Raw genomic sequence first — 144,179 nt, forward strand, 5'->3', positions numbered from 1 at the left:
ATATACAAGGTGGTTCAAAAGTCGCTTTCCCCAATATTCGTTCTTAGGTTTCATACTTGTACACACATACAGATGTTATAACTTGAACAAACGAATAGCTGGTGTAATAAGTTCATGTGTCAACTGTTTTTCCGATGTCATGTCTTCAAAACAGCCCTCGTTTTGCTGATAAGCAGTTGATATAACTTCAAAACAGCCCTCGTTTTGCTGATAAGCAGTTGATATGACAACAGGATGGAGCACCACCTCATTCTTGTGTAGGAATGAGGGACTTCTTGAACCAGCAATTCCATGAACGGATTGGGTGTCGTGGCACAACAGAATGGCCATCCAGATCATGCGACCTGACGTCATGTGATTTTTTTCTGTGGGATATCCTGAAAAATGATGTTTTTGCTCAGAAACCGCAGGATCTGTACGGATGCGACAGATGATCGAACAGTCATTCATGAAAATCAATCGTGAGTTATGTTCTGCCACCTGTAAATCAGTGTCTAAATGTTGTGAATTGTGTATCGAGAAATAGAGCCTCCATTTTGAGCAAAATCTGTAAAGGAATGTGTAGTCAAATGTAAATTGAATGTAATTAAATGTAAGGAAGTGTTTGGGGAAAGCGAATTTTGACCCACTCTCTATAATACCTTCCAGTGCTACATTTGGATATTAAAACTGTTTTGAACAATGCTCTGACCAGTATATTTTTTATGAAATAATGCTGTAAAACTTAACGAACTATTAAAGTAACATGTTCAGATGTTTAATACAGTATTACATATAAATAAAACTTGTATGAATTATTACTAAGAGTCCAAAAGTAATTTTTACGAACACCTGTTATAGTGTACTTTTTTGTTATGTTATGGGATAACTTTTGTGGTTTTCAATGAAAGTCTATTGTATAATGTCATGGATACCCAACTAAGGTTACATATCACTGGTATTTTATTTGTGAGTGAGCATCAGAGGTTAAGTTTTGATGGATGAAGCAATATTTCAATTTCCAGTCAATATATTAGAATATAAATCCTGGTAAACGTAGTTAAATGTGCGTAATAAAGTAATGATTAGGTCTTGTCTTAATTGAAATTTAATTTGAAATGAAGTGTACTGTATGAACATTTTAAATAAAAATATGTTAATTCTATAAGTGTGCATGATTGCACATCCTCATTGAAAAATATATTAAACTATCCAGTATTCAGTTCAGGTCTGAGTAAATGGATAATGTGTGTACGTATATTCAGTATATACCATCACTTCAAGTCTAAATAAAATACGACATCCATTTTTCTAATTTTTAAATTATCATCATCCAGTAGTCAAGTCTATGAAATTCCAATATTTCTTTTAGATGTTTAGATATAATAATTAGTTGTTCCTGGAGCTTTACAAGTATTGACATGATCTGTATTACTCTAAGTAATCACATTGCACACAGTTTGAAGACACTTAAAATCCCAAACCTATAATGTTTTGCAAGGCAATGATTTTCAATGATAATTTTAAATTTTGCAATTGTTGATCTCCAGAAATGATCAAGAATTAAATTTAAATCGTATAGAAATCTATTCCATTTTGAATTCTTGCATTTTCTGCAATTCTACACTTATCAGTATCAGATGCATAAGGTTGTTCTTTTATTTAGCCCTTTACCAATGTAAATATAACCTCATTTCCATACACTCTATAATGTGCTGGTATATTGTTTTGCACTGAATATCAGTTAATTTTAGTTATGTGGATTTATAAACCAGGTTATCAGTTGCGTTTTACTATCATTACTCTTGTGCACCTGAGATAAAAAATAAACATCGATGAATTATGCCTGGCTAGTTACATTCTACAAAAGAATCAAGACATGGCTTGTTTGCTTTGGCTATAATTTAAGTATTTCGTACACTGTCTTTCTGACGTGTTGCTGAATTTCATAATAAGAATCAATGAGACAAAATAATCATTTACTGAGATACCAACAAAGTGAAATAAAGCAAGAATATTTGTAATTTTTCACTGCTCATCTTTTTTTGGGATAGTCAATAAATTTACAGAAATTATTTTCTCACTTCTTTTTAACTTAAGAAGAAAGCAGTGCCTCTTCATTAAACCGAGTAAATTAGATTATAAAATGAATAAATCTGTCTGTAATACAAATTTAAACGTATTACTAACCTAAACCAAGAAAATGTTTTGTAAGGTTACTCTTTCACATATGACAGAATGACGATGATAATAATAATATATTTGGTCATTTGAGTCATTATCATGTTAAAAAGTAGTTCATGCTTATATCCACTGACTTCATACTGTGTATATATTTCCATCTTAAAGAGAACCATTTTTATTGAAGAAGTTCAAATTTTATGAATGGTACCATTCTTGATTTATTTACAATTCTGCAGTAGGTATGTAAGAAATAACAGCCAATGGCGCATTTTGAGATATTACTTTACCATTGCACTGTGAACACTGAAGAAACCCACTCAAATCACAGCTTGAGTATATAATGCGAAGCCAAGATTGATGTTACACTGCATGGCAGATTCATGATTAGGTGTAGAAACAAGGTATTACTTTTCAACGACGTTTTATTGTGAGAAAAAAATAATTCGCAAATGCTATTTAGTAATGATACAATTTTACGTTACAATATATCATGGGTATGTAGGAAAATTCACAAAGTTGAATTTTGCCCTAAAATTATACATTAATATTCTTAATATCATTGCAGTACTGGTTTCTTCACTTAGGACGCTATTTACATTCATTTAGACCATTGATTCTTAATCAGGAGTGCAAAGTGTTGTTTTAAATACCATTCATTACAAACAGAAAAATAAGGCATATAGCAAACATTATTTTAAAACTTTTATGTATCTCATTACATTCTTAAAATATATTATTAGTTTAATTACTATTTAGATCCCATACCAGAACAGCTTTGGAGAAATTTTTTTTTATCAAAATGAGATATGTCATAGACTTACATATAACTGCAAAAAAAATTAATAAAACACGAAAAGATATCATTACAAGCAGCTGTTCTGTGTTATGAGTTTGTGATCATAACACTACATTGATGTATGGACACAAATTAATTTTCTCTCTTAAGTATACATCCATTTCTATTTCACCTTTAAAACTCAAACTGAAATAAAAATATAATTTTCTTTACCAAGAGGTGCGAGAGTAGAATTTGAAAATTCGTACCTGCAGTCTCTGAAAAAGGTTAGAAATACTGATTTAAACATTTATCGTCATAAGTATTCTGTATTCAAAATTAAACACAGGAACCAAAGTGTACCTAGTTAGTACAGAAACTGGCTATAGATTAGTTCGTGGCTTTGATCCAATGCATGAGTAATGACATTTTTTTTCCTTTTTGCTGTAACTCCTAGAATGAATTTTTGGTCCCCTTAGCCTCCTATGAAATAATAATTACAAACAATCTTTTCGCTAGGTCTAAAGATTGCCAGAACATGGTGCTAAATTAACTTCCAAATTAGATTTTACGATTTTGAGTCATTAAATGTCTTTTTACCATTCCTTCAGGTCTTATTGTCAATAAGATAACCACTTCCTTTTTGTAACCTCCTTGTGTGTTACACCATGATTATATATGAATATTTTTCTTATATAATCTGTTATCAATTATTATCTTGGATTTGTTTGAACATGTATAAGTTCTGTGTATTAATAAATCCATTATTTTTCTTGAACTGACTTATTATAATTTAACTTGGTGGCAGTTGGTCAGTGATATAGTAGGTACAGTAAATTTTCACTTTCAATTTTGAAGAGTCTCTTCAGAAATGGACCCATCACCTATTCTACCAGTGCTTTCAAGAGAAGCCGTGTGGCCACAAACTAGCGATAGTTTAAGCATCAATTCCAGAGTTTTGTTACAGCACTTCATGAAAACAAAAGGGGTCAACTAAAGTAGCAATGCTCCTCTATTCTGGGAGTGAGTTAATTCATGACATCTTTGTTTCTTTCAATCTGATAAGAAGAAAGATCAGAATTATTTGTAGTGCTAAATACCGACAGAAAATTGTTGTTGGAGATAAAAAGAAAATATAAAGAATGGTATGATAAAATGGCTTAGATGAGACAATCTTCTGAATTTCAACAAGCAATAGAATTATAATTAATTAATTAACTAGTGGACTTATTATATTCCGTGGCGCTACAGCCCGTGAAGGGCCTAGACCGACCAGCCGGCTGCTGGCCTCATGCCCACATGCCGAAGCAGAGGTGGACGATCATCCAACTAGAATGGAGGTATCGTGTGGTTAGCACGATGATCCCCCAGCCATTATAGCTGGTATTCACAACCGGATTTTGCTACCTATCGTAGCTCCCCAAGTGCATCACAATGCTGGGTGGGCACCGGTCCCATACACTGGCCGAAATTTCATGAGAAAATTTCTTCCCCCATGATGACTCGAACCAGCGCGCATTCCGTAATGCAGTCCTAGGCGGGATGCCTTAGACCACGACGCCACGGCACGGGACTACTAGTGGACTTACTCGTGCTAATTATGTAAGTTTGTGCGGCTTCCAGCTGTTTCAGTGCTTCACACACCATCGTCAGAGCCTACTAGATCTCGGCGTCATCTCGAACTTCTCTGCCTGTTATGTGGGTGAGTTTGATTGTTGAAAGGTGTTGAAAAGTTCTCAACACACAGATCAATTTCAGTACACACATACTATTTGACTCCATTTTCAACACCTTTCAACAATCAAACGCACCCACATAACAGGCAGAGAAGTTCGAGATGACGCCGTGATCTAGTAGGCTCTGAGGATGGTGTGATGAAGCACCGAAACAGCTGTAAGTCGCACAAACTTACATAATTAACACGAGTAAGTCCACTAGTTAATTAATTAATTATATTCAAGTGTTAAAAGTAGTGTACACAAGATTCAAAATTAATAAAATTATATTTAAGAAAGATCCTAAATCACATTGGGTCCTATGTTGTTGCTGGTGATGACAAGGCCTGTGACAACAGGAATGAGATTCATATTTTTCCAAGGGAGAAAAGGATAAGTCTAGTATAGTCTCAGTCCTTGTACAGCTAACCATGAACTGGCAGAAAATCAGTTGATTTTTCATTCTCAGAAACATTCGGAAGTAATTCAAGACAAAGGCTTCATTTGTAAGCAATAACCACTGGATAGCTTTCGACAAGGGGAGAAGCAGTTGAACGTTTCTGTGCAAGTTTTGTAAGGAGTCCTCAGAAATCCACCTATCAGGCAGGCTCAGAACTACAGTAGCTACCCTGCAGAAAACTGTATGATGGGTTCTACAGAAACATTTGCAAAAGAGACCCTATTGTTTGCAGTTGCTTCAAGCTCTGAGGAACAATGACTTAGGCCTGTGAGTGTCTGCACTGATCTTCTTGGGCTAATGGAAAGAATGGTTTCTCTGAAAAGGTGATTTTCAGTGATGAAACAACATTCTACTGTACATTTCAGAGAAAGTAAACAGACATAACGTAAAAATCTGGGGTACTTATAATCCCCATGCATTCTTGACACACGAAAGTGATTCCCTCAAACTCAATGTCTTCTCTGCCATTTGCCATAAACAGTCTTTCTGTCCTTCTTCTTCAATGAAACCACTGTGACAGGAGTTTGATATGCTGCAACAATGACACCCCTCTCAGCTGGAAAAATACAGTGCTGATTTCATCTTTCAACAAGATGATGTTCCCTCTTATTATCATAACACTTGGGATCACTTCAATGATTGAATGTCACAATGATGGAGCAGCCTTGCAGTTGCAGAGGATCAAGAACTGATGTGTCAGTCACCCAAATCTCACCCTGTGTGATTTCTTCTTGTGGGGTTTCGTCAAATGTTGAGTTTTTGTACCACCACTTGCAACGACGCTGGTTGACCTAAGTATGCACATCTGAGCAGTCATCATGGAGACCGACTTCAATATAGTACAAAGAGTTTGGCAGTAACTCGATTACAGGCTTGATGTGTTCTGTAATGTGTCTGAAAAAACTTGGTGGGTTTTCTTTTCCATAAATACTAATTGTGTTTGCCTGCTTCATATTAAACTTGAGTAAAAAATGATTCAAATAGGGAACATGATCTGTAGTAAGATATTGCATTCATAATATAAAAACGTTGGGCAGAAAAATAATTTTTTTTTTTCACTCTGTCTATATAAGGCTAGGATATCACTAATTTTGCAAAGTAATTCATACAGATACTTTGAAGGGGAGAGGATGGTAATTTTTGGTGAAAAATGAGTAAATTAAAAGAAAAAAATTTTAAATACTCTGTGATATGTGTGGAATGCATAGCATAACATTTTGTGGGTATTTGTGCCCTTATCGGATGTTGAGTCGCCATTTTTAAACTTCCTGCGTTATGGATTTTTAAATCACTCTCCCACTTTTATTGTTGTTTCCGGTAAATTAAATAAAAAAAAAAAATTTCTTTAAAATATCGTTTGATATGTGTGGAATGCATTGCATAACATTTTGTGGGTATTTGTGCTCTTATCGGATGTTGAGACGTCATTTTTAAACTTCCTGCGCTATGAATTTTTAAATCACACACCCGCTTTTATCGGTTTCCAGTAACTTCATTTTTTTTGCTACATTGCCAGACAAAAATGGATATAATTTCTGAACTATTAAAGATATATGCATGAAATTTAGAACACACATTCGTTAGACTATTAGGAAACTTTTCTCTGTAACAGAATTTTGTTAATTGATTTCATTTTTAAAAATGCGTCCTTTTGTTTGCAAGAAAGGATATCAGAAAATTTTTATTGAATTTTAATTGTTTATTTTACAAACGTAGGGACTAATATAAAAATTCTGTTACAGACAGTTTGTAGAACATGCTTTTGCAAATACATTGCAAAAAACTGTTTGAATCTATCTTTAAAAACGGTTTAGATATATCGGTTTTAGTACAATCCTGCACTGGGTATATTTTTTTTCAAATTTGGGCCCCCAAAAAATTTTTTTTGAAAATATTTTTATTTGGTTGAGTAGCAACAGCTATGAGCTCTCTATATACAAAAAATTAATATTTTACACCAAATAGGAAAAAAGTTTTAAAAAATACCATCCTCTCCCCTTAAGTTCTAAATTGTTTGTCTTTAAAGTTTTTAGATTGAAGGTACAAGGTATGATGAAAAAGTATCTGATTTTATTTTATTACCCTCAACATATTTGCAATACGAAAGGAGCCTTGGTGGCATATCTAAGACTTGGACCTTCCTATGCATGAGAGAATCTATGTTTGTCATGTTCTCGTTTTGTGTCACCATGACAGCACATTATCAGATAATCTGCATCAAATTTTGCCATAACTCTGCAAAACGCAAGCAAAGACCATTGAGAATGTTAAGACTTTTTATGATGCTGCTATGGGGGAAAACAAAATTAAGTAGTGATACCATTGCTTCAAAGATGGCCAAATGCCAGTCAAGAATAATGACCATTCTGGCATTCTTTCTTGATCATAGCAATTTGGTTCAGGGAGCCCCATCAGCTAAACATTGGCTTTTCACGATCGTAACCCAGGTTCGATTCCTGATGGGTCCAAATGAAATTTGTAGTGGTATGTTTTCGTGGGGTACTCCCAATTCTCCTATCGACATTCCATCACTGCTCCATTGATCATCATGTGGTGACATGTAGATCACCTCCGTGTACAAGGGCAACACCTGTGGCGAATAAAAAACTACAGGTTTGGTACGTTGCCCATAGATAGGAACACTTGAGTAAATGACGGAAGTCAATACCCGCATAAAAAAGCTCATTATGAGTATGGCCACACCAACAACAAAGAGTACTATTTAGAAGTCTTTCGTGATCTACAAGATGCTGTTTCATCACAAGAGGCTGGAACTGTGGTTGAATGGTGACTGGAAGCTCCATCATGATAATGCTCCAACATTAAAATCAAATGTTTAGCCAAACACCAAATCCTGCAGGTCCAACAGGCCTTCTGCAATCCAGAGGCTTCTGTCTGTTTCCCACACTAAATACATCACTAAAAGATTTAAGATTTTTAAGGCATTGAGGTAATCAACATCAGTGTCTTGGTAGCAATTTCGAAAAATGACTTTGAAAAGAGCTTTGGGCATTGGAAGGACCGTAGGAATTAGTGTGTAAAATCAGAAGAGATCTTTGTGTAATTTTCTCAAATACCCAATTTTTTTTAGTGAAATTATTATATTTCATGTGCATCACTCCCAGTTGGACTTACTCGTAGAGATGTACTTAATACCGTAAACTGGGGCTACTTTGAACACAGAGGAAACTTTGACTATTTTTTCAAAAAATCATATTTAGGTTTCTACATGCTGCATTTGTTAGATGGAGGTAAATTTGATATGAGAATGATTTTATGATAATTTACCTCCATCTATAACAAATGCAGCATGTAGAAACCTAAATATGATTTTCTGAAAAAATGGTCAAAGTTTCCTCTGTGTTCAAAGTAACCCCAGTTTACGGTATGGAAGCAAAAAAACAATTTTATAGTTTAAGAGAAATTACTGTAAATAAACAGCATACTAAAAACCACTTTTTTCTCGTTATCAGAGGTACTTAAAACGTCTATATTTGTTATTACCTTGAAAATGTCGAAATCGATTTTTGCAGCATCACAAAACATTCTTCTTTATACTTGGTACATGACAAAGTAAAGAAAGCCACACGATTCTTCATCACTGGTTTCGAAATAACCTTTGCCCATAAATATTACAACGTGGTAACATTGTTTACTTGTTCATAAGTGGATCCTTCATAGTATTCCATAGATCATTATTAATAAAATAAATGTCCACAGAAAGTTTTACATCATTCTGGTATAAAAATAGTAGTTCACAACATTTCAAAGATATATATGTTCTTTTTTAAACGGAAACAAGTAAGAAAAAAACTCCAAATTAAAAATCTTTTCAGTTCCTTTGCTTTTACAATTATTTGGTACTGAAAAGGAATTCTAAAGAGTATACATTAAATTTATGTATAAGATACTGGCAGCATTCCTGCAAACATAAAAACATTGTTATTTAAAGACAGCTGATACAATTTCAAAATTGTTTTACATGATACAATACTCTATGAAGTTACAAGCGAAGATTCATAGTTTGAAAATTTGTGACAGAGAAAGAAATGCAGTGTTCAGGACTTCCATATAGCTTGCTATTAAAATGACTGAATAGGAACAAGCTGCCAAGATGGTAGAGTCAATCCTCAAAAAACATTTTCCTTGATCAATGTACTGGACAGAATATATTTTATGACATTTTTACATTTGTAATATTCACATCATTTTGGCAGGTACAAATTTCTTAACATTACTAATATTTATACAAATATTATATACTTTTCTTATATGTACAATATATCATATTAATTTTATTACAAAAATTAACCCTGAAAGAGTAAGGTGGGGACATACAGGTCCCTGAGATTTCATTACTATTATTATTATTACTGTTATTTGCCATGTTTCTATGCATGTTTTATGGGAACATGTGATAATTTTCACTGCAGTCAAAGCAACCCATAAAATAAAAACAAGCATTGTAACCAGCAAGATGGGAATGGAAGCTGTTTCGTCTAACAGCAGCTGTATGCCCAGTTATTGTAAGAGGAGGTAGCAAAGTGAGTGCTGTTGCAGTACTACTCGGTTTGTTATGCAGTTAGTGATTAATTTTTTCAACCCTTTAGATATAAAACATTTTCATATTAATTACTGGCATGAAAAAGAAAATGTAAGAAAGAGAAATTTTAAGTTACAATGTTCATATATGAAACAGATATTTTCTTACGCGCAACAATCCATAGTCTCTCCTTATATGCAGTACTTTATCCTGTGTTATGAATACTGTTTCAGGAATGACACGCAAATAAGATATCGGTAATTGCAATGTCGATATGAAATATAATATGTTAGGTACAATAAATAATTAATATTTGGATACAACTGAATGCAAACATTTTGATTATGATTGTTTATATTTACATTATAGCCTACACGGTTTTTATTATATAAATCAGTCTCTACAGAATCAGTAAAAGCGTGCAAAAATCAAATAGGAAATACAGAACATTTTCAGATATGGAACTTGGGGACTGTGAAATCATATTAAGGATATATGCGCTTAAACATGTCTGTTGCTATCACTTCTACTTACGAAAATGGATTGTAATTTACTGGCAGACTCTTATCACTGCTGTGTGGTACAGTGGAGAGAGGTGTTTGTAAAGAATTTCCCTATCTTATGGACTTCTCTTTAACTCTCACTTTTTAGTATCTATCCTAAAAAGAGGAAAAAGAGGGTCTCTTAGTCACTGACGTTATTTATGTCTTTATCACTAAATTTTGAAGTCATTTAATATAATAATTACCAAAAGTTGCAATGAAGCAACAATCCCGTTCTATAAAGATAAATATAGCCTGTCCCACATTGATGTAATAGGTCTGATGGTGGGAGCACGAGGTACAATACCCTCCTTCTTTGCCAACAAATGTAAAGACCTGGGCCTAACACACAGCACTGTGAAAGAAATAGCCATTAGTGCCTTCAAAGGATCGGTTCAGATATTGAGAAATCATTTGTATGGGAGTGATAATGGAAATTTCAAGTTATCTTAAACGATGGCTGTTGATTGGTTTAGATATCAATGCCAGTAAATCTGTACTATTATTTTTCTCGCGGTATATGGCATTCATTTCATTCTAACCTATCTGATGATATTTTTTTTCCCCCTTTCTTAACTGTAAATGAGTACAAATGCTACTTAGATGTACATTTTTCTGACATTCGATTCCCTAACCGTTTCAAATGTATATCATTTTACCTTTTAGGTGTGTTTCCAAATTATATGTAATACGCTTTGTCAAGTCTGGCAACCTTTTCATAAGGGAAGCTAAATTTATTCATATAATAATAAAGAACTGTACAACATAAAAATGTCCCATAACAGACTATCAGTTATGCACAGGATTGCTATGTAACATAAAGAACAAAGAATGACGGAATCAGATATGGATATGAAAATCAATAATAACCTCAACTGGTTAACTGTCAATCTGTGAAACATCAACGTATATGAATAAATGCACACATACAAACACTTTATCAGGAATATTTTCACATCAGTAAGGGTTGCTAATGATGGTAACTTCAGTTTACTTTCAAAACTTCCTAAATTTAGAAAATATGCCTATGTGGAAAAGTAAGCAACAAAGATAATACTACTTATGATTGGAAATGAAGCTTTATGTTAGACCAAACTCCTCTTCCTTTGTTCATAAACAGGCAAATTATATTATCTAGACAAAAATACAACAACGACGTACATTCACTTTACATTTACTTTAATTTAGATTAACAATAAACATGAAACAATAACCTGTTCATAAAAATTAGGACAAAAGTCACATTCTTTAATAGAACTTGAATTTGAATTACTCAATGTAGTCATTAGAGGACCTGTACCGCACGCAAAAGTATATACATAATTCGTGAATAATTAATTCAATTCCTACCCCACCTTATTTACAAGGGTTAATCTCTTGTGTGCCATTTTATAGATCTTCCCACAGTGAATCTTTAAATCGTTTTTTCTTTGTCTAGTTTTCTTCTGTGAGATCCATATATCTCTCTATGATAACACCAACACTAATACTGATGAAAATTAATAATGTAGGGAAGAAAATGACCTTATCAATAACTGGAAAAGATAATTACATATGTCAACATTTCATAAAGTAAACACTTTACTTGTGAGTATTCCAAGAAAAAGGATGAAGTAAGATCATGGTGAAGACAAAAAAATCGTCTGAAGAAGGAGGAATGGTATTCAATATAAGGTTTGTTCCAGCACGATTCAGAATCAATTCTGAACTACCTGCTCATGTGCCGTATCTCAATGTGTGTTTCAACAAGACTTGAACTGATTCAGTATAGATCGTTCGGAACGAGTGAAATTGGTTCTTGATTAAGAGCAGGAACTGGGAATTCTGAACTGCTGACGTATGTGCAGATGACTTAACCCAGATAAGACTGACGTCCTATATATAGGACGGAACGTTTTATTTTTTTAACATTGCTGTGTAAGATTTTCATAGTCGGCAATCATGATATCATAGTCCTTATGTGTTATAAATTGCCTCCAATTTTTTTTTCTTATATTTAGTCTGCCATAGTCATTGTTATTAACATATTTGTGTGAAACATCCGGTGTCCTATATATAGGACGTCAGTCTTATCTGGGTTAATCTGAGGTTGAGGTTAAAATGCTTCGAGACTGGGAAGGTTAAAATAAAAATATTGTTGATCATGAGTGATTTGGAAGGTGATAGTGATATATTTTATGACGGATTAAGTTCGGAAGATGAATAAAATTGTAATATGTGATGACAGAATTGAAGAAAGGCAGAAGGGGAGAGAGAGAGGAATGCTGTACCGACGAAAGAAGAGACTGATGAACGAAGAAGCGAAATAAGTGCGGGGAATAGAAGGGGAAGTAGTGAGTGTGTAAAGCATGCCAGGAGTGCGAAAAGAGGGGGCAATAGTGGAGAAAAACCTGTCTATAATCTGAGGAAATGATGCATCAGTGGGTTGAAAAAATAGTAGGTTCAGCTAGGTAATGGATAAATGGAAGTGAACTGTTGTACTTTTTTTTTTCAGTGTTAAATAGTGTTATAAATAAAATGAAAGCAATGTTGCTAGGATACGAGCGCTAATGTGTTGTGTGAGAAGAGTTTAGACAGTGAATATAATAATAGTTCAAGTTTTTAGTGAAATAGTCAACAAGGGTTAGGTCTTATATATTAATAAGTTATATTATGTATTGTTATTTAAAGTATTAAATTAGTTATGAAGGTAGGAATGATTTTTAAGGGAACTGAGAATAAGAGAAGGGAAGTAGAATAGTAGTGGATAAAGTAAAAGGATGGTCAAGTGAAAGTGAAGGGACATGAAAGACATAGCAAGAACAGGCTTCAAGTGTCAAAATACGTCTTGTTTAAAGTTGTAAATAGTGCAAGTAAGGGAATGCTGGCCCGAATACAGAAATGTGAAGGGCCAGCAGGACCGAAGATTTTGAGAAATATATATATTATCATATCATATGAGATGAAACTCTGAAGGCCATGAAAGAAGAGTTCAAGAAACGTTCCAACAACGTAAAATCCCGAACTAGTTCTGAGAACATACTCGACTAACGCATGCGTCGAAAGATGTTCAGTATTAGTCCATAACGCATTCTGAATTGTTTGCTGGAACAAACCCATAATAACTTAAAATTTCAATTTACCTGTGTAGTGTAGTAAGCGAAATGCTGAATAATATCATCTTCCACTTACTGCAACTTAAGGTTACAGTTACTGGTACGAATGTTTAGGGACTATAAGAAATTAACTGAAGTAATAAGTAATATTCTGAAGCAAGTAAGAAAAATATTTGTGAGATTTAGTATTTTACAAACAGTTTTCATGGAGCGATTTAATGTTTGCCCACTTTATTTTTGATGAGAAAATGACTCGCATTTGATACAGAAATATGCAGAAAGTATAAAACTAGGACTCTGGTGTAACAGTAATTACTATACTAAAAATATGCACAGTTTCCATGATCAGATGTTTAGTAGCAGTTTTATATATGGGGCAGATTTAAGAAACACCATTAATTTCTTACTGCAATATACATAATTCTCTAATTAATAAAGTCAAAGTTTTGTTATACACAATGCTGACTTCATTTAATTTCGTTTATCTTACATTAAATTGTTTTCTTTTTACTTAAAACACACATACACACCTGTGTGCATGCGTATATGTAATACATGGATGCATATAAAGGAGTAATGGTCCATGCTTCTGGTATTAGTCAGTGCATTACAACTACACTCTATTCACTTTGCTGCCAATGAAAGAAATCCTGATGACAGTTTTATGAGAGGTCCAGAATCACTGTGAAAATTGTGAAAATAAAAATTTCTTCATTCTACCTTTCACAGAATATGATATTTTCCAATAGCCAGATATGCACGCGCATTTCTCTCAAATTTACCTAATTTAAAACATACTAAAGTGTATATAGAAATGTACTTGCTTATCGAGATGACAGAAAACTTGAAATTAAACATTTTGGTTTCTTAAATAAATCCGATGAACTAGTTATTGGTAATATTACTGCTGAATGTAATATGATAATTTGATTTTTACTGACCACCAATCTTAATAAAAATTGTATTACATTTTTCTCACAAAATAAACATTCTATAGTCTTTGTAAAGTGAGTTAAAGTTAACATTAATATATTGTTCATATTCTTATCCTGGTAATTACTGCCTTGACTGGGAACTTTATGAACAACTCATGAATATCCAATTTGTTCTACCTTACAACTTCATGACATCCTTACACAAAGTTGTCATACGTACCTAGCGTAAATTCTCATAATCCTGCCTCATTATAGTATAGTTCATAATTCCGTTTGCTTTAATTTCAGCATTTACAACATAAGTTCCGTATGGATTTTCGATTTTCATACAACTTACAAATGGCTTTTAGAGAACCCAGAGGTTCATTGCCGTCCTCAAATAAGCCCACCATAGGTTCCTATCCTGAGCAAGATTGATCCAGTCTCTACCACAGTCTAGTATATACAGTCACGAAGTTTAATACTTACTAAATATGCAAACATAGACAGTTGAAATATGCATCCATAGATAGTTGCTCACTACCAGGATCGCTACTATCGCCTCATCACAGACTCTTTCCCTAGCAGACCATAAAATGTATTGTACTTTCGACATTGTGTTCTTTTGAAAAAATTAACACCTTCCTTCCACTGTTGAAATATGAAATACATAAGGTTTATATATTATTTTCATAAAATATATATTATATTCTATAAACTCACCTTCCTGGATCTTTCGGAAGAAGGATAACTCTAACCTATTTTTCTTACAATTTATAGTACTACAAACGTCTCCTTGTCCCATATTATTATTCAAATTATTGTATTTTAGCCATTTACATTTATTACAACCGATAACGAACATTTTACAGTTTACATAGCTTTTCACAAAAATGCGAAATACAGCACAGTCAATGCTTTTTCGATCTAGACCAGGCCGTAATGTTTGTTCGTATTTTCTATTTCAGTGTATGGAGCTCAGTGAAATATTATATTATAATTTTATTGCTTATCATTGCTAAGCTTTGTTTAGTGTAATGTGTCCATAAGTTCCATTTACTTCTTGTTTCATAATATGTTGCAGAAATAATTACAAAACTGTGTTATTTTAATGCAAAGACAATTTTACATGTTAACATAATCTGTTTGCATCAACATTTCAAGTTTAGAATGGAAGCTAGTTTGAGGTTTAATAAAAAAGAATTTATATTGTGATTTCAATTTAGCACATCTACCTTCCTTAATTTTAGACAAAACATTTACCATACCACTCCTATGAAATTAGTGTACGTACGATTGTGTTACTTCGTCTCTTAAGTAGTAGATAAATACAGTAATTCAGTACTCAATTGTAGTATTAAAATACAGACAAATTGAATGTCCGGGGTATCATACATGACATTATGCTTAATTATAATGTATGATTGCGAATTTAGGAAAATAAGTTAAATATACTAAACATAACCTATAATTTTCATATGAATGGCAAGGCATTGGAGATCACTAAATTTAGACAGAAAGGGGCAACTGGTATAGTAAACATAACCTATAATTTCAACATATCTAAATATCCATACAGTGCAATTGAAAATTATTGAATCGTGCATAAATGAATGTACAAGAATTTCGCAATATTTAATCGAAATAAAGGCAGGTATTACACATACGAACAACGTAATTTTCACAGCAAAAATAATATTACTCGCAAGTGAATTATGTCTGAAGTGTCTCATAATCACTGTTTTAAATTTTATTAATGGAATTACATTACATTTTAGAGAAACACATGTTACTGTTTATGCATTCCAACTAATTTATATGGTTGAAACGCCGCTCTTCGTGATTGGGTTAAGCGAGTTACATGGTCTGCCTTACGGCCTGTATTAGATCACGATGACTGTGGCACAGTCTATTGTTCCTAGTGCTCACAGCGCTCCAAGCAGCTAGCAACTATCACGAGAATTGCAAAAAATCATCCCAAGCTTCGTGACTGTATATAGTAGACTGTGTCTCTACCATCATATCCCACCTCCCTCAAATCCATTTTGATATTATCGTCCATCTACGTCTCTGCCTTCCCAAACGTCTTCCTTCTGGCCTCCAAACTAACACTTTCAATTCTCGTATCTTACATACAGTAATATATTTATTTACTTTCTGATTTTAATCATAGACTTTTATAAATGGATAAGACATACAACTAGTGAGTTTATTAATCTGTTCCCTTGTTAGTTTTTCTTCTTTGGCATAAATCTCTGTCTGTTATGAATGAACTTCTTAGAAAAATGTTCTCATCATCTCATACTGAGAGGATGGAACTATAGAAAAAAAAATTATTTACTTATTACAATAATGTTCTAAAAATAAGTTGAAGATGTGACCTTGAAATATAATACAACTTCTATTATGACACAGAAACTTAAGTTTAATTATAATTTTTGTTACTATTACTTGAAATATGAAAACTAACAATGTTTATGACTTAAGAATGACCACTGAAATTAATGTAAGATTCACTGTGGGAAAACCTTTATGGAATATATGAATATTTTCTAACAGTGCACAAGATTAATTTATATCCTACAGTGTCTTCCATAATTATACACCAGCATACATCTCCACCACGACATGTTGTCCGCCTCTATTGGCAGGTTCAAACTCACACTGAATGTGCATAGAGTATTACAATATATAGAGTACAGGCAGTCAATTCATGTCATCAGTGTTTTATTTCAACTTTTCATTCGATGCCCAAAAATGCCTAGAAATATTAAGTCAGTGGCCCCTCAATATTTTTTTGTTAGATCTTAGTTAATCAAGCAGTTTGTTTCGACATTACCACTATACCAGTAAGAATTGAGCATTGGTTACAGAAGTACACTTCATAGAAAATAATATTATAGTGAAGAGCATATTTGACTGGAATGAGCTAACAAAACAATCATAAGAGGTAAAACTAAATATCGTTATTTGCAATCAATTTGTTAGAATAATTTGACACGATAAAACTTTAAAACTCTGATTACATTAATTGGTACAATTATTTCCTTACTTAATATACAATTTTAACTGCATCAGTATACTTTTGAAGAATAGATCACAATCTTGTGTTACTGTGCACTGTCATCTTTATTTTTCTTGGTTCTGGTTCATTTTATAACATTGTTAAAATATGATAAAAGTTTAAAACTTTAAAGCCTTAGTGTTAAAATATATTTATGAAAGGTTAGACCTTAAATAAGCCGTATTGCCATTTTGAAGCATATTTAAGGTACATTACCTTTTTAATTAGTATTTAACACTATACAGTTTTAAAGATTTTTTAAATTTTAAACTTTTATCATATTTCAAATATGTTTCTTCTCTCTGTAGTTTTCTGATTTTAATATTAAAACCACTTATTAAATGATCCCCATAAAACTTGGGTGTATGCAATTTATAACAAGTACCTAAAAATTATGAAAATAATATTTAATCAACTTTCTACCATAATTGTTGTGAAGATTTACAACTAAAAATACGCATTCAAACTCTAGTACAGTGCATAAGTTATTTTTGGAGGCTATTTAAACAATTTAATTCCTCTGACATGAGGGGGATGAGCCATGCTCATTCTGGTTCGGGAGAACGACATAAATTTCAATTTATTTTTATACCAAAATACATTGCTTCCGAGATTCATAGCTAATGAATCAAATCCCGCTGTGCTGTAGACACATGCATAAGAGTCTGCAAACTAAATATAAACTTCAGTATGTTTTGTACTTGCTGTTTCCTTGTGGGCACTGATTTATCTAGCATTAAATGGGAAACATGAAAATTACATATTACTTTTCACTACTTTGCAAGCAAAAATATTCTCTTGTTCTCTGTAGACTGATTATTTAAAACTTTTGTTCAAAAATATATTAATAAAATAAGGAAAAAACTGTCATAAAATACATTTTGATATGCATAAAATAGAGTAGAATTAAGAATACAACAGGACTATTTATTAACATGCTCCACGGCTTTGTGCTTCAGTCATTCATAGGAATTTATCTTTGTTCTTGTGCCATACAATTTGAATCCATCAAAACTAATTCCATTCATTCTTCCAATTTTCTAGTGCATATGTTGTTGCTAAGAAAATTAATAGTCATATTGTACACGGATTTTGGTTAACATCTGTCTTAAAAATATAAAATAATAAAAGTTAAGCTTGCAGTGCATAAACACAATGCAGTAACATTGAAAACATCACTTATAATTTTAGATTTTGCTTACTATTTTCCTTAACAGTAGCTTTCATATTAACAACAGGTTTAGTTTCTCAAAATTAACAGTCTAAAATCAGTACTGGTAGGGCCTACTACAAACCAAGTTGTTGTAATTGAATTTTTTCTCAATGTAAAATGATATATTAAATTTAGTGTGGACAATAAATACAACAAATTGCAGCAAAGAATTGTCATCTGAATATAACCACACAATCTTATATTACGTGTTTTATCTTAATTCGTTTCGATAATGGTAATAAATTCAGTTATAATGCAAATCTGCAAACTTCTGCAACAAGCACACTGCATAATTATATTTCTTTGGGCACGTTATACAAAATTCTAGTTAAATCGAAACACATTAAGCTGATAATATAATAAACGATATACATTTATAAAGATGATAAAGTGTTAAAATGAAAAGAAACTTCATCAACTTACCACTTCAAATGCATTCTTAAAATATATGTTATTCAAAAATAGCATTTATGCACATACATACTTTGATTTGTAGGCAAAGTGAGGCATTGAATCTATTCAGAACACTAAAAGTCGTACGGTTTTACTTTCAAACTGATTTAGACATACAAATTCAGTGGTTCATGGGGAAATAAAAAGCTTATGAAATGAAAAATAACATCATTCTCTATGCTTTTTCTAACTTGTTATCAAATAGGATAGAGCAGAATAAATCTAAGATGGCCCCAAAAGACATCCATTCTTGAGGTATTTAATAGTGTACAGAGGAAAAATTTTAATTATATTTTGGAGATTTTTTACATTTCATATCTTAACCTCATTTTTCACCTAACAATAACAAGACATTTCATTACAGTGTTCGTAATTAAATATTAAAAGCAGGGAGTATATGGCTTGATATAGACAGCAGAAATATTGTAAGCCTAATTTAAGAGCTGACATCAACAATACTGGAACAATCTAAGTGTAAAAGATAATCATATTTTTACCGGTACAAAAATTATGAGGCGTATGTATGGCTTATTAGAAAGTACTAAATTTCAGTAACTATCATGTTTGATTAATTAAACCACTGTATACCAGAGAACAAAAAACTTTTACTACAAAAATGTTATTCACCTAGATTGCTAATATTTTCATACTTTGCAGATTCAATGAAGTGATTCTGAGATCATGAAAATAAACATTAGACATTCTTGCATTTAGCGACAGTAAGTTAAATTAATGAAGCATGTTGTATGGCAGGATTTTAGACTTACCACGAATAAATTTACGAAAATGATTGGCTACACACGCCAAGTGAGATAATGTATGCTTATCCCTTAATCTGATTTTGCAAACAAGGTATTCACAGAAATATTTTCATTTATCATTATGTAATTATGATTGAAATAGCAATTCTGATACTGATGAACATAAATTTTAACAGAATTTTCAGCATCTTTTGAAAGTATTTTTTTATTCGGCCTTCTGCATATTTGTTTACAGCCTCTGTGTCTATTTCAGTGGACGGATTTAGTATAAATTCAATATTAATGAGTTTTAAAGTTATTGTGTGGTTTCAACCGGAATAACAACGTTTGCTTAGAGTGGTAGCCTACTTGCAAGAAATAACCAATTTGACGTAGAAAGTCCTTGCAATGATATGTCTACGGAATTTATAAAATTATTTATATTTGTTTCTAAATATTCTTGGTGAATACTTTAACATATAAAATGTATTCAAAAGAAAAGAAATAATTGTTCCAACAACAAAAAGATAAGCTTTGATATTAAGTTAATTGAAAAATGAGTTCTATTCAGTCAATACTTAACATAAAACACAATAAAACATGTGATAATAACATTTACACAGATTTAAAAATAAACGTTTTCGCCAATTTTGATTGGCATCTTCAGGTCGTGTAGGTCGAATGGAACATGTTATAAAAAGTGAACACTTGGTACATGACGTTAAAAACCAAAGTTACAACTGTAATATCACTTAAAAACAGAGAATAGAATATAGTAAAAAGCCTCCACGATGTGTGTAGAATCACTGTGTTGAAAGAGGCGTGTGTGAACCAAGGAAACAGCAAAACTCTATCTTGAAAACTGTATCTGCAATGACAGAAGAGTTTTGCTGTTTCCTTGGTTCACACACGCCTCTTTCAACACAGTGATTCTACACACATCGTGGAGGCTTTTTACTATATTCTATTCTCTGTTTTTAAGTGATATTACAGTTGTAACTTTGGTTTTTAACGTCATATATCAAGTGTTCACTTTTTATAACATGTTCCATTCGACCTACACGACCTGAAGATGCCAATCAAAATTGGCGAAAATGTTTGTTTTTAAATCTGTGTAAATGTTATTATAACATGTTTCATTGTGTTTTATGTTAAGTATTGACTGAATAGAACTCATTTTTTAATTAACATTGAACTTAACGGAACCAATATGCCTTTGAAATTTGATATTAAGGCTGTGGATCTCTGAAATTTCTAACTTCTACCTTTTTACATAAATTAATATTTCCTACAATGTGAACATTCAATACACAAATTTCCAATTAGTTTACTTATAATTAATTTTTATTGTTTATTTTAATGCTGAATTATAATTGTCCCAATTTTCAAAGTTTATATAATTTTTCTTTAAATTTACATTCAATTTATTCTTGATAGATGTATGTAAAATATGACACATCCTTTTAATATTTTTCCAATTACTTTTTGAGAAAAAAAACCCTTTAATTGTTAATTTTTTAATTTTTTAAAACTTATCACATCCACAACACATGGTGATTTAAATACTTTAAATAGCAGAAGAAGACACATGTGTCAGTTTACTTCACATGCATTTATGGACTTATGTACAAAATTTCAATGAGATTGGAGAAAAACTGCATTCATTAGAGCATTTTGAATGCTAAAAAATGTTGAAAATTGGAAAATTGGGAAAACAAGTATCAAAGTACAGCATGTAAGTATATGATATATTCTATCCATATCCTTACTTCCTATACAGGTCTACCACACACATTTATCTTCTACATAACAGCGCGAAATATGAACTGAATGAAAAGAAAAATTAGTTAGAATGAAGAACGAAGTCGTCAGAATAACAGCTGAGTGTCAGTTTAAAGGGCTGCAACTCCACATGTCCCTTTAAATTCGTCCTGAGGAGCTTTAAATTGTCATAGAGCCAAAATAAGCACAGATTTAGAAAACTGAAACATTATTTTATATTTTAGAGTTAAAAACAAAAATTCATTTTTTTTTTTTTTTTTTTTCATTGATCCATAGCCTTAAAGTACGAAATGGAAGTGATGAAATTATTCTCAGAAGTTAAACTGTTACATTGAAGCGATGCTACTGATGAAAGTTAAGGGATAAAAGGGACTTATTGGCTATTTGATTAAGCTTCTTATTATTTTTGTTATAAAAAAAGGAAGACAACTAAATTATGATCTACGAATAAAATAGCAACATTTCTGTTACTACTTTTTTCAAGTTACTAACCATTTTGTAGAAAATTATTTTGGTACGTCACCTATTGTATATTTTAATTTCTTTTTATTAAGTGTAAACTGAACTGTTACTATTTTCTTACATTGTGACCAGTGTTCAAATTTAATCTTTTTAGGCATATAACGTCTAATAAATTAGACAGGGAAAGGGATGATTTCATAATCAGTGTGGTAAAATGGCAATTATAGCATAAGATATAATACCAACGAATGAAGAGAAAATATCTCTGCTCTCTTTCATAACCTATTCTAGGCCTCTGCTTTTCCATAAAATGCCCTGGTAGGATCTGTATTTGAGGCTGTCTTTTAAAATTGAATACAGAAATAAATTTCTCCTATTAATTTCGCAGGAGGAATGTATGGGTATTCCTAAACGCCTAGTACAACAAACAGATCGAAGAAGGTGCGGTTAATCATATATGTATCAATCATTATCATAATTCATACAGCAGAATAAGGTTACAGCTCCATCCATAAATGACTGCACATTTACAAATGTTAAAGACAGAAACAACAACTTTCTTTGAGCAACAGTTTTGCATTTTTCTAATACAAATGATTGAAAAATAATTGGATTATAATTTCTTGAAAATACATGATTATGTACAACAGACCACAGGTTAACAACCTCTTATATACAAATAATTAGAAGACTGTATTATGAATGATAGATTTAAATACTTTAAAAATATATGTATTTACACATTCCTTTCACGTTTTAATGTTCATGATCTAACAAGGATAACTTCAACAATTAAATGCACATCCAGTGTGTCATATTTTTTTGGACTTTTGTTATGATCAACAATTTTTAAAGAAAGATCATTTCCCTATCATTCTTTTGTTTTCTTCAGTTTGTCATGTGGTGCTTATATGATACCACTTAGTTCGATGCCTGAACAGCTGTAACAACAAATAAATATCTTATTAACATGATAAACATGACAATCAACTCTACAAATATTTACAGCCTAGTTTAAGCACATCTAATCTGTGTTCATTAACATACAAGAACAAATGTAGAACAATATTTACATATGCTTCCACATCAGTACAAGCCATTAATTCCTTTCAAGTAATTTTTTTTACTTGTTTACAAATGACATTACATAAATTATGAACAATGCAAACTGCAAGACATGTGAATACAGGTCTTGAAACTATTTTTCCCTAGTTCCCAAACTTCATGACCAAGTTTGTGTGTTATGTAATGAAGACTGGCTCTATATGACATATTGGAGATCTGAATTTTTTAAGGAAAAGTGAGATATCTAATGGACATGCAGTTTTATTGTGTTGGAATTAAATTTTACCATCGTCATCATTGTATTATCCACGCAGCAAGTTGGATATTAAAAAATCCAAGTGGAATAACCATCAAACAGTTCCACAAAAAGCAAAGGAAAAAAATCTTCAAATTTTGAAGCTAGAATAAGACTATAGAGGAAATATTTCGAACGAAATTTATCCATTAGTGATCATATAGAGTGCAGACAAAATTTAAATTACAGAAAATAAATGAGCAAAGGTAATACTTTCACAGTAAATGATAGAGATAAGTATCTTTACTTTGTACGAATCTAATAAATTTCTCCAAAATGTCTGCAAATCCAGTCTTCAGACATGTACGTTTATCCACACACTTTATACAGTGAATGGGGAGGTACATGTAATGTATATTTAACATGAGGCAACATTCTGCAAGGAATTATGAAGATGGAGAGATAATAAAATAATTGTTGCAAATGGAAAGGCTATATATGTTACATATTATATTATGTAATTACAATGTTCCCAATATTATGGTAAATAATGCTGATATTTGTAATAATTACAGATTTTCAGTAATTCTTATGTTACAAAGTTTCAAGTGGATATGGTATACTGGTATTCAATAAATTATTCCAGAAAAATGATCTGAAAAGAAAATTATATACATTACCCAAATCAGAAATAGGCCTGCTGATTACACAAAACCAACTGTTAGTGTAACTAGAAAAATGAACAACTACTAAAATACAAATCTGCATTACATTTGTTTAAGCATGGACATGCATGTTGTATTCTTTAATTTTCAGAGATAAAGAACGATTTAGATCTGTTAAATTAAACTTTTTAGTGTCTCATTTATGAAGAAATTCATCATACGATAAAATTGGAAATAGGTGTTGTTCTCCAATGGCTGAATTTTGGAGCAATGAAATTGGTAGAACTTCGTAATTAAAAATTTATTTAAGTTGTTCTCATTATTGCAATGTTTATGTCGTAATTCTGGAAAAGTGTATCATCATGCCATCAAATGATCACACACTTCTTAACCTTGAAAATTTTCACTTTCAAAGTAAAAATGGTAAAACTTAACCTTCAAACATATATACTGTATACGTTATATACATTATATACTTCATATATGAAGTTAGTTTCTGTCGTTTTTGAGACTGTGTAACATCTTCACATATTACAGCCTAACATCTATGAAACACTTAAACAATTTTATCTGTGTTCTCAAAGAATGAAAAATTCGTTACTATTGATTAATTGATTTTTGATTGATTGATTGATAAATTCGTTACTAAATCAGAAATTATTCTACTTGTATTCTTACCATGTTGTGTAACATGTAAAAAAAAAAAAAATAAATAAAATAAAGAAATAAAACTGTTAATGTATGTTCTTTTTGTAATCTTGTTTCAAACCAAGACGGCTAATAGTATAGTAATAGTAATAGTATATTCTTTTTTAACAGTATTACTACTGATTTCCAAGGAAGTTATTTGAAAATAAAATAAAGAGAAATCTTCAAATCTGGAAGTGACAATAAAATAAATATGTACTTGTAAAAAGAAATCAATCATTCATAATGCACACAATATTTCATTAAAAATATTGTAAATGTGGAATATTTAAATGAATCAGTATATGTTAAAACAACCTCAGTCACAATTTTTGTGATGTCCAAGTTTGTCGTTATTTCGCAATATTTATAGTTCAATGTATCGTTTGGTGGTAAAATTACGTGATTTATGTGTTCATAATGAACCTACAGAGAACTAAAATACTTTAAATTTGTTTAAGTTTTCTATAAGTCTAGATTTCATGACTAACTTTGTTTTAACAAATATAAATTCAAATGTATTTAACATTTTAAACAATGAATATAGGCCTATATATACAAATGAATTTGGAAGGATGTGTTAAAAGTTACTGCAAGGTCGTGATCATTCTATAAATTGATGAAAATTGGAAGACATAAATGAGAAACTGAAGTTTATCACACAGCGTTTTCAATTTCTATACACATTATTTTATAATCTCTACTAAAATAGAATAAGCAAATATAACTTCGGAATATGTATTACATGACTTCCTTGTGTTAAATTCTATCGTACCTGGTTTACATGTTTCGACCTATTATGGGTCATCCTCAGAACTGATGGTTGTTGGTCTTGGCACCTCTTGTTTTTTTTTCTGTGAGGGTGTGTTTGTGTGGAAACAAAACAAGAGGTGCCAAAACCAACAACGACCAGTTCTAAGGAAGGTCGAAACATGTAAACCAGGTACGATAGAACTTAACACAAGAAAGTCATATAATACATATTCCGAAGTGATACAGTGTTAAAAGTTATGTAATCAAGATATATAGCATATGGAGCTTTCCTGTAAAGGCTGGTTCACAATAAACCGGAAACGAGAATCGGAACGAAAACGAAAACGGTAAAATTGTTAAAATGTGTACATTTAAATGTGAGCATTCACAATTAACGAAAAGCTTGCCGGAGCCCAGGATCGGGAACAGAGAGTTGGCCAAGTTTCAACTTTGGCGTTCACGTTTCCGATCACAGCCCACTAGATTCATTCTATTGCCATCTAAAAGCTATTTTGTCGTAGTATATTTTGTAACAAGAAGACCGTGACATAACCTATGCATTATTTTGTTCTGTGCTGTGCATCATGGAGCAAGTTTTATTTGATGATATTCTAATATTGAGTGTTGAGGAAAATCCTCATGTTTACGATAAGCGGCGCGCCTCGTATAAGATGAGAAAATGAAGGAGAATACGTGGCTTTCAATAGCTGCATCTTTGAACACCGATCAGAAGCGAATCATATTTTATTACTGTATTGGTTGTATGACACACTACATATTCATGCTTTAATTCAATAACTACTGTTGTGTTCATTTTTCTTCTATTACAAATGTTTCTTCTCTAATTATTTTACGTTATGGTAGACTTAAAATATGTTGTGATAATGAAGATGCATGGGCATATTTATAGTACCGTACCTAATGAAATGTTTCAGTTGAAATTTCGAAGTTGGTTAACCTGTGTTATGTTGGCTGCCTTGTACTCATGAGAGAACGTCATTGGTCAATTATACACAAATAACATTAGAATGCGTAATATCGACTTTACATATCGTTATTGACATACATATCGATATGCATAGTTGGCTACGTTCTCGGTTTATTGTGAATCAAAAATTTTCATATTCACGTCTTCTGCTTCTCATTTTCATTCTGGTTCTCGTTCCTGGTTTATTGTGAACCAGCCTTAACTGGGGAAATGTACATGGTCTATTTATGATTATCGAGTACTGTCATGGTAATATAAATGCGAGAGAAAATAAACTCTTGAGATCATTAAACGTAAGAACAGAAAGTTAATATTATGGCTTAGGCTGTTAACCTCTTCTTTTGATTTATATTTGTCTGGAATAGGCATTTCAGTAGATTTGGTGGTAGAGCTATAATAATAATTAATTCAAACATAAATACCTAATAAATAACAACAGGAGACAGATTTCTACTGCTGTGGAAATACTCGTAACAGCTGCTTTGGATCATTTTATGTCTCGATTGCCAATTGTAGTTTCCAATAATTTCACTATAAAGAGGAAATAAAATGTGATACTTACTAAACTTAATAAAACATAAGGTCAATTCAAGGCATTTGTCACTTTTGTAAACATGAGTTCTGATCTGATATCCTCAAAATCCCTAGTATTCATTGGTATGGCATATTCGATATATGTAGGTAACCAGCGCCATTTCTGCTGAAATTCACTGTTTCTGTTTTGCCTTATTAACCAATAAGGAATGTTTTCATAATAGCAGATATTGGTAATATAGCTGTATTTTTTTTGTATGAATTTTGTTAAATTAAAGCATTAATCTAGTAGTGTAAGGGGTTTTTTTTTTTTTAATTTCGTTTAATTATCACCATGCCACATAACGTATAGTCATGTTACATGGTTTATTGGAATTTGTTTATGACTTATGTGTTCATTGGTGTCCCATTGTCTTTTGCATCACTGTAGTGTAAGGGGTGCATGATATCTTAAGTCCAAATTTTTATTTGAAATATCGCATCTGCTCGAATATGAAACTTTTTTTCATCTTTCGAATTTTGTTATTGAAAGAGATGGGTTTATGCACGATGCCAAAAATAACAGCATTGAAGTCACGCACTCAAATGCAATGTTAGTGGTTGCATGGATCACAGTTGTGAACCATATTCTAAGTTATTTTTTCACACATTATTTTTTTTTAACTTTTGTGGTTAATCATTAATTATTACACATTAACAGAGTCGAATTATATTGATTTCTCTAAAGTTCACAAAACAATTGTTTGTCCAATTTCATACAATAATAAAATATGTTGTAAATAAATTTAGAGACTGAGAACAGGCATGATCCAAGAGTGCACCAACTTAATTATGCTCTAACACTTGCTTAACATTTGTCGATTACAGCGACTAGCTGAGAGGGTAGATAAATATAAGTACGAATGAAAGGTATCCAGATAAGTGTTGCACATTCTCGGATCACCAATTATAAATAAAGTACTGGATCACTATTGTAATCCACGCGACCACTGGAGGGTTAATTAATGAAGGACAACATAAGGAACTCGAGATTCTTAAGATAGGACTTGTTTCTTACTGTAGTTTCCGAAGTCAATAAGCAATATAATGCATTAATATTACAATTAAATTCAAACTGAAAAACGTTTAGTGATTATTATTTAATGAAAATATGTCAAAATTATTTTTCGTAAAATGAACCGATATTATTCCAGTAATGGCTAAGTAATAAATTTTTCAAATCACTAGTTAGTTAGTTAGTGTGCACTCGAAGTTGGTTGCTTGACGGTTGTCAGCCCACTTTGAGGTCTGTGGATATAGAGGGAAAAATTGGATCGGTGTCAGTTAGAGTTCCCAGGTAGCTCAGTGGTAGAGCGTTGGTACATTAAACCAAAGGTCCCGGGTTCGATACCCGGCTCCGGAACAATTTTTCCCTCGAAATTATTTTAATAAATTTTTCTTTGTGCCACCTCTTACGTAAGAATTTAAAGGTATACTGTATAAGAAGAAAAAATAAAATTTTAATTTTTGGCTTCTAAAAAATATAAGAGGAGTCCTAGCTTCGAGTACATACAGTAGCAATGATCGATTTGGGCTCACATAAAAGATGTCATTGAATGCCTCAATCACCCAGATAATATAAGTTGCTAACAGTTTACACTAAAACTAAAAAGGAGAAGAATGCAGAGTGTTATCAAAAGCCAATATTTTCTGCATTCAGGGTTGCCAGATGTCCCGCTTCGATTCGAGGTGGGACGCAAAAAGCCCCTCCTTTAGAAAATTAATGTCACTTGTATAATTGTATCGTTACCTAGTAACTATTCTGTTCTAGGCCTAAATAATTACAACAAATTTAAATTAATTTTGTGCGAGATCGTGCGTATTTGCTTGTTTTCCGCACAGAACCAATACGCGGTAAGTGTGAAATACCACATTCAGTATTCCCAACGTAACAAACATAACAATTTCCCTCTTTTTACCGCTTAAGCGCGACATTCATTTTACTGCTTTAGGCTTTTAACATATTATTTTTAGAGACGTTTAACATAGTAATAATTATAAATTGGAAACTTACCACTGCAATTTCACCTAAATTGCAATGTTAATTATTGTTTTTAAATATTTGCAAAAATTAAGTAAAGTCTACTACTCCACGAAAGCTATTGTATTCCTGTACAAGTAACATTAAGGAAGCCGTGAAAAAATCAACAAGACTCCAGATGCCGATGTTATTACTGCAATATGTTATATAAATAATATTGTTAAAATATTATAATGAAAAATAAATCATTACATAACACTACCGTTTGTTTTAAGTTCGCATTTATAGACTGGGGGAAAAAAAAAGACAGACGTATATCACGGCCTGCTGGAGTACAGATATTTTTGTTTTCTAAAGTTGCCGTCATTAAACAGAAACCAACATGGAGATTTCATTGCAACTAATTAGAAATTCGTCTTTCAGGTATGTAATAAACTATCTTCGCACAAAATAATGTACGATACACGAGCGGTATGTTTGTTTCCATGCTCTCGGAAATTAAAAAAGCTCAACTACGTTTCGCTTTTTCAATCTTTTCCTCGAACATGAAAACGTCAACATACCGCTCTTGTAACGTATATTACTATTCTTAACAAGGTAGGTTTTCATATTGGAAAAAACGAATATTTTGGCAAGTGTAAGGTTTGTAACAGCTAATTCAGTGGTGAATATGATATTTCTAAACATTTAAAAAGAGGCTGGAAAAAAGCTTGTTGAAAATGCTAAAGTCCAGTAATAAATATTTAGGAAGCTCTGAAAATGTGTACTGCACGGTATGTTAAATTATGGGTTTCGAGCAGTAATATGGTAAGTCACAAAATAAATATGAATTCAGGTTTCAGTAAATTTTATGTCATTGTTATCAATTAATAAACATTGAAATTTAAATATTTTGTCACATCTGGTGCCATCTTTTGGAATTTGTGCTTTAGAATTAATAATAAACAGCTGGGGAAAAATATGAGTCAGAATTACTATTAAGTCATTAAGTTAATAATTTAACATAACATATTATTGCTACAAGCCCTTCAGAAAGACGTCATAGAAACGTGATGTAACTTTCAGACACATAAATATTATTTTGTATTGGAAACATGTATCTACAATATGTTTTTTTTTTAATTAAAATTTCAATTTTGAGAGTCATATTAGTTTCTTCAACTGTATGTAAAGAGGTATTTTTTATTTAGTTTTTTACTTATTTATTTTTTTTGTAGTCATGAAAATGTCAACTCTGCCCATATTCATACCATTCGTTCTTTAAAACAAAACGTAAGTACTGTATATTATGATGAAAAAAGAATGTCCCTCTTTGGTAGATCTAAAATCTGGCAACCCTGTCTGTATTTCAGTTGTAAAACGAGTGATCAATCAAATTAATGGTTTCCTAAAACATGTTACATAACATACAAAAATAATCTGAGGATTGTTACATAGGAAACTACGTCTTTACCCTTTGCTAACCTGATATTTGTCAGCAAGGGCTGTGAGATGTTACTGAATTTGGATTCTGTCTAGAGACTGGAGGTATATGACGTGTGTTTCATGGAATTTGTTCTGTGCGTCACTTGTATGTATTATATAACATACGGTATAAAACAATATATTGAATATTGTTTGCATTAGTGTTATAATGCTGTTAATGCTACATACAACACTGGCTACTTGGTTTTGCACTATGATATTACAACATAATGCAAAACTTCAACAATCTCACACCACATTGAAAATATCTAAAGATATTTTAGTCTCATTTTTGGATTAAGTGTGTTGATTTTTATATAGGAACCAGCTTATTCTGCTTGGGAGATATGACTCCCCATGACCCTTTACTAATGTAATTCTTTCACAAATCTATCATATTCACGAACCTAGCTGATGAAACATACTTTATCTAATATAAAAGGTTAGAAAACCTATGACATTTTACGATGAAAGAGTAATGGAACAGAGAAAAATTCTCTCCGGCGCCGGGATTTGAACCCGGGTTTTCAGCTCTATGTGCTGATGCTTTATCCACTAAGCCACACCGGATACAACCCCAGCGCAGGACAGAACTGTCTCTGAGTTCCAACTCTTGGGTTCCCTCTAGTGGCCGCCCTCTGCACTATGTCATAGATGTCTATGAGCATAGGACCGAAGTCCACACATGTGCTGAGGTGCACTCGTTATGAGTGACTAGTTGGCAGGGATCCGACGGAAAAAGCGCCGTCATCGTATGATGATGCAGAATATCTGCATGTACTTCGGTACATTGAAATAATATATGACATGCGTAAATCATGAAGTGATTTAAGACGGCGCTTATTCCGTCGGATCCCGGCCAACTAGTCACTCATAACGAGTGCACCTCAGCACATGTGTGGACTTCGGTCATATGCTCATAGACATCTATAACGTAGTGCAGAGGGCGGCCACTAGAGGGAACCCAAGAGTTGGAACTCAATCAGAGACAGTTCTGTCCGGTGCCGGGGTTGTATCCGGTGTGGCTTAGTGGATAAAGCATCAGCACGTAGAGCTGAAAACCCAGGTTCAAATCCCGGTGCCGGAGAGAATTTTTCTCTGTTCCATTACTCTTTCATCGTATGATGATGCAGAATATCTGCATGGAAATACCATATGTACTTCGGTACATTGAAATAATCTATGACATTTTATAATAAGAATGCAAACTATTATCATATCAAACATATTTTCTTCCATTATCAGATTTGTATCTTTTACAAATAGGTCCACAATAGATACACTAACTCTAAAATATTTACACTTACACAAATCCACTTGAAATTTTAAATGATTTTGTACATCACTCTAGTAAGACACTTCACTTATTCATCATTAGTCAAATTCACTTCATTTTGTGAACATTTTAAAAATATTGATTTCATAGACAAAATTATTCTTAAACTGATAAACAATTTCACTCTAGTTCAGATTAATCAAATCATGCGAACATCATTGTTTTCTAAAAACTATACTGATCTCGGGATATAGCCAGAAAAATGTTAAAACATATTCACTTTAATTCGATAACTGAGTAGCTTAATATCAAAGACGGACATCTGACCTCAGTCAAAATTTAGATAGCTGTGGTTTTTTACACAATTTTTCATGCTCTTTCCAGTTATAGTGAAACCATATGCAAACGCTAACACTATATTTATAAAATAAATTGTGTTAAATATTACAAAGAACATTGTGAATTAAAAAATTGCCTCTAGATCAAAACTATGGAGACGACAGATGTCCGTCTATGATATCAAGCTACTCAATTAATAAAACAAATTACGAAAGACTCCATTAACTGCAGCCTTTTGCTAGAACACATAAAATGAATAGTATTCAAACATTTGACCAATCGCACTGACACTGGCATATACCAGTAGCTTTCAATTTCTAGTTCATATTCCTACCTGATGCAATATTAGATACAGAGATGATTAAACATCTAAAGTGTACATTATTTATCAAGTAGTGTTGAACGGCTAAATTTTAATCTTCATTATGAGATAAACTTCTGACTCACAAAATCGCTTAGCTGCCTTAACAACAATACCATGAGAGTGAACATTAACCTAACCTCACATTTAAAAACAAGGCCAAACAAAGTTAATATAATCTAGTGGAAAAGTGAACTCGTAGCTTGCAACCTGTATGCACGATCATGTCTTCACAGATCAAATCCCAGAGTAATCATACAATTAGTTGTACAGTCAGACTGAAAGTCCATGGCAAATGTTGACAAAAATAAATGTTCTCCTGCATAAGTAGGCCTACAATTACGTGTTAGAACATAATCTGTCTATTGCTTTTCCTAATTTAAAGCACAGACTGGCAAAATACCACTTTGTAACGAAAATAATATAAATACAGAAAACAAAATAAAATATAAAAATTTTCCCATTTTACACTTTATGCAGTTGTTGAAATCTGTGTAAGTATGTGTGTTGGAGGTGGGAGGGGGGAAGGGAAATGTTATGAATATCTACAGATTTTGGTGTAGAGTATTTTAAAAATAGTTTTGTACACAAAATTGAGAAGAGAGAAGGAAGAAAGAAGGGAGGCAGGGGAAGGGAAAGAAAGTTTGAATCAGTAGGTTACATACTTCCTGAAAGTGTTATGGTACATTACCAGGGTTGTGAAGTTCATTCACTATTTTATAGTAGTACTGGTACATCGTATATATTTAACCACACCCTCATACACGTCTGATATCAGATGTTTCCAGATACTTAGCTGTGGTGTGGGAAGCAATGCATATTATGTCCAATCACAGAAGCCTTTAAAGGAGACAAACCCGGCCCCGGAACAATTTTTCCCTCGAAATTATTCAAATCTGCTTTACAGGGAGCTTCACCTGAAAGACTAGATTTGCATAATATATACGTTACTGTGTACGTTAACAGAAAACCACAATTCCAAGTCACACAGAGATTGTGTGCACTCGTTGTGGGTCTCTGGCGTTTCATCAGACCACGCGAGTTGTGTGGATATAAAGGGAAAAGTTGAGACGGTGTCGGGTGGAGTTCCCGGGTAGCTCAGTGGTAGAGCGCTGGTACGTTCAACCAGAGGTCCCGGGATCGATACCAGGCCCCGGAACAATTTTTCCCTTGAAATTATTCAAATCTGCTTTACAGGGAGCTTCACCTGAAAGACTAGATTTGCAAGACAAAACAAATTTAAGCACAGCATCTTTTGATAACCATTGTAACAGTAACTTAGTCACCGGTGTAGCTCAGTCGGCTAAGACACTTGCCTGTCGATCCAGAGTTGTGTTCAGGCGCGGGTTCGATTCCCGCTTGGGCTGATTACCTTGCTTGGGTTTTTTCCGAGGTTTTCCCCAACCATAAGGCAAATGTCTGGTAATCTATAGCAAATCCTCGGCCTCATCTCGCCAAATATCATCTCGCTATCACCAATCCCATCAACGCTAAATAACCTCGTAGTTGATATAGCAACGTTAAATAACCAAGTAAAAAAAAAGTAACAGTAACTTGCATGTGTAATATGCTCGGCACGTAGTTCAATAGATAAGTACTTGCCTCCTTTAGGTATTATTAGATAAATACTGGAATATTTAAACTTCCTAATGTTGTAAACCACGTGTTTTCAATCTTAATGTAAGCCACGTCTACCAGAATATTTTATCATATCCAGATGTGTATGGAGGAACAGTTAAATATATAGGAAATAGCAATACTACTCTATTGTGCATTAACTTTACAATCCTGTAACATTACATATGACTATTTCTTAATCTCATCCTCAAGGAGGCTAGCATCAAATGGTCTACATATTATCTAAGGACAATACCCGAAAAAAAAAAAAAAGTTATCATTACTCTATTGTTTATGTTTATAACTGTCATTACCATCACCAGCTTGAGAAAACAATAATTCACGAATTTAGGTTAACATCTCCCTCTGTTATAAATACTAGCCTTAACTTCATTTCCATATCTCAAAAGTAGTAAGTTTTTTTGACTAAGACCTTTCTGACACATACTATCTAAATAGTCTGAATTTTGAGGATATGCAGCTCTAGAGCAACCAAATTTATACTTTATATTTGTCAATTTTACTCTGAAGCACTTAAAAAAAATACATCTAAATACTGGGAAGCAAAAAAGAAAATAACTTGATTGTTAAATCAAGAGCATTAGATACCTACCTATTTGTCAATTACGTTTTGCCATTTAAAAACCAAGGCTTCAGCATGTTTTTTATTATATATACGCAGGGGCGGCTTTCGAAGAGGGGCTGCGGAGCTGCAGCACCCCCAGACATTTGTGGCTCTTGTCTCGTTTTATCTTGTGAAAAACATTTATTATGCACTCTCTATTTAGCGGCTCGAATTTTTAAAACATTTCGCTCTCAATGACATGCACGCAATCGTTAGTGAAGTCATTTCCTCCCCTGGTGCTGCCAGAGCGAAACCGGAGACAAGGACTATAGGGTGAAGCCACTTCCTCCCCTGGAGCTGCCAGTCTCGTCTCGGATGCTTTGCGCGTTAGTTTTACCCCTCCCCCTACTGTCCCTTGCCGTGAATCCAGAGTTTCCAGGCGCTGCAAAATTTGCAGCAGTTTGTCAGTAGCGCGCAGTTTTAAATACATTTTCTTTAATGTTGTGAATAGAACAAGTGCAACAATGTTTAATTCTGTACAATATTTACAGTCTATTCAGTTCAGTACCTTAACAATTCAGGAGAAATGTGAAATTAAGTGCCTATCAGTTGAATCTCATAATGGAAAGAGCCACTAAACAAAATACAAAGGCTCGCATATTTTTTGATAATTTATCCAGTATCCCTGCTTTCTTCTCTCGATCTCCATACAGTCTGTATTAGATTAATGTGTTTCAAAGACAATTCCATCAGCTGGGGCAACAAGATGAATTTAAAATAAGAACAGTAAATGTTGTTCATGAGAAGAAGGAGCCATTGCTAGAATGTTTTCAAATCATAATGGAATCTAAAACATCTAACATCGAGGTAAGCGCACTGGTGCGTACTCTTGAATATCCTGAATTCAATTTCTGGCTCAGTTATTATTTTCATTTATTGATGTATCATGTATATATATTATACAACCAACTACAAAATCGCTAGTTACATATTTCTAAGGTTCAAATCTGCATACAAAAAAATTAAATTTTGGTTTTTTAACGACACTCGCAACTGCAGGGGTTATAACAGCGTCACCAGTGTGCCGGAATTTTGTCCGCAGGATTCTTTTAAATGCCAGTAAATCTACTGACATGAGCCTGCCTCATTTAAACACAACTTACAAGATAAGGCGCATGGAACTAATCTTTAAATGAAGTTGCTTGGTTTATTTTTGTATGCAGCCCCTCTTAATTCAATACCCACGAGCCGCCACTGTATATACGCTAATTTATTCATACGATTGATAATATATAGTAAGTTATATGTTTTCAAATTATGTGTTACCTTTCTATACGAAATGAAAAGTATTCACACCCAAACTTGGACGAAAATAGAATTTTTTTATGACATTATTACCCCTATAATTCAGTCTACCAAATTTTTTTAAGGGGGTGGTAACTCTCTTAGCTGCCTCAAAACAGTAACATGAGAGTACTTGTGATATGTCATCTGATAAAATATAGGACAATTTCTAAACTTGAACTGTCTAATTGTTTCTGATTAATAAATATATAAAACTCGAAATAACATTCTTGTTCCTATCAGATTGGTGAGTATTGCGTGTCTCTTCTACATATACTATCATTTAAAACATTTAACGAATTCAGTAACTCCTAACTTAGATACGAGTATATGTATTAATGTATACAAAAAATGTTGCAGTATCGTTTTTGGTTTCTCTTAAAGATGTGATCATTTTTTTACAGAAACATGACAGTTCTAGTTAAAATTGCAATTCATATCAAATAACAAATGGACAGGCAAACACCTCTACTACATCTAAATCAATGGTTCTTCTAAACTGTTTTTCCTCTTAATAGATATTCATTTTCAATTTGTGCACCAGGTACATACAGTATATCTCAACTAGTATAGATACACATATAAGACTGTACACAATACGTTCTATTATTTTTCTACAGAACTTGTATACAGTAATGACAGTTATTTAAAAATAATACGCTCGCAAATGAAGTTTATAAACAAAAGAACTGCATCAATCAAAAATAAGTTTTCATAGCTACGACAAAACACTCCACCATCACATTCATTTTGTAAAAACAGTTCTAGACACCCTGTACTATAAATGTTTAAAGCAAAATTGTAAGTTGCCTAGAACTTCCAGTCATCCTGTCTTTTGTCAATGAGGCTGGATTCAAATAATGGACCAATGTTTAAATGTTATTATTGCATTTTAATAATCTGATTAGTTTTTATTAAAAATGTCCCTTAACATGAGTAAAACTTATCTAAACAGGACAGAAGGATAGAAAAGTGAATGGAATCAAATGCACTTTGTATGTACACTGGACTAGCATACCTCCTATTATATGGAGCTGGTCTTTGGGAGCACCTTCATTATGGTGGGTGAGACGGTACCAGCCGTCTCTCTGCTCCCACTGGCAAGTTGCCGTTCATGGTACTCTTGAAAACATGGCACAATGCACAGGTTCGTCTGGCACTCCGGGCAGTGGTACTTGGTCTTGCGGCGCAGGATGCGACCGTGACCGTCAATTGTATTCCAGCAGAAGTTACAACCCAACGCTGGTCCAGGACGCAAAACAGGACAATGCCCAGAACGCTGTGGCTCGAACACTTCTCTGGGAGATGGCGCCTGTGCATACAAGCCAATATGCAACACACTGCGATTCAACGCTTTCATTCATAGTTTTCTGCTCAAGAGCAGGTCTTTCTGTGCAAATCCATCTATCTTCCCTATTTTCCACATTCTTCTATGAGAAAAAATATATAAAACTGAAATGCCGTATTTGCTGGTCTATAGGACGCATCTCTTTCTACATTAAAATTAATTTTTCTATTGCTGATAATGAAAAAAGAAAATCACACAGCATTTTGAAGACTGAATCTATCTTCGTCTTCAAGTGGTAAAAAAAGAAAAAAGGTAAGGGATTCCTACTCATTGGTGTCGTTACAGATTAGCTATAAGATAAAATTATTTTGTGCGAGATCATGTGTATTTGCTTGGTTTCCACACAAAACCAATCCACGGAAAGTCTAAAATTCCACATTCAGTATTCCCAACCTAACACACACAACAATTTCCCTCTTCTTACCGCTTAAGTGACATATTGATTTTACTGCTTTAGGCTTTTAATATATTATTTTTAGAGACGTTCAATATAGTAATAATTATAAATTGGAAACTTACCACTGCAATTTCACCTAAATTGCAATGTTAATTATTGTTTTTAAATATTTGCAAAAATTAAGTAAACTCTACAACTCCACTAAAGTTACTGCATTCGTGATGCAAGTAACATTAAGGAAGCCGTGAAAAAATTAACAAACTTGCTGATGTTATTACTGCAATATGTTATATAAATAATATTGTTAAAATATTAAAATGAAAAATAAATCATTACATAACCGTACCGTTTGCTTTAAGTTCGCATTTATAGACTGGGGGGAAAAAAAGACAGACGTATATCACGGCCTGCTGGAGTATAATAAACACAGAAAACATTTTAAAGCAACAATGTTGAAGATAGATATTTTTGTTTTGCAAATTTGCCGTCATTGAACAGAAACCAAGATGGAGATTTCATTGCAACTAATTAGAAATTCCTCTTTCAGGTATGTAATAAACGATCTTCGCACAAAATAATGTACGATACACGAGCGGTATGTTTTCTTTCAATTCTCAACTACGTTTCGCTTTTTCAAACTTTTCCTCGAACATGAAAACTTCAACATACCGCTCTTGTAACGCATATTACTATTACAGCACATGTGTGATAATAGTTATGTACGATGTACTGTCGGTGACTCAGGAGAAGACGAGAGCGGACTGAGGAGGAAGGGATATGAACAGATAACATAAGACAACACGTGCAATATTTGTACTGCAGTAAGCGGAAACATTAGGTCTCCTTCTGTTCAACTTAGCTTTAATTTCCATACGCATTGTTACTCATGTTTCCTGCACCTGTAATAAACCTGGCTACTGGGATGCTTATCTGAGCGATGTTTATAATAATCAACAGCGATAGTCAAGAAGGTCACATTCTTTCCGCACGTCTTCTCCTGAGTAACGGACAGTAAGTATTGCAATGTATCATATTAGAGTACAAGACAGACAAGTGTTAAACTCGTTTGATAACTCATCAAGTACAGTATTGTACTATGATGTTAAGATACACATATTGCTCAATGTTTTATCTCCTTTCAAATTTCACTATTAATGATATTTTAGTATGTCACTATTATATCACTTTCCACTATTTAATTTAAAGTTTTGACATTTTTTAGATTTAACAATCTGTCAGGGGAGAAAAGCAACAGGATCTTATTAAATGTGATTACTGAAACAAAATAATTTACATTAGTTATGGTAAATAAGTCACAATAAACAAATTGTGAACAATTTCTACTGAATATGTACAATAAATATATGACTTCTCATCTATTTCAACTTGTGTTCCACTTTATTGCACTAATGTGGTAAAGTATCTTATTATGACATTTTTATGAATGTCATAAAATTTGACATTACGTAACAAAATCGGAGGAATTAAGTTTATTTTACGGTGTTCAGAAAAGGTCTACTTTTCATACATAAAACTATTTCCATATTAAGAAATAATTTTTGACAATAATTATATGTTTCAATATATCTGTGTAAAGAAAAATTATACTCCTCAATTCCATTTCCTTTGATTGATATTTTTCATCTATTAAGGCTATTATTTGTTGTATTTTTGTATTACAACTTTGTCATTTTATTATAAATCTTTCAGCTGTCTCTGTATCATTTTGTCCCCTTGAGGAAAGTTTTTGTAAATAAATAAAAACTCTACTGCTTGTTATAGTAGTAAAATTGTATCAGCTACTGCAAATTGGATCAGCTTCTTTTGTTTCTGGCTAAGTGGAAGAGAAGGCCTGATAGCCTTAACTTCGCCAGAATAAATAAATAAATATTATTATTATTATTATTATTATTATTATTATTATTAAATGAACATACTTTCGGTGTCACAGATGCTGAAATCGTGTCTTTACATGAAATCTCAAAAACATTTTTTTAGTGTCATAATACTCCCTTCTTATATTTCATACACTGAGAAACTGAAAAATACAAAGGCGAAAAAAAAAACAGACCATGGAAAAACGATCTAAATCATACCTGCACAAACAGCGCTCAACGAGTGCGCGCGCTCCTTCCGAGCGGGAGATCTGTGTTTACCGCTCGCCAAAACAGAGAGGAAGATACGTCAGAATGACAAGACTTGCTATAGGTAGAGGAGAGGGAAACGACCACTCAGCTATCTAGTGGAGTGCAGTGTATAGGCCTATTCTCAGTAACTGTTTCACGTTGCTTACCTACTGCTACAGTAGAGTATGGAGGAATCTAAAAGACGGAACGTAACATTTAACGATTTACAGCTCGAACTTTTGATCTTCAATGTGACCTAAGGGCTAAAGATTGTTTGAATAATACTACTAGTCTAGATGAGTTTTACAAGACTAAACATTAGCAATAATATCCACGACTACACAGGCTGGCTGTGAAAATGATTGCTATGTTTGGCTCAACATTTATATTTGTGAGCAACTGTTTTCTATAATCAACTTTAATAAAGGCAGACATCGAATATCTGTAACTGATGTTTCATTACGATCAGTAGGCTACTGTTCCTTTCAGCTGCCAACAGCATAAAACCTCGTTTTGATATACTGATAAATAAAAGTATAACAAAATGATATTGTACATTTAAGTAGCTATAGAATTTCTATTATTTCTGTAAAATAAATATTTCTTTATTAATTAATAATAATCCAAGATAGTTTTGCAAACACTGAACGGGAATTCATTTCATAAACACTCGTAATAGTACTTCCTTTTGTGTATACTTTGTACGAGATCCACCCCTTCTTCCAGTCCACCCTTATACAGAGCGCAGCTAATATCTGCATTCCGCTCATGAGCTGTGAGCCGGCTCGGAGAGCGCAAACCTTGTACAGGCCTGATCTAAATAGTCAATTAAATCAAATGAGAGATAACCCTGGCTCACCTGTGGAGATGATGATGCTCTTCTCAGTTCATCTGAACGAACCCGGAGTCCTCCACTTTGACTAACCTTTGCTGCTTCAGCTGTCTGTTCTGCAACAACCCTCAGCACTGGCAATTGTTCTATTACCACAGACGGACTAACAGCTCTGTTTGTCGGTTCTTGATTGTGTGGAGATTGAATTGGGGCAGTCACTAGATGGACATGAAGTGGAGGAGGCGGAGGTGGCACAAGGCAGCTCTGCCCCGGGGAAGGTTGTGACAACTGGCGCTGGATTAAGAGTGAGGGTGGGCTGGGCTGTGTAGGCGAGGACTGCTGGCTTGGCAGCAGAGGGTGCGAGTGCTGCTTCACAAGATATGTAGGCTGGGGCACAGCGAGGAGGTTCGATGTGGAGAGGTTCGGCTGAGGTGAAGGGGAAGGAGAACTGCAAGGAGGGGGTTCTGAACAGTGTCTCTCAATTCGCACTGGCGGGAGTGTCAGCAAGTTGCTGCTGGAGGTGAACTGGGGTGAGCCCGGCTCGCTGTCTGGTGATGTGTGTGTGGGGTCACACTCCTTTTTGATGCGATGCTGACGCATGAGCAGACGCTTTGCTGGCTTCCCTGGTGGCACTCGAGATGCTGCAACAATGTAAGTGTTTAACATTCTTTTTAACTTCTACGATTATACAAGAACGACGATGTAATAACTAATAAAATTGTAATTTTTTATGTAACGTCCACTTTAAACTGCTAAAGCCATTCATTGACAATGACATTATAATTTTCATTCTTCACTGAATGTCCACTTTACATTGTCGAGGTTATTCAAAGTCGACCAGATGATAATCATAATTCCTCATTTAACATCCCTTTTAATCTACCGAGATTATTTGCAGAGATGAAACTTACTTACTTACTGGCTTTTAAGGAACCCGGAGGTTCATTGCCGCCCTCACATAAGCCCGCCATTGATCCCTATCCTGAGCAAGATTAATCCAGTCTCTATCATCATATCCCACCTCCCTCAAATCCATTTTAATATTATCTTCCCATTTACGTCTCGGCATCCCCAAAGGTCTTTTTCCCGCCGGCCTCCCAACTAACACTCTATATGCATTTCTGGATTCGCTCATACATGCTACATGCCCTGCCCATCTCAAACGTCTGGATTTAATGTTCCTAATTATGTCAGGTGAAGAATAATTCAATAATTAAACCTATAATACAATATAGTACCGAAAGCTTACCACTCTTAGATAAACATTGAAGTAAATTAACAGCAGTGGAAATGAAATATCTTAGAAGAACTGTAGGAAAAACCAGAAGAGATAGGATAAGGAATGACAGGATAAGAGAAGAAGTTAAAATGAGAAAAGCATTAACAGAAGTGATTAATGAAAGGCAATTGAAATGGTTTGGGCATGTATATCGTATGGGAGAAGAAAGGAAGGTTAAACAGGTGATGGAAATGATAGTGGAAGGAAGAAAGAGCAGAGGAAGACCAAGGATTAAATGGGAGGATACAATAGAAAGAATAGGCCAACAGAAAGGAAAAACAATGGTAGAGATGAAGAGAAGGTGTAGAGACCGGAAAAAATGGATGAAGTGGATGGAGAGAGGCGAACCCGACGCTTAGCAGCAGAAGGGACTGAAGAAGAAGAAGAAGAAGAAGAATACAATGCATGCAGCTCTGCGTTGTGTAACTTTCTCCATTCTCCTGTAATTTCATCCCTCTTAGCCCCAAATATTTTCCTAAGAACCTTATTCTCAAACACCCTTAATCTCTGAACTTAGAGATGAAACATTAATTGAAATTCCATTTTTAATATGTGTTTTAAACTATTGTGGCTATTCATAGACAATGAGATGATAATCTTAGTTTTTTATTTAACACTCCTTTCAAACCACTCTGTTCAAAGTGAAAAAAAAAACCGTTAATTTGATTTAAATTTGTTAATATCATCATCATCATCATCATCATCACCATCATCTCCTTCACATGTTAGACCCTAGTGAATTCGTTACGGTCTCATGCCAGCATTTTCTTGATCTTACCAAATTTCTCCTTCCTCTTGGTACATAGGCAAGAATGTGTCTAGGCCATCTGAAATTTTTTAATGTAAGTTATCTTAAAATACTGACATTATTTACAGATGTTGTTGTTGTTTAGTCAAATGTACAAAGATAGGTTTGAACCTCATATGTGACACCAATAATGCGATGTTAATCACAATTCTTTGTCTAATACTCCGATAAATTGATAGAAGTGTTCATGTACTTATGTCGGTTTTCCTTTAAGTAAACCCGAAAATCAGGTTGATTTCTGTTCTTTGGACCAGGGTAATGGGAAAATTCCCAGGGAATTGCTTGTTAAACACCTGTCAGGTTGCGCAAGTTTGGATTAACCCATGACATATAATAAATATTGTAACTATGCTGTTGTAAAATTGACAATAATTATATGTAAAGTATTTATTAACCGGTATTATTATTATTATTATTATTATTATTATTATCAGTTATCACTATCATTATTGCTATCTTTGTTTTCTTTTTTCCTTGTATTAGCTCGTTGAGAGCTCTATAGTGTTCTTTTGACCCTGTTGACCCTCTATAGGGCTCTAATTTAATTTGTATTATTTTCATCAGTGTTTGTACTTATGTGTGCTATTTGGTAGGATGGAAGAGGCGGCCTTATGGCCTTAATTCTGTCAGATTGAATAAATAAATAATAAATAAATATTAATGAAATACAGTTCTACTATCTGAGGTGTTAAACTCACAATGGAATAATATTTCAATAGTCTACACAATCATAAATGGCAGTGCTATGTCACCCACAATTCACGTATGTTACCATTTCATTAGTACTACCTAATTCTAGCACATATAATGTAACTGTTGAGTATAAAACTAGGGCTAGTCATAGCAGTAAATACATTGAGTTCCAGAAAATGTTTCCAGTGTTTATGTCAGCCGATCAGCAGTGGGGCCCCCCCCCTTATGTCACTGCTTGCAATCACGGCATTTTGTTGGATTAAAACTTATGTACTAATGTTATATTAAAAACATTTGGAACTCACCCTCCTCACAGTAGCTGCTGGAAGTGTCGCCCATCTTGTGTGATACATAATTCACATCACATCATTCACAGAACCTGTTTTATTAAACCTATTCACTAAATTTAGTATTATTTTTCTACACAAAACTGGGCAGCAAAGAAATTTACATCTACAATTTTCTCTTGTTCTCCCAATATTTCACTATTTGACTTTCTAACTTGCCGAGGTATTCTCAAATGGGGGGGGGGGGGAAGGAGGAATTAAACCCCTGTGGCCTTGAATGGAATATAAAGGAAGGAAAGATACGTTAAGAATGTGTTTTTGAGACTTGTTATACACAAAAGAGGGATGTAAAAATTGTGTTACCACTCTATTATAATATCTATTATTTGGCAACACCCTTAAAAATGCCTTTAGACTTCTATATTAAGAATATAATATTTTAATGTTCAAATGAGACTCTATGAAGATGTTCAGAGAAAAGAAAAGGAGCCTATCTCCTGATATAGTTGTCAACAATAAATCTTAAGGAAGACAGAAGGGTAAATATTGATTTGATATAACCTTAATACACGAGAAAATCATTACGTAGTATAGCATCAGTTTGTCTTTTTGTCATAACTACCCTTGTCCTCACCTAGAATTCCAAAACGTATTACTGTGCTCAGTTTGTTTTGTCATAAAAATTAAAGCAATTGAAAAAAAAATGCAGAAAAAGAAAAGTCTCACAGGAAAGAAGAAAAGTCTCACAGGAAAGAGATAAACTGGGAAGGGGAGAACATTTTAGAAACTATTTTCTGATTTAATTTTGCCAAAAAAAAATTAACTGTCATTTTATCCTACAAACTGATGTCACAAAATAACTGACATCAAAGAAGCAACCACCATTGATTTCCATTCGTGAATTCAGATGTTTCCATGAACCTGCCAACAAGATGTTGTTTAGTCCTTCACAGTATGGTTAATTCCGAAGAAACAAATCATTTCATTCAGGCGCTAAATAACTTGAGATGTTGATACAGCGTCATAAAATAGCGTGGAATGAATTGCAAACACAAAATACTGAATGTCCCCACCATGCACTTTATGAAATTATTAATAAAAATCATCAATAACAAATTATTTTGAAATTAACTTCAATTTTCTTTAATAACATTTATGATTAGAAACCACATCAGTAAGATTTTTTTCTAATGGTACATATTTGTCTTTTGTGCCATTCACCCGTATCCTCCTCTAGGATGAACATGCCACACTTACAGACTCTTTGCCACAGAGTGTTGCTGCATCTTAACAAATTTGGTGCATGTATACAGCCATTATAATGAAAAATATTTTAAAGTTAATAATTTTCTTAATTTGTTTTTAAAAATTATTGTGATGATTATGATAATTAATGGAGGAATGGTAGAATGTCAGTAGGGGAAATGGAAATACCATGCGAAAACATACCACCTAACACGGTCTTTGTCCACTGTAAATTACATGTGGACACACCAGGATTCGAACCTGGATTACCAACATGGAAAGTTGATGCTCTAGTTATTCAGCTAATGGTGTGCCACATCATTAAGAAAGAAAACTGAAACGATGTTTCGTGCAAATTATATGCTACATTTGAGGAGACTAGTGAAGTGCTTTGTGTGGAATGTAGCAATGTATGGGGCAGAAACATGGACATTTCGACGAAGTGAAGATAAGCGACTAGAAGCATTTGAAATGTGGATACGGAGAAGAATGGAGCGTGTAAAGTGGACAGACAGAATAAGAAATGAAGCTGTGTTGGAAAAAGTGGAAGAGAAAAGAATGATGCTGAAACTGATCAGAGAGAGGAAAAGAAATTGGCTGGGTTACTGATTGAGAAGAAACTGCCTTCTGAAAGATGCACTGGAAGGAATGGTGAACAGGAAAAAAGTTCGGGGCAGAAGAAGATATCAGATCATAGACGACATTAAGATATATGAATCATATGAGGAGACAAAGAGGAAGGCAGAAAATAGGAAAGACTGGAAATACTGGGTTTGCAGTAAAAGATCTGCCTTTGGGCAGAACACTAAATGAATGAATGAATGAATGAATGAATGAACGAACGAATTGAATGAATACACGAATGAATGAATGAATGAATGTATCACATATCTCCCAAACCTCGATTTTCAGTCGATAGGAAAATCCACATTTTGCATTATATAACTCCTATTCATTATGTAGATGACATGAATTTAAGTATAGTGTTACAGAAAAATAATTAATAATAGTAAAATTATGTAATAAATACATTAAAATAATGACTATTCTTAAAACTTTCTGGGGGAAAAAATGCCAACATCTGATTTGGAAATGGGAACCTCAATATGTATTTTTAAATTCTCTGTTAACTCTCTATCATCCATTAGAGTTTTATGGTTGTGCTATCTGGTGTGTGGTGTATGTATTTTGAAGATTGGTTAATTAAAACCCAGCACACTAGCAATCAGATTCACATTCACACAAATTGCCAGACTCTAGACACCCAGGGAACTTCATTCCTTCAAGGAAAATTCTCTGAGAGCCACGCCCAGGACCTCCAGATCTAGAAGCCAGCATGCTGACCACCAGACCATGGAGGCAATCAATATTAAAACTCATTTACAGAACATGAAAATGACACTTCTCAACTCAGAGTGGAAAAAAAAATTTTTTTTGTACATCAGCATTATAAATAGGCTTTATCATTGGTTAAAATTGTGCATAATATGCCACATTATTGTACTAGTGTCGTAATAGTAATATGCATTACAAGAGCGGTATGTTGAAGTTTTCATGTTCGAGGAAAAGTTTGAAAAAGCGAAACGTAGTTGAGCTTTTTTAATTTCCGAGAATTGAAAGAAAACATACCGCTCGTGTATCGTACATTATTTTGTGCGAAGATCGTTTATTACATACCTGAAAGAGGAATTTCTAATTAGCTGCAATGAAATCTCCATCTTGGTTTCTGTTCAATGACAGCAAATTTGCAAAACAAAAATATCTATCTTCAACATTGTTGCTTTAAAATGTTTTCTGTGTTTACTATACTCCAGCAAGCCGTGATATACGTCTGTCTTTTTTTTCCCCCAGTCTATAAATGCGAACTTAAAGGAAACGGTAAGGTTATGTAAATGTAATGATTTGGAGTTTACTTAATTTTTGCAAATATTTAAAAACAATAATTAACAATGCAATTTAGGTGAAATTGCAGTGGTGAGTTTCCAATTTATAATTATTACTATATTGAACGTCTCTAAAAATAATATGTTAAAAGCCTAAAGCAGTAAAATCAATATGTCACTTAAGCGGTAAGAAGAGGGAAATTGTTATGTGTGTTAGGTTGGGAATACTGAATGTGGAATTTTAGACTTTCCGGGGATTGGTTTTGTGCGGAAACCAAGCAAATACGCACGATCTCGCACAAAAATATTACCATGCCAACTAAAACGTTATGACTTCTATTAAGAATGCATAACTTGTGCCATAAATTAATATTATGAAACGACTTGCCATAATACATCATTGCTGCCAAAGCAACCTTTTTCTTCATAGACCAAGATATCAAACTAGCCATCATTACAAATCTGATGTTATTTATTTATTGTTTTATAATGCTGTCGTACAAAAAAATAGCGCATGAAACATGTTTATAACGTTATACAGTTATTGTGGTCGTCAAAATTAGGAAACTCAGTTTACTCATTCCTTAAAAATTAATTTGTGCCATAACGTATAACATTATAAACTTGTTTTATCATAAACTAATATAACATTCTCTAGTACTTAGTGTGTTTATTATTTCACCATAATTTTCCAATAGCTTCCATAAATCTACTACAAGGGCTGTCATGAAATCATAATTTATATTTTAATTCGTATAACATCTGAATCCATAAACATTCCAATATTTCTAAATGTCATATCATATAACTATTTTTTTAATTGTAATCCTGCTGCAGTTCACATATCCCTTATGTACAATGTAGTAATCTTTACCTGAATGTATTCTTACACAATTATAAATTTGTGGTCAATGTAAAGTAAAATATTGTTGCTTATATATTATCACGATCTTATAACAACAAAACAAAACTCATATATACAGTATAACCCTGTTAATACGCTCATCAAGGGACTGTGGTCTTAAACTGTTATAAATTGGACAGCACTATAGACGGATTTATGAAATGGGGAACGCAATTTAGACACCACTTCATAGGAAACATATTTTAATGTGCATTAGTTACAGTACAAAATGCAAATAAGAGCTAATTTCATATGAAAAAAAAAAATCTTTGCTTGGGTTTGTACTATTATTGATAAGATTTCCTGTGCAATTCAAGTAATTATAGATAACTTCACTTGATACAATGCTAGGAAAAATACTGATGAAATTTTTCACTTATAGACAAAGATTTCCGCTTAACCATTTTGCACTATCAAACTTACTGATCCTTTCATACAAAGGAAAGTACTGGTAAAGAACTTCCGACAATGCCCACTGGAGGGTTTATTCAGGTAGGGGGTGAAATTTCTTTCTTGCACTCGTGGTTCAGTACAGTCACAGCAACAAATTTCTTCCTAGTTTCACAATTTATACGGAATTTTTTACTCCTTTCCGGTCCAAAAAAAAAAAAAATGCTAAAATCAGGATTTGGAAGTGTTACAGGAGGGTAAAATTATGCAGAATTATATATGAAATGTTCAGGGACTGTATAAAAAGAGCGTAACGAATGGGATAGTGTTATATGCGGGAGCATATTAACGAGATTTTACTGTATATATATGTGAAGCACGGGTATTGTGAATTAAAAAATCATTTTTTTTCATCTTTATTGTAACGTTTTTATTAATGTCTACTATAATAATTATGAAGGCATAACACATGCATTGCATATGGTCTTGTTACTCCATAATGTGAACTTTCAAAAGTCATACAAACTTCGACAATATTTTATGGCATGTTCAGTTGCTTGAGTCTCTTGGTTTCTTAGAAAATATGACAGAATATTACACACACTGTTTCATAAATAAAACAATATTATTACTCCATAACACTGCTTTGTAATGAGCAAAAGGGAAAAAAGTAACTTCAATCACATAGTAACATAAGCCTACAATACAATGCAGTACTGTTACTTTAGTACATAAGCTTTCATATATTACATCACCAATACCAGATTCAAGGAAAAAATTCACATACTTACAACTTACACAAAAAGTTTAGTTTCAAATTCTTCTTGTATAGGATTGTTACAATGGGCCCTGTAGAGGGGCTTAGGACGTGTTCTTGGGAAGTAAAAAAAAAAAAAAAAACAGAAACATTCAACTGCTGTACTGCAGAAGTCTTGGTTTTCGAATGAAGAAAGCCTTTTATTTTTATGCCAAGATGACTTACTACAAATGACTCTGAAACTTAAAAATTTTCAAGAAAAAAAAAAAGTTCATATAAACGTGACTTTTTAAATATACAGCTTTTGAGATAGGTACATAATATTTTATGTGAGAAAAATCAAGTTCCTGCTTGTGTAAATATAATGAAGAGTTCGCGGGAAAAACGATGAATGTCACAGTTTTCTTAAGGTTGATGTCATTATCTAATTCAATGGATCACTGCGAAATTTAATGTTGTTCTTATGAAAAATGATAAAAAGGAGAATTATCACCACGAATACAGTAATCCTTTCCTTTATTTTCTATAGAAACAGCACTACATCTTGCAGTTATAGGCTCAATTAGCTCATTATCTAATCCTTAACAGAAATGTGACATTCATCGGTTTTCCCGCGAACTCTTCATACGTGAAGACCACGATATTGTTATTTAAATGTTTCAGAGGAATGAAATGCTTTACTTCAGGAGAAACTTTATGTTGATAAAAGAATGCTCTCTGATAGCTCCTCTGACGGTGGGGAAAAGGAAGTTCCAGAATTTGATCTGCCTGATCAGTTATCTACATAGTTTTTCTTACATTACCACTGCAACTTTCAATAATTCATCATTTCTATAAAACAGACGTATGTGCCTCAGCCACCTTGTTGAAAGTACACAAAATGAGGCTGTGGCATGCTTTTCCCATCATCTACAATGATTTTAATATTTTCTTGAGGCCAATTTTAGATAATAATTAGTACATTATGCAATGAGCCTATAATGGTAGTAATTAAGACGCGAGTATGTTTATGAAATGAGTGCAAACGAGTTTCATAATTTTCATACGAGCGTCTTAATTACCATTATAGGCAAGTTTCATACGACTTTTTATGCTCGACCATATTTCTAACTTGAAATTATTCATAAGTATTCATGTTATTCTTATCTGACTGGGGAGCGGAACTGACCTTGTGCAATATCTCGTAAATTGTGAGATGTGCGCAGACGCGAAAGTATTGATTTTTTCCGAGAAACAAATGTCATTGACCTTGATATAATCTAGAGAGTAAAATAAACATTAATCTTGATACAACCTTGAAATTGATTTAGACATTGAAAAATGAGATGACAAATTGAATTTATTTGAATATTATTTACAATTAACGCTAATTATTATAGTAACAGAACATAACCTTCTGCGACAGTATTGGATTTCAAGCTTCTGTGACGTTTCGCTAGTTGTCTTTCGATTGCATATCCGAGAATAATCGATACTTGCGCTTTCATATTGCTACAATGGTGTTTTCTGATTGGTAGAACACCTGAACTTTAATGAATAGGTGTACTTTAATGAGGTCCATTAAAGGGCTGCTACCAGGTGTATAATTACTACATTTCGGCATGGTCGAGCATAAAATAATATATAATGTAGCTTCTGTACAGTGAAAATACTGCAGCTCTTCAGAATAAACCAATGAGCACATGTTGAATGAATAAGTGAATACAGGTGCATCTAAACCAGATTTTATTAACATTGTTGACGACTGATGTTCATGAACAAATTTTTCCTTAACATTTTTGAGTGAAGCTTTCATTAACTTATGCTCAACTTCCAACTGCGCATGTGGTAACAAACGAGATCTCGTTTTTATCAATAATTATCGACCATTGATTGTTGTATCTAATCTAATCTAGTTAGGTTCAGCCATGCCATTTCTAACTAACAGGGCACTGAAATTATTGTTATTGTATATACACAGGGTGATCACAAAATCTTTTCCTGATTATGTTAATTTATGTAACAAATTTCAGTCTTTCAATACCTTGTCACAAAACCTATCACACTCAATTTCACAATTTTGTCTTACATTTGGCACAGGTCTCACTGCTTCAACACTTAATCAGGATTTCTCCTTGGACAATATTGTATTCCTAACAAAAAATATTCTTTCTACAGATGCACAACTTCCTGGTAGACAAAGAATAAACTTCACACCTCAATCAATGGTTATAAGAAATCTCTACCATGGTTCCACGAATTACTGGTATTTATAATAGCAGATAAATGTAAGTTTATTTCAGGTTAGAATTGACAAATTAATATTTCAGCATATTTTAAAAGTTTTTACAAAAAAAAGTTTTTAATAAAATGATGGAATGGCTAGGGCATAGCAAAATCAAAATACTGGTACTAAATCATTGAAAATGGTATGTAGGTCAGTTTATTTATTAATCATGTTTATTAATATTGGAAGGAATATGCTTTACTTCTTATCAGAAGCAACTAACAATTCGTTATAATATCGATTGTGTTCAGTTAAGTGGTTAGGTACAGCTTACAGCAGTAAAATTTTTGGAAATATTCAACACTTTTTTCCTCCATTACTGTATACTGTACAATAATGAAAATTGGTATGTGTAAAACACTGTTCTTCTGCTATATGAAAAAATATTTTTAAGATTAAAATAAAAATTATTTATATTTTTCTTTTTCAAAATTCAAAATGGTGGCAGTTCACTGTGCAGTGATGAAGCATTTCCCTCATAACTCATAAACTTTTTATCTTTTTCATGTTCTCTCTCTTTTACTTTATTGCTGAAACTCATGTCTACAATATCAAGCTCTTTCAACTATATTCCTTAATAAATAATATATATTTTTTTTATTTTGTGTTAGAAGAAAATACAGATATTTGACCACTTTTTAAAAGGAATATAATTTTTATCACACAATCTATCAAAGGTACAGAAGTGATTTTGCAGCATATTGTAGATATGACATGCACAAATACACACAAAAATTTCATCACAGAATGTTGGATAGTTTTTGAGTTATGAGGGAAATGCTTCATCACTGCACAGTGAACTACCAACATTTTGAATTTGAAAAAAATATAAATAATTTTTTTAAATCGTAAAAATATATATATTTTTTTTCATATAGCAGAAGGACAGTGTTTTACACTTACTAATTTTCATTATTGTACAAGATACAGTAATGGAGGAAATAAATGTTGAATATTTCCTAAATTTTACTGCTGTAAGCTGTACCTAACACCTTAAAAGGACTCATCCCACAAAAGAAACATTTTTCAGAAAGAGCTGTAATTAAATTTTAACACATTATTATTAGTTACTTTATATAAAGGACTGTAAACATAACTGTCAAAAAAATATAGCTTCATGTTTTGTAATTAAATTTTAACTATTTACACTAATTACAGCATAAAAGTCACATTTAAAAAATTAGGGTTAAGTCCTTTTACCTAAACACCGTCGATATATTACTTTAAGAGTTTATTAGATATTTTCAGTCATCTGTTGATTAATTTTTAGCACGGAGTTAGACAGTATAAAAGTTGCAACAGTTTCACATGACAATGGATGGTACTGGTTGGCAACATTGCATTGTGGAGAAATCTACTGTAGCATCATGAAAGTATTGCATGTTTCGAAAAGAATCTGACAGTTCCAAATAGTTGTTTCGTATTTATTTCTTTCTTCGTTAAAAATGGTATCTGAACAATTTTATTTACTTCCCAAGAACATAACCCCAAATCCTGTACTAGTTCACTAGAACATTTGCATACATATATATAAAATTACTAAATAATTCCAGATATCAAATTCACTATAGTCGTTTTCAAAATAGTCAAACACGAGTTCAAAATTTGTGCACCAACTTCACTGATAAGCAGACAGCGGATTTTCGGTCTTTACATAGCAACAAAATGTCGCATTCCTTGGCGTATGGAGGAAGCACAGCAGTGAGTTGAATGACATCCATCTAATGTTCAATATTGGGATCGAAAAAATCCGCTGCCTGCTGATAAGGATACCTGTATGTAGGATCAGCATACTGATTAGGTCTAGAGCTCACTGGGTATCCCATGCTCAAATAGTACCGGTACAGAGTCATATGGCTCACTCCATACTTCTTACCCGCTGCTAGAAAGCTACATTTGCCACTGCGAACTTCTTCAATGGCTTGTAAAAAGTTTTGAGTTGTTCCTTTTCGCAACTTAAATATTTGCGTTTTGCGTTGGGAGAGAGAGGTGAGAACCGAACGACTTCCTGTCTGCCGGAACGTTGGTGCATAGTCTGTCAACGAAAAACATGGAGCAGTAAGCACCTGTCCCAGGGCTTGTCTAATTAAAATAAAGCATTAATTCTTCAAGCGTTGCATGATGTTCACCTATTAAATACAGTTATAATTACAGTTCACCATCATATGAGTTTCACCTTCTTTACATCATGTGTGTATCATAGCAACATATTGCAGTGAGGGCCAGTGAATGTTTCCAGTGTTTTTTTTATGTACCGCCACTGCTTGCAACCGCTAACTCACGCCACTTTGCTGTATTAATACTTATATACTATGTTATATTAACAATATTCTGTAACAGTTCAGACACTTTTTCTGTGCGTTCTGAAGCTGTTGTTGTACAAGGGAGAAGTATGAAATACAGGAATGAAAGACTCTGCACGTGTAAAGAACAGTACTCTGCCACTCTACCACATTCCAATTGTTAAAATTAAAAAAAAGAGGAAAAAAAAAAAGGGAGAAAGAAAGTTATATTTTAAATATCAGATATATTGAGATAAATACAAGAATACTGATCGTGAATAAATGCTACTATGGATTGCTAAGACATTTTAAATCCAAATTACTTATCTTTAAATCTAAATGTAAAATATATAAAACATTTATTTATTTATTATTTGCTAATAATTGTAACATAAAATATAATATATACAGAAAAACTTTAGCTCGCCCCTGAAAGAGTAGAACTCGTGCTCAGGGGCGGATTCCTGAATTGAAATTAATAATTATACAATACAATTTGTCTTATGTCTACTGTGCAATTATAGTATATAAAATTTATATAAATTTAAATTTACAATTTTTCAATTTTTATAAAATCCATTCATAACTTTTTAAATTTAGTACTAGAACTATTAGAATTGACAAGATTAGGATATTTAAATATAAATTTGTTATATATTCTTGGGCCTAAATTACTACTATGATTAAATACTGTTCCAGTGTTGCATTTTGGTTCAAACAATCTTAAAGAATTCATACCTTTTGTTTCATAACTATGAGAATACAATTCAAAATTATTTCGATTTGTATGTATGAATTTTATTAATACAATATAATAAATTTGTCTTATGTTAATTACATTAAAGTCTAGAAACAAATTTTGAGATGGAAAATCAATAGGTTTATGAAGACATATTTTAATTATTTTCTTCTGTAATAAATAAAGTGGATTAAAATTGGATTTAAATGAGCTACCCCATCCTATAATTCCATACATAATTACCGATTGAAATAAAGTTAAATATATTGTACATTGATAAGGCCAGTGTTAATGTATGGATGTGAAACTTGGACCCTGTCTCAATCTGACATCAATAAATTGGGCTAGTTTGAAAGAAAGATATTGCGCAAAATATACGGACCCATAAACGAAGGGGGAGAATGGAGAACTAGGTACAATCATGAGTTGTACCAACTTTATGGATATCCAGACATTGTTACAGCCATGAAAGTCGCAAGATTGCGTTGGGCTGGACATGTATACAGAATGGATAATAGTGAAATCCCTAAGCGAGTCATTGAGTATAAACCAGAAGAAAGAAGAAGTGTGGGGGGAGACAAATTATGATGGATGGATGGATGGAATAATTGAAGATGTGAGTTAGCTTGGAGTCAAGAGCTGGTGAATGGTGGCAAGGAATAGGGAGTCGTGGAGGAAAATCCTTAAGGAGGCCGAGGCCCGACCAGGGCTGTAGTGCATATGATGATGATGATGATGATGATGATATATAATTATATATATATATATATATATATATATATATATATATATTAAAATAAAATAAGAAAAAGCATGAAGCTCTAAGATTAGTTTATGAAGCCCACTTTCCTCTCACAAAGAGTTCAACTCTTTTTCTCAAACCAATGCCAAGTGTGAGCACTTGAACTGATATTTTTGTTATAGGTTATAGTAAAACATCTCCCTACTGCGCTGACGTCACTGGAACACACAGATAGAGTCAGAACTTTACTCACCCTCTCACAGTAACTGCTGGAAGTGTTGCCCATATTGTGTGATATGTAATTCATATCGCATCATTCACAGTACCTGTTTCATTAAACCTATTCAGTAAATTTAGCATTGTTTTCCTACAAGACTGACTGCTCCACGTGTTAGCTATGCCAGTCTGTCCTTGACAGCCAGCAGTAAAGACACGCAGTGAGTCAGCTGAGAATAAGTGCAATTTATTCCCTTACGTTGTGCTATGTTTTGTAATGGATACATATTCAGTGCATGAACATGTACACATTTTGAAAACGTAAATAAATTGTGTGGCAGAACAATGAAAAACTTCCAACATAAATTTCCTGGCTGGCCATTATGTAGAAAAACAATACTAAATTTAGTGACTAGGTTTAATGAAGCAGGTTCTGTGAATTAGATATCACACAATACTTCCAGCAGCTACTGTGAGGAGGGTGAGTACCATACATGTTATTAATATAACATAGTACCTAAGTTTTAATTCGATGAAGTGCTGTGAGTTTTCACATGCAAACAGCGGAAGTAGTAGGGGAGACCTGCCACCAGTTGGTGAACAGAAACAATGAAAATATGTTTTATCTTTCGTACACTACTTTTAACACTTGAATATAAATAATTGATTAAATGGCGATCTTACTCATGTTAATTGTGTAAGCATGTGCGGCTTACAGCTGTTTCGGTGCTTCTTCACACCATCCTCAGAGCCTACCAGATCTTGGCGTCATCTCGAACTTCGCTGCCTGTTGTGTGGGTGCGTTCAATTGTTGAAAAGTGTTGAATTGTGGTGTCAAATAGTGTGTGTGTTCTGAAATTGATCTGTGTGTTGAGAATTTGATCTGGATGTGTTTTGTGGTGTGTCTGTATATTTCTTATTGTTCTAGTGTGTTGAGTTTTTGGTTTTTGGGTTGTATGTGTAGGATCTACATATGCCGAACACATAACTAATGCTGACCACACATACAATAACATAAATACAGACATGGAAATCCTACACATACAACCCAAAAACCAAAAACTCAACAAACTACAACAACATGAAATATACAGACACACCAAAACACACCTGGATCAAATTCTCAACACACAGATCAATTTCAGAACACACACACTATTTGACACCACAATTCAACACTTTTCAACAATTGAACGCACGCACACAACAGGCAGCGAAGTTCGAGATGACGCTGAGATCTAGTAGGCTCTGAGGATGGTGTGAAGAAGCACCGAAACAGCTGTAAGCTGCACATGCTTACACAATTAACACGAGTAAGATCGCCATTTAATCAATTATTTACAATGAAAACATTCACTTGGACTCACTGTAGTAAAGAACCGGTATAAGGAAATCAGGAAACCTGACTTGTACAAAGGAAAATACAGTAGAACTTCGATTATCGCCATTTATTTGTTCCTGAGAACTGTGACAGTTGAAAGGACAATATTCGAATCATCTGAACTCATCTTATGGAGAAAAAACATTCTGAACGCTCGATCCAATTGCTTATTAACATATAGCTTTTACTTTGAACAAAATTATACCATAAAATAAGTAAATCTGACCACATTTCTTATATTATTAAGCATTATAAAATAAAAAGTTTATGTTTTATATAAATGGCACATAGTTTCTTATACATTTTAGACAGTAACTAATTGAACATATTTTACGTAATCTTGTATCAAACACTCATATACACTAACTGGCACAAAAAACGCAACACATGATAAAAGTTAAAAAAAAATTATGTGTAGTTGTCTACTTAACCTACATTTAGCACTTTTTGATTTTTTGTCTCATAGGAAAGGTTTTGTCTTCATTTTATAAGAAGACTAGTGGCTTGTGCAGCAAATGCTGCAAACTAAGTTCATTAAACGTTCAAATAAACATTTTTCAGATTTATTTTCAATGAAGAATACCAGACATTTTGAAAGTTATTTGCTTCCGTAATAATGAAAGATACCCTCTCTCGAGCCAGTACTGAAGAGAACCACGCATATAAATATCTTCACCACACCGCCGTTAAATACATATATGAAAAAGACCCAACCCCACTTGATTAATAACTATAAAAATATTTGATTTTTAATAATATTATTATCTTACGTAAGTTTTATAGCTTTCAGTAACGTATACTATATATACTATATAGCCGCCACTCAGTAAATTATAGAAATCAAAATCTAGTTTAAGTTATTCTCTACATCTACTTATATAACCTCAAAACGTTTCACTTCCATATCATCAATATAGCATGAATATGTATAATTAATGAAAAATGGTCACATCACGGCATTAACTACAATAATATTTCATTTCTAATAGTAATAATATCATCAAACCACCTCAAGTTTTGTAGTTTTTAACATCCAATACACAGCTGTACCCAGAAAATTACACACCACAGAATCGAATCTGTAAATTATTTTTAGTAAGTTAAGTTTTTAATAACCAATTTAATTTGAGCTCTAAATATGTCAGCATTCTTGCAGATCATGGCCTTCGTGAAATATTGTTTACTTTAGTGTGTGTTTTGTTTCATTCTGAAATGCAACACGGCCGACTTGATGCTCGCGTCACTTCTCCTGAATGCAATTAGCTAGTTCTCAAAACTGCCGACAGATGGATTTGGAAAAATAGGAAAATTGTGTTGAAAAATTGACATCTCACTGAAAACTACTATTTTTCCGAAAAACTTTGGGTTCCAAGCTTCAAAATGAGGGGTCATTTATTAAAATCCGTTCAGCCGTTTTCCCGTAATTTCCATTACCAGTTCAAATTATATATATATATATATATATATAGATATAGATAATGCATTTGAGTGTGGTTTATGACATTGTTTGTGTGGTTTTCCTCACATGATTCCTCCCTATATCTGAAAACTGTTCATGCTGGAAGTTGTGCAACTTTACTCTTCAACAATCTGGTGGCATTCTTTTTTTTTTTCTTAATGAAATGGATTTCTGATAGTTTTAGTTTTAAAATCAGTTTTGAACAGTAAACATGCCATTAAGTCCTGAAGATGCTGTAATAGCTGTTGTGTGCACCATTCATTATGTTGCAGAAGTGTTGACAACTATGGACTTCATAAGCTGCAAAACTGTATAGAGGTTCAGGGAAATATTGTAGGATCCCAAATAAGGAGGTAGGGATCAGGCCTGACTGCTTTATGTGAGAGAACACTGTGGCTGCACAATACATCAATGGGAGCAAATATTGTTCACTAATAAGTCACAAGTTTTGCCTTCAGTGCACATTTTTATCCAGGACCACAATTCATGGTAGATCTGCAATGGTATGGATGAAAATACGCCTTTTCCATTATGTCATGCTCTTCAGAGAACACCATGGTAGCTCAATGGTTAGGCCTACAGTTATAGTAAGTTCTTTGAAAAGACGATTGATACAATATTCCCCATGAAATGTATTAATGTCTTCTTTCGTAGGTACATTGTTAGGCTAGAAACTCTTCTGAGGAACTTTACAAGTAACCTATCTATACCAGATTCTTAAAAGAAATCACTGTACACAGACAGACAGATAGACAGACAGACAGACAGACAGACAGACAGACAGACAGACAGACAGACAGACAGACAGACAGACAGACAGACAGACAAATGACATGCCAAAAGCCTCTTTTCTGATATCAAGGATGTGGTAATTGTGTATTTTGTGAGGACGATTTTTTTACAATACCTTAATACGTCCTCTGTATATTTTACATAATTATGAAGTGGAAAATCATACGCGGGAAAAGATAATGAAGTTCATTCAAAACTAGTGCAATTTTAAGAATTTTAGTAAATTAATGTCAAAACTGGATATAATTTAATTCCATTAATCTCGTAGCATAATATTCAGGGTAGAAGTAATACTGTAATATGATATACTGCAGACATTTTATACATAGTAGACAGAAATGTTATGCAGTCATATTTTTTTTAATTTGCAACTACAAAAAATTTGTTGTGTTCTTTTATAGTAAAATGCACAATTATATAGCCGTTTTAAACCAAACACAAACTCTTAAAAACTAATAAAAAAAATGTAAATTATTTTGAAAATAGAATCCATATAGTACTTATTATAGCAACTTAAATTTATTTCTGGTCAAAACTACTCAATTCCACGGTAAATTACAAGAAATACTGTCCCTCATCAAAATTATATTTATTAAAATAACGAATTATATTTAATCATTCAAATTTCTTGCACCATCTTCAAATGAAGTCTCATTTAAAAAATTCAGTAAACTGATAAAATTACTGAAATTTTTTTTCCAAAGACTGTTATTTTTGTTCTGTGTGGTCAATGAAATCTTAACAACAAAAGAGCTTCATTGCTTTTAAATGTTTAAGCACTGCTAATGGTGTAAAATTTTTAAGTTACATTTTCATTGGAATTTATATGCATGGAATATTCCACAATTCGCTTATCTACTTTGAAATCACTGAAAACAATTAATTTATATTAAATAAGTAATATTTTTAATCACTTCTCTATTTTCATATTCATCGCAATTTTCTCTGAGCCATTTTATTACATATAAAATAAAACTACGCAAATACGTTTATAGAATAATGATGAGTCATCTAAGTCAACAGTGATGTCCCAGGATTTGGCTAAGCCTTCTGACTCAAAGCATTTCGAAAGAGCAGGATGCTAGTGGCGGTCTCTGGTATGAAGCAACTGAAGCATATAATTATATTATTTAAATAATACTGTAGAATAATTCTGATAAGGGAATTTTATCAATAACATTTAAGCTTTATTAAGAATTACGCGATATGTTTCGACAGTGTGCCAGTAGCTGAAACGCACTGCCATGAAGCTTCTGTTGCAGAGTGAGATTGCGAAATAGGCCATGAGAAAATGTTTTGACAGTGTAGCTGAAGCAGGCTATGTCATGCTTCAGTTACAGGCCAGTTACAAGGTATCAAGTGTGACTATGAGGGGTGAGGAAGGGGATTGATGCTGGTTGTTGTTAGATTGACGGGGGCGTCATCTCAACTGAAGCTCGCGTCATCTGAAATACGCCCCCATTGTGAATGAACGCATACTTATTTAATTTCTCTCACTCTCTTACACACATACACTTTCCTTCTCTCTCAACAATTTATTACCTACAAAGACTTGTCTCGCTACCTATTTTTCAAGAATGAATCCTCATTTTAAAAATGAGAAAGTGGCAAACATGTTTTCCAGTAGGCAGCATGAATTTCTCTGTGATCTCGTGCAGTTAAGTTTTCTGAAGTCTATGTCACTTCCTTTTCTGCTATAGCACATTCAAATTGAAGTCACATTCACTTGCACATATCATCTATCTTGATTCTCGAAATCATAAGATTGTTAGTCACCCAGCAGAAATGTACCATAAGAAATGACTTACAAAGGAAAGTCACGAAGTGGAAACGTTATATTTTCACGAAACGCATACCAAATTATGGGATTTTTAAAGTAGAGTGAAACACATCAAAGATATAGATTTAGATGGTAAGCCAGTTTTAATGTAACTTAATGACTTTTTATAACAGGAGTTATTGTCAGATCTCACAAATATTTGCCAGTTTCGGTTTCTTTCCATTAAGTCAGCATAATTTAATGGATAATATTGCAAGAGGATTCGGGTTACAATCTTTGTACTGACTTTTTCTTTATAGCACTGGCCTTCTATGCTCGAGGTTGCGGGTTCGATCTGGCCCAGGTCGATGGCATTTAAGTGTGTTTAAATGCGACAGGCTTATGTCAGTAGATTTACTGGCATGTAAAAGAACTCCTGCGGGACAAAATTCCGGCACACTGGCAATGCTGATATAACCTCTGCAGTTGCGAGCGTCGTTAAATAAACCATATTTTTTTTATTGAATTTCTCGCTTATACATAGCACAGTACACACGAGAAATGTGTTTAAACATATGTGAAATTCAATAATAAAAGTAATGGTATCACGATTATGTAAAAACTCATTACACAGTACCAAATAATAAAGTTAAAGCAGCATCGAGATACAAACCCAAACCCTCTCGCTTACTAGTCTCATCTGTTATCCATGCTGACTTAGTGAAAAAGAAAGGCAATTGACAAATAATTATGGAACCTGATAATAACACTGTCTTCAAAAGCAATTATTCAGAAAATTTGTTTACTATCTAAGACTATAGCCTAGATGCATTTGAATCTACTTTTGAAACCCCATAATTTTTTATGGTTTTCATTAAAACATCACGTTTCCAAATTGCGATTTCCCTTTGTTAATATAATTTTGATACTAATCAAATGTAATGTTATTACAGGTAGCAGAAATGACAATAATCAAACATGGCGATAATCGAAGTTGTACTGTACGAAAAAACTGTTCACAATGAAGGTCACTCACTGACTGATAGCACCACACATTGTTATCTTGTGGTCATCATTAGAGGGCACACTGTATGTTATGAAGTTCGTGAGCTCAGTTTTGCCTAAGCATAAAGGTAACAGGCCTACGTATCTCCACAGAGTGGACTGTGACACCCCGAACATAATGGCTGCTTTGTTAATTGAAAACTTGTCAACCCACACGGCACGAATAGCCCTGAGCATATTCTTCGGAACTTCTTTGTTGCATACGACGAGTTTCTTGCCATGAGTTGTGTCTATGAGCTTTGCACGTGGTGAAATAGGTGGCACACTTTGACCCATATAATTAGCAACAGGTAATGGGTGGAGTGACAGGCCTGGAGCCCGTGAACTAGCATCCTGAAAGGTGTCTGACTTCATGAGCCAGACTCCTGGAGAAAAAAAAAAAAGAGAAACCTCTGAGTCTGGTTTCAGTTACTAAACTTCCATTACAAAAAGCATAATAAAATAAAGATTGAAATTTATATCACACATACTTTCTCATTATACATTTACATAATTTTGTTTCTAATTTTAATTAGGTTTAACAACGCATTATCAACTGCATTCTTATCTCTATTTAGCATCAATGGGATTAGTAATAGCAAAATGTTATTTTGGTGAGATGAGTCCAACAACTCTTCATGAGATTATCTAACATTCACCATACTATTGAGGAAAACAGGAAAAACCAGGTTTAAGCCACAGTTGCATTTTGCTACTCTACTTCTAAAAATGCAACAAACTTTCAATGTAAATGTGCAAAAATGCGACAACCATATTGGACTTCAGAAACGAAGATGATAATGGAGAAAATGAAATCAGAGATGTGTTTGAACTAATCTGAAATTAAATGAAATGCTAATGGCAGGGGCAATGTTCAAAAAAGTATTGAGCAATAGATATTCACGAACTGATTCAAAGAGTTGGTGCCATTCATGTAAGTTAAGTGAACAATGTCTTCTAATTGATTTATATAATTCCATTGCGTATTGTGAATTGTGAACGAGAATTTGGTTCCATGAATCTTGTAAAAACTGGAATAAAATTAGAAACTGCCTTTCAGTAAAAAGAGTTGGCACTCTGCTAACAATAAATCTTGAAGGGTCTACTCGTAAAGAATTTCAATGTTTAGAGTGCCCATAAAATAATGTATGTTAATGTGATGTAAATTCAGCAGTAATTGATTCTAAACATACCTAACTTACGTGTAATGATTTACTTAGATAAGTATATCTAGAGTGTAGTAAGATCGATTGAAAGTAAAAAAAAAAAAAAAAAACATATTATATAACTTTTTTGTTTCTGCACACTTTATTAATTTTATCATTCTGTAGAACTATTTATAATATTGCAAAAGCTTTTCGCAATTTGCACATGTATAATTTTCTATTTGTGCATTTTTGCGACAATTATTTATTTTCTACCTTAAACCCTGGGAAAAACCTACCAGGCTATCAACTCAAGCAGGATTTGAACCCAACTTAGAGTACAGTCTTGAAGCATGAGTCTGAATTGCTACCAAGCCAGTGGCTTTTTATCTGCTTGTAGAAAAGGCCAAGTCTTGTAATGGTTGGCTTCCAATGCAAAGCACTTAACAAGTAAATCATTATTTCTTCTTGATTGGTCTAATCTTATTTAATATAGGCCTACATTTTCAATTTGTCAATTTGTCATCGTATAGCATGACAGTAGCAATATTATTATTATTACATAGAGAAGGCTGTGAACCAGTGAAATTTTTAATCAATATACAGGGTGTCTAAAAACACAAGGCATAACTTCAAGAATGAGTTCCTCATATGAAGGCAATAAAAATAATTTATATCAACACAGGGCCAGAAATGCTTGGCTAACGAGTTTTGTGCACTTCCAAACAAACTCGTGAAGTGGATGTACAGAAATTTTCTAGAAGAAGAAGAAAAACATATTTGATTTCATGGACAACACGCCATTGATCATTCATCAATAAGCACACTTTATGCATGATGGCATTGTGCCTGCAATTATCTGGCCTCCAGGCACACTCACTGAATTTCTTCATGTGGGATCGCAATACAAAACATGCCAGGAATTTGGGATTGTCTTCATGAGGTCATGAGACGTTGATGGGAGACCTGTCTTCATGCAGAGGTGGACATTTTGAACATTTATTGTAAGATGATGTGAACAGGTAAGTGTCACAGATAGACCTTCAAAACTTGGAAACCAAGCATTTCCAGCTCTATGTTATTATAAATTATTTTTATTGTCTACATATGAGGAACTCAAATCTGAAATTATGCCATGTAGTTTTGAGACACTTGTATTCTCTCTTTTAAGACGTACAATTACGATATATTCTATTGTTTCAGAGTATGAATAAAACAAAATTAGTAAACATCAAATTTTAAATAATTATATGAATTCTATACTTTACACATATTTCTGAAATTACTGTACCAAAAATTTAGAACTTCTGCAAAGAAATAACAAAATACATGCTCGTGAACTCATTCAATGATGAGATTCTGGTAACTGTATCATTTTTATCTGATGACATTAATAAAACATTGTGTTACTTTCAAAACATACTGATTTTTCATTGTAAACAAATTTAAAACAATAGTTGTAACGTTCTGGAAAAAATGAACCTTAAAATTTAAAAACGTAATTTTGAGGAAACAATTCACATTACAAGGTCTTGCACAAGTATTCATTTAAGTTCAGAAATAATGTTTAAAAACTGACGGGGTATTCAACATCAACATACCAACTGGTTCACACCGAATGCTTAATATAAATGAACAGAAACTAGAAACAATTTTCACCAACTTTTAGTATCCTGATCCTCTTAAGAAAGGAGCAATGGCAGATCTAGTCATGGCCCTTATTCATCTTCATTATTGAAAGAAAAAAAAAGGGGGGATTTTATATATAATAAATCTACTAAAAAGTGTTCTACCTACTTTCTCATCTGTTGGAAACTGTACCTGAGATTTTTTCTGCCTAAAAATTTATTATCTCTGATCGAGAAAAGACCTATGTAACATTGGGTACAGAAATAAGTGCAGAAATCATTAGACTATAGAGTTAATCGGCCTTATGGTTATTTATTCCTCACACATAACTCAGATGAAGACATAGCAGACTTGGTATTTTGGTGTTGAAGCAGTACATGCAAAACTGTACCATGCCTGCATGTCAAGTGTCATAGCAGTAAAAGGATATTGTTCTAAAAGAATGATACAATCTATGTTATTTTATTCATCACTTTATTATGCAAGGAAAGTAATCAACAAGAAAAAAATAATTTAAAATAAATTGTTGTTTTATGGCTTAAGACTTGATAGTTCACCTTCTTAGTTTCAAATCAACTTTTTTTTTTTCAGCAACTTAGAACAAAATATCATACATAGATATACAAATGGATAAAAAGCATGCCAAAAAGTTTATTTCTGTAAAAATCTCTAAGTCTATACTTGCATCATTAAAATAGTTTTTATCTGTAATTAGTATAATGAGAAAGTAAAATATATAAATTAATAACTGTCAGTAATCCAGAACAGTTTGTGTTGACAATTAAGGGAAGAGAAAGGCGCACATACAAGACACAGAGGTATACGAGCTAACAAGCTTCAGTCGAATTTTCATGAACAGTTTATAATCCAAGAGTCACTATAATGCTTACTGTAGCATCATGTATTATAAATAGCACAACAGATTGTCTTCATTTTATTTATTAATATAAAATAACTTAATTTTAAACAGATGCATTTTTAATGATCAAGTTATAGGTTTGCACTGAATAATTTTCATGACCACATGTGATGAACATATTATTTTCATGTACTAAGTGTAGAAGAAATTAACAGAATTAATGCTAGGTTGGGAATGAGAGCCCAAGGAAAGGTTATACTGTAAATTATTCCAAATATCTTTTACCTGCATATAAGATATTGTCACATAGAATATTCTACAAAAAAAATTCTATAAATATATGTAAAAATTAAGTTAATTTTCAGGAATTTATATTCCAGCATTTTTCAAAAAGGAAACTCACAATGAGAAAAGTTAAAAACTCTGACACAATACGACAGGACTCTATCTGTATTTCAATTAACTGAGCCATGAATTATCTTTTTTTTTTTTTTTTTTAACGAAACGTAAATCTGGTCACACTTTCTGTTAATGTGGTGACATCATTAATCACAGTAGGACTTGGATGATAAAACATAAAGGGGAAACAAATGTGACATCATAAATGAATACATTTTTAATATGTAAAAGTTTAAAGAAAAATATTAAACTTTATTTTAATTTAATCACTTATTATTATTATTCGTACAGAAATGGGAATGATTAATAAATGTGGGGAGTATAAAGACAAAGATAGTTAATTTCATATAATCTAATTCCACAGTACGATGAAAGAGTAATGGAACGGAGAAAAATTCTCTCCAGTGCCGGGATTTGAACCCAGGTTTTCAGCTCTATGTGCTGATGCTTTATCCACTTCGTGATTTAAGACGGCGCTTATTCCGTCGGATCCTGGCCAACTAGTCACTCATAACGAGTGCACATCAGCACATGTGTGGACTTCAGTCCTATGTTCATAGACATCTATGACGTAGTGCAGAGGGCGGCCACTAGAGGGAACCCAAGAGTTGGAACTTAAACTGAGACGATTCTGTCCGACACCGGGGTGGGTATCCGGTGTGGCTTAGTGGATAAAGCATCAGCACATAGAGCTGAAAACCCGGGTTCAAATCCCGGCACCGGAGAGAATTTTTCTCCGTTCCATTACTCTTTCATCGTATGATGACACAGAATATCTGCATGGAAATATCATATGTACTTTGGTACATTAAAATAATATATGATATGATTTAAGATGGCGCTTATTCTGTCGGATCCAGGCCAACTAGTCACTCATAACGAGTGCACCTCGGCACATGTGTGGACTTTAGTCCTACGTTCATAGACATCTATGACGTAGTGCAGAGGGCGGCCACTAGAGGGAACCCAAGAGCTGGAACTTAGACTGAGACGATTCTGTCCGACACCGGGGTGGGTATCCGGTGTGGCTTAGTGGATAAAGCATCAGCACATAGAGCTGAAAACCCGGGTTCAAATCCCGGCACCGGGGAGAATTTTTCTCTGTTCCATTACTCTTTCATCGTATGATGACGCAAAATATCTGCATGGAAATATCATATGTACTTCGGTACATTAAAATAATATATAATTCCACAGTACTTAACTGTGGTATTATTTCCAAATGAATTCAATTCTTTATAATGACATTATTATTATTATTATTATTATTATTATTATTATTATTATCATCATCATTATTATTATTCATTACAATTTCAAACAACTCACTGACATCATATTGATCTATGAATCGCTTTGACTATCAACTGTATTGTTGTCTTGAGACTAGGCCTCACAGAATGAGGGATTAATTATGATGTAATTAATGAGAAAGCTCTGTCTTGTTAAATTTAAATGCAGGGAGTACAAAGACATCTTTACAAACCCAATCATGCTCACATTAACAATCACGAACACCCTAAACATGTCACGCATTTTCGTTTATTTTTCAGATTGGCAGCAATGGGGCTGTATTTCAGAATAGACAGTTCACATGCCAACAGTAATAAAATGTACAATACTCTGTTAATTAATTTGTATTGTTGTAGGGTTGCCACCAAGACCTAAGCCTTTCGTTACAAGTGTTTCGCAATTCAATTTCAGACAATACTCCATTTTCGGATTTTCTTGCCATCAGAAAAGTGCAAATGTCCACAAAACAAAACTAGCAGAAAGTGCAGAAAAAAGGATCGAATTCTTATAAGAATAGATAAGAAACGATCTTGAAGATGAATAACTCTTCTCGGGTTCTCAGCCAGGTGAGTTGGAGATTAGCTTCCAAGCTTTCGACGGCTAGCTCTGCCATCTTCTTCAGGGACGAAGTGATGTGGGACCACGTCTAGCCGGTATATATGCAAAAGTAGGGCTTCCCGCTGCGGGCCAATCAGGAGCTAGTTCCCTGTCCCGACCGCCAGGCGCATTCTGGTTGGTGGACATGTCAGCCAATCAGGAGCTCCTTGCTGGTCCCGACTGTCTGCCGTGTGCTGGTGGTCTAAGCATATTGATGGCAGGTTTCCATGCCGTACTCAGCTGGACCACCAGCACACGGCAGACAGTCTGGACCAGCAAGTAGCTCCTGATTGGCTGCCGTGTCCACCAACCAGAGTGCGCCTGGCGGTCGGGACTAGGAACTAGCTCCTGATTGGCCCGCAGCGGGAAGCCCTACTTTTGCATATATACCGGCTAGACGTGGTCCCACATCACTTCATCCCTGAAGAAGATGGCAGAGCTAGCCGTCAAAAGCTTGGAAGCTAATCTCCAACTCACCTGGCTGAGAACCCGAGAAGAGTTATTCTATATCAAACGCCGGGAAAGCCTCAAGTCATACGATCTTGAAGATGTCTATCAGTTGATGGGGTTACAGTGTCATTTTTAAGCTATGCAAGCAAGTAGAATAGCAATGGAAACTCTTGCTTCGTGGTGGCATAGCTTTTGGTAAAGAAACTCATATGAATTATACTTTCAAGGAAATCAGCGTATTTTTTAAGTCTTGTGTGTTTCAAGTTCACATAAACAATTCTTAGAACTACTATGGCGCAAGAAACAGATAAATTGTTTCTGACAAAGTTGTTGAGTGTGATCTCTCCAGATAAAATATACATCACGACAGAAATTATTTACATGGTACATACAATATATGGAAACAGCAGCTGGGAACAAGGAAAATATTTATCACATATTCATTTGTATGAGGTATCGCCCACCTCATTGAATATTACACGGCTATTATGAAATAGCCAATATGTATTATTACTATTTAATACGAGAAAAATTCGTACCAACACCGGGGATCGAACAATATATGATGTATACTGTTAACAGTTGTCACGAACTGATGTTGAATATGGCCACAAAGTCATTTAAAATATGCGCTCCTGCATATATGACTTGTATCGTCTCAAATGCAGGTAGTAAGGCCGTAAAAAAGCATTACGAGAGGGGTTCGGCCAGCGCCGTGGATCATGTCCCGGCATAGCTCAGTTGGAAAGAGCATTCAGTGCGCAGAGCTGAGAGGTCCTGGGTTTGATCCCCGGTGCCAGTACGAATTTTTCCTGTATTAAATAGTAATAATACATATTGGCTATTTCATAATAGCCATGTAGTATTCAATGAGATGGGCGAGGCCTCATACAAATGAATATGTGATGTATACTGTTAACAGTTGTCACGAACTTCTGTCGAATATGGCCACAAAGTCATTTAAAATATGCGCTCCTGCATATATGACTTGTATCGTCTCAAATGCAGGTAGTAAGGCCGTAAAAAAGCATTACGTGAGGGGCTCGGCCAGCGCCGTGGATCGTGTCCCGGCATAGCTCAGTTGGAAAAGCGCTCAGCACGCAGAGCTGAGAGGTCCTGGGTTCGATCCCCAGTGCCAGTACGAATTTTTCTCGTATTAAATAGTGAAAATATTTAATAAAAAAAACTTTCTAATATCGTTATTCCCACTAGCAATATGAGATACAATGTTCTAAATAAAATAAAAGTATCAGATAAATGTAGAAAACAATACTATATTTAATGAATCGGTTTAATGAAACAGGTTCTGTAAATTATGTACCACACAAGATGGGCAATACTTCCAATACTTCCAGAGTGAGTATCGAATGTTAACAATATAACATAGTGCATAAGTTTTAATCAGCCAAAGCACTGTGAGTTTGTGGATGCAAGGAGTGGCGGTAACAGGAGAGGACATGCCACTGGTCGGCTAACAGAAACACTGACAATGTTCACGGGGATTCACTGTAGTAAAAAAAAATCATCCTTGCCTGCTTTTCTAGCAAGAATTACTGCCCATGTCACTGCTGGTATTCTAAAAATGGCATTGTAATATATACATATTCAAGCAAATAGCAACTAATGTATGTCCTATGTGAATCACTAGATAATTTTATACTTTTTGGTGCACAATAAACACACAAAAATGCGAACTTTTGTATGTTCATTTCTCATAATGATCAGAAATCCATGCATGTTCAAAGATATTGCATGATAGGTAGGCTTATTCTTAAAACTACTTCTAATGATTCACTTAGGAATTATTTCGAATGTACTTTATTCATATAAAATTTTATGTCTGTGTTCATTGTTTACAAACCATTAATGTCCCTCAGCTATAAATGATGATGGTGACATACCGCATCAACTAATCACTGTCACTGTTTTTACATTAACAAAGGTAGAGAAATTACCTTAAATTTTACAGCATATGAAATAAAATTCAAGGAGGAAAATATGTCTTCACTCATAATCTTACTAAAATGTAATACATGAAAGGACACACAAGTTTTATAAAATTATCAGAAATTTTCACCCACCCCAAAATGGTAACCAGTCGCCATGAGTCCCCATCCATGCCTCACATGACCAACTCAAGGTCATGCTCGCATCGTAATCGTTTACCCAATCGAACGAGACATTTACTTCCATTGTATTATTAGTCACGAAGTTATATTGCCAGAGTGGATAACCCTGCAAATGTTACCCCATGTGTTGGTCTGATTTTAAAGATGTATTCAAGTCAAAACTAGGCCTACATGAATTTCTGAAAATATCAAGTGATGTAAGAAATTTGCTTACATATATGAGAACCCTGACAAACCAATACTCTAGTCTTTTCAGTTCTTTTACAAAGTTACATACAGTTAAGGAGAGGGAAAAACATCTGGACATCATACTGTGATCTCATCTCGAAATTGGTAAGATGTGAAATTATATGGAAATTAGATATTCTCAATAATTTTCACAGTGGAAATATTTACTTTATGGCTTTTAAGGAAGCCGGAGGTTCATTGCTGCCCTCACATACTGTAAGTCCGCCATCGGTCTCTATCCTGAGCAAGATTAATCCAGCCTCTACCATCATATTCCAGCTCCCTCAAATCCATGTTTATATTATTCTCCTGTCTATGTCTCGGTCTCCCCAAAGGTCTTTTTTCCTCTGGCCTACTAACTAACATACTATTTGCATTTCTAGATTCGTAAAATAGGATTAAGAACTCTGTTCTATAGCTAAACTGTACAAAAACTAATCTTGTTAATGAAAACATTACATAATGGAAAATGAGGGAGAAATATTTTGTCTGATAATTATTTATTTTTAAGTACAAGGGCAGAAATTATTATTATTATTATTATTATTATTATTATTATTATAAGATATAGCACGAAATCGTACTTTCCATTCTTGCTTGTTGTCATTTAAGGGATTAAAATTCGTCTTCATAAACTATCATATATATTTTTTTAAATAGTGTTTGATGATGTGATTGATACACGATAAAAAACTAACAATTTCGTATTTTTAAGAAATAAGAAGCCGAATCTACGCTGTTGAAACGTCATTGAAAGCCATACCTTAATGCCAAGTTTACTTAAAATAAATTGTTACAAATAGGAATTATTTAGTTATTTAGGACCAAGACAGAAATAAGAACAAAATGAATATGAAAGTTCTTATTCACGAGGAAATTAATCTTAAAAGTTTGCCCATTTACATTTAACCACATGCGCAGTACATGTTTTGCCAAGTCTACAAATATTCACTTTTTACTGTTTTTTTTTTTCATACGATGATGAGACTTGAAAGAAATAGTACAAATAGGGAATAAAACACATATTTTGCAAAGACAGCACACTTATTTTATTATACTATAAAATACAAGATTAAAATCTCTATTGAAGATGTTTTATGATGTTAATACTTGTAGATAACAGATGTGAACTGAATTAGTCTTGGTATCGAAATGAATCAATTTAAATTAACACTGAATTTGAAGCTGACAGTAAAAATTACATAAAACAATGGCACTGTTTAAATATAAATATACCTAATGAATGAAAACAGTTTGAAACAGAGAATGAAACAAAAATGATAAAGATATGTTAAATATTTCAAGACACCCATTGGCTAATAATAATAATAATAATAATAATAATAATAATAAAAATAAACTAATGTGTGGAGAATGCAGTCTTTACACAGTTGAATCAACTTAAAGATATAGATATTTGATAGCTGTCCCAACGAGGGTTTAATAATCGGCCTCCTAATCAATTGTAAATGAATATTTATATTTAATTAAATTTTTTAAAATAGAAACCCTAGTTAGGTAGGCTATAATTTATGACACTGTAGAAACAGACCTAATTACCAGTATCCTTTCTTAACACTGCAAACTTTGCAAATGTGAAATGTCCCAAAATAAAACAGAAAACAATTCTACTATCTTTCACATTACATTTGACTGTTTTTATTTTAAGGTCCATATGTTATCCAGTCTAACTTACTGTATCCACTATATTATTTTCTACTTTGTCAAAAGCCTCTGCCATCTCAGTCAAGGTGATGGCAGCCTGTAGTGATATCTGTCTGTGAAGCAAATTTTATTGGCAAGAAAAATTTGGCTAAAGAATTTTGATTGGTGTCCTCTCAAAGTTACTTTGTAGCCATTCGAATAGAGCCATAGGAAATTTTCATTTGCTGAAAAAGACGAAGTAATTTTCTAGGCGACTTTCCAGAGTGTGTCCAATGTCATCTAGATTTTTTTCTGTGAGTAGGCTACTGTACGTGGTTTATTATGTTTCTTATCAAGAAGACTTCCCATGTCACGTAATTTATTTACTAATCTATGAATTATAGTTCGACCCGGAACTTGAACATCAGGAAATCTCTCTTGAAATAATCTCCGGAAAAAACGTAATACGGTGAACACAAAGCTCCGCCCACGTCCCCTTTCCACTTTTCCCCTACAAGCTCACCACACCCCCTAGCGGGAAAGAGTGGAAATAGGGGTTTAGGGTGGGGTGACATCTAGTGTAGGAAAGTGGAACAAAAAAGAGTAACGACATCTACGAAGCAAAAGAGGAACTTCGTCCTGTCTGTCTCTCCTCTCTCTCTCTCTCCCTCCAGCCTCTCCTTCTCTGTTCCTTGCTTCATGTCTCTCTCTTTTTTTTTTCTTACGACTTCGCAGGGGGAGAGATTCGATCCGAGAAAGTTCGTAACTAAACCTAAACGCACGCTTTTTGTTCACGCTTTAGACCTCTCGGCTACCGAGGCGAGTTGGGGGGTAGAAGGGAAAATGAATCTATTTATGTTTAAGGGAACTGCCATAACCTATTGTAGAAATGCAATGTGTGTCGCTGGATATGTCTTAGCCTAAAACATCTTGCAGTATCGTCCAAGGGTTGTTGCAAGGATTCATAACGGGAGACAATGATGGAATGGCGCGGGGGGAGAATGACCGAATGGCGTGGGTAGAAACTGGCGGGCTTGTGACTGTAGCTTGGTAGGGGTTGACTACGGGGGTGGCATAAGTGTTAACGCGCGCTGGTGGGGCTTCATTGTGTCCGTGTCCAGCTTCTTGTACAGACGGAACCACGTGTAGTGATGAGCCGTACCAAAGACATGTACTTCTTCCTGAAATTGGCGGGTCCTGATAACAGCAAACGAGGCTCTGGTGATTATTGTGTTACTTCGAGGACAGTGCAAAGTTAACAGGTGAGTGTTGTTTAATGAAAACCAGATTACATTGTGTTGTGTTGTGTTAATAGTACATGTTGTGGACAGTTGTCTAATGCGTATTGTTTAATGCGTATTGCATTGTGGTTGTGGACAGTTGTCTAATGCGTTGTGGTAGGCAGTGATCCATCGAAGCGGGACAGATAGTAGAGAGAGACAGTAGAGAGAGACAGTAGAGAGAAAGAGAGCATGCGAGCGAGGTGCCGAGCGGCGCGGGTGGGGATAACTTCCCCTACTGGCGTTTGTCGTAATACGTTTTTGCCTAATCTCCTTATGGCACTCGCAGATTCTATATGGACGTATGAATCATAAATGAATACTTTGTGGGGAACAGAATACCAGTACCCGAATTAACCCATTTCACTTAATACGTACTGTACTGCATCACCTAAGAAACACGTGCCATGTTTGCAAGAGTTCAAGTCACAATGAAGCCTTGAGTGCTCACCTCCACATGCATAGCCGGCCGGCTAAGAGCGGCGAAACCTGTTCTCCTTTATACTGTTCCTCCATATAAGAGGAGCACGATGTACAATGTAACAATTACAATTAAGTTATGGCAATGGATGCTGCATAAAGAAGTTCCATTTATAGTGTAATAAGACAATGTCAGAATTTTTAAGATTGTAGTCCTATAGAAACTAACAAAGATATAAGCAATTTAAAGTACCTCTTACTTTTGAAAAACCTAATAAATGCCATGGATGTTCCACCTGTACGTGATATGCTGGTGTGCAATGCAAGCAATCAAGCTGGTGGATTTCAATTTGAACAAATTTAGTAAATTTTACAATGTTCTGTAAATATGTATGTTTTCTTTCATTCTTTACTGTAACATTTCCTTTTGTTCTGTTATTAAAGGACCATTGGCAGTCAGCGTGTCTGGCCGCAAAACAAGGTGGCCCGGGTTCGAATCCCGGTCGGGGCAAGTTACCTGGTTGAGGTTTTTTCTGGGGTTTTCCCTCAACCCAATACGAGCCAGTGCTGGGTAACTTTCGGTGCTGGACCCCGGACTCATTTCACCAGCATTATCACCTTCATTTCATTCAGACGCTAAATAATCTAGATGTTGATACAGCATCGTAAAATAACCCAATAAAAAATAAAAAGGACCATTGTGAAAAAAAAATACATATACGAGTATCTGAACTCTCTTTTGCTCCTGCATTTGGTTTGTTGCCATAAACAACTTATCTGTAACACTTGTATTAACCTCAAGCACAACACCTAAGCCACTATTGACAAAAACGGACATTTCAGTTATGATTAATGAAGAAATACTTACCTTAATATCTACTGCCTCACAAATTTGTCGATGAAATATTTCTGCATTCTGTCTATTCAAATTTTTGACAGTGCTAAACACATATTCATATGAAAAGCTTTTCAATAGCATTCGATAATAAATTTATCAGCAGCTCGAGGACTTGGTGAAAACAGTAAAAATTTTAAAGTTTCAGCCTCGAGAAAGAACCCTCTATGCTAGTAGTTCTCAACCTGTGAACCGTGATCTTACACTCGTCATAAATACTGCAACGTATTACTGATATAAATTAATATTTTTCTAATACAGTACTATATGAACTATAGTTTGAAAAGTATGTTTTGACAAAATACGTTTTGTGAGGCAAAAAATCAATGAGAATTCCTCAATCTCATGTCAATGAGAAATGTTAATAAAACTTAATTGCTTTTACTAGACTTTTTTAAGTCAAACTTTCTCTTTTAGTGAATAAAGTTAAAGTCAAAATCTTTTCTAAAACAACAAGTGCCACATGGTTTCTAGCAGAGAATAAACTGCAACAAGAGTCTCAAGATTTTTCAGTATTTACTTAAATAAAGTGAATAAAAACAAAGTTCTGCTCAGTTCTTCTAGCAACTGCTTGAATATTTTCAAGTTTGCTCCTATTTGTTAAGAATGGCGCCTTTTATGCAAGTAAGGAGTTGCAGGAATTCAGAGATTGGATTATCACAATTGTCTGTAGCACTTCTGTTTTCTTCCTAATTTCAGTTTTCACATTATTAATTTTTTTTAAGTTGCTTCGATGTTCTGGCTTTGCCAAACATTGCCTGATAATCTCCTAACATATCTGACAAAACTTTTTCTTTGTCATCTTATAGTTCTGGCAATTGAGACTTATTAAGTACTACTATTTTTCATTTACCCAACACAGAATTAAATTGCAGTTGATGAATGTCTCTAAAAAATTATTACCTTCATGTTCACTTTCTGAAGGTAAGAGGAAAAACAAAAGAGGATCACTGAATTACTTTATGATATCTTTACTGTGTTACCTTATGAAATTTACCTGGTTGACTAGTTTCGAAATGGTATCCTTCATTGTCCGAAGCCTAATGAAGATCTCACACTGTCTTCTGGTTTCCTGTCGTGAGGTGTGTTTATGATTGTGTCGAAAAGGGTGTGTATTTTCAAATTCAGTAGAGTGTTCAGGATGTGATGTGGGTGTGTTTTTGTATGTTTATAAATTTCATATTGTTCTAGAATGTTAAGTTTCTGGTTTTTTGGTTGGATGTGTAGTATTTTCATGTCAGTGTCTATGTTGCTGTAGTTGTGATTGGAGTTTGTGATGTGTTCTGGATAGGTTGAATCGTTGTGTGGGTTAGTTATGGTTGTGATATGACATAGATACTGATATGAAAATTCTACACATCCAACCAAAAAACCAGAAACTTAACATATATTATTATGATATACCGAAGTACATATGATATTTCCATGCAGATATTCTGCGTCATCATACGATGAAAGATGAGTGAAATGGAGAAAAATTCTCTCCGGCACCAGGATTTGAACCCGGGTTTTCAGCTCTATGTGCTGACGCTCTATCCACTAAGCCACACCGGATTCCCATCCCGATGTCAGATCGAATCCTCACAGTTTAAGTTCCACCTTTTGGGTTCTGACATCGGGATGGGAATCCGGTGTGGCTTAGTGGATAGAGGATCAGCACGTAGAGCTGAAAACCCGGGTTCAAAAGCCGTTGCCGGAGAGAATTTTTCTCCGTTTCACTCATCTTTCATCAGAGACTTAACACCCTAGAACAATATGAAATTTATAAACATACAAAAACACACCCACATCACATCCTGAATGCTCAACTGAATTTCAAAACATCCTTTTCGACACAATCATGAACATACCTCATCACAATAAGAAACCAGAAGACAGCACGGGATCTTCACTAGACTTTGGACAATGAAGGATACCACTTTGAAACTAGTCAGCCAGGTAAATTGCAAAAGTTAACACCGTAAAGATATCAGAAAGTTATTCTGTGATTATAAGTGTTAAAAGAGTGTATCGAACAATGAATAATAATAATAATAATAATAATAATAATAATAATAATAATAATAATAATAATAATAATAGTAATAATAATAATAATAATAATAATAATAATAATAATAATAATAATAATAACAAAAAAGAGGATCACAACTATTGATTTAACAATTTTGACATGTATTATTTTAAAAGATCAAACAAACAAGCAGATGCTAGAAATTTTCCAGATTCTGCTCGTAAATATTGGTAAAACTTTATATACTTCAAAAGAGGGAAATGCTAATGACAAGGTTGAATGCTAAACACAGATGATTGCTAAAAATTAATGCTACTAGCAACTGCTTTGGTTTTATTCACATGGCCACATGTCTTGAAGAATGGATGCATTTGACAGGCATGCTACACCACGACAGAAGACTTCTGATTTCTCTTTTATAAGTTCACACGAGGGTTAATTTAAAAGTCATGAAAATCAAATTCTTTCGGCCAACTTAAGTCAAAATATGCACACAAAAGGTACATGTTCTTTCTATTGTTGCAGTAAGATTAGACATGTGTGAAGATACAGGGTGCAAGCAAACAACACACATTTTGCAATCATCTCGCATTTTATTTAATTTTAACTGTATATGAGTTACACGGAAATTGACAATTTTCAAAGTAGTCACTGAGATTATCTGTTACTTGCTTCCAGCAACATAAAAGACAGCAAACACTTTCAACTGAACACCTTGTCCTTCACTTCACAGTGCAATGGGAATGTTCTCTCATTTAAGAAGGCATTTCCCTTACAAAACTATTTCACTTCAAGTCATAGCCTCATAGACTATGGATGAGAGAGTGAAGGATGGTGTAGTACTTTCCATCTCCAATGTCATAACAAGGGTAACTATGAAGGCTCTTCCAGTTAACTGATGTTCATTTTCGAGTTGATGAAAACCACTAACACTCGTTCTTGTGCTCAAACGCATTCTACATGCAAGAAAGTATGCCTTATATTGTATTGTTACAAAATATGCAATGTCACCTTCTTTGTGAAATATTTTAAAACTTCTGAGTTCATGGTAAATTTAAAAAAATTGTTGCCATGACTTTTGAACAACCTTTGAATATAATACGATTATATAAAAATCATAATTCGAAACGCTTTAAAACTCTCCAAGTAAATAGATATATAATAAGATGGAATGTTGTATAAAACTTGTATGTTATTCCATGTAATACAGACAATTAGTTTGTGTTGATACTTCGTGTTGCTCTGTATACTCATATTTAACAAGATAATTCTAGGTCATAAATGTAAAATATAATTAACTATTACTGATAAATGCTACTTCTTAGTCTATGAGTGGCAAAGTCTATATATCACAGTGTAATTCTACTTTACTCAAAGCACAAAACTAAATTTGCAGGCTTATTGTTATTATTATTAATGCTACTTTTCATATTTGATTATAGTTGTTATTTATCCCATGGTGAGAGTTAGATGTTGGCTCATTGAGATTGCCTGCATCATCTTGGGGCCCTTGCCTTGGAGGCGCCGGTGATCCTTGTGGGTGTGAAAACTCAACCTGATGTGACTCAAGAAATCCTGCGACCATATTTATCGAGGGTGGCGGTGGTCCCATGATAGGTGTCGCTGTCACATTTGGAGGAGGTGGCTCCATCTGATTCGAAGGTGGAGGTGGCATGGAGGTAGGCAGGTCTTGTTTCACACGAGCCTTGAGGCTAGGTCTCGTGACTGGATAACCTCGCTTCTTGTACTCAAGCCAGAGTGTTCTATTGTTCACTCCATACATTCGGGCTGCTTTGCAGAAACCAATGCCTCCGAAGCGAACAGCTTCCAGAGCACGCAAGAAATTCTCATCTGCCTGTGGATTAATACTGCGTTTCCGGCGAGTCGGCGAATTCTGTCCCAAGCTAGACGACATAAACACTGGGCTCTGACATGGACTGGGGCAAGGGCTGGGACAAGAACTGGGGCACGGGCTGGAAGGTATTGTGGAAGGAGGTCCATACGCGCTCATAACCGCACATGAGGACATTGGCAGCATTTGATGAGGCTGATATGCATGTCCTGTGTACTGGGGGATATCCCTCCTAACTGTCGACGGATTGGGAGGGGGCTCTGGAGCACAGAAGGCGGATGAAGCCTGAACCGACAGACTAGCTTGACACGACGGCAGTGCAAACCGGGGGTAACCATGTTCCAGCAGTGTCCATTGTAAGCCTGGAGGAGCAGAACAGGTATTAGGGAAAGAGGAAATTCGCATTCACATGGCACAGAGAAATTGTAGTATCAACTTAAAGAATCATGTCAAAACAAAAGTAAAATAAATTGCTTTTAGTTGCCAATGTTGGTACTAACATGTGAAGTATCTGTGCGCCATGTAAATGGGTAGGGATCTTCTGGACTAAAGCCTCTTCTGTAAACAATTAGGCTAAAATGGACGCACTGCTAAAAAATGGTTTTGAAATATTCAGTCAGCAGACTGGAACACGATTCTCAACATGAAAGTGTTACTGATTTTGAATCCGAACAAAACAACTGAATTGATTTTTCAACACAGCCTGTATAATTATTATAAATAATATTGTTAAGAATGATGAAATCATTTATATGAAGATACTACGACAAATCTGTGCCATTCAAATATTATGGTCCCTATAATATTTCTACCAACATCAAGCATCAAAGTATTCTACCAAAAACCATATGAAAGGTCACTTTCCACACTTCAAATTATCAAATGAAAATAATATTGCAACTATTGAAACCACAACATATCCAACACGTATGTAAAATTATAGACAAGAAGAGTGGGATATCAATGTCAGAAAGAACCTAATTTTCCTACCCAAAACCCAGCATGGTTAAAACATAGCTACATACATGTAAAGAACAGCTTACATAACTACTACGTTCAGAACTTGAGAATATTCGTATTTCTGACCGTGATTGTACACACGTTTTATGTGCCGTTAGATACTATGTATTCAATAACAAAGTATTTGTGTTAAAACAACATTTCGAGTATATGTTTTGCAAGTGAAAAGTACCATTGAAAAAAAAGACCCAAGCACAGTAATAAAATAAATATTGTTCATAACAATTCTCTTTCTATCGAATACAGAAAGTCTCCATAGATAAAACAATAGTACTGTACATAGAACCTGTGCATAATCCACAGAAATGCACAAATGCGAACTAAACATGTTACCTTTTTTTTATTATAATTGTTTAAATCTAGTTAAATATGCGCACAATCAAGAGAGGTATTAGTTGTGTACAAGTTGCGGGATGGCTATGAATATACAATACAATACGTGTGAAGTACAATTGAGGATCTAATATTCTAAATGTGTTAAGTGACTAAAACAACTTTTTGAGATATTGATAAAAACACACTGCGCAATGCATGTTGAGATACCTACAACACCGTCTATTGGCGCACGAATGAGTCACTTACAGTTGAGCTACGACAAAGACAATTTAGTATGATATTCTCATATGGATGTTTCTCCCTTAGATTGAATGAAACGATATTTGAAAAACTGGCACTTAGCACATTTAGAATTTTAGGTCTTCAATTTTACTTTCTTATTATAAAAAGTTCTAAGTTCTGTGATGCCTCAAAAAGTTGATTGAAGATTTTCATAGAAATACAACCTCACAGCATCCCTGATACCAAGAAAGTAGTTTCTGCTTTAAAATCCAGCTGTCCGCCATCATTTACAAGACAATTCATGTAAGAACGAAGTACATCAAACATTATGTTAAGTATGTTGTTGTTGTTGCTTTCTAATGCCAGGCATTTGACAATAAAGTCATTTGACCTCTTGCACTCCAATATTTTTCAAAGATATTATCATGGCCAGCCACTGAAGCACAGATTCTGAGGTGTTCTGAATCCATTTCTTGGTTTGAGTTGCACAATGGGCAGTTAGGGGACTGATATATTCTAATTCTACGCAGGTGTTTGGCCAAACAATCATGGCCTGTTGCCAATCTAAATGCAGCTACAGACGATTTTCGTGGTAAATCGGGAATTAACTGTGGATTATGATGCAGAGAGTTCCATTTTTTCCCTTGAGATTGTGTTATCAAATTTTGTTTGCTGAAGTCCAAGTATGTAGATTTAATAAATCTTTTCACAGAGTAATACGTAGATTTAGTAACAGGTCTGTAAGTAGCAGTGCTGCCCTTCTTTGCTAAAGCAATGTTAAGTATAATTATGAGTTTTTATTAATAAAAGAGAAAAGATACAAAACTGCGAATTTTCGAAATCACCTGTTCAGAATTCCTTATGCTTCTTCTGCTTGCATAAGATTATGTAAGTACAAATGACAGAGATTCATGTCTAATGCTGCTGGCATTTTATAATTTTATATTTTTTTTTCTCTAGATAACACTTAAACAGTGGCTGAAAGCATGGAATAGCTTATCCGGAAGATATCCTCCACATAATGCACTATTCCAAGTTCGTACAACACATTTCTAGCTTAACTATGGAACTAATTTTAACAGGACTTTATTCAGTGTTCGTACAACTAGGCCTAAATGAATTAACAGTTACATATTTTGGTGACTCCATGCAGTCAAAAGTATGAAACAATATGAATAATCGAACATAATTTTCAATATAAAAGAACTGGTTGTAAGTCAATCATCATCAACTTACATTGGAGAAGTTGGAATTTCATCCACAGCAATGCTCAGTGGCATCTCATAACTTGCAATCCAAGTTGGCAGGAAATGATTCACTATGAAGGGTAGCAACACAAAGCATAGACTGTCTACAACTATACATTTCAATAAAATTCTTCAAGGGAAGTAGTTTGCTAAGATACTAAGTCATGTAAAGGCATTTAATATTCAATAGCATTACTCGTCTTGCCATGTACACATAAATACAAGTATGAAATTGGTTTATTCATGGCATTATGACGAGCAAGAATAGAGTTACACTCTTAATTTCTGCTTAAAAGTGAAAGACTGGCTAAGAAAGTTATGGAAATTTCACAAAGAGCCATACTAATTTTCATGAAGACAACTGTGTAAATGCTACATGTTCTTTTTGTATTTTTCTGTAAAAAGAATGACCAAAGGCTGGTCCACAATAAACCGGGAATGGAAACGAGAATGAGAACGAAAAAATGGTTAAAATAATTTAAATTTTGAGCATTCACAATTAACGAGTAGCTTGCCGGAGCCCAAGAACAGGGACATAAGATTTTTATTTAAATGTCATGTTGAAAATTCAGATAAGTTCAAATTGTAATATAAAATAGTTTTGTACAATTTTATAGGAACATAAGAGCTGGCAAAGTTTTAACTTTGCCGTTCTCATTTCTGATTCATTCTATTGCCATCAAAAAGCTATTTGGTCGTCGTATATTTTGTAGCAAGGAAGCTGTGACATAATTTCTTCTTCATCCATTGCTTTTAATTAATTGCACGGCAAATGTCAGATAATTTATGGCGAATGCTCGGCCTCATCTTGCCAAATACCATCTCGCTATCAACAATGCCATTGATGCTAAACAGTTGCTACAATGTCGTTAAATAAACAAATTAAAAAAAACAGTTGGAAAGAATATTTTTTTGTACATGAAGATGGGCTCACTTTCTTGGTGTAGTAGTTCACATGCCTGACTATAAATGAAGATGCGCCAGGTTTGATTCCCAGTATATCGAAGAAATTTTTCAAAAGCGCAGGGCCTGGAACAGGGTTCACCCAGCCTCGTGATTGGAGAACTGGCGAACATTAGTCAAAGACAAGCCAAATAACATCTGTAGGGGCTTGCAGCACTGACCATGCAGCACCCCTATCCCATCCGGTAGTTATGCAGTTAACTATCAGATGGAATGTATTCGACTTGGCCCTGGCACTTTGTGTGCTGTAGTGTCACAGAGGAGGAGTTATAAAGAAGGGAGAAGCCAAGAAGTATCAAAGTTTGTGTCCACCGCTGTGGACTAATGGTTAACCTCCCTGACCATGAACTGAGTGGGCCCGGGTTCAAAACCTGGTTGGGACAATTTACCTGGTTGAGATTTTTTCCAGGGCTTTCCCTCAACCCATTAACAGCAATTGCTGGGTAACTTTCGGCGCTGAACCCTGGACTCTTTTCGCTAGCATTATCACCTTCATCTCACTCAGATGCTAGATAACCAGAGCAGCTGATAAAGCGTCGTAAAATAACCAATTTAAAAAAAAAGGGTTTGTAATAATTTTGTAAAAAAGTAATTTATAATGAATTTTATCAATTTGTTTTCTACAAAAACTTCCAAGCAAATTTTGAGGAACTGTACTAGGTGACCATTTTGTATGTGGAACGTAAACAGTGGTGCTGTGATCTTATGTTGTTACTTTGTGCAGGAGAGGAAGACATAGTGTATGGCTAGAATAAGAGAGCCATTGTACTGCAGAAGTGACGTAACCGTGCACTGTATAGTACAAGCGACTGCCATTCCACAAACAGAATGGTCAGAATTTAATATTTGTTAAAAGTGTTGTGTTTGTTTATGACTTACTAAAACGTCACTATTCACTTCATTCATATATGTATATTATATTATATTATATTATATATATTTTTGTGACATGCATTTATTTAGAGAATATCTTACTATTTCGATTCAGAGTAACTGACTGATATCTTTAATGCCATACTGGTGTAAAATATAATAATTCTGTATCTATATTAACTTGGTTACGGTTGTTTTACATTTATCATAACTTCAGAAGCGAATATCCGAGCATAGCATGCAGGTAGGAGGTTGTCTGGATTGATGCGAGAAAGATCCTTTCTGTAGGAACATGTGTGACCCACCTAATCGCCCTAAATACCAGGTTTTCTTTTATACAAGAAACAGAAGCCAAGAAAGTATATTAAAAGATGTGAATGACTGCTAGAGACATTGTACTAGAAAAGTCTAGTGAAAATCATTGAAGTAATGTTGCCAGCACTTGAGAAGTGGCAGTATGGTTGGAGGGAAATGCGTTTTTGCATTTATTTACCCCCTCATCTAACTCATCATAGCCTTGTCATAGTCCTCGATCTCCTACACTTTGGTCCAGAGTAAATACTCGTTTTTGTTCATATGTAGTTTTACAGTGTCGCCATCTATGTATGAAATGTATGGTTAGAAGTAATGCTGGTAGACTGTATGGAAGGAAATGTCTAAGAAGAATAATACCAGCATTTTAGCAGTTGTTTCTCATTGGCTATATAGCAGAAGATTGTCGCGTAGTGAAGGTTCTGGTATATTATGATTAAATTTATTTAATTTTCTCTTTGCTAGATATCTTTTCATAGAACAACATAATCACAAGGCACAATATATCACTGAAATCCGGATGTGCACGCAGAAAAACATGCTTAATATACAGCATATTACTGGAGTATAGTGGGGTATAAACTTCAACCCTCTCTCTTCTCTGAACTTCACATATGATCTTGGCTTGGCAGAGTAATGCAATGCAAATGTTTTGCTCGCTCATATTCGTTCGAAGGTCCCACATTCGAGGGCATTTCCTTCGAGCGAAGAGTGCTCTAAACCATGTTAACGAGGGAACTCTGCTCGCATAAAAAGAGATTCACTTCAAGCAACTGGAAATCATTTAAATTTTTACTCGGAAGCGCACATAGCCTACAGTACTCTTTACTGTAACCTAATGAATTAGCTAGGGTTATAAGTGATGTCATGTTGGTATCACTTGTGATACATGTCCTGTGATACCTGACCTGTCTTCAGGCAGTTGACTAAACAACAAACATGTTCTATGAGAATATGAAGGATAAGTAATATAATATTGATATTTATAATGTTGATTTTGATGGCTCAGAACGAGACTGTCACAACTCAAAAATAGAGATTTTTCTGTAGAGCCATTTAAAGTTTTCCATTCTATATCGCAAATCAGAGAATCATGGCACAACAATGTGCATTTATGTCCCACTAGGAAATTTTTAGAGTTTTAACACTTTCGCATAGCATAGTTCTCAATTCAAGTGTTCAAATGATGGTAATAACTCAAAAAGTGAATTTTTTGAGTTGTAACAGTCTCGTTCTGAGCCATCAATTTATCTAGGAAAAATTAAAACTCGAATGGGATTTAATTGATTATTACACAATTAGAAGAAAGTATATAGCTAAAAAATAGAAGAAAGTATATAGCTAAAGATTAGAAGAAAGTATATAGCTAAAGATTAGAAGGAATAAAGTACCCTAATACAATAAAATATTAATTGACTTACTAAAATACTGAACTGTCTTGAAAATGTATTTGTTGTTTAGTCAACTGTCCAAAAACAGGTTTGAACCTCGTAAGTAACACCAATAAGGCATTACTCATGAGGCAATTAAGTCAGGAGATAATGGGGTAGGGTGGCCAGTTCCTTTTTTATTATATTATATTCCGCTATATGGCAGTAGTGTATTATGATTAGCTGTTACCTTGTTAAGAGTTGTGCCAACTATACAATCTTCATTGAACTCTATGGACAATTACTAGTCAAGAAGGCTTTGTTCTTTCAGTTTCATTTTATTAAAACAGTTGCATTCTATTTCAATTATCAATACATATTAAACAATCTCTGACACATTAACTATCCATAATCTCATACAGCAGAAGCTATAACATAATCTAAACAATATAAACAAGATAAATGATAAAAAAGTTTTAATTAATCATTTTAAAAGGTACAATTATTATTGAAAGTATAATGTTGGCAAACAAAGAAACAAATGCTAGGGAGGTGATAAAACAAATGATATGGAGGTGATAAAAATTGTAGGATAAGCAGTCATGACTGGTTGAAACACGTCATTCTGTACTGTTTTAATTGGTCAAACACAGTATGACGTAGTAAAAGTGTAATGGTCAATGACAATTGTAAATTTTTCATCCTGTACACTACACGAAACTTAAAAAATTTCTATATTAAATTACGTCTTTGGATCAAAAATAGAAATTATACAAGAATTAATACCATATTAAATTGTGTCTTTCATTCAAAAATAAAAATAGTACAAGAATAACAACTGAGAGCAAAGGTATTAAATAATGATTTGTGTTCTTTCAGTAACAATTTTTTCCCACACATCATTTTTGATGGCTTAAAAGTTTAGCCTCCACAAACAGACAAGTTTCCCCAATCTATGTTTACTGGAAAAATTCTCACGAATGTATTTCACTTGTCTCGAGCATCACTCATTCTAAATTTAGTGGCGAGTGATAAAGCCTTGTACACTCGCAGCATCTAACAGTTTAATAGCTAACCAACTACATGATTGCTTTCTCACAGCGAAATTAGTAAATGCACGGCTCTGTGGCTTGGCTTTACGTGGGCTGGATCCGGAACGGGCCATACACTTAGGCACCCCTATATGTGATGTTCATCCAAGTCTGACAGTGACCTGGGTGAAATTCATGAATCCAACACTGACTGGTTGGCCATCCTGCCTCAGCTCCTAATTGAGCCAGGTCCCATTTCGCGGACAAATAACCTGATAAGCCCCAGGGGCCTGGAACCTCAAGTCCTTCCTGATCAGTCGATGCTGACAAGTGGGCCATCCTGTCTCAGCCCCTGATAGAGCCAAATCCCGTCTGTATACAAGTAGCTGATAGATCCCAAGTCCTTCCAATATCAGCATCGAATACCCATACTACCCCAGCCAATTTTTACTATAGCAGATGATAGATGAAACGAAGTGTGTTCGTGGAATGATAGAGGGAAATGGGAGTATCCCGAGAAAAGCACTCTAAGTCTACTTTGTCCACCACAAATTCCACCACGACCTGGCCGGGGATCGAGCCCAGACTCACTTGGATGAAAGGCCAACAGGCTAGCACTGTAGCTATTTTTTTTTTTTTAAATCTTATATACTATATGCCAAGCAGAAGAAAGTCTCAGTGGTCTGAGGTATGTGGAGGTAACTTACTGACATTATCGACTTCATATGCTGGCCCAGGCCCACGCCCTTATTATATGACATAGCATAAACATACTACATAAACATATTACTTGTTTAATAACACAGGATTGCTTAAAAATCAGATACAACTAGTAGACCTGTGACTTGAGGGCACATGTTTTTTAACCATCAAATATAACATCAAGACATGGGACATTATAGGAATTATGATTCGGGCAAGAGGCACAATACGAGAATATCATAGGCGAGTACCAAGCCGGCTTCCATGCAGGAAGGTCGACCATAGATCAAATTTACACTGTTAAAGGCATGACAGAAAAGTTCTGGGAGTATAATCTCAACTTATACCATTTGTTTGTAGATTTCAGAACAGCTTATGACAGCATTAATAGACAAGGATTATACAAAATTATGATTCATCAAGGGATACATCCAAAGATAATCAGACTCGTCAAGATGACCATGGCAGAAACCATGGCTCAAGTGAAGATATATGGTGGTTCAATAGAACAATTTAATATTGATAATGGGCTGAAAAAAAGGGGATGCTCTAGCACCAATGCTCTTCAATCTTGCTTTACATTGGGTGATAACACAGACAGGTATAGATCCTAACAGCACTTTAGTTTACAAAAGCGTTCAAATAGTAGGATATGCAGATGACTTGGATGTTATGGTACGGTCATTGACAGCAATAGAAGAAGTGTATAAAGACCTGGAACAAGGAGCCGCTAAAATCGGGTTGCAGATTAATGCAAGTAAAACCAAATGAATGACACAAATAAGAAATAAACAGAATATATACAACCCTCCTAATCTGACGATAAACATGTTTGAAGAAACTGAGAAGTTTAAATATCTTGGAACAGTAATGACAGGTAACATTAACGAATTAATTGAAGTACAGAGTCGAATCACTGCAGCCAATAAGGCCTATTTTGCATTAAGCGCAATATTGAACTCTTACTGTGTGCACAAGGAAACAAAACTTAAAATATACAAAACAATTATTAGAAGTATTCTCTGTTATGCAAGTGAAACTTGGACATTATCTAAGGAGACAGAAGCTAAACTAGGTATATTTGAACGCAAATACTCAGAAGAATTTTTGGACCGGTGCAAGAAAATATGCAGTGGAGAATACGTTATAATAACGAGCTATATAAATTATATAGAAGTTTCGATATTGTTACTTTCATCAAATTAAGGAGGCTTGAATGGGCCGGACATGTCTATCGGATGGAAGGGAACAGAATACCAAAGAAGATCTTAGAAGGGAAAATATATGGTAAAAGACCAATGGGAAGACCCAAAAATAGATGGATAGATGCAGTAACGATTAATTCTCAGGACTATCTCGGAACAACTGCCTGGAGAAGATTAGCACAGGACAGGGAGAGTTGGAGGAAGAAAATTGAGGAGGCTAAGGCTCGACTTTGGGCTGTGATGCCATCGTAGTAGTAGTAGTAGTAAGAGGCACAATCCCACAGGAGTCCTTAGAAGTCTTCCGAAAATTAAAAGTTCCTGACAGCACCCTGGAGATATATCCTCCACTGCACTGAAGTCATTGATTTGCATAATTAATAATCATTTATATTTGTTATAAAATGTAATTTATGTTGTAGCCTAAATTGTTTGTTGCATTTCCAATAAATTTTTCAATGATAGCCTACGTAACTAGAGTTTCTATTAAAGAAAAAATTTAATTAAATATAAATATTCATTTAGAATTGATTAGTAGGCCTATTATTAAACCCTAGTTGGGATGGCTATCAAATATCTATCTTCCTCTGTTCTCTATCTTTCATTCCAGAAATGACGTAATCCTCGACATTTTCTTACACCAGTTTTTCTCCTGGTTGGTGGACAGTAGATGATGCAACCCAGTTTCTAGCTGACAGAACAACCTATGTTATGTTTATGTTTTCTCCTTACAAATAGACGTTGTAAACGGGAAAATAATATTTGAATGAAACTGAAATCCTGTTTTAACATTTGTAGAATAGATTCAGACACATCTACGTTATCGGCAACAAGTTCCCCCACCCCCTCCAAAAAAAAACTCTATAAAATTATGCCAATATGAAGTTTCTCGACTATAAATCAATTGTATCTTATACTCCATCTGTAAGCCACCAAGTGGCCAACATTACAGACTAATAAACATGAGGTCTCAGGGTCGAAATCACTCTAGTTTAATCGAATTTCTTACTATTCCATAATTCTTATATGACCAGCCTCATGGTCTAGTGGTCAGAGCTTCATGAGGTCCCGGGTTCGATTCCCGGTTAGAGCACAGGAATTTTTCCTTAAAGGGGATTATTCCTGTGTTCGTCCATGGTCTGGAATTTAGGTTAAGTTTAGATTTAAGATCTCTCCTGGCACCACATTATCATAATCATCCTATCACATCATCGGGGTAATGTAACTCCGCCTTCCAGGCGCCCCAACCTCAGAAGTGGGTTACAACTAAGCCATGGCCAGGAGAGAAGACCAGAAATGTCGAAAAGACAACCTGGTGGCATTGGATAAAAAAAAATAATAATAATTCTTATATTACAAGCGTACTTAATTTTTTAATTATTCAAAATATTAAAATACGTTTCTAAAATATAGTGACCCACTGAATCTTGAATAATGGGCTGGAATTGAGTAACAAAAAAAAAAGTGTTGATGGTGATGAAGATGGAACCATTTTATATTAGTTCTAGAATGAAATCTCACAATAATAAAGCACTTTTTGTAACACTTTGACCTAAGGCCATGTTTTGTTGCCCACCTTCCTTCAAGCTGATCTAGTATTGAACTCACAACGAATTGTTTCTTTACTATTTTATATTTTAACTGTTTTGCTGATATTTAATTGTTCAGATATTCATAAATTACAATTAACCACAACTAATATTTCTGTATACAGAATGATTACATAATAACCACAGTGAACTTATTATCACACTATATTGTTTCACTGCAGAATAGATGTTTAAACATATATGAGTCAATAGAATTATTGTATTAATCATCATCACCATCACGTCCTTCACGTGTTAGACCCTAGTGGATCTGTTACGGTCTCATGTCGTGTCTTCCCAAATTTCTCCTTCCTCTTGGAATATAGGCCAGAATTTGTCTAGGCCATCTAGCATGATCCAGCCTTTCGACATGTTTCTTCCACTGAAGTCTATATTGTTGAACAAAATGAACTCTATGATCTATTTTTATTTCTTTCAGTATGTCTTCATTTTCACGATGTTTGAGCAATGAACATCCCACTGTCCAGTTCATAAACCTCAGTTCAACTACTGTTAGCCTTTTTTCATCAGCTCTTATTGTATTAACGTAAAAGAAAAATAAATGAAAAAAAAAAAGTAGAAGTTGGGGTCATTCACCACTAATACCTCAAGCATAATGTTATTAGCCACTAAACTGGCTCACTGTTGGAATACTAACTGAAACTAATACAAAGTCAAGAAACCTAATAACAACGCCGTTTTATAGCAAGTCATTTTTAAATCTGACAATCTAAGTCCAAGCTTATTCTTCACATCATAAATCAAATCAAATTTTTTTCTACCTAGAAACTTAATTTTCCAGTACTATTTGTATTTTCTAATAATCTAGTTCCCAACAGGTATTCCAAAAAAAATTTCACTGTATTTATCTCTTGTTAAAAAAATAATTCATCTATACACAATCTAAACGTAGCCAGAATATGAAGCAGCTCAACTCCGTCTAGGAGAGACAGGAATATACAGAATCTACCTCTATGCTCGATATGGATTGATCAGCATTTTACACTGCATAATATTATACTCTGTCCTCATCAAGTGCTCCAATATTCTCTTCCCTTAACCGCGGTTGTTCCTGATACAGAAGATTATATCGTGACAATATATAAAGCATAAGCATATTATGCAAGTAATTCTATACCATGAATATCAGTAAATCTTACTCACCTTGTGGTGTAGATGGCTGCTGCGAAGTCGATGGTCCTGTATCCGCTATCGGAGGGTCCACTTCCCCTGCACTACTGTCTTGTGATATTTGCTGTAAATTAAATAATAGTATAAGACCACTGAAGAGTTACTATTAGCACAAGACTACAATAGTTTAATAGTACATGACACAAGTTGTTGTTGTTGTTTTCTAATGCTAGGCGTTTGACAATAAAGTCATTTGACCTCTTGCACTCCAATATTTTTCAAAGATATTATCATGGCCAGCCAATGAAGCACAGATTTTGAAGTGTTCCGAATCCATTTCTTGGTTTGAGTTGCACAATGGCCAGTTATTCCAATATTCCAATTCTATGTAGGTGTTTAGCCAAACAATCATGGCCTGTTGCCAATCTAAATGCAGCTACAGACGATTTTCGTGGTAAATCGGGAATTAATTGTGGATTTTGATGCAGAGAGTTCCATTTTTTCCCTTGGGATTGTGTTATCAAATTTTGTTTGTTGAAGTCTAAGTATGTAGATTTAATAAATCTCTTCACGGAGTAATACATAGATTTAGTAACAGGTCTGTAAGTAGCAGTGCTGCCCTTCTTTGCTAAAGCATCCGCATTCTAGTTTCCCAGGATTCCACAATGGGATGGTATCCATTGGAATACAATTCTTTTATTGAGTGATATTAATTGAGAGAGCATTTTAGTTATTTCTGCTGTTTGAGATGAAGGTGTGTGTTTAGAGACGATTGATAGAATAGGTTACTTTGGAGTCTGATAATGTAACTGCATTCCTAAATTTATTGATGTGGCATAGAAGATTCCTGAGACATTCACTTATTGCAATGATTTCACCATCAAAACTTGTCGTTCCATATCCAAGTGATCTATAAAGTGAGAAGAGACAGCACGTAACACCTGCACCAGCACCTTGTTCCCTGGAGATCAAGGATCCGTCGGTGTATAAATGAAGCCAGTTTTGTGGAGGGTACCTAATATTAATTGTCTCTAAAGACAATTGTTTCAATATTTCAGTGTTTACTTCTGATTTCAGTATTTCTTCTGTTAAATTTAGATTATATTCTATATTTAATAGAGTTAAAGGGTTTGGTTTAATTTGTAAGTTTTCTTTTAAATTCGGGATATTGATTTTCTGTTTTAATTCTTGAACAATGGATATGAAACTTTTTTGAGTTTTCAATCTACAGAGAGGACTGTATGAATACCAATTGTTTCCTGGTAATCTGATAAGTTTTTCATATTGAATCAGTGCTTTTTCTTGTATTGTCATTTTGATGCTGTTAATATTAGTGAGGAATCTCATAGAATCTATTGGAGTTGTTTTGATTCCACCAGTAATGAGTCTGAGAGCTTGGTTTTGAACATATTCTATGTCGTTTATGAAAGGTGAAGTAATTAAAATTTCTCCGCAGTATGTCAGCACTGGCTGTATAAACATTTTGTATGTAGTGTTCAAAGTATTCCTAGAACATCCCCATTTCTTTCCTGCTAGTGCTAGTCTTTTTAGAAGGGAGAATCTTTTACGAGCTTTTTCAGAAATGTATTTCAAATGGTTGCTCCATGTTAACTTACTATCGAAAATAACTCCAAGATATTTGGATTCATAAGTCCTAGGAAGGTGTTGGCCATTGTATTAGATATTGAATTCTCTTTCTTTTTTACCGAGTGAAAATATTTGGTAGTTACTTTTGACACAAGTTAACATAGGTTTATCAAATACTCAAGAGTAAAAAAACAGGACAAAGTGATTAAAAAAGTAGGACAAAAGCAGGACACACAAAATTTTGCAGAGATCCTACATCTTATGAATTTTTTAGATTAAAATTGCTACTTTAAGCTGCAAAATTGGCATTGCTCATTATTTCTAGTAAGCTAATACTAAATAATTATTTGTGCAACAAAAGAAAATAATTATAGTCCGGTTCAGCTTACTTCATACTCCAAGGGTGAAACCTAACCATTTTCCCCCCATTACTACATATGCTAGTGGATTGTGGTGATTTTCTAGTTTGCAGGTTGAATTTTCTTTTGCCAACTTAGTTTAGAATGTTGATCCTGACAAATACTACAAATGATAGAGATTTTGTAACTGGTATGTTGGCAGCTGAGACAAATATCGACAATATTTGTCGGGACTGGAGTTCCATGAAATTAAAATTGTACTACATTTCTGAGCCGGTTACTGGAATCTAGTGAAATTTGAACATACTAATAATTAATTAATATCAGTATTAATATTAATACATAATAGTTATTTTGTGTGTTGCGTTGTGGTTATAATTCAAGGCTACAGTCAGGTAAGTTTTCATAGTACTGTACTAATAATTTCATGTGGTCAAACAAAATACATTTTTAGGTTAGGTCTCGTGAGTCAATTGTTTAGTCAAACCAATGAATTTCATATTGCCAGACAAAATACCTAACATGTTGATCTTTCTCGTATAGATTGCCTACGAAAATATGTTACAAATTATTGAATTATTTAACTTCCAACATAAAGTATGGTAAGTAAATAAGTCATTTAGTACGTAGGATGGTATGATATCTGGTAAAAGTTGGCAACACTGACAAGACATCAATATTTGCTGTTTAGGAACTGTTCTTATGTGACCCTCACTATAATACTGAACGAACTGGCTCAGATGGTAGTGTTTAAGACTTGCATTCAGGAGGTCCCAGGTTCAAACCCTGTAATCAACCAATCTTACTGAGGTTTTTAATGGATTCCCTCAGTCACAAAGGCAAATGCAGTATTGGAAATTTACATGCCATGATTCATCACCACCTCAATCACCAATATCATTAACAGTAACCAAAATCTCAAATCAGTTACATGAACACAAGCCAGCTACAACACACAATAGAAACAAAAACTCAACAATAGTAAACAAGGTCTACTGGTATACTTACAGACCCTAAACACGTGATATGACCACAGATCTTAAAGAATGTGTAAATAAGCTTAAAAAGAAATTCAGTTAGCACAGGGGCATATACTGGTTAAAGGGTTTGGGCTACCGCTGACCCTATTATTACACAAAATATATCTAACAATTACTTTAATTTTAATTACTATGTTAAAACTAATAATACAAAATTATTACATTATGTTATATTATAAACTTTTTCTTTTGTAATTTCCTTGGGCTACCGCCGGTAGCCCGCAAAATACGCCCCTGAGTTAGCACAAAAATCAATATAATTACAGTACAGTACCTTTTAGTGCTAGCACTGTATATACAGTTGGTAAAGTAAATGCTACGGACTGGAAAGTTCCAGGTGGTGATGGGATTTTTCGCATTATCAAAGCTTCCAAACGGCCTCAAGATTCACTCAGCCTCTTATCAAATTGAGTCTTTTCTGGGAGTAAAAGGTGGTCGGAGCATGATGCTGACCACACCACCAAGGTCTTGAAAGCATAGAGCCTATCTCCATCCCCCCCCCCCCCAAGCACCTTCATGGTATATAAAGGGGATATCTTTACCTTTATCTTACTTTTACTATATACAGAAGCATGCATGAAATATGAAAAGCTAGTTTTTAAACCAAATTTTACGTATAATTAGAAAAACGACTTCACTCGTCATATTTTTGCTAACAGGTGACTGAAAATATTTTGAGGCCTTCACTGTACTCAAAAGAAAAATTCTGTATGCCTATATGTTTACAGTTTCACTCATGCTGATTTTCAGATAAAAAAATTGAAATTATTGTGGTTGATATCAACTCTAGCACTAAAATGATTAATCGAGTGGCATTGAGCCAAAAATGCCTAACACATAGTTTGAATATTACTGATGTTTTACTTTGGAAATCAGTCAAGAATTACTTCTAAAATGTTGACTTGTTAAAGTGTTCCTAAATTTTCAAGGTATACAAATTATATTCCAAAGTTATTTTTGAAAAAATAACTAATTAGATTCAAAATTGTGTTTTGATATTTATTTATTGAAAATCAGACGATTAGAACTTATTCCACCTAACAATAAAACTGAAACATAGTCGATGAAAGAGTACTGGAACGGAGAAAAATTCTCTTCGGCGCCGGGATTTGAACCCGGGTTTTCAGCTCTACATGCTGATGCTTTATCCACTAAGCCACACCGGATACCCACCCCGGCATCGGACAGAATCGTCTCAGTTTAAGTTCCAAGTCTTGGGTTCCCTCTAGTGGCCGCCCTCTGAGACGATTCTGTCCGACGCCGGGGTGGGTATCCAGTGTGGCTTAGTGGATAAAGCATCAGCACGTAGAGCTGAAAATCCGGGTTCAAATCCCGGTGCCGGAGAGAATTTTTCTCCGTTCCATTACTCTTTCATCGCATGATGATGCAGAATATCTGCATGGAAATATCATATGTACTTCGGTACATTAAAATAATATATATGAAACATAATCAATTAGTACCAACATAATAATAATAATAATAATAATAATAATAATAATAATAATAATAATAATAATAAGGATTTTAAAGATATAGGAAGAATAACTAATGAAATAATGCACTTTAAATCAATAGCATTTAGAAATACTGGACTGAAGACAACAATATTTTGTATTTATTTAATATTTTTCATCTTGAGATACGTTCCGATATCTGAATAGCAGCTTTTGAATCACAAAATTGTTACAATTATAGAGCCTATAGAAGAAAATAAATAAAGCTCCGATTTTTCCAACAAAATTTATTATATGCAAATCTAGTCTTTCAGGTAAAGCTCCCTGTAAAGCAGATTTGAATAATTTCAAGGGAAAAATTGTTCCGGGGCCGGGTATCGATCCCGGGACCTCTGGTTGAACGTACCAGAGGTCCCGGGATCGATACCCGGCCCCGGAACAATTTTTCCCTTGAAATTATTCAAAATTTATTATAGTTTATCCAACATTTTTTATAAAAGAGAATGGTTGATTAGGCCTATAGTAATTCAAAAAACTTCCTAACTTTCTATAAACATAAACTTACAAAGGAAAGAACTAAAGGACAGTCATCCAAAATGTGGAAATTATTTTATCAAATGGAATAAGATGCAATTTATGATTATTTTCGTGAATCACCCTGTATAGCGCCAGTCTTTTATAGTAAGTACTAACCAGAGTGAGTTGGTCGTCTTCCACACTGTCCTGCGAGCCCTCTCGAGGCTCAGAGTCTGTGCTTGGTTCTTGTGTGCTGTTGCGTAATGACCCTTCACTCCGTCCACTCTCACCATCTGGAGTGACTGGAATTGGTTCTGGTTTCACCAATGCTGGTGATGGAACCAGGGTTATTTCACTTGGTAGCTCTTCTGATGTTCTTTCTATCAACACAAAACAATTATCATAACAGAGTAGAATATTACTATTTTCTTTTACTTTCACACTATACAAAATATAAAGAGACTTTACAAATTTGTAAGGGTATAGGAATTTATTCAGGAGACATAATTTTACTGATTGAAGTGCCATTCTGTAGCAGAACACACAAGTTTTATCTCATATAATCATGTGGTTCGACGTGACTGACACTGGTGATACGGCACACATGCCACCTGAAGTCAATTTCTTTCCAAACTTGATGCAGAGTATCTGGAGTCACTTCTGCAACTACATTGGTGATTCGAGTTAAAAGCTTACAGAGATTAGCATGTAAGGGTGGAAAAACACTGGATATTTAATGAAATCCTATAAAAAATAAATTTACTAGTGTGAAGTCTGGGGAACGAGGTGGTCATGCTAATGGCTCTGCTCAACATATCCAAAGACCTGGGAAATAGTTCCTGAGGAAATTCCGGATTTCTTTGAGGTAGTGAGGTGGTGTACGGTCTTGCTTGAAGTGAATGAGTTCTTGTTGGTCATATTCATTTAACTGTAGAAAGAGAAAATTGCGGAGCATATCCAGATACATGATTTGATGATAGTGAAGTGGTATTTGGTGAGATGAGTTTTGCCATGCAATTAGCTGGCATTCGTCTCATATTTGGGGAAAATCTGGTAAAAACATAACCAGAAAATCAGTCCATATGTGTTTTGAACCCACATCTGCTAATGATAGCTATGCTGGTAGCCTCAAAATCTTTCGAAATATAGTTCAGAAGAAATATTCCTGTTTATATGTCATCTTCTGAATTACATATGATTACCTTATCAATACGTAATTTAATGTATTTAACTTCCTCTTCATCATCATCATCATCATCATCAGCAGCAGCAGCACAACTCTTTCAAGTAATATGTCTTATGGTCTGTTATGGTCTCCAATCATAGCTCCAATAGATATTTTTAATCTGTGGTATTAACTCTGCATTAAACTGTATTGAAGTTTCTTTTAGTATAAATATTCCCTACTTGTTCCAATGTTTCCAAGAAACTAAAGCCAGAAGACTACAATACAATACCTGTAGAGCCAGATCCTGAACCAGTGGAAGACTTGCGTAGCCTCTTTCTGCGTATGGAAGGAGACAGTGGTGCAGGGCTGCAGCGAGCATCGGGACCCCAGGACGTTTCAGTGGGTGTCAGAAGTTCTCCCTTGTCAGATGACACACTTAAGGACTTGCTCATGTGAATTGATCCTGCAATGTTTTGTTCTGGCATTTCTGCCAGGCCTTTTATCTTCAGCATTTCAGCTGTCTGAGGTACAAACAAAGGTGGATATATAAGAAACAAAAATACACTGACTAATGCACACTGTTATTTAAGTATTAACTTTTAAATACACATATTATATTCCTATTTTAAGCTAGTTCATCATCTGAATATTGTAAGACTCTTATGCGTTGTTATTATGCAATAATGCTTTCAGAATATCAAAATATAATCGTCACTGTCGTCATCTACAGAGTCTTCGTTATCACATCATTATTGTTGTCTCCTCTTCTGCTTGGCCATTATCATCATTGTCCTTCTCCTCCTGTCAGCCTTATCACTGTCATCAATATTATCACCATCATGTCAAAATTATTATTATCAATATTATCATTGTCAGTATTTTGTTACTATTAAGTGTTATTATTGTTATTAATAATAATAAAAATTGTTATTGTTATTATTGCCATAATTATTATTGTTATATTGTTACCGTCTTCATTATTGTTATTGTCATTATTATCACTGCCATAATAATTATTATTGTCACTATTATTATCATCATTGTCATTATCACTGTGTAATCATTATCATTTTCATTATAATCACGTCATAATTATTATCATTGTTGTTACTGTCACTGTCGTAATTATTGTCATTATCAGCACTATCGTAATTATTATCAGGATCATAATTATCAGTCATTATTATCACTAATTAGGGCCAGGAAGTTCATGTATTTGCATATATTTTTCCATTGGCTGTAATTAATTGCTGATTAATTATCTTCACGAATCATCAACATTTAAGCTTACCGAACCAAATTTTATGTTGCATACATTTGCATATTTTGGATTTTTTTTATAAATGTATAATATTTCATGTTATATTATTGTGGCATATTTTCGCATTTAAGCTCATTAAAGCTGATTTTATATTGCATAAAAACGCATAGTTTGGATTTTTTAAAATAAAATCATCATATTCTATGTATGACTTCAGGCTTTCTCTGCATTGATTCATAATGATGGATTCACGGGGTATCAGCCGAGTTAAAGTTGTGGAATAGTCCAAGCTTTCGGCTACTGACTCTGTAGTCATCGTCAGGAAACTGATGCCGATGTCTGAATGTCGTCTCATATATATAAATTGGTTCAGTCAGATGATGCAGGATTGGCTAGAAGTGGGACCAATCCAGGGCTGGGAATTCTGTGTGCTCATAAGCTCTGCCTCTACCGGGGTTCTTCTTGTGATAAACCCTGTTCAAGGCCAGGGTCCATGCCTTGCTGAGTTGCAGGCCCCCCATCCCTATTGAAGTTGTTCTTTTCTAATCTAATTTCAATAGCCTCATATTCTATATTTGGAAACTGGTACTGAGTGAAATTATTATAATTACTTTTACCTGAAAAGTACTGAAAGTTTCGTGCCAAACCTAGCGAATCTCACGACACAGTATTCTGATGCTCTGAACAATAAATATAAGTTTAATCTCATCTAGTTTGACCTATAATATTATTACATTTATTGCTTATTATTATTATTATTATTATTATTATTATTATTATTATTATTTACTTATTTATTAGTGATATCAAGAAATATAAAATTTCATTAGTGCATATTTATTGGCATATTTTAAGTTTTTTAAAGGTATACTTGCATGCATATTTAGTTGCTTTTTAGGGCATGAACTTTCTGACCCTAATTATCACTGTCATAATTGAGGGACTTGCCGAAAGAAGGGCATAGAGATCAATTTGACATTGACATATATTTCCTTCTTCTGACAAATATCTCAATTATTATCACTGTTCTAATAGTTATTATAGCAGTTATTATCACTGTCACAATTACTATCACTGTTATTAATAATGTCATGATGACTGTTATTGTCATTATCACTGTCAATAATTACAGTCATTGTCATTGTCGGTCATAATTATTATCATTATCATTCTCATTACTGTTACCACTGTCATCATTGTTACTACAGTCATTATTATATTTCTGTTACTGTCATTACTGTTACCATTGTCGTTTGTTATCTCTCATAATTATTAATGTCTTTATTGTAATTACTGTCATGATTTTTAACACTGCCATCATTATCACTGTTATTCATATCCATCCATCCATCCATCATGGCTCAAGTTCGAGCTTTGGCCTCCCTGTTATTCATATCAGTGCCATCAATATTATCATTGTTATCATCACTACCATTATCATTGTCACCATCATCATAATCATCTTCTATTGTGCCATCAAAATTTTGTACAACCTTCCTCAATGCTCTGTTGCAAAAGAAAGTGTTTGTACTTTACTATACCTTCAATATAGCTGGAAGCTGTTCCTGTGAAACATTGACTTCCCCATAGTACATAAAGTCCACCATTGTTTTGAGATCAGTGTACTTGACATCTTTCAAGATTACTATGGGGTGTTGGCATGGATTCACAGAGAACAATGTCTGTAAGGAATACAAAGAAGTTAACACAATCAAAAGAAAGATTTTGATTTCTAAATAGCCATCAATTTTATCAAACGGAAGTCCTGTTATTTGTAACATGTGAGTGCAGCTTACTCGTATCACAGTCTACTATATACAGTCGCGAAGCTCAATATGTAGTAAAAATGCAAACATGGGTAGTTGCCCACCACTAGGATCGCTATTATCGCCTCATCATCGCAGATCTCTCTCCTAGTAGACGACAAAATATGTTACACTTTCGTTGTGTTCTTTTGTTAAAATTAACACCTTCCTTCCATTATTGAAATATTAAATGCATAAAGTTAATTTATTATTTTAATGAAGTGTATTAAATTGCATCATAAACTCGAAGATACCTGCAAGAAATAGGTTAATATTATTTTTGTTTGTGCAAAACGAACTGAAATTTACTATAATCGCTTCACTCATTCAAGATTATAACGATAATTAACTATGAAACCAATAAATATTAATTTGCATTTCCCTTTACAACAATAATAATGGAAATATGAATTAATGGAGTAACTTACGCGTACCGGTACTTGTAGTGTAGGCTTACATAGTTAACAAAGTGGGATGAGGTTAAGCAATAATAATCACACCAGAATTGGAAATAAAACGTGATCAATAAATTTTATTGTAACAGACTTTTTCTACGTCTCCAGTAAAGTAATAAATAAAAATAACAACAAAATTAACAGCAATAATTAAAAACATATCCTTTGAAAAAAAAGTAGGCCTATGCAATAATAATCCCACCAGAATTGAAAATAAAACGTGATCAATAAATTTCATTGAAACAAACTTCATTTTTCTACGTCTTTAGTAAAATATTATTATTCTAATTATTGTATTTTAGCCATTCACATTTTCATTACAACCAATAACGAACATTTCACAAGCATCAATGTGAAATACGTAACGAGCTAGCACTCGATGGAAATACGACACAGTCCAAAGTCGACCGTGGACAGTCTATTGTTTCTAGTTGCTAACCACTTGGAGCGCTTTATCACGAGATTTGCAAAAAATCACCTCAAGCTTCGCGACTGTATATAGTAGACTGTGCTCGTATGTTCATTTTTTATAGGATTCAACTCAGTCAGAGATTGGACAGATAAAATTATTCCTCTACACATCAATGAATACTGTATATAGCCCCCAGTTTCTTGCAAATTCCAAGCCAATAAATTTCAATACCCAATCAAGAAATAAAAGAAATTTATGTTTCTTTAGTTTTCTTCATTTGCTTTTATTCATTTTTAAAAATTCGAGATCCAACAAAAGTATATCATAGCATTTCGCAAAAAATAAATACAACGAATCTCTAACAATCATAAAAGACAAAATTATTACAGTAATTGTATCTGTTTTCACTATTACATATTCAGTTAGACATTTCATACAGATTTGTGTAAATATTTCAAAATGTGATACCACACAATTTCGGGCTCTAGCGACCGGTTTTACAAAGTTCACTGAAGTTGTTTCATTATTATTTATTTAGGCTATTACTAATCTTTTGTTTACAAGTGGATGGGTATTTCTACGTACAAAGAATGACAGTAATTAACAGCACAGCAATAACAGTTTCTTTGGATTATTTTCATTTCTGCAAATACACTTCAAATACATATTCATGTCTTGAATGTTTGATCTGAAACCCTCTGTACTTCATAAACACACAGCAATATAAATAATCCTTTACCTGAAAATACGTGCTACATGCTGAGAGAACAACTCTGTGAGCCTGTAAATGTCTCCCTTCAGCTGCCAGTGTGACATCCACCAAGGACTCTTGGTTCAACAAGTTGGTAAAAACAGATATGAAGTTGGGTTGATGATTATTCCATCGCAAACAAAACTGTTGTATTGACATAATTGACTTCTTGTGTGTTTAGTTATTCTGAAAAGAAAGAAACCACCATGTAGTACTACATTCGTAATAGGGCACGCAGTGATATAGCTGTTAAAAAAAAATACACACACGCACACGCACGAGGAGTGTAAACAACGAAGGTTGTAAGCGCACAGAAAAAAATGTTTCAGGAGAGACATTCTTCTCCATCTAACTGTTATTGTGTACTTTAATTAGGGCCTACTTCCACTTCGAATTTCAACATATTACTTTTGTAGATTGTTGGGTTTCACACATACAACAACTTAAAAAGTAACGAAAATGGCTCTTACAGTCGTTGTTTACATTTTTTCGATTGTTATGTATCAGTAAACAGTATATGAAGCAGAAATTTGGTCTCTGAGGACTAAAACTAATCAATATCTTTTGGCAACTGAAATTAAATTTTTACAATAATTGACAAAAATTTCATGAAGAGAGAAAATAAAAAACTGGGTCATAAGGGATAAAGTGCATGATACCACTGCGGAGTACAATAAAAACTCCACAACTTAGATGACATGGACATATTCAGACAATCTATTGGAAAACATATGAAAACAAAACAAGAAACCCTAAAGCATAAGGAATTTTCATTTAAAAAGATTACAGAATCTATAATTCCACTACACCAAAGAAAATGGGTACCTACCACTCACAATCTATCCTCTTTCCTCACCAGAAATAAATTGTAAAATATATTAGAACATAATATAAAATTCAAACAAAACATGGATAATAATCATATTGAAAATGCTGGCAATTGAAACTATCCACACTTACTATCTAGAGGTTAATTGGCAATATTAACTTGCTTAATATGTAGGTACCGTACAGTATTAGCTTTTGCTATTAATATAGTATTTAAAGTAGGAACAAAATGAAAATTCCTTGCAAATAATAAGATCTAGACCCTGTATCATGAATTCAGTCTTCTAATATGAAATTGAGCTCTGCTATGTTAGTAGTATTTCACAAATCTTACTGGATCGTACCAGGAAGCATTGGAAATCACCCAACCTCTATTCTAAATATTTAAAAACGGCGTTTAATATGTAGCCTATCTAAGGTCAGTCTTTCCTTTTAAACTGTTTGACAGAGTCTTCATTTTCAGTATCTACAGAAATGAAATACCAGAATTCTTCATAATTGTTCATTTGAAGCATCTACACAGTAATAACAAAGGTTGGAGGTATATTAAAAGTCAGCTGTAGCTGTTTTCGTCTAGATTTTTTAAAAATATACAAATACAAATACACAGTGGACATGAGGCCAGAAGATGGCTAGTCGGTCTTGGCCCTTCATGGTCTGTTGTGCCACGAATTTTTATATACCTACCTGCATTCCTTCCTTCTGTAACAGAACATGAAAGCTAATTGTGAGGGTTCAAAATAAATACTGTACAGTATTTCACCAAAGTGCGAAAAAATACAGAATCCGATTCGTACACAAAGTGAAATCCTAAAATGTGTCGAGCGATTGTCTAATTTCGGTTATTTAATGACGTTGTATCAACTACTAGGTTATCTACGTTACGGTCTACAATTTTCCGTTTCACATTATAAGTAATACCGTATATATGTTGTACTTGTCAATGTCTGTACTACACAAATCCAACTAAGTTCATTACGAAACTTTGTATAAGGTTAACTATAAATTATAATGGTTACATACAAAAAATGACTTAATTATGCTTAATGTTACAAACCATAAACTATTTTACCAATGTAAACATAACATTTACAGTCATTCTCACAAAGCAAATCGAAGCTTGTATAACTTACATATATCTAACCTAGCATTAGGGTACTGCAATTATCATAATTTTAATTTACACCGAAAGCAATAAAGAGTGTGGAAAGTTTCACTCTAAAACTAGAAGCTTTAGGTGACAATGGTTCCTGTCAAAACAATAAATGTATATTTCAACACTTTGTTTAAAAATGCACGTTGACAATGCAAAAGAAAAACAACGCACTGGCTTCCATGAGAGGAAGCCCAGCATACACATGGAATACAACAAATCTCCGTTATATTACCTACATAAAAATTTCACTTTTAACCTAGCCTACCTATCTTAACTCATCTGTGGGGGATGGGCAGACAGGCAGTCTGGATAGAGGGATACTTGAACTGACTAAATATACAAATTCTTAAATCTGTTGTGTTACATAAAAAGAAATCAAACACCTCACTCTACAGGAAACCAATCACAATCGAAATGGTTATCAGAACATCAAAACATTATTACCTCCAAAAGCCTTAAACCTGTTTCCCTATTATGCAGGCTACAAAATGCTACAAATGACGCCAGTGTAATTTCTAATGACGTCAGATTTGCGCAAGTCTAGTGGGCGGCCTGCCTGGGTCGTACAAATCCATGGCCTACTCTATGTGGAACGTATTTGAACCTTCGCGGAACAAGTAAATATAGTAGGTGTAGCATGCATTCAAAACGTTCAAAATGTTGCGTATTTTTAATAACTTGTACGCTTATAATTTTTAATTTTAGTTATTATAACAATTACTTACTGTAATTTATACATTTACTATATTCATGGGATTTAGATGATTTCGTTTCTCTGAAGTACCGGTAACCATGTCAAACGAATGAAATAATAATAATAATAATAATAATAATAATAATAATAATCCGTGTCGTGATAGCCCATGAAGGGACAAGACTGATCAGCTGGCTGTTCATCCCATGTCAATATGCCTCAGCAGAGGTGAACGATCATTCAACCAGAATGGAGGTAACGTGTGGTTAACAGGATTATGTCCCCCTCCCCCAACCGTAACCGGATTTCGTCACCAATGGTAGCTCCTCAAATCAGTAATAGATCTAGGCTAGAGGGTGGCCCGGAGATTATTAAGCCTTATAAATTAATATATATATATATATATATATATATATATATATATATATATATATATATATATATATATATATATATATATATATATACATGCAATAGTATATTTCAATTTGTTACGATTTCAGTAACAAAATATGTTACGTAGAGTTTCTTGAGGTATAGTTGTTTCTTTGTTTATATAGGGTATTTTACGGAAGGTTAGTTGGCGACACAATTCACGTAGCTGAATCTGCCACCGATTTTGATTGGTTAAAATTTAAACCGCCTGAATGTTCTGTTTTCATTGTTAGGCCTACACTTAAGAAGGGAAGTGTGCTGTGTTTTTACTGGCAAAGTTTTCAGTGTCAGTTTTGTTTAGCAAATATAGGCCATAATAATTTTGTTTACTAAAATAGTTACCGTATAACATGTAAACTACAGTAAATATATTATATTGTGCACTTTAATTGAAAAGAAAATACGAAAATTGCATTTAATGAAGAACATTCTCAATTAGTAGTTGTAAGTAAAAATGAAATCTGTGAACCGATAATTCCATCAATGTTCATCCAGTACAGTTAGTCAATGAATATTTATTTTATTGGGTTATTTTACGACGCTGTATCAACATCTAGGTTATTTAGCGTCTGAATGATATGAAGTTGATAATGCTGGTGAAATGAGTCCGGGGTCCAGCACCGAAAGTTACCCAGCATTTGCTCGTATTGGGTTGAGGGAAAACCCCGGAAAAAACCTCAACCAGGTAACTTGCCCCAACCGGGATTCGAACCCGGGCCACCTGGTTTCGCGGCCAGACGCGCTGACCGTTACTCCACAGGTGTGGACTCAATGAATAAAAAAGGCTGGACGCAAAATCAAATATGGAAAATAATGACAAACTAAATATGACTGGTTGTATTTCGATCGCATTCAGGGTGGTGAATTTTGTAAAACTGCGTGAAATGCATTAAAAAATTACCTCGAAGTTCTTCAAAAAACTATAATACTAATATTAGATCACTTCTTGCTGTTTATAATATTTTCTTTGATGTTCATAAACATAAGTGATCGACCTCTACAGTGCTTGACTCCAGAACCATATATAAAAGAATGGTTGAAAAAATTCCTAGTATTAAGTATGCATCTATTGTGACAATTTCATGAGATCTTTAAAGCTACCTTATTTTACAATGAAAGGGTAAAGCAAAAACAATTTCTTTCTTTAACATGAAAACGTTCATTAAATGTCGGTCGGAGGGGTAGAAAGAGTAAAATATATTCAAGGGAGAAAAATATAAGGTAGGACATATGGTCAAGAAAAAAATTACCATGACGGCACTGATCTTGTGTGATCAATATAATTTTCTGTTTTCTTATAATAAACACAAACGCTCAAAGGCGTTTAATATACCACCAGCAAAAAGATAGCTTGCTCCTTGCACTTTAGAATACTGTTTGGATACAAATAAATGTAGATGCATAAAAGATGGAAATCTGTTACTAAATTTATAGAATGGCAAAAACAAAATTATAATTGTCTCTTGGACCAATGAAGGGCAATTCATTTTAGCTATTGTATTCTGTTACAAGTTTAACTAATAAAGACAGGTATACAATTAAATACATGCCTGAAAATGACAGAGATATCCGTTAGAATGGTCTCGTAGTTCTCATGTAAAGTTCCATAAATGGACATCCATCCTTCGTGCATCGACCTAATGAAAGAGGAAATAAACAGTCATTTATTTCAATTTTTTAAATATATTTTTTAAGAAATTGTTATTACGAAAATGCTATTTAGTACAGTTACATATTTTTATTCATAGTTTATCATTTTTGTATTTTTTGTCATTGTTTGCTACGCTTTTTCATTGCCTTTTTTTCATTTTTGTAGTTTTCTGTCTTGTCATTTTTTATCATTTTTGTCTTCTTCTGTAATAGTCATTCCATGTGAAAACAGCAAATTTAGCCTAAATGCTGTAGCACACTTTTAGATCCATCTGAAATTTTGTGGCAAAAGAACTGTAGGTGTTTAAAAATAAATGCAAAATATTTTACATCAAATGGCAATAGTTTTCTAACAGAGGAGGATGAAACTTGTAAGAAATCTGTTTATTCGTGCTTGCAATTTAATCATAATGTATTGCTGAAAATAATATAACTCTGAAGTAAGTAGATCTTAAAAACTAACAGCACTTGCACCTCAAATACAGTTCTACCACTTGAACACAAAACACTGATATTCGATTATTGATTTCAATTTCTGCTGTAGAAAAATAAAATCAATAAAGCTTTTACTTTCAAAATGTACTCTAACATAAAGTGTCATTATAGTAGTTGGTACGCAGAAAATTAAATGAATCTTATACCTAATTTAGATCTGTCTATACTTTTACCATAAAAGTTAAAAATATCATGTTGTTTTTTGGTTTGTATTCACTTTGAACACAAAACAAATAAATCATTCAACAAAGTAAACATCACTTTAAAACTAATGCAAACTATGTTTTCAGTAATTAATATGCTTTATATCTATTCACTAACAAACCAATCAGCGTATTTTGTATGAAAACGTTTTGTCACAGTCAGTATTGTGTTTTAGCAGAGACTATAAGTTCAAGAAGGCTGCATCAACTTTTTATAAGGCATTCACTGTGATTATCATTTTTTTCCATGACAACTCCAATCCATCACTTCCCTTCATAATCGCAAGCACCATAACTGCATAAGGCAGTCTCTTCACATGAAATATTGTTAAAATGTTCTAATGATGTGAAGACAACTGTTTCAAAAGATGCTTTAGATCTAGAAATTCTCAATGATATTGTATCTATTAGAATGAAATTGTGATTTTCTCTTGTGTGTGGAATTTTCAAGCAATTGCTGGAATGTTCTTTGACCTCTTTAGTTTCTGATACTTCTGCCCGAGTGACATAAATAATTTTATGCCTGGAATATTTTCTTCAGCAAAATTAAACTGATCCTCTACTATATCAATTTATTTATTATGTGGCCTTTGAATGCTTTGGCTGCAAGCTGCTACCTATACCAAAATATGGACTTGTGCCGTGACAGGTGTCAAAGAAATTTCATTCTGCTTCAATCTGAAAATTGTTTTCATGATTCATCACATTGCCAAAATGTTTTCTGTTTTAGTATTGTATTGCAGCTCCATCACCAAAGGAAATTATTTTTCTTATTGTTATTCATTCATCCATAGTGTTCTGCCCAAGGGCAGGTCTTTCACAGCATTCTCCAGTCTTTTCTATTTTCTGCCTTCCTCTTAGTATGTCATCTATCATCTGATATCTTCTTCTGCCCCGAACTCTTCTTCCATTCATCATTCCTTCCAGTGCATTCTTCAGAAGGCAGTTTCTTCTCAACCAATTACTTTTCCTCTTTCTGATCAGTTTCATCATCATTCTTCCTTCACCCACTCTTTCCATCACTGCTTTGTTTCTTATTCTGTTTGTCCATTTCACACGCTCCATCCTTCTCCATATCCACATTTCAAATGCTCCTATTTGCTTCTCTTCGCTTTGTCGTAATGTCCATGTTTCTGCACCACACAACGCAACACAAAGCACTTCACTAGTTCCTTCCTTACTTCTTTTTATACTTTGGAATGGACGAAACTACACAATAAAAAATAATTAATGATTTCTACAATGAACTTGATGTTGTGGCCAGAATTAAAGCAAGAAGACTGTAATGAATTGGACGTGTGCTAAGAGCCCCAGGAGAAAGAGGAGTAAAAAGGGTGTTCACAGAAACTCATTTAGGGAAAAGACATAGGCTTAAATATTTAGGAAGACCTAAAGATTTTATAAATTCATAACAACTGGAAAATTGTTTGTCGGACAGAGTACAGTGAAATTATATTGCAAGAGCTTTCATAGAATATAAGACTTTATACTAATAATAATATATATTTTAGTCACCGGTGTAGCTGAGTCAGCTAAGACATTTGCCTGCCGAATGGAAATTGCGTTTGGGCACAGGTTCGATTCCCGCTTGGGCTGATTATCTGGTTGGGTTTTTTCCGAGGTTTTTCCCAACCATAAGGCGAATGTCATGAAATCTATGGCGAATCCTCGGCCTCATCTCGCTATCAGCAGTCCCATCGATGCTAAATGATACTTTATTTTTAAATTTATCATTGTTCCGTATTCTCTCCGCAATCATATTGTATTTTTAATTTAACCTCTGCTTTGTATTCTGGATTCTAGTGGTCAACCATAGATGTCAGCCAGATGTCCCAAATTGTGGAATTTGTGTAGTTGATACAGCGTCGTTAAATAACCAACTAAAAGATTTTCTTAAGAAGTAAAGTAAAATATTAAATGAACGTACATTCCTCTTTAATTCCTTCAAAGTCCTTTTCGTTGTTTATTTTTGACAATTATTTCCCTCTTTTTGTCTTTTTTCAGTTAAAATTTTTCCCTTTAAAATCCTGTCTCTACTTATTACTTAAAAAGTTGCTGATAGAATTAGGGAAAGTGGCAGTAACTCCAAACTCAATATTTCAGTATCCAGTATTTTGTTATGAAGTGGTACACCTATGTTCTTACTTCATATGTAAAAATTTATTTGCAATATATTATACAATATATCGCAATTCATTAATTAAATCACAACTCTATCCCTCATAATGTTTCAACATTTCAGAGCCAAGGAAGGAGCGGAAGGATTCGACATGGCCTTGTAACAGTCAATCACGATCCAGGCGTTACACAGCTGTACCAGGCATAGAAATCTCGTCACAGATGTATTCTTCCTTGCTGAGAAACGTCAAGAAAACAGTTCGCAGGAGGATAACGCCATAACAACAAAGAATATGAACTTCTAAGATACTGATAATAATAATAAAAAAAATGACTGTCTCCGTTCTCTGTTGGTTAGCATGCTGGCTTTCAGACCTGGAGGTCCCAGGTTCGATTCCCGGGCTCAGCTTTCGGTGAATTTTTCTTGAGGAAGAAAAATTTCCTGAGTGACTAGAGTCTGGAAATTTGTACGAATGTGAGTGTGCCGGGTTAATATGAATTAGCCAATCATCAAAAATATAAAATACATTATATAAGGACTGTCGCTAGACAGTAACCTGAACACAAGTTTCAGCATCAAATTGTTGACAAGTAACTCCATCTGTTAGCACAACCATAAAGCACTAATAGATGCTATAGAGTTAACAACGGAAAAAAAAACTGATAATAAAATAATAATAATAATAATAAATTTATTTATTCTGGTGGTGTTAAGGCCATTAGCCCTTCTCTTTCACGTCACCAGATATATGTATACATACAATGTAAGAACAAATTAATAACATATATCTTGATTACACAACTTTTAACACTATATCACTTCGGAATATAACATCGTTGTTCCTGCAATAACTTCTATGTGCAAAATATAAAATTTTTTGGTAGGAAGAAAAAAAACATTTATTCATTCTATGGCAGTGGTACATAGGAGATTGTGGATATTCATATTTTCGAAAGAAATAAATATAATTACATATAGGAGATTTTATTATTTGCTGTATTACTATTTCAATTATTTAATTAGAGCAAAAATCTGAAGATTGATAAATATGTTACATAGAAGTTATTGCAGGAACAACGACGATAAAGTTTATATTGACTTTGAGGATAGCCCACAGGCTGAAACTAGTCCACAAGGTACCTTAACCTAGTATTTAACACGTGAAAGCAAAATAAACTTTATATTCCGAAATTAATAACATTAATTCAAACAAGAACATTTACAATTATAGTAACACAAAACAAAAAAAGATAATACGAAAACATGAACATTTAAAAAATTTAACTGATGACTCTAACGAAATAATTTTTCACATTACTTCTCCATAATTCTGCTATAATTATTTATATTACTTTTGCTTTGTAATTGTATCAAGTAACTTATAATAAGAATATAAGAAGAGCCTGTTACGTCCCATTGAGGACAAAGGTGTCCCCGAGGGGGTAGCTCTTTAGTGACTCACACGGTGTCAGTAAACCAAAACTTTACAGATTGTGGCGAAGCAACTGCCATATTCTCAGACGAAGTAACTTATACAATGCAAATTTTCATGAATGTTAGACTATTGCTTTTAAGTATTCTGTTGTATTTTTTATAACTGTATTGCACAACATTGGTTTTAATTAATTGATTAACTAGTGGACTTACTCGTGTTAATTATGTAAGATTTGTGCGGCTTACAGCTGTTTCAGTGCTTCACGCACCATCCTCAGAGCCTACTAGATCATGGCGTCATCTCGAACTTCTCTGCCTGTTGTGTGGGTGTGTTTGATTGTTGAAAGATGTTGAAGAGTGGAGTCGAATAGTGTGTGTGTACTGAAATTGATCTGTGTGTTGAGAATTTGATCGGGGTGTGTTTTAGTGTGTTTGTATATTTCGTATTGTTCTAGTGTATTGAGTTTTTGGTTCTTGGGTTGTATGTGTAGGATTTCCAAGTCCGCATTTATGTTATTGTATGTATGGTTAGTATTGGTTATGTGATCGACGTATGTAGATGTATTGTGTCCTCTGGTTATTGCTTTAATGTGTTCTTTGTAGCGTGTTTGGAATGATCTGCCTGTCTGTCCTATGTAGAACTTATCGCAATTATTGCATGTGGGTTTGTATACACCTGTGTGGTCGTATTTATTTGTTTATGTTTTTTGTGTGTTGAGATGTCTTTGTAGTGTGTTTTCTGTTCTGTATGTTATGTTGTATTTCTGATTTCTGAATGAAGATGCGATCTTATGTGTGCTTTTGTTTTCATATGTTAGCGTGATGTATTTCTTGTGTTCTTGTGTTTGTGTTGTGTTTTGGTGTTTGTTAAGTTTTTGTTCTGTCTTTCTTATGATGTCTATTATGTTTGGATTGTATCCGTTTTCTTGTGCCATGTATTTGATTGTGTTCACTTCTTCATTGTAGTGTTGTTGGTTCATGGGTATGTTGAGTAATCTGTGTACCATTGTCCTGAATGCAGCATGTTTGTGTTGTATGGGGTGGTTAGATGTGTTGTGTATGTGTGTGGTGATGGTGGTTGGTTTTCTGTATATTTTGTAGGTGTGTTTTTATTGGGTTATTTTACGACGCTGTATCAACATCTAGGTTATTTAGCGTCTGAATGATATGAAGGTGATAATGCCGGTGAAATGAGTCCGGGGTCCAGCACCGAAAGTTACCCAGCATTTGCTCGTATTGGGTTGAGGGAAAACCCCGGAAAAAACCTCAACCAGGTAACTTGCCCCGACCGGGATTCGAACCCGGCCCACCTGGTTTCGCAGCCAGACGCTCTGACCGTTACTCCACAGGTGTGGATCTGTAGGTGTGTTTGTTGTCGATTTTTGTTATGGTGATGTCTAGGAAATTTATAGAGTTGTTGTTTTCAAGTTCTAGTGTGTAAGCCGCACAAATCTTACATAATTAACACGAGTAAGTCCACTAGTTAATCAATTAATTATATTCAAGTGTTAAAAGCAGGGGCGTATACTGGTTAAAGGGTTTGGGCTACCGCTGACCCTATTATTACACAAAATATATCTAACAATTACTTTAATTTTAATTACTATGGTAAAACTAATAATACAAAATTATTACATTATGTTATATTATAAACTTTTTCTTTTGTAATTTCCTTGGGCTACCCCCGGTAGCCCGCAAAATACGCCCCTGGTTAAAAGTAGTGTACGCAAGATTCAAAATGGATTATCAAGACATTGGTTTTATTACTGCACAAATTGTGTATGACTGCACACTAAAAAATCCCTGGTAAAATGTTTTTCAATTAATCCATATAACATTAAATGCAATAACATGCTTTTCTAAGTGACAGCCCATCAGATGATTTCTTTCCAGTGTCTCCTGTTGATATTATATCGATGTGATGCATGTGACCAGGTAAGACAGCCATGGCTGGTGAGGAGCCGGAATTCAGCTACACATCTTGAAGAATCTGGGATACATTTTATGGTTTTACTCCATTCTTTGCCTGAAGTTCTTTTTGATAGTTACACTTCAGAAGTACTAATGCTGGTCTTACAAATAAGTCTCTTTACTGTGTGAAATGATATTGATTCGTGTTTCAGTTGCAAGATTTGTGAGCATTTCTTAGCTAGGCCATCAGTTATCGCATTTCCTCCCGCACAGCGATATCCAGAGATTCGCTGGAAAACAATGCACTTCTTCTTGGATAGTAACTGTGTGTACAATTCAGTGGCGTAGCATGAAATTTTGAGTAGGGGAAGCTAACTCAAGTTGTCTTTCATGTATGAGGAAACTTATTGCAAAAATATAGTCTTAAAATAAATAGTAGTCAATGTCAAGTCAGCAGTCCGAAGATTGGGTGGAACCTCGTAAGTAACACCAATAAGGCATCACCTCAAATGGTACATAGTAAAATATGATTTCATGGTTTACACATATTTCTAACAAACATACACGTATACATATAATTTAACATTTAATTTATAAAACAGTGGCAGTTCAAATTCACGCCCATGGACCTAACACCGTGGGCTGAGCAAATGTTCGTGTTGATCGCACCGCATCTGCTCCAATCTGATGTGAATAACCCACTCACACAGAGCGTGGACTGGTGTGACATGCCGTATAACCACCTCGACCCTGCGATCTTAATTGAACTAATTTATTTCCAATTAATTCAATTAATTTTAAATTACTCTTAATTTATTGCAATGTAATCTATTTAACATTAACTCATTTCCTGTCATATTTAGAGAAATCACAATATTAATGGTCACTAGATACAGTGTTAGTAAAATTACGTTAATCAATGTTAAAATCTTTATCAGAAGATTATTTTTGACTACATAAATTAGTGTCAGGAACTGCTATTTCACTCATTATTTATTTATATCAGCCACAGTGCACACTAACACTTCAACCGAACACAACTCACGAAAGGGATAATTCGGAAGCTAAATTCTTTCCAATGCCAAAGCTAGCTTCTTGCGAGCCTTGCGACCAGGGTAGTTTAGTTAGAAAGGGATGGAAAATCTGCGGGGTGGGTTACATAGAAGAGTGCATGAAAGAAACGAGTCTGTGGAGGGGATTGGAAGCTGGTGTGTGCAGGCTTCATGTTTACTGCTGCATCACAAATCATCCTGAGGTGCCACATCACAACATTTAAGGTGTAAATATAAATTGTATTAAAATTAATAAATAATTTTGTTCATAAACTGCAGGTTTATTATGAAATTATTATTAACTGGGGAAGCTGAGCTTTTTAGCTTACATTGACGCTACGCCACTGGTGTACATTCCTCTATTTCGGAAGATATGAGCAATTCCATATTTGCTATGGTTTGAATAGGAGATTTGGAGTCTATAAATAGAACTCTTTTTTTCCAAATTTTTCTTCGAAATAACTTAACTGTTTTAGTGCTATCTTGATTGCTTTGACTTCTCCACCAGAGGCTGCTGCATAAAAGGAGAAGGTTTCACAAAAGATATCGACTCCAGCATTCATTTGATCATTCCGAGTACTGAAAGTTTCATTTCAATTGAATTTAATTCTTTCTTGTATGTATTATTAATCAGACGTACAGAGAAATTTATTGGTTCTAAACAGAATGGCTCAGTAGAGGAGAAAGACATGCTGATATACTCTTAATGCTAGGTGGGGTCAAGTAGGGCTAATATGATACAGTAAAAAAAAAAAAATCGGGCTAATTTGATGCATACCTTAAAATGTATCAAAGGCTCAGTTTTAACATGTTTAAAACTGCAATTATGGAAGTGTATTTCATGCTCTTAAAGAAGCAATATTGAACAAATTTAAAAAAAATCATTATCAGCCTCATAAATGCATTAAAAGAAAAGGCAGTTTTGTTTGTTGAAAAAAACTTCGATGTGATCCTCGCTTACTTTTGTTATTGCTCTTAAATAAATAAAGATAGAATAATTTTTTAATTTTCCTTTTACTCAGAATAGTGTCAGCTATTCTCTAAAAAAACTGTTAATGTTATTCACTCTAGCAGTGATTAGTATATGAATGAGAAGGACTATTATAATGCACTTTTTAGGGGCTACCATGATATGCTAGAAGTGTCATTATGATATGTTTACTATGAAAGAAATTGGTCAAATTGATCAATTTTCTAACCTAAAGTAATTTATACCTCTTGAGAGGTATTTCATAATTTCTCAGCTCTTTGAATTCACATATTGGAACATATAATACAGTATAAGTTAAAAAATTACACATATGGACATATTTTTACTTATTTGCCTAACAATTGTAGCTTAATAGTCATTCTTCTTACTGCTAACATTTAACACAATATTGGAAAATACATTAATCTTTATTTAAAAACTTACTTTAATTCATTTAGCAATACAAACTGTATCATAATTTTCTCAATCTATTTTCTTACATGCAAAAAACTATTTGGACATACAGCAATTTTCTAGCATTATCATTAAGTAAAGATTAATCTTGCATATTACTGTGGACTCCCGGCCACAAAGTCAGTCAATTTAGTGCGCTCCTTGTATAGTAGCCTCGTTTATTTATTAGGCAGCGGCATTCCTTTTAAGATTTGTAGGACTTTATTGCATGCACCGATAATAAAATGAAAATGCGATGTTGTCACGTCTTGTTTGTTGCTGCTATATATTAATATAACATGGAGTATTGGAGCGGCCTTCAAAAGACTTGACGACAATGGACAGCGCGACATAATTACAATTATTAAAACTACAAAGTTTCCGTCCATACACTCCGCGTAGAGTATTGGAGCGGCCTTCAAAAGACTTGACAACAATGGACAGTGCGACATAATTAAAATTATTGAAACTACAAAGCTTCCGTCCTCTTTGACATCGCTAGCCTACTAATTGAATGTGGCCACTATATAATGGCAATTGACTTAATATATGGCAACATATATCTCGAACTTGGAGTCAAGCCACAAAGGGAAAAACACTAGAGGAGGGGGATTTGGAACTTTGGCGCAGCTCAGCAGTTAGAGCACTTGGTACATAGAACCAAGGACCCGGGTTCGATCCCCAGCACCAGAGTGAGTTAGTGTACAGAACATGCAGTAAACATTTCATATTCCTAGCATAAAATTGTAAGAACCTTTACACTTCGAACCTGACGAAATATGCTGAAAAAAAAAAGTGTGAGAAAACAGCTTGTAAAATATGCATGAAATTGAAGTTCAAGGATACAGCCTTTTTATATATTCTTATGCTTTCAAACGCTGCAGAACATTGATACTTGCTTAATATATAGCCTAAATAAGAGATTGCCGATTCAATTTTACAAGAAAACGAAAATTCGATTTTTGACTGAAAATTGCCAAACTTCCACCCTTCAGCTCTCTTAACCTCATTAAATATGAAGTAGAATATTTTATTTTAAAAGTATAGTTCTCGCATTTCTTCTTTAGTAACGGTATTCAAGACATTCAATTCTGGAGAATTGTAATTTTATTACTCTACTCTACCTCCTCCCAAAATAACGTCTATAAATCATAAAGAAGAAGCTGACACAGGATATTGGGCTAATAATGAAAAACTACCAATAAAATATGAGATTCAGGCTTTGTAACAACATTTTTGCTCAGAAACGCATAAGCTTATAAATGGGTGAAAAATAGTTTTAATTCACAATTTCAAGACTCCAATATGTTGCGATTATTAATGACGCTGATTGCCACCATAATGTGCCTGGTGATCATAATTTGTTATCATGAATATATGCTTGATGTTCAGCAATTGTTTATTATGAAAATATTATCTACCAACAGTTACCATAGGCACCTTTTATTACAGTACAAATAGTTGCGCCTAGCATCCTTCTATTATTTGCTAAGAGAATGTGCCCATTTCCATTATGAAAATATTTGCTTTCAAAATGTTACGTTCAGGGAAGTACGTCAAATACCTCTTTGCGTATTCTATTACACTGGTGGGTAGAAAAATTTTACATCGGTGTTAGCACAGTCCTTCATTCTGTACAGTACAAATCATAGACAAATAAATACAAACGTATAATAGTAATAAATCATAATACATGCAATGAGAAGGTTGGCTCTAGTCTTCTTGTTTTGTTTACTACGAGAATGAGCCTCTTGACCTTCATCTGTCTATTATGAAAAATTGATTAGCTCTGCCAGAACGATTGTATGCACAACATTTCCAAAGACCTCTTCACACATTCTATTACCCGGATACCAAGACACAATTTTCAAGTAATATGGCGATCCTTGAGGTTTCGCTAGATAGTTTAAGCGCCTACATGCAAACCAGCTGGCTGTACCTTAAAATCTCACTCAACGTTATCTGTACTGAAAACTGTAAATAATGCGTATCTAATTAGTAGAAAAAAGAAATAAGCAATGCTTTTATTTCAGGCTACCAGTACCAATATTTTATATTTTATACCTTCAAAACCAGTAAAAATATCGGAAGATTATAGCAGACTATTATTTATTATTCAGTGTGGTGTTGAGGTTTTAGTAAGGGGTTAGGGCCTACTATTATCTATCATACGCGTATTTCTGGCTACCAGTATTTTATACGTTCAAAACAATGTGAAGGAAATAGGAGGATTATAGCAGACTCTTAAATCTTTCGCTTTCGCTAGTTGTTTATTGTAAATACGGCATGACAGAGCCATCTATAGGGAACTGTAGGTAGCTCCGGTCCTGATGTTGTTTTGTTTACTACGAGAATGCGCCTGTAGACCATCATCTGTCTATTATGAAAAATTGATTACCTCTTTCATAATGATTGTACGAAGAAAGATTTCCGAATACCTCTTCACACATTCTATTACCCGGATCGTCTGAAAAATTTCCCGAGCAATATGGCGTTCCTTATAGTTTCGTTATGTAAGCGCCTGCATGGCTATAGTTATGCAACCGGCAGATCCTTAAAATCTCACTCATCGTATTCTGTACTGAAATCTAGATAATAATGCGTATCTACAATAATTAGTAGAAAAAATAAATAAGCAATTAATCAATTTAAGAATGCAATATATTGAATTATTGAGCCCCACATTGTATTATTTCTTTTAAATATGCAGACATACTCATACAAGATATATGTTTCATTCTGGAGCGAGTCATCTGTATGCTCTTATTTCAGGCTACAAGTACTGGTATTTTATACGTTTAAAACAATTTGAAAATACTGGAAGATTATAGCAGACTGTTACCCAGTGTAATGTTAAGGCTTCAGTAAGGCGTTAGTGCCTACTATCATACGCTTTATTTCTGGTTACCAGTACTACCTGTATTTTATACCTTCAATACAATGTGAAAATACTGGAAGGTTATAGCACACTGTTATTCAGTGTAATGTTGAGGTTTTAGTAAGGACTTAGGGCCTACTATCATACGCTATATTTCTGTATACCAGTATTTTATACGTTCAACACAATGTGAAAAGAGTGGAGGATTATAGCAGACTCTTAAATCTTTCCCTTTCGCTAGTTATTTATTGTAAATGCGGCATGACAGAGCCATCTATAGGTAACTGTAGGTAGCACTGGCCTGATGTTGTTTTGTTTCCTACGAGAATGCGCCTGTTGACCATCATCTGTCTATTATGAAAAATTGATTACCTCTGTCAGAATGATTGTATGAAGAAAGATTTCTTAATACCTCCTCACACATTATATTACCCGGATACTCAGAAAAATTTCTCGAGCAATATGGCGTTCCTTGTAGTTTCGCTAGTGTAAGCGCCTGCACATCGATAGTTATGCAACCGGCAGATCCTTAAAATCTCACTCATCGTATTCTGTACTGAAATCTAGATAATAATGTGTATCTAGAGTAATTAGTAGGAAAAAGAAATAAGCAATTAATCAATTTAACAATGCAATATATTGAATTATTGAGCCGCACATTGTATTATTTCCTTTAAATATGGCATATTTAATATGCAGACATAGTCATCTGTCATGCTCTTATTTCAGGCTACCAGTACTGGTATTTTATACGTTTAAAACAATGTGGAAATACTGGAAGATTATAGCAGACTGTTATCCAGTTTAATCTTAAGGTTTCAGTAAGGCGTTAGCGCCTACTATCATACGCGTATTTCTGGTTACCAGTACTACCTGTATTTTATACCTTCAATAAAATGTGAAAATACTGGAAGATTATAGCACACTGTTAATCAGTGTAATGTTGAGGTTTCAGTAAGGAGTTAGGGTCTACTATCATACGCTTTATTTCTGGTTACTAGTACCAGTATTTTATACCTTCAAAAGAATGTGAAAATACTGATAGAATATAGCAAACTTTTAAAACTTTCCATTCGCTAGTTATTGTAAATGCGTCCTCACAGAGCGATCTATAGGTAACTGTAGGTAGCTCTGGCCTGATGTTGTTTTGTTTCCTACGAGAATGCGCCTGTTGACCATCATCTGTCTATTATGAAAAATTGATTACCTCTGTCAGAATGATTGTATGAAGATTTCTTAATACCTCCTCACACATTATATTACCCGGATACTCAGAAAAATTTCTCGAGCAATATGGCGTTCCTTGTAGTTTCGCTAGTGTAAGCGCCTGCTCATCGATAGTTATGCAACCGGCAGATCCTTAAAATCTCACTCATCGTAATCTATACTGAAATCTAGATAATAATGCGTACCTACAGTAATTAGTAGGAAAAAGAAATAAGCAATTAATCAATTTAACAATGCAATATATTGAATTATTGAGCCCCCACATTGTATTATTTCTTTTAAATTTGCAGACATACTCATAAGTGATGTGTGTTTCATTCTGGAGCGAGACAGGAGTTAGGGCCTACTATCATACGCTATACTTCTGGTTACCAGTACCCCAAAACAATGTGAAAATACTGGGAGATTATAGCAGACTTTTATTCAGTGTAGTCTTGGAGGTTCATTCAGGAGTTAGGGCCTACTATCATACGATATATTTCTGGTTACCAGTACCTGTATTTTACACCTTGAAAACAATGTAAAAATAGTGGAAGATTGTAGCAGACTGTTATTCTGTGTAGTCTTGGAGGTTCATTCAGGAGTTAGGGCCTACTATCACACGCTATATTTCGGGTTACCAGTACCCGTATTTTATACCTTCAAAACAATGTAGAAATACTGGAAGATTATAGCAGACTGTTATTCAGTGTAGTCTTGGAGGTTCATTCAGGAGTTAGGGCCTACTATCACACGCTATATTTCGGGTTACCAGTACCCGTATTTTATATCTTCAAAACAATGTATAAATACTGGAAGTTTATAGCAGACTGTTATTCAGTGTAGTCTTGGAGGTTCATTCAGGAGTTAGGGCCTACTATCACACGCTATATTTCGGGTTACCAGTACCCGTATTTTATATCTTCAAAACAATGTAGAAATACTGGAAGTTTATAGCAGACTGTTATTCAGTGTAGTCTTGGAGGTTCATTCAGGAGTTAGGGCCTACTATCACACGCTATATTTCGGGTTACCAGTACCCGTATTTTATATCTTCAAAACAATGTAGAAATACTGGAAGTTTATAGCAGACTGTTATTCAGTGTAGTCTTGGAGGTTCATTCAGGAGTTAGGGCCTACTATCACACGCTATATTTCGGGTTACCAGTACCCGTATTTTATATCTTCAAAACAATGTATAAATACTGGACGATTATAGCAGACTGTTATTCAGTGTAGTCTTGGAGGTTCATTCAGGAGTTAGGGCCTACTATCACACGCTATATTTCGGGTTACCAGTACCCGTATTTTATATCTTCAAAACAATGTAGAAATACTGGAAGTTTATAGCAGACTGTTATTCAGTGTAGTCTTGGAGGTTCATTCAGGAGTTAGGGTCTACTATCATACGCTATACTTCTGGTTACCAGTACCCGTATTTTATACCTTCAATACAATGTGGAAATACTGGAAGATTATAGCAGACTGTTATTCAGTGTAGTGTTGGAGATTCATTCAGGAGTTAGGGCCTACTATCACACGCTATATTTCTGGTTACCAGTACCCGTATTTTATATCTTCAAAACAATGTAGAAATACTGGAAGTTTATAGCAGACTGTTATTCAGTGTAGTCTTGGAGGTTCATTCAGGAGTTAGGGTCTACTATCATACGCTATACTTCTGGTTACCAGTACCCGTATTTTTTACCTTCAATACAATGTGGAAATACTGGAAGATTATAGCAGACTGTTATTCAGTGTAGTGTTGGAGGTTTATTCAGGAGTTAGGGTCTACTATCATACGGTTTATTTCTCGTTACCAGTCCTGTGTATTATTGCGTTGGACACACTGGGAAAAATACTGCAGGATTGTAGCAGAATTGATTTCCGTGGTTTGGGTGTTGGCAGTTATTTACATTGTGCACAACTGATGAATTGTCACTGGAAAGCTATATATAGTATTGTTTGCCTCCAACCGTCTCCTCCAATATCATTGTCTCTTCCCCTCTGTCTCACACATACATAATGAAATAATTCAGCATTTTAATTTACAGTGTACAGATAATTTTATTTCTCATTCTTTTTTTTTTGTACATCAGATTTTCTTCTCAGTTTTCAGTCTGAAATGTAAATTGCACCTATATTACGTCTCCATTCTGAAGCTAAAGGAGCTAAACCTGATGCACAACATATATTCACTTACATGCAGTCAGAACAAATGCCACAACTATGGGAGTGAAAAATACCAATACTACTGACTTATAAAGAACACAAACGAATACCAGATAGCACATCAGCATCTTCCAGTAATAAATTATATTGGTTTCATGTACCAAACGGAAGGAATGAAGCATGCAAATTATACAAGTACAACCTTAAGCTATGAGAAAAAATCATAAAATTATATCACAGTGTTCTATATATTATAGAATAAATTGTTTCGCTCAGTTTGATTTCACATCATCATCAGCATATATAAACTGGGGGACTCAGTGATGCTTCGATATCATCATATAAATAGAATCCTGACGGGGAATTCCAGGCTCCGTATATCATCAGCAGCTATAGTTCTTTAACAACAAAACAGTACACAATAGGTGGTTCGGACAATTAACTTCAAGTAGTCCATATCATAAATTACGGACTGTCATTTTAACTACATTAAGAATAATGCATATCTTGTGTACATTACAAGATAAAAGTACTCTACATTCTTTGCGTCTCTTTATGTACACATAATGGGGAGAAGTGAAACTTCAACAATACTGTATAACAAACAGTCTTGGTCCTTATTCATAAACTTACGTGTTCCAGGAGCAGATTTATCGTGTTGTGCTGCTGGCCATGTAAAGTTCTTCACCAAGTTACCTTGTAGCTTTGCTTTGCTCAGGGATTTTAAAAAATAAGTCACAGAGGAATCCCGAAGAAGAATTTGTCATGTAGCACCAACACAAACGCTCTACTGCTCCAGGAAAATATTATAAAATTAATAGATTTGTCAGGTACTTGAATTTATACAAATCAACTCTGCCAATCTATTACTCTTTTGCCAAACTTTAAGAATATTTTTCTTCTTTAAAAACAATAATTAAAATATTCCTGAGTTTCTCTTACAGTTCAGATGACTGGAACTCATTATTTACATACAACTATAAAAATACAGCCTCTTATTCTATCTATTCAATTTTGAAGTCTGTAAAAAATTATTTAATAATTCGTGGAATAATAACAATTATTAAATACAGTGCTCGCAACCCAACTTGTTAGGTTTTATTTGAAGAGTTGGCGAGCATAGTACCAGATGCGGAAGAAGTATTCATCCCTCCTTAGCAGAGAACCTCTTGCATATGAACGAATATCGGCATCCATTCCGGCTTCCTTCATCCACGAAGTCGTTGTTTCCGTGCTGAAGCTCAGAGTGGGCGCTGTGGTCTCTGCCTTGTCGATTTCCATATACTCCATTTCTGTTCCGAGGAAGCAATAATAAATGTGTGGTAAGTATTTTAGTGCAACAAACATGCACATTGCTTGCGACTGAAATTATGGAAACAGACGTACCTGTAGGACGAAGTACTTTGAATGGCTCCTCTGATTCCAATGGCTCACTGAGTCCTACTTCATTTCGGGCAAATATTCTTATCAGATACTCATGGTTTTCCTGCAAATAATACACATTATAGCTTTAGTTCTGTAAGCAATGGAAGTTGTCAATAGCAGTGTATTTAGTATTATTATTATTATTATTATTATTATTATTATTATTATTATTATTACACAACACAGAACTGCACGCATTGTATTCTTCACCTGACATAATTAGGAACACTAAATCCAGACGTTTGAGATGGGCAGGGCATGTAGCACATATGGGCAAATCCAGAAATGCATATAGAGTGTTAGTTGGAAGGCCAGAGAGAAAAAGACCTTTGGGGAGGCCGAGACGTAGATGGGAGGATAATAAAATGGATTTGAGGGAGGTGGGATATGATGATAGAGACTGGATTGATCTTGCTCAGGATAGGGACCTATGGCGGGCTTATGTGAGGGCGGAAGTGAACCTCCGGTTCCTTAAAAGCCAATAAATAAGTAAGTATTATTATTATTATTATTATTATTATTATTATGTTCTAATATTTTGAATCATATACCGGTATCATTTTCTTCACTCATGATGAAAGTTCCATAAGCATATGTTAAAACTTTGACTGTTAAGCAGTGGTTAGGGTTGCCAACTTTTTTTGAAGAAAATACGGGAGATTAAAAAAACGACAAAATTTCACACAGAAAATTGACAAATTATTCCGTTCAGTTACTAAAGAAAAACAACTCCATTCTACACTTCTCCAGCTAGGTTTAAATTGAAAGTATTTTGAGACAGATTTTTTCTCGGGTAATAGTTGAATTAGACTACAATTTGCAGCTCTGATTTGATTAGCTGTGTCGTGCTCCTGTTTCGAACATCTGTCCAATTATTGTTCATGAGATGAAACACCCTCTTTGTATGAGCATTACTACTCGGTTTCTTTAGAACAAAACTAGCCAGTTTTTCTGAATTTATAATATTAACACTGTTTTTAAACTAGTGAGCACTAAAATCCATTTCTGGCAAGCATTACCTTCTAAAATGATTCCAAATTTCAATGCATCTCTTGAACAACAAAATTCATCACATAAACAATCATCATTCACGGCAAAACCAAATGTTTAGATTAATAATTTTTGCATTATGCAAAAATAAGGGAGAAAAATGTTCGAAAAGAAGAAAAATACGGGAGCTGGGAGAGTGTTAAAAATTAGGGGCAAATATGGGAAATCCCGAGAAATATGGGAGGGTTGACAACCCTAACAGTGGTCGAATTGGAAATAAATTACTGCCGGTATGCAGAGACTTGTCTTACAACACAACTATCTTGGGGATTTCTTAAATAAGACATTACTCCCACATGTGAACCAAATAACATACTATATAAGACATCATGCTATACTGCAGGAATTATCTAAGGAAAGGTACAAAGTATGACAATACATTAGTTAGCTAGATTGTGTGATCAGCTTTGCTAAATAACAGTCGATTTTAAATGTTTACTTCTGGTATGCTTTCTGGCAACTTATTTTACTTCCGGTATGCCATACCAGCTCATACCGGCACAATTCGACCACGGCTGTTAAGTTTTTATTTCATATTTATAAATCTCAGGGCTTCTGTAAAATATTATGTTGTTTACTTTATATTTAAAAGAGCGTAGAAATACTGATTTGTAATTTTGTATCCTAATTTTAGATTATTTTTCTACATTTCTGAAAGTATAATATTCCTCCACTTCTAAATTTGTTTACTTCTTCAAATGATTTTTATATCAATTTGCAGAAAAAAAAAAGTACAACTCTATGTACTTACATTGCATGAAAAATAATACAACTAACATTTTAATAAGAGAGTGAATAAAATGAAAAGATATACAGAGCGTTCATTTCAAAACTTCCCAGTCTAAATAACCATAAAATTTAAATTGAATTTAATTAAATAAAGAACACGTTAATTTAGGTAATGAGGGGGAAGTTTAAAACCAGTCTTAACTGCATATTAGGTTTCACCTCCTCACCCCCAGCCACTCTCACTTCGAAATTTCAAATGGCACCCTTATCTTGTGATGCTTACATTAGAAAGAGTATTCCATTGTGTCTACATCTCATTAATCTGTTTTCTATCATCGCCTGACAATCTGTATTGTTGTTATTGTCAGTTGATTATAGGATGAAATCACAGTTTATTTTGTGTAATTTAACCAATAAGGTTGATTTATGTTCTCTCTTGAAGGGTATACACCATTTTAAAATAATTTAATATGCAAATACAACTAATACATGAAATGCTCAATAAGTTTTTGTAGCTTTATTCTCTTCAGCTCTAATCAACAATAACAACAATCCAGGTTGCCAGGCGACGATAGAGAACAAAAGATGCGAAAACAAATGAATGAGGTGTAAAAACAATTTAATATTCTTTCAGATTTAAGTACAGGGTTGGGTAGATAAAACCGGCCCCATCTCATGTCATATGATTTGGAAAATAAATTATGTAGGGTATTGATTTCTTTTCTTTCTTTTTTCTTGAAAATGTAATTATGTTGGCTATATTGTATCTTCCGCGTGTTTTGTGTCATTGTTGTTGCGCCATCGTTGCTTATAACCTCTTCTGGTTGTTGTTTAAAAGTCAGACGTTCTAAACACATGTAAAGAGTTGTTCTTTAAATAAGCATGACTTATTCAATACCAGAGCGAATATTCATTGTGGAGGCGTACGTACAGACCAACTCTATTAAGGAAACACAACAATTATTCAGAGATAAATATCCGCTTCACTCAGTACCAGCGAAAAGCAGCATTCAGGAATTGCATCCGCAGTATCACCCATGAGGAATTGACACGTGTTTTCATGAACCTGTTTAAACGTGCACAGAAGTGTCTAGATGCAGATGGAGGGCACTTCCAACATTTATTATGAAGGTAAATGCATTTTATTTTCATTCCATTTGAAGTTTGTTTCAAATCATTAGTACCTATCAATGTCATAACACGGGCCAGTTTTATCTGCCCAACCCTGTATAATGAGATAAGGGTGCCGTTTGAAATTTAAAAGTGGGGGAGGCTGGGTTAAGGGGGTGAAAACTAATATGCAATTAAGATTGGTTTTAAACTTCCCACTCACTGTCTAAATTGATGTGTTTTTTTTTTTTGTTTAATTAAATTGAATTTAAATTATATGGTTATTTAGACTGTGAAGTTTTGAAATGAATGCTCTGTATGTTAAAAATATTAGAAATTCATTAAACAAGAATGTGGGAGTAATGAAACAGACAATATATTTAAATTTTATAATGAAGCGATGAATGAAATTGTAACTTCCATGTTAAATAATTAATATTGAAACAAACGTACGAGTATAACAATTAACTAACAATCTTTAATGTGTAAATACAATATTCATTTTCTCTTACTTGTAGATCTTTTATGTTGAGTTTCTGAATATCTGCTTTCACCCGCCCGACTTCCATCCACATTGTCTTCCTGATGTCTCTGATAGCAATGGTGTAGCTTTCAAGAGGCGCCCCTCCATCTGATTCGGGAATGCCCCACTCAATTATAATGGAATTGGGGCCAACACTGCGTATCTCCAGAGGAGCAGTTGGAGGCGATGGGGGCGCTGTAACATTGACAAGAGAAACACTGAGTTTTCTAATTTAATTTAATGAAAATTCATAGGAACAGCAATCTGCCATCAGGTGAGGTCACTTAGGATTGTATTGTCAGATTGAAGTCGTTATAAACAGACTACTCTAACACATATACAAGACGGATCATCATCATCATAATGATCACCACCTCCACATCCTGGCACATCCACTAGATCAGTGCTAGAGCATGAGCTTATCATTTTGTGAGCTCAATTCTATCTCTGGAGTTGGTTGAAGTGATATTTGTACCAGTGTTGGACAAGACCAAAGGATGTGGGTTTTCCAACGGTTGCTCTGTTTCTCTCAGTTTCACAAACAATTGGTAGGTGCATAGCAAAGCTATGCTATATATCTTTACGTAGAAATACGTGTGAATGCAATCACCTGTCGACAGGTGCATAGCTTTTTTATTATGCATATCTTTATGTAGAATTAGGTGAGATTGTTGCGAGAAAAGAAACAAGGAGAACAAGAGAAATACAAGAAAAACAAGGGAAAATAAAAGGAAAAGATGGGGAGTACAAGAGAACAAAATGAACATAAGGAGAAGAGGGGAATACAACAAGAATAAGGGGAATGCAGGGAGAATAGAAAAACAAGAACAAGTGAAATACAAGGAGAACAATAACACAAGGAAAACAAGGGGAATACAAGGAGAAAAGGGGAAAGACCAGGAGAACAAAGGGAATTTATGAACAACAAGGGGAATACAAGGAGAACACGGGAAAAACAAGGAGACCAAGGTGAAGACAAGGAGGAAAAGGGGAATACAAGGAAAACAAGGGCAAGATAAGAACAGGGGAATACAACAAGAATAAGGGGAATGCATGGAGAACAATAGAAAAACAAGAACAAGTGGGATACAAGGAGAACAATAGTAACACCTGGAAAACAAGGGGAAAAAGGGAAAGACAGGAGAACAAAGGAAATTTATGAAGAACACGGGAATACAAGGAAAACACGGGAAAAATAAGGAGACCAAGGTGAAGACAAGGAGGAAAATGGGAATATAAGGAAAACAAGGGAAATAAAAGGAAAACAAGGGCAAGATAAGAACAGGGGAATACAACAAGAATAAGGGGAATGCAGGGAGAATAATAGAAAAACAAGAACAAGTGGAATACAAGGAGAACAATAGTAACATATGAAAAACAAGGGGAATACAAGGAGAACAAGGGAAAAACAAGGAGACCAAGGTGAAGACAAGAAGGAAAAGGGGAATACAAGGAAAACAAGGGAAATAAAAGAAAAACAAGGGCAAGATAAGAACAGGGGAATACAACAAGAATAAGGGGAATGCAGGGAGAACAACAGCAAAACCAGAACAAGTGGAATACAAGGAGAACAATAGTAACACATGGAAAACAAGGGGAATACAAGGAGAAAAAGGGAAAGACCAGGAGAACAAGGGAATTTATGGAGAACAAGGGGAATACAAGTAGAACACGGGAAAAAGAAGGAGAACCAAGGTGAAGACAAGGAGGAAAAGGGGAATACGAGGAAAACAAGGATAATATAAGAAGGACGAGGTGAAGAAAAGGAGAGCAAGGAGAATACAAAGAGAACGAGGGGAAGATGAGGATAACAAGGGGTATGATATATGAAAACATGGGTTACAAGAAGTAAAAGGGGAAGACACGAACAAGAGGAATAGAAAGGCAACACAAGGAAAAATATGGGGAAGACAAGGAGAACGAGGGGAAGCTAGGGATAACAAGTACCAGTTATCTCTGATTGGGAATTTCGATTCTTTTCTTTGTACGGTATTGGTGCAATAATATTACAACACCAGATTTATAACTAATTCCATCATGATTAAAAGTAAGAAATTATTACATAATATATTGCAATACAATATTTAAATAGCCTAATATAACAATAAAAATGAATCAAAATACAATTTTGACAAAGTTACAAAAACTAGTAGAGATAAAAATAAATAAAACCTATGAAAATATATTAAGGACCTTATTCCCTGCTATCGAGTTACATGCAAGTCACTATTTGTGCTCATTTTCAATTCTGAAAAGCAATTCATAAACATATTATATTCTGAATAAATGGAAACGAAATAAGAAAAAGGGTTCAACCCTTGAAAGTAGATGGTGGCAATATGTGCAACAATACACCACAGAGACTGTGATACTTACTAGCATGTGTTTTCAGACTGACGATCTCGGTAGCTGCTGCGGGGCTAAGACCCATGGAATTCTCTGCATATACTCGGAAGAACAACTCGGACTTTTCCTTCAAATTCTCAATGCAGTGCTGAGTGATGGTGGGTTCTAATGTAACAACCTTCGTCCACGTCTTTGCTGACTCTAGTCTCATCTCAACGATGTAGCCTTTGAAAACAATAAATCACATTATAAATGAAACAGCCAGAAACTGCGGTTTCCCTAAGTGTAAGAAATAATCAAAGACAATTTTTGAGTTGGATCTGCTACAGACATTTAATATAAACTAACATAAGTCTTATTAAGTTTTTTGACTTTCATATTCTAGTTGTGAAGCAATGTATGAATATCATGGTATGTTAATAAATACAATACAATACATTGTATGTGTATGTGTGTGTGTGTGTGTTTGTGCACGTAATGTAATGTAATATCTGTAATGCACTGTACATTACAGTTTTCCTTTGCAAATGTTCATTTAAAAACCAAAAAAGGACCATTAAAAATAGTGTAATATATAATATATTATACACTAGTCTCTATTGGGACTACCAAGATCTGGGTCATTGGAAATCATCATAATATATACTCTTTTCTAATGGAGGGAAAAGGAACTGGCCAACCTAACCAGAGTGCTGCATTGGAGTTAAATCGCTCGCTTGAACTCGGTCGAGTGTCGCACCCTTGAGTGAGATACGATCGGTTGTGATACGCTCGTAATAAATAGAAGCACAGTACAAGGTCATCTCACCGATGTCTTATCTTGTATGGAAGGCGACAGATAAGATACACATATGTTTTGCTCACACGGTAAAAATAAGGCTTTATTTTCTGTGTTTATGACAAACGTTTAATGGAACAGTCAATGGAACGTACCAAAACAGAAACATGAAGTTATAAATAAAATAGTATGAAAAACTTCGATATACAGTTATTATTGCTAATTAATAATTATTCAATGTTTGATTTACCACATATATAATATGATAGGTCCATACATAGTGTTCCGCCTATATACTGCGACAAAATATTATTGATATAGCAGTAGAGTAATAACAATATTAGTACAGAGATAACGTCACAGAAAATTTAATAAAACGAATAATCATCTGCACAACTGTTACAGACGCAAAGATTGATACACTAATTATTAGAGATGATGATGATGATGATGATTATATTATTATTATTATTATTATTACTAGAAAACTTGATACGGTTCTTGCAATATCGTGATTATGTTCTCCGTTTATAATAATTATATTTACATCCAATAACATCTATCAGATGTGGTAAAAACAAAATCATTCCCGTGTGGAAAAAAAAAAAAAAAAAAAACATTACCTACAACATTTATATTACATTTTAAAGCAAGTTTTGTAGTTGTACTATGGAGAGGTTAGTTAAACACTGCAAAGTTTTGCAATGATAAACATCTATGATGTTACTACACAGTTCATCACTGTAACAAGAACGAATGTCTAACGCTTGGCTTATAACGTTCGAGGATTTATCGCTCGTGACAATTTTACCCATCATGCATGTGCGCTACCTATCGGATTATGCTATGAACTACTTGGCGCTTAAGTGAAAACGTCCGATGCAGACCTCTGAACCTAACCCATTATCTCCTGGCTCAGTTGTTCATGAGTGCTGCCTTATTGGAATGTGAGGTTCAAACCACTCTTTGGACTGCTGACTAAACACACAACATAACATACTCTGTTTATCATTCGGTTCAGAATCGACTGCTTAATAAGACTGCATAACATTCTAAGTTGTATTTTATGGTTCTTGATATTCTCACCTGTGAGCTCAGTTCCTCCTGTAGTTAGTGGTGGGCCCCACTGGAGTGTTACACTCTTGCTAGTGATGTCAGCTACTGACAAGTTCGTTGGAGCAGATGGGGAGCCTAGAAGGAGAACAAGAGAATAAAGTGGTATTATCTAGGTGTGGAGGGGATATCTCTCAACAATGAATTCCTGCTGAGAATTTTGCTTTTATAATTTAATTTAACTGATTAGTTATATAAATAAAGGAACTTCAACTAAACTGAAATTAATCTTCATCTTAAAGAAATTTTCGTAGAAATATTGGAAAATAATGGAAAATTTCAATCAGTATAACTGGCCTCAGAGATTGGCAGAACTGCACCCATCCCGTAACCTGCAACAAGTCCTGATCTTACCCCATTAGAATTCTTGCTTTTGATTACGTCAAAAATAAGGAAAGAATCATACAAACAATTGCAAGCTTCACTCCAGACGTTCTTGCCAGAGTGCGGACTGAAACTGAATATCATTATGATGTGTGTCGTGCTGTTAATGGTAAGTATGCATATTGAAACTTACTAATGTTCTTCGGAATCTTTTTGAGTTACTGAATTAAATAAAAGCGCTTTCAATCCATTACACAAAATACAAACTTCATGGTAACCTCATGAAATCCCACCATACATTCTCAGAGGCAATAAGAGGCGAATTCTAGCATCTTTTCAAGCAGTCTCAGGACTTATTGGAATGATTGTGTGAGCCTCAAGGTTGTTGACCACTTATCTCGCTTCAGGATTCAGCAGTCCATTGAAGGGACTTGAAGAATTTTGAAATGAAAGAAAGAAGATGAATAAAAGGACGTAACATAATGACGTTATCTTAAAATATGTACGGCCTCTATAGGCATGGATATGATCTTAACTCGCAAGCTTGAGAGGGTACCAGGGAGGGGGGAACGATTCACTACATCTCCATATGGGACGAGACTAGTCTTCTGTCACAATATTACATCGTGCTATATTGGTGTCCTCTGAAAGAGCTGCATTGTTGAGTTTAGTCTAATCAAAAGTGCATGGGTGTGTGTGTTACATATTAATTTTGTGTAAAATGGTTCATACTGAGAGAACACTGAGGTCATTATTTGTAGAATTAAAAGAGAAACCGTTTTCAATCTAAGTCACACAGAGTTAATGTGCACTCAATGTTGGTTGCTTGACGGTTGTCAGTCCACTTTGAGGTCTGTGGATATAGAGGGAAAGATTGGACTGGTGTCTGGTAGAGTTCCCGGGTAGCTCAGTTGGTAGAGCATTGGTACGTTTAACCAAAGGTCCCGGGTTCGATACCCGGCCCCAGAACAATTTTTTCCTCGAAATTATTCAAATCATCTTTACAGGGAGTTATACCTGAAAGCTTGATTTGCAACCGTTTTCAAGTTGGACGTATGAAACAAAATGTGCTTACGACGATAGGAGATCGACACAATATTTACATATTTAAACAGTGGGTAGAGGAAGACAAAATAAAAATTTTCAGTTTTCATGGTATAAGTAATATCCTTGGCTAATAGGGTACTATGAGGCAAATAAGTTATACTGTTTTATCTGTATTCTGTTTGAGGGGAAAATGGAAGGTCATCATCTTCTTGTGGGGTCTGTGTCACAAAAAATTTTGATAAAAATGCCGATAAATATCTGCTCTATAAAAAGATACAAGTTAATCAGATTTTTTCAGCCTACCCAGTATTTACACCTTAGCTTCGTCACTGAATATGATTTGATAACACTTACACACAACATGAACTTAAGGGGACACTCAACTATATTTTGGAACTTTTTTCCTATTTGACCAATCTTTTTCAAATTTGGAGAAAAAGTTTAATATACACATGGAAACTAACATGCAAAATCTCAGCTCATTAGATCCAATACTTTTCAAAATAAAAAAAATATTTCAATTTTTAATCAATCATTAATTGAAATATCACTTTTAATTATCATTTTTTATTTTTTGGCTTTGTGCATTTGACTGTGACTTCTCAATGAATAGGGGAAGAATTCTGCGTATTGATTTAGTTCTATCACGTAAATTAGTGTAGAAATTTAATTTTTAATTTCTATGACGCTTTTCCTCCAATTTTTAAGTTGAGTGTCCCCTTAAGTAAAACATTATAACTGCAAACAGAATGGACACCACAGCTGATGCACACAATATTTTCTTTTACACGAAATGTGTTTATGAAATAAAAGCAATATAACTCTCACATTGGGATTGGTGTTATCCGGTCTATTAAAACTGTTGTTGCCATACTGCTACTCCGGCAGACATCATCAGTGGTGTGGCACACAGGAGTGCAAAGATCTCCTTAGAGTGCTGGGAACGACTGGGACTGTGATTGGTTGCATTACAGTATTTAATGTCTGGATGGATTGTGTCTTGTCATCACCGCAGTCCGCACTGGTGGTTGGAGTGTTATGATTTGGCTACTGTTGCCACAACACTGATGATGTCTGCCGGAGTAGCAGACGAAATGTATGGTAACAACAGTTCCAACAGACCATGGCCCTTTAGCCCGGATAACACCAATCTCAAAGATGCTGGCCATGAAAGCCTACATCATTCCAAGATAACATTCATATTATTTGTAAAGAAATAATAAGATGTAGGTACGTATTTGCTTTGTTACAAGAATCAATAGTGCACATTTATATTTCCTGTGAAAATAATTAAATAAATAATGCAATAAAATTACATAAAATTTAAAACTGAAGAAAACAAAAATGTAAATAAGAGTATTTTAATAACTGCTGTGTTAAAATTATTCATTTTTTTATTTCAGGGAGTGGTTTACGTTGAATATTAATTTAGAGAATTAATGCACACTATTATGTAAAATTGATTGATTAATTAATTAAAGTACGGCACTGTTACACAGAACAATTATGGTACATATTTAACATTTAGAACAAAGAATTTACTAACTGAAGACTGGACATCACAAGTTGACGTACACAATATTTCACCTCTAGCTATAATAATAAAGACAGTACAAACATTTAGTTCTGAAGTTGTTTCACTCTGATATTTTACATCTCTAAGATAACAGGTGTCAAAGCACAGCTATAGTTAATGATCTTCGTATAATTACTTCTACTGCAATTGCATTAGCATTTTCATGAACAAAAGGAATAGAAGTTAACTTATATCTACATGAAAGTGTTCCTACCATTTCGGCTTTCCTTCATCATTTTCTGGGTCTTTCACTTCATGGAAGAATATTAATTTAATTTACGTACAGTAACATCATTATTGCAGTAATATCTTTCTTAGATAACTTACTGCTATTTCAAAGAATCTGATTTTCATTCAGAATAAATATTGCCTATTTTTCGTCATACACTATATTTTTATCACCTATACAATTTATTTGGGACTCATTTCTTATATATTTATTTTCCATTTTGTGCAGTTTTGTATAATCTTTCATTTCACGCAAGAGTGTAACTTAATAAGTTACGGTACCGTAACTTACTTAAATTTTATTTTATGAATTATATCTATTTTTTGTTTCAAATTCAGAAAGCAATGTTAGTACAGTTATTACTTAATAGGTTTAATGTTTAATTAGAAATATTCCATGGAATGTTTCACAAATGGCTTGTTACCAATACCTCTAAATTATTATTATTTCTTTAACCAGTTATAGCGTTGTATTAATTCTGAGGTTATTGACTGTCGATGGAATTGGTAATAGCCAGATTGCATTTAGTGAGATAAATCCGAGGATTCGACATGGTATTACCTGATATTCGCTTTACGGCTGGAAAAAACCAAACCAGGTAATCAGCATTGGCGTAGCGTCAATGTAAGCTAAAAAGCTCAGCTTCCCCAGTTAATAATAATTTCATAATAAACCTGCAGTTTATGAACAAAATTATTTATTAATTTTAATAGAGTTTATATTTATGCGTTAAATATTGTGATGCGGCAGCTCAGGATGATTTGTGATGCAGCAGTAAACAAGAAGCCTGCACACACCAGCTTCCAAGCAGACTGGTTTCTTTCACTCATTCTTCACAGATTCTCCATCCCTTTGTAACTAAACTACCCTTGTCGCAAGGCATGGAAGAAACTAGCTTTTACATTGAAAGTTTCCGAGTTATCCCTTTCGTGAGGGTTTGTTCAGTTGAAGTGTTAGTGTGCATTGCGGCTGATATAATAAATAATGAGTGAAATAACAGTTGCTGACACCAATTTACTTGAATTTTTAGGACAATTCTATTGTCAAGACTGACTTACGAACAAAAGTGCGATTTAAAAAACAAATGACCGTGTCTATTTGTTAGAGATATGTGTAAACCATGAAATCATATTTTACTACGTACCATTTGAGGTCATGCCTTATTGGTGTTACGAGGTTCCAACCAATCTTCGGACTGCTGGCTTGACATTGACTACTATTTATTTTAAGACTATATTTTTGTAATACGTTTTCTCATAAGTACATGAAAGAGAACTTGAGTTAGCTTCCCCTGCTCAAAATTTCATGCTACGCCACTGGTAATCAGATCAAGTGGGATTAGAATCTGTATCTGAGCTTAGTCTCATATCACTGAGAAAACCTGTTAGCACCTCAGCTACACCGGTGACAATATATCAATAAAATTATAACCGTAACTAATAGTACAGCCTATACTGTTTGGCTTTTGTTCAATGTAGGTCCAATTTCTCTAAATATTTTTTCTGTTTTTTTTTTTTTTTCTATGTTTGTAAGACGAGCATCTGGGTACGGTAAGTACTTTTTGGAAAAGTCTACTTATCACTTGTAGAAATCCAGTTTTAACGTACGAGTTACCAGTACATAAAAAACATGTTTTTGTTTAATAATTTATTTCTGACTTGCCACAATTAACAAACAGATATAGTACCGAGACAGTATGGTACTTCTGAATGTAAACAGAAATTTCTGAAAGTAAACTACAGTGCCACTTTTTTTGTTCCATAAGACGGGGATCTTAATATTCCAGTCAGAAAGGATGAAGAAAGGTGCTAGAACAAATGCTAAATTATAGCTAGAACTCATAAAGTTTCAGTATACGTGTAATTTGTTATAATTATGATTACAACGCAATACCCAGAAAATGAAGAAGTCCACATTATGTGTGTTTACTCGCATTTGAAGCCTAAAAGTTCGATGGAATAAAATTTCTGAAATAAGTATTGTGCTTTGACACTTACAAACAGCTGTTCCTCTATTCTTCAGAGCTGCAACACTGATAATACTAACAACAATGACATCACGTCACGACGAGAAGGTGAAACAGATATTGACGTCCTTGTACATCCAACATAGACACCAATGCATACTCACGAGGAGTAGTTTGTACAGTAGTGGGGTAAACCCCAAGGAATGCAAGCAAAGCTTTGCCTACAGATGATTTAGAACGTTTGGTTCCTGAGGAAATCATAAGCAAATTAAGAAAGAGAAAACAAACAGTGTTGCTTGTGCAAATTAAAAAATAAAAAGCGAAAGAATAGTGCAAAAGAAATTGAAGAGAAAAAAAATAACAACAACAAAAGCGTTTAACATTTTTTATAAAGTTAATTCTTAAGAATGTATTTTAATAAGGAAAAATTATTATATGATATTATGTATGTAATTTAGTTATTGATTAATTTATGTTTCTAATAGAATTACTTCAAGTACATTATATGAGTAGTTCAGTTAAAAGACACAGAAGAAGGATGCTGAAAAATAAAAACTATTTATGTATCAAGTACGCAAAATAAGGCTTTAGCGGACGAATTCAGTGTTTCTGGATGAGTCCGCTAAAGGTTTTGCGTATGTAGTGCATACAATAGTTTTTAGCAAAAGCTCTCTAAATTATATGAAATAAATTAAAGTAAAGGTAAATATAAAGCATAAGTATCGAATTATTGTGATATGCAGAAAAAATAGTTTAACATATCAATAAGAAGTGATGTAAACACAGTATTTTCCGCTCGAAATTTCTAATTGCTTTTGTATACATGTGAACAAATTTTCTAACAAGGGAGCCCTTTCATAGTGTTGTCAATAGTAACTTACATTCGGCCAGAAACGTACTTACCATAAATTCGCAAAGAATTTAACGAATTGCCCGTGCTAAGAGGAGTTTCGAATATATTATGTCTATGATGAATAATTTCGAGATACAACATTTTAAATTTTGCATGTGTATCTAATTGGAACACAATATTTACTTGAGTAAAAAGTGGGCATCCATGATTATTTTTCTTCTTCAAAAGGGGAACAATGTTCTGAATGAACTCATTTTTATTGTTTAGTTTCAGTCGCAATATAGAGTGGTACTATAATTGCAAAAACAAATGAAAACTCCGTAAGATTAAAGATTCGATAATGTAGGTACAAAACCCAAGTGACAGATTGTAATGCTCATATGAAGAATCTGATCACCCTAAGTTAATGAAATGTTATAATTATGAAAAAAAAAAAATGATAATAAAACTAAAACCAGTAGAAATTAATAAAGAATGCAATGCTTACTTATTCTCTTGCCAGCAGTGATGGGCTCTTCAGGAGCATAAGGAATGCTGCTGCCAATGTCATTTCTTGCAGTAACTCGGAAATGATATGAAGTATTTGCTTTCAGTCCCGTAACTTCAATGTTTGTCTCTTCGGCACTCGTAACTCCAACCTGAAAACAATAAGTGCAATCAATGAGTATAAAATAAGCATATTATATGCATATACACAAACTGACGTACATTCCAGGTATCATGATTACATGAGAAAATATTAGTTTCTTTTTTTTTAAGAATCGAAAGTACCGTTAACAATTAACAACAATTATTGTTATGTTTTAATTACGTCACTTCACAAAATAAAAGATCTGCTTATGGGAAGTTCTTTCATTCAGCATTCTTCATTTGTCTTTGGAATAAAATTATGTTCACACTATAATAAAAAGGTTGTTGTTGTTTTCTAATGCCAGGCTTTTGACAATAAAGTCATTTGACCTCTTGCACTCCAATATTTTTCAAAGCTATTATCATGGCCAGCCACTGAAGCACAGATTTTGAGGTGTTCCGAATCCATTTCTTCGTTTGAGTTGCACAATGGGCAGTTAGGGGACTGATATATTCCAATTCTATGGAGGTGTTTGGCCAAACAATCATGGCCTGTTGCCAATCTAAATGCAGCTACAGATAATAAAAATGTAATATACATCAGTAGCGGCTGGTAGTCAAAATAATGAGTGTGCTACAATTTCTATATTGGCCTACTGTATACACTTGTATGTATTTATCTTAATTTGAGACTCGCCTAGTGACGAAATATGAAATCCATACGACGTTCCTTCCTACTGTAGAACCTGTCAATTACCCTGGTGTTAAACCCTTCAACTTGGATATCATACTCTTTTCTATTGACATTGTTACTTCACAGAATGGATCCTGTGAATTGTTGGAGGCTATGTATCGTAACAATTGAACAGCTCCATCTATATTCCGGAAGGCAGGTGTTCCGTATAGAACTCAAAGTTGTGTCTTTAACACTCTTTTGTTCAGTACAGTATAGCTGTTGACAGCAACTTCAAGTTCACGTTCAGGAAAATTGGGCTATCCAAAAATTGCCAGAAAATTTGCTGTTTAACAATTTTGTTGCATCTAGATAGCTTAAAGACTGGAAACGGTGAGTAGTTTTCTGAATTATACGGTCACATACTTCCTTGGCTTCAGTTTTCTGGGATTCCATTCTCCGTCGCTTGCTGACTGGTTCAGGAGGAATCTCAAAAACCAGGTAGACGGCAGCAGCAGTCGGACACTTGAATTACCAAATAGGCCTACATTGTAAATAGTTCCGAGTTCTTCCACAAACAAGCATTCTTTCGTTACGCTTTACTTTTGCAATCTCCAAGCTGTGTTGTGCTGAAGCTGACTACAGCACTTCCCCGCGTAAAAATAGCCAATCAGGGCAGTGATTTCAGCTTCGCACATGCACATTAATTGTCTACATTCTCATGTAGAGTTTTGAGTAGCACATTGTACCCCCTGAGGCACCAAAGAGCTAAGAGCGAAGACTAAACACTCTATAACGCGTCATGAACATAACCACGGAAAATTGTCAAATGGCAGATCAGATACTATGGTGGTATTGCAAATACATTATTTGAGCAAAAATTATCATTGTGCTGTAGCACTGTAGCACATAGCCCCTGATATACATGCAGTAAATCAATATGGTAACAAACCTTCTGCCAGGCTTTCTTGTTAACTTCTCTCCTCTCCACGATGTACTCAATAATCGGAGAGCCTCCATCTGCTTCTGGGGCTTGCCATGCCAACGTGAAAGACGTGTCAGACATACCAGACACATCAAATGGTCCGCGTGGTGGCGATGGTTTGTCTGTGGAAATGGAAACGCAGTTCCTTCATTAGAAAAATAAGAGGTAATAAGCTTTCTTATCTTCAGAAAGCTATTTTGAAGGGCCCTTATTGAATTGCTGAAATGTTAACATTTTAAATATTTTATGATGCAAGTTCTACTTCTTTATCCTAGTCAAGTGCTTATAGTTTCTATAACAAATAGTTTTCACACTTATAGATGAATGACTCACCGAACTTGCTGCGAACAGTAACTGTTTCACTTTCCAACGCTTCAGATGTACCAACAGGGTTCTCGGCAATCACACGGAACATGTATTCTGAATCTTCTCGCAAACGTTGGACACAGTAAGACGACACATCTTTCTCCACATCAGCAACCTAGTTAACATTACAATACATTAGGTGAAAATCCTGAAAGTCGACCGCGAAGATGAACTAAATCTATGCAATACCTTAAGGAGAACTGTCTGTTAAAAACAGTTAAACATTTAATTGTATCTATACGTTGGAAGTTTTGAAACACATATTTAAGAAGAACCAGAGACGTTGTAATTACAATTATATATTAAATATACTGTGTAGTTTCAGAATATTAAGAAATCTAGTGAAATTTTTAATTCGAATATAAAATACTCTAGTCTGAAAATATTGGATCAAAAAACTATAAAATTTATCAATGAGACAATAAAATAAATACTTAAGATTTTAGCCAGCATAAAGAAGTTATTTACCTATGTGGTCTACAGTTTTATTAACAAAATGACATAATTTACTTTGTATACTTTATTACACTAATTTTATTCACTATGTTATTTTCAAGATGTATCATTTTGTTTGTAATAGACTGATTACACTGGACAGCTTCAAATACTTGGAATGTACTATAAGCAGTGACATGGGTTGCAGTCAGGAAGTCAAAAGGAGAATAGCAATGGCAAAGGAAGCTTTTAATAGAAAACAGAGCATCTTCTGCGGACCTCTGGAAAAAGAATTGAAGAAGAGACTAGTAAAGTGCTTTGTGTGGAGTGTGACATTGCATGGTGCAGAAACATGGACATTACGACGAAATGAAGAGAAACGAATAGACGCATTTGAAATGTGGATATGGAGAAGAATGGAACGTGTGAAGTGGACAGATAGAATAAGAAATAAAGTTGTGTTGGAAAGAGTGGATGAAGAAAGAATGATGCTGAAACTGATCAGAAAGATAAAAAGGAATTGGTTGGGTCACTGGCTGAGAAGAAACTGCCTTCTGAAGGATACACTGGAAGGACTGGTGAACGGAAGAAGAGTTCGGGCAGAAGAAGATATCAGATGATAGACAACATTAAGATATATGGATCATATGCGGAGACAAAGAGGAAGGCAGAAAATAGGAAAGAATGGAGAACACTGGGTTTGCAGTGAAAGACCTGCCCTTGGGCAGAACACTATGAATGAATGAGACTGATTTACCATTTTGGAGAAATCAGTGTCCGTAATATTTTCCGAGAAAAATGTACCAACAATTTGAAAGATTCTTTTAAGGAACACGCCACATTACAATATTTTGGACTAGCACTCATTTGTGAGGGGGGGAATTTAAATAATTATTAGCAATAAATTCAGGCTCAGATGCTTAATAAAATTGGATAGAAATAAAAAAATAAAAGTAAAATTATAAATTTGACAAGCACAAATCATTACTAAATTATACATATTTTGCTACATCATTAAAAAAAATGGCACATTTAATTATGAACTACAACACCGAGTTATCATTTAGTATGAGAATCAAATTACACTTACCTTCATCCATACCATCTTCTCAACATCACACTTCTCAACAGAATACTTCGAAAGCTCCAAGCCTCCATCGTCAGCTGGGGGTTTCCACTCAATAATTACTGATTCCTTACGAATGTCTTTCACAACAATTGGACCTTCAGGTTTGCTAGGTTTATCTGTAAGATCACAGTATATTATTACTATTATAAAACTCTGAATAATATTTCATATCATTTATGCCATAATTTGACTGTTAAGATTACTTTTATGTCTGTAAATCTATTTTCTTCCATTTATATATTCATATCATAAAACTATACTTACCTATTTATAAATGATTATGGAAAACTTTCTATAAAATATTTTGTGTACATATGCAATGTTTAACAAATGTATCAAATGCAAATCAAAATTGAACATTAAATTGTTTTCAAGAATGTTAAAAATGTTTTAGTGCAGAAATTAAATTATTTAATGTCGCAGTGCTGCCATGATAATATCATATTATGTTTCATAAACGATCTTCCATTGCTGTTAATGCTAACACTGACAATCGTTGTACTTTTTTTTCTATTATTTTACTGAAGAATATTCTTCTTTAAGAGCTATTTTACTTCTCCATATACCGTACTTTAATTTAATGACCTTACATATTTTTAATCAATGTTTAATTAACATCTATAAAATAATTATTAATGTATAACACAGAAAAATAATATTGCACTTAAAAACACTAAGTAACAAAATACTAAATATTGTATTGGCTGCTGATATTTAAAAACACAAAACAAAATAAGTTCAAAGTCAATATTTTGATGGTTTTTGGAAGGTATTTTCGGTTCAAACACTTATAATTATAAATCTATCTAACATGTGAATAAAGTAAACAATATTTTAATTAACCTAAATTTGTATCTGGTATTACCTGCAATTAGCAGAAGACTTAATATTTTGAAATATCTTTATAAAACTCAATTCAGGTCATTAAATGAAATCATAAATAAACGTATATAGGTACCCAAAAAATTGTCGAAGTCAATCATACTCTCTCCCACAAACATACAAAAAAATCTTTTTCTCTCTTTCACTCTCCATATTTTCACATGTTTTCTCTCTTATGTTATAAATGTCAACCATCCATATATTTGTTTTACTTAACTATTTCAGCACAACATTGTGTCATGATCTTGCTTCAGTAAGTTTTTTGATAGCTAAAACAATTAGATTTGGTCACACCAACATGATTTATAAAAAAATCACTGTTAGATTAATTTTATCGAATACCGAATGACAATATTAGTTTGAAATGATTCTACAGTATATCTAGTTGGAACTGAAAAATAGAAATAAAAGTAGAAACATTTCATTACATCTATTTCATCTTACCTACTCAAATTATTTAAATGCTGAAAAGAACTATTCTATACGGAAATTTTAATACTTTTAAATGCATTGCTTGAACAATATTTGACCAATATCTTAACAAACACTATGAAAACATTTCTATCTCAATAATCAAGTAGAGATAACTGATCATCTTCTATAGAATGACATGTAGGGTAGTACTCAAGTAGCTGGTTCTTTAACAATGAACTTACTGTTAAGTCACTCGAACACTAACATTTTAATCGAAAGATTTATAATGAACTATATTTAGGAAACTGTATAAACATAAACTTAACCCTATTATTGTCATCAACTCAACAATCCACTTAAATGCTTGCAAAAAAATTTAATATCACATAGATGCTTGATCCTTGTCTATCTCTTTCCATTTAGCTAACATATCATCATCTAGATCAGGTCTGCACAAGGTTTGTGCTCTCCGAGCCGGCTCACAGCTCATGAGCGAAATGCAGATATTAGCTGAACTCTGTATAAGGGTGGACTGGAAGGAGGGGTGATCTCGTACAAAGTATACACAAAAGGAAGTACTATTACGATTGCTTATGAAATGAATTCCCGTTCAGTGTTTGCAAAACTATCTTGGACTATTATTAATTAATAAAGAAATATTTATTTTACGGAAGTAATAGAAATTCTATAGCTATTTAAATGTACAATATCATTTTGTTATATTTTTATTTATCAGTACATCAAAACGAGGTTTTATGCTGTTGGCAGCTGAAAGGAACAGTAGCCTACTGATCGTAATGAAACATCAGTTACAGAAGTTCGATGTCTGCCTTTATTAAAGTTGATTATAGAAAACAGTTGCTCACAAATATAAATGTTGAGCCAAACATAGCAATCATTTTCACAGCCAGCCTGTGTAGTCGTGGATATTATTGCTAATGTTTAGTCTTGTAAAACTCAACCAGGCTAGTAGTATTATTCAAACAATCTTTAGCCCTTTGGTCACATTGAAGATCAATAAGTTCGAGCTGTAAATCGTTAAATGTTATGTTCCGTCTTTTAGATTCCTCCATACTGTACTGTAGCAGTAGATAAGCAACGTGAAACAGTTACTGAGAATAGGCCTACACACTGCACTCCACTAGATAACTGAGTGGTCGTTTCCCTCTCCTCTACCTATAGCAAGTCTGTCATTCTGACGTATCTTCCTCTCCGTTTTGGCGCTGTTTGGGCAGGCCTGATCTAGACATATTAATTTTTAAGTGCATCTGGTGCATGCCTATTTTAAGATTCGTTTGATCACTGAAAATAAAATTTTATGTTAATTTTATAATTATTTTTTAATAGATTTTTTTCTATTTACTAGAAATTTTGTAATGCATTCTCGGAGAGGGCAATCAATAACAGGGTTAAGATTATTGAAAACTGAACATTTAATTTACTAAAATGCTTTTGTGAAACAGGTGTCCTGCAAATGAAGAAGGTTATTATTAAATAAAAGCAGATTGTGTGTATTAAAGACACAAGAAGTAAGTTCTGGGCTGTTGTATCACTGTTGCCCACACGAAAAAGGTAAGCTATAAGAGAGTAAGTAAGCTACATGTGGTATAAGCGCAATATCTAAGCTAAGAGAACACACGACTTGTATTAAGTAACAGTTACACACAGTGACACATTATCACAAAGATTATGTGTATGTACTATTTTGTTAAAACTAATATATTAGTACGAAATAAAGTTACTGGTTAAAATTAGAATTTAAAGTTTAATTAGTGATAAAGCATTTAAAAACATATTGAATAAAAATATAAATACAGTAACAAAAATAAAGATATCCTACCTGAACTATATATAAATGATCAAATTGCTAATATACGGTATAAGTTGTGTATATCCCTACAACCTCTTTTCTTCATTTCGGTCTTAGCAAAAATATTTAAATTTTCTTTTTTTTTTACATTATAATATAATAGACAAACATGGATATTAATAAAGTATAAGTCAGCTGTCTACAAGCTATTGACATTTTGAAATACGGTTCCTGTCTACTTCTTGCAACCATTATGAAAACAAATGTCTGGAATGTTTCATACACGTATACGTATATATTTATGGACGTGAGAAATAAAACTATGAAATTACAGATCTTTTTATTTTATTTTTTAAGGCGAGTTATAATTAAAATGGCAGTAGAATATGCTGAAAATGCGTAATTCATGAAATGATGATATGCATGTCCTAAAGTTTTGCAATTTTTAGATATCCATAAAAAAGACAAATTCTTTTAATATCTAGGAATCAGAGAACTGTCTTGGAACTATGATTTGAAAAAAAAAAAAAAAAAGAGCTAACACTCATGTGACATAAAGTAACATATTGATGTAAAATTGTTTTGAATGTTTCTCATTCGTTTGTAATGATTTTTTAATTTGTTTTAAATGACAATTATCAACTGCACGGTTATCTTAAGTCGATGGTATTAGTAATAGCAAAAATATAATTCCGAGGATTCGTAATAAGATTACCTGGCATTCACTTTACAGTTGAGGGGGAAAGAAGAATCAGCCTAAGCGGGATTCGAACCCACATCTGAGCACAACCTCGGATCATTAATCTCTTTTGCGAATCCGACACAATATGTTGCGTACTATCATGAAAGAATGAGATGTCTATCAAATTACGTTCAATAAATTGTTTGTTGCCATATAAAAGAAAATGGAGTAATTTTCAAAGCTTAAAAATTTCTTACTCTTACTTACGGCCTGAAAATTCTATATAAAAATGTGAATAATATTTTCATCATTTGACATGATGTACGAGATGTAAAGTTGACCGAAGTTATTCTGTCAATTTAAATATTAATAGATCTACTATCTATGAAAACTTTTTTTTTT

At 34.0% G+C, this 144,179-nt stretch overlaps 2 protein-coding genes and 3 non-coding genes across 22 annotated transcripts in view; 2 read left to right on the plus strand and 3 right to left on the minus strand.

The window, feature by feature from the left end:
- The first annotated feature begins 28,178 nt into the window (after positions 1 to 28,178).
- On the plus strand, positions 28,179 to 28,250 carry TRNAN-AUU (transfer RNA asparagine (anticodon AUU)). The gene has a single exon. It is a non-coding gene; the product is annotated as a tRNA-Asn (tRNA).
- Positions 28,251 to 30,830: 2,580 nt separating this feature from the next.
- On the minus strand, positions 30,831 to 30,902 carry TRNAY-AUA (transfer RNA tyrosine (anticodon AUA)). Its single transcript has one exon. It is a non-coding gene; the product is annotated as a tRNA-Tyr (tRNA).
- A 4,857-nt stretch (positions 30,903 to 35,759) lies between these two features.
- BtbVII (BTB-protein-VII) lies at positions 35,760 to 103,678 on the minus strand. 2 transcript variants are annotated; one of them, XM_069830431.1, is made up of 8 exons: positions 103,535 to 103,678; positions 101,095 to 101,292; positions 99,225 to 99,365; positions 96,712 to 96,943; positions 95,432 to 95,634; positions 90,329 to 90,419; positions 40,565 to 41,178; positions 35,760 to 37,146 (listed from the first exon to the last, which is right to left on the minus strand). In XM_069830431.1, the coding sequence occupies exons 2-8, from the start codon at positions 101,263 to 101,265 to the stop codon at positions 36,859 to 36,861; spliced, it is 1,740 nt and encodes a 579-aa protein (XP_069686532.1). In that variant the 5' UTR covers positions 101,266 to 101,292; positions 103,535 to 103,678; the 3' UTR covers positions 35,760 to 36,858. The 2 variants fall into 2 exon arrangements, with proteins under 2 accessions (XP_069686532.1, XP_069686533.1); XM_069830432.1 differs by lacking the exons at positions 35,760 to 37,146; positions 40,565 to 41,178 and adding an exon at positions 77,019 to 78,659 and having other exon boundaries at positions 103,535 to 103,677.
- Positions 66,149 to 66,220, plus strand: TRNAY-AUA (transfer RNA tyrosine (anticodon AUA)). Its single transcript has one exon. It is a non-coding gene; the product is annotated as a tRNA-Tyr (tRNA).
- Positions 103,679 to 120,631: 16,953 nt separating the features above from the next.
- The window catches only part of sls (sallimus), a 959,631-nt gene continuing 936,083 nt past the window's right edge, over positions 120,632 to 144,179 (minus strand). For all 17 annotated transcript variants that reach the window (XM_069830434.1, XM_069830438.1, XM_069830435.1 and 14 more), the window contains 9 exons: positions 139,951 to 140,105; positions 138,393 to 138,540; positions 138,027 to 138,181; positions 136,319 to 136,469; positions 129,810 to 129,914; positions 127,976 to 128,170; positions 125,589 to 125,794; positions 122,149 to 122,248; positions 120,632 to 122,054 (listed from right to left, as the gene is read on the minus strand). In XM_069830434.1, coding sequence (XP_069686535.1) covers positions 121,861 to 122,054; positions 122,149 to 122,248; positions 125,589 to 125,794; positions 127,976 to 128,170; positions 129,810 to 129,914; positions 136,319 to 136,469; positions 138,027 to 138,181; positions 138,393 to 138,540; positions 139,951 to 140,105 — 1,409 coding nt within the window. In that variant the 3' untranslated portion in view covers positions 120,632 to 121,860. The remainder of the gene's footprint in view (positions 122,055 to 122,148; positions 122,249 to 125,588; positions 125,795 to 127,975; positions 128,171 to 129,809; positions 129,915 to 136,318; positions 136,470 to 138,026; positions 138,182 to 138,392; positions 138,541 to 139,950; positions 140,106 to 144,179) is intronic.

The sequence above is a fragment of the Periplaneta americana genome, chromosome 7, assembly GCF_040183065.1.
Source record: "Periplaneta americana isolate PAMFEO1 chromosome 7, P.americana_PAMFEO1_priV1, whole genome shotgun sequence".
Classification (NCBI taxonomy): Eukaryota; Metazoa; Arthropoda; class Insecta; order Blattodea; family Blattidae; genus Periplaneta; species Periplaneta americana.

Coding starts and splice junctions, on each gene's coding strand:
- BtbVII (XM_069830431.1), bottom strand. CDS start 101,265: ATGTCAATACAACAGTTTTGTTTGCGATGGAATAATCATCAACCCAAC. Junction 96,944..99,224: donor AGCTTCCAGCTATATTGAAG/GTATAGTAAAGT, acceptor TTTGTACCTCAG/ACAGCTGAAATGCTGAAGAT. Junction 41,179..90,328: donor GCAGCCATCTACACCACAAG/GTGAGTAAGATT, acceptor ACATTGTTGCAG/CATCTCGAGTGCCACCAGGG.